Source organism: Peromyscus eremicus, chromosome 13 (genome assembly GCF_949786415.1).
Source record: "Peromyscus eremicus chromosome 13, PerEre_H2_v1, whole genome shotgun sequence".
In the NCBI taxonomy this organism is placed as follows: domain Eukaryota; kingdom Metazoa; phylum Chordata; class Mammalia; order Rodentia; family Cricetidae; genus Peromyscus; species Peromyscus eremicus.
The window spans coordinates 39,178,995-39,323,173 of record NC_081429.1 but is presented as its reverse complement, the minus strand read 5'-3'; the positions used below and the strand labels follow the sequence as shown (position 1 = coordinate 39,323,173).

At 45.3% G+C, this 144,179-nt stretch overlaps 1 protein-coding gene and 3 non-coding genes across 11 annotated transcripts; 3 read left to right on the top strand and 1 right to left on the bottom strand.

Moving 5' to 3' along the window:
* Nucleotides 1-52,402: 52,402 nt before the first annotated feature.
* Nucleotides 52,403-121,183, bottom strand: Mreg (melanoregulin). 8 transcript variants are annotated; one of them, XM_059278158.1, is made up of 7 exons: nucleotides 119,676-119,811; nucleotides 117,395-117,631; nucleotides 116,260-116,304; nucleotides 90,572-90,731; nucleotides 57,223-57,313; nucleotides 55,568-55,731; nucleotides 52,403-54,262 (listed from the first exon to the last, which is right to left on the bottom strand). In XM_059278158.1, exons 4-7 carry the CDS (start codon nucleotides 90,662-90,664, stop codon nucleotides 54,128-54,130), a joined length of 483 nt encoding a protein of 160 aa, XP_059134141.1. In that variant the 5' UTR covers nucleotides 90,665-90,731; nucleotides 116,260-116,304; nucleotides 117,395-117,631; nucleotides 119,676-119,811; the 3' UTR covers nucleotides 52,403-54,127. The 8 variants fall into 8 exon arrangements, with proteins under 8 accessions (XP_059134141.1, XP_059134140.1, XP_059134142.1 ...); XM_059278157.1 differs by lacking the exon at nucleotides 119,676-119,811 and having other exon boundaries at nucleotides 117,395-118,277; XM_059278159.1 differs by lacking the exons at nucleotides 116,260-116,304; nucleotides 117,395-117,631; nucleotides 119,676-119,811 and adding exons at nucleotides 96,630-96,732; nucleotides 112,021-112,078.
* Nucleotides 121,184-125,529: 4,346 nt separating this feature from the next.
* On the top strand, nucleotides 125,530-125,720 carry LOC131923729 (U2 spliceosomal RNA). The gene has a single exon (XR_009382665.1). It is a non-coding gene; the product is annotated as a U2 spliceosomal RNA (small nuclear RNA).
* Nucleotides 125,721-138,744: 13,024 nt separating this feature from the next.
* LOC131923728 (U2 spliceosomal RNA) lies at nucleotides 138,745-138,935 on the top strand. Its single transcript, XR_009382664.1, has one exon. It is a non-coding gene; the product is annotated as a U2 spliceosomal RNA (small nuclear RNA).
* A 4,981-nt stretch (nucleotides 138,936-143,916) lies between these two features.
* On the top strand, nucleotides 143,917-144,107 carry LOC131923730 (U2 spliceosomal RNA). Its single transcript, XR_009382666.1, has one exon. It is a non-coding gene; the product is annotated as a U2 spliceosomal RNA (small nuclear RNA).
* Nucleotides 144,108-144,179: the final 72 nt, after the last annotated feature.

Below are 144,179 nucleotides of genomic sequence, written 5' to 3'. Positions count from 1 at the left end.
TGAGAAGTCATGTCTGGAGACAAGGGGAAAATATTGGGTAATTAGAGCCGACTCTTCCAGAGGCTGCTTGTAGTGTGTGTAAGTAGACATTCACTCTGAGGCAAGGCAGAGACTGGGTCATGTTACCCAGACTCACCAGAACCACACTGGGTCCCATTCACAAAAACCACACCCCATGGCCCAGAGTAGGGCGGGGCTCTAGGCCACTGGCACCTTTTCCAAAATGTAGCAACTCAGTGTGAGACCTGAAAGAGTGTACTTTCTCCATAGTCAGTGTCTGGGACTAAAAATGAAGCAAAGCTAGAGTTGCATGACTTCCAGAGTTGGAAGACACCAGATGATGTGTATCCAGAAAGTCATCTCAAATGCCACTTCATTGTCTCGAAGGTCAGAGCCAGCATCTCAGGAGACACAGGTATATCAGTGGGACTCCAGGATACCCAGTCTGGCTTCACGAGTAATTTCCCATTACCTATTCTGTATTTTACTTCTTCTCTGTGATGGCTAGACACCTTATGGTCCAGTCTCAATGTGAAATCACATTCAAAGAAACAGCTGTCCATCAGAAAAAAAATACATATAATCAGAAGTAATTCAAATCTATACCCAGTCTCTAAAGGAAAAGCCCAAGGGGTAGAGTGCATGTTTAATACACACCAAGTTATCTTTTAAAAATCAGTTACCGCCAATTTCTGCCAGACTCAATATCCTTCACACAGATGACAGCTGCTTCCTGAGCGCTCACTCTCCCTCCTACACTCACAGACAAACCACAGACTTTCCATGATGTCCAGCCTGTGTGGCTCATCCACCCCCACCCAGCGCCTGGTCTGCCTTGGTTCCCCACGGTGGAGTTCAACCCAGTCCTGTGTTGAAAGTTCCTCTCCCGCTCATCCCCAGCCTCGGTTTCTTTGCTGTATGCAGGAGAGCCCACACTCTAATGAACAAAATAGAAATCTTTAGCAGACAGGAAAGGCCAAAAACCGTGGATTCTAAAGCACTGGTCATTTCCTCCCTACTGCCTTAAGATCCCACAGAAAACTTCATTTTCAGAAGGAGGCTACTAGCTGGGCGGTGATGGTGCACACCTTTAACCCCAGCACTTGGAAGGCAGAGGAAGGCAGATCTTTGTGAGTTTGAGCTTGATCTATAGATCAAGTTCCAAGACAGCCAGGGATACACAGAAAAACCCTGTCTTGGGGAAAAACAAAACAAAACAAAATGTATTATCTGAAACAGGTGAACATCTCCATCAATACCTGGTGTTGGTGTTCTGTGAATTTATTTCTCATTAGCTAGCCAGGCAACCAGTGATACTTTTGGATATTTGGAATTGAGAGTAAAGGAAAAGAGATTCCCAAGTCTAAGGTGATCAGGAAGAAAGACCCAGAGAGAATATCCAACAAAATGAAGAGCCAGTGTATGAGGAAGAAGCAGATTCAAATATACTCAGTGTTAGACCCTCTGCTCAGGCCCCAGCCGTAGAGTACCGGAATACGGTAGAGTACATGAACTGCACGGCCATCCCGGAAGTCCCAAAGCTGTAACTATCTATCCAGTTGATCCCAGAGATATCTTTCAGAGTGATATGTTTTTCTCCTGTAGTCCTCAGCAAATACCCCTGATCCTGCAAACTCAGCTTCGTCTCTCTCCAACCAATCCCACCTGGGGCTCAAGATCTGATTCTAAATCCTCCCCACCTCCAGCCTGTTCCGTTACCCGGCTCTGTCTCCTGTGCCAAACTTCACCTACTCCATGCCTGCCTAGTGGGGACCAGAGCCTGCTTCTTGATGAACGCATCTGTTTCTATGGCCCAGCAAAGTTTTGCTTCTCCAAAGTGTTTGCCCTCTGAGAGCCCCGTGGTTCCTCCAGCTGTCTCTAGTTGTTCCCCTGCAATCTTTGGCCACTGAAGATTTCAACTACTTCCTAGTCGCACCCAGGGCCACCTTTACTGACCGACGTCACGTGACTTACTGCCAAGTCATTTCATTGCCAAAGGCCTCAAAATGCTGTTCAATGGGTGGTGGAGGGAGGTGATTAAATGAATGAATGAAGGTTTTAACATCTGTAAGGGGGATTTGTGAGATCTGACCACCTGGTGGTTCCCGTTAGTGATATATGTCCCATAATAACAACAGCAGTCATAACAGGAAATGCATCGAGAGGTTTTGTCCATTCGTCATCTGTCTCGAAGCCCTGTCAGACTTCAGCAACAGTGACGTTCATTGTTTTTTTTGAGGCCCCAGAAATTTTTAGCTTGAGCTGAGAGACCCATGAGTCGAAATTACTGGGGCAAATTCCTCCAGGAAGCTAATGCCCTGTGGTGAATCGTTTAAGAGGCAGCTTGCCCGAGATAGAACACAGCTCTATCATTTGTCATCCATGTGACCACGAGTTACTTAAGGTCTCTTCACCCAGTCTCGGTTAAAAGCAATATCCAGTACTCATCAGTGGTCTCTCAGGTTCAAATCCGTATCCAATCCACAAGACAGCAATAGATTCCATCTTGGGCATCAGTTTATTTAGAAGCTTATCAGGTATTCTCCCACTCAAGAGTCCTTGCCGTGGTCAACACAGTAGGATCCAAGTTTAAAGAGTTCAAATCTACATCATCTGAGAACTCTTGTGGTGTCATAAATCTCAGGCCTTCTACTCTTCCCGATGAGCTAGTAGTAGTCCTTGCAATAAGTCCATAAGCATAGCTTTCAGGTCCCCATAATAAGGGTATGCCAGGTGCAAGAGTTAAAAAAATCCCAAAATGTAACTTCCTAACGCAGATTCCTGTGCTCCTAGTCTAGAAACAATTTGCAATCAGGGGTCAACCTCATCATAAGCAGCGTTGCCTAGCACCAGGGTTGACAATATCATCACGACTGGCTTCCATAGTAACAGTTAAGCAGTTTTCAGAGGTCAAATTGTCATATGTCAGGAGAATTTGATTTGGTTCACTCTTCTACCCACAAGATAATAATGGCAACTGTCTTACGCCATCATTCCAAGGTGATGAATTAGTTTTCGTCCAGAGCTTAGAACAAGTAGAGATAGTAAATAGTCTAAATGACAGATATTCTTGCTGTAGACTTCTGAAATTGCCTAGACTTTCTCCCTTCTAAGACAAGGATGGCTTGGTTATTTCTTCAGTTGTCTCAGCTACTACTAAATATTTCACCAAATTGAAATTTTGCTTAGGTTGACCAGAATCCCTTTCTACTGACTTATAGACTCTGGTAACCACTGAGTAGCTAAAAGAGGAATTATAGGAGACAGGCAATGTGAGTCAAACCGGTTCCCAGACCACTCCTTAGTCTAGGCTATCTAAAGCAGCTACATGAGAGCTTGAAGCTTCCTACTGGCCCAGAATAACAAGGGACCTGGGGCTCATGCAGCCTCTAGCCCAGGGCCTATGGCCCCCCCAAGTTGTCAAGGAAGAGGCCACATTACTCCACTAACCTTGTCCTGTGATTCTCAGCCTCTGTGTTTATTAGTGACTTCAGGACAGACTGTGGCCAGAACACAGGTTTATGTTGAGTGAAACAGCTCATTAGGGAGCAGGTAGCATGAACTCAGATAAACACCAGGATTCTATCCCTACATGATTTTATGTTTTGTTTCATTTTTTTGTTGTTGCTTTGTTTTGTTTTGTTTGTTTTGTTTTTTTACCAGAACAAAGACTGCAATCCAGTGAGGAGCAGAGTATAATGAAACATCCCTCCAAGAAGAAGTCCTACAAACGGCATATTCATTTCCCCCTGCCATTTGATAGATAGCAATGACCCTATCAGCAAACCTTGTTCCTCTCCATCTCACTGAGGTAACTGTCTGGTGTCGGAACAGGATGAATCACTTTAAAGCATTTCTCCTCCTGTCTCCTTTTTATGGTCATGGTGTCTGGTTTTTGAATTGATCATTCCCCACCTTGTCCCAGATTCCCCAAATCCTTTACCTCCAACAACCTTGGTCAGAGCTGGTTTCTATCTTTCTGCTTCGACACCCTGGCTGAAGTAAACAGAGCGAGAAACCAAGGTGGCTTTCTGGTCCTGGAGTTGGGCAAGCTGACTGTGCCTGTACCTCTTGTTAAAGGGGGTGTTCATACCTACGCTCTGGGCTTAAAGAACTGAAAAGACAACTTTCTGTTTAAAAGTAGAGGTGAAATGGATACAAGACATCTTACTGACTAATGACTCCCACTCCTTTCTCTTCAGAAGAGTCGGCATTGAGCAGTCTACCAGCAGTTCCCTCCACATTTGACTTCTACCGTGTCATTAGTTACCAATTTCACAACAAAATTATTCTCATTCATTTTTTTTATAAATGCTCATTTTATATATACCTTCCTGAATATACCCACAAAAGAACAGGATTAATACGCTATTTTATCTCCCTAACAAACTTACTCTTAGAATGCACCAGGCCCTCCTCTGAGTACTTTCCAAATGCTGCCTCACTGAATCTCCACAACTGCCCCAACGAGGTAAGACTCCCATCATCCCCATATCACAGATTAGGAAACTGAGGCATAGATCAGCGAGGGCATAATCACACAGCAGTGGTGGGTGCAGTGAGAACTGGAAGCTAGGTAGGATGACTCTAGGACTTGAATTTAATCTGAATCAAGCTGAGTTAGTCACTCTGCTATTAGACCTAGCCCCTTTTAAGTTGGACTAACACAAAACCTGAATACTAAAACCGCTGTGTCTTCTTGCATTGATCACCTAAAATCACCTCATTCCCCATTGACTGTATTAAAAGGCTGAGTAGAAAGAGCTTCCGTCTTAGAAGACTTAACTGCCATTGCTTTCACGCTTTTCAGCCACTGGCTTTGTGACTGAGCATACTTGTGGACTGATCTGTTGTGCCTCAGTCTCCCCAATACTGATTGGCCACCAACAATGACCCCTTCTTCTCTCGCAGATTATCAGAGAGGCTGAAGAAATCATAGTGCCGCAAGTGCCTTGGGAATTTTTACTGACACAAGTCAACCCCGTCCCTCTGATGATGAATTCATGCTATAATTAAGGGAGCAATGCCTCCACTTTTTCATTACAGGCAGCCCTTACCAGTTGGAAAATCTCTCAAATAATAATAAAAAAAGAGTAAGTCCTTATGTTCCTTTGTGCTAGAGGCTGTTGCTGCTGCCACCATTCCCAAATAAATCACTTCATGAGGTAAGGTCTGTTTATATTATTCCACTACCTGATGACTTCCTGTGTATGACATTCAAATGTGAGCATCTCAGCCAAAGGCCTATAAAGTCATTTCCCCAACGCTTTACACTTAGCTGTGTGAAACATCTGCTTCTTTTGGCCACCTGAGTTGTTGAGCTTCACTTAGCACTGCAGTGAGGTCCAGGTGTCAAGCGAGGACCCAGACGGTTTCTTCCCTCCATGCCTCCAGAGAGGCCTTGGTTTATGGCTCCATTTCCCCTGCTAGAACTAGTGATGAGAAACCACTACAGCTGGGCTTCATTACACCCAGTCAACGGCCATAACATTTTTTAAGGTAACAGGCCGAAGGTTGCCTTCTCAAATTTTCGGCTGGTTTAAAGCTGTAGCCATCTGAAAGACAGATATGAATACCAGTCAGACTCCTGTAAACATCCAATGACTCGACCAACTGTGAATCAAAAATATTTTGGGAAAAACACTGCGCTTGTACTGAACATATGCAGGCTTCTTCCTGATCATTTCTCCCCAAAGAATTCAGTATAATAACTATTTCTGTGGCATATACATTGCACCAGGAATTATAAATAAAGTGGAGATGCTTTAAATTACACTGAAAGGGCTGGAGAGATGTCTCAGCTGTTCACAGTTCCCCTGCAGATGACCTGAGTTCAGTTCCCAGCACCCATGTCAGGTGGCACACAGCCGCCTGTTACTCTGGCTTCAGGGATACTGACGCCTGCTGTGGGATGTTCTGTATGTCAAATATGTTGCTCTGATTGGTTAGTAAATAAAACACTGATTGGCCAGTAGCCAGGCAGGAAGGATAAGCGGGACAAGCAGAGAAGAGAATTCTGGGAAGTGGAAGGCTGAGTGGGAGACACTGCCAGCCGCCACCATAACAAACAGCCCGTGAAGATGCCGGTAAGCCACAAGCCATGTGGCAAGGTATAGATTAATGGAAATGGATTAATTTAAGCTGTAAGAACACTTAGCAAGAAGCCTACCATGGCCATACAGTTTGTAACCAATATAAGTCTCTGTGTTTACTTGGTCGGGTCTGAGAGGCTGTGGGACTGGCAGGTGAGAGAGATTTGTCCTGACTGTGGGCCAGGCAGGAAAAATCTAGCTACAACGCCTTCTTCTGGCCTTGGTAGGTACCCATGCACACCTGAACAAACAAATGCACATAAATAAATAAAAATAATTTTTAAATCTAAACTAGAGTAAAGGATATGCATAGGATATAGACAAATACTTCAACATTGTATGAAGGACCCAACATTCACATGTGTTGGGTCCCGTGGCGGTTGTTGGTTTTAAATACGGCGCTTTTACTCTGCGAGGAAAGGTCACATCACGAGGCACGACAAAACCCAGTATCAGAGCTTTATTTGGGGGGGGGGGGGACACAGAAGAGAACATGACCAGGCCTGTGGAAGAGACACATGGGGAGAAGAGGGGAAAGGAGGAGAGAGCAGAAGAGAAGGGGAGCAGTCTGTGACCGGCTTTTTAAGGATTCTCCTGCACATTCACATGTGGGCTTACGGAGCTACGCCACACATGTGCAGATTGCGTGACCATGCCACACATTGTGTAATCACACAGCGCACGGGTGACGAAAGACATAAGACACCTTGCTTAGCTACTGAACAGCGCATGTGTGGTCATACAGCTAGAGGAGTGGCAGAATCCTAATAGTGGTCCTCCGTCCTTCACAAATACTAAAGGATGGTTGTAAACCCTGACGAGAGACCCTTGGTATTTTTCTTTTGGGGAGAGTTCCTACAAGTTGAAAATGTATTAAATTCTCACTGTGCGAGTAATGTGTTTTCCAGCCTAAACCTGTAAATATGGCAAAGGCTTCGATCACATGTCACCTCTGCTCCTCTTCCATATCAATATAAAATACAAAGAAAGGGTACAAGCCGTGTGAGCTATTTTGATATCCATTGTAGGAACAGTAATCCGCAGTTAGGAAAACTCCCATCATTGATACCTTTGGGGATTCTTTCATGAGAATCTAACGATCCTTCAGCATCAAATGACTGAGTCTCTTGGAAAACACATCTAGTGAGAGATAACCAAAGGAGAGAACTGATGTCCTGAGGAAACAGGTGGGGTGGATAAAGGGAAGAACCACCTCCTCTCCCTGAGGAAGCATCTCCTAATGCTTGTATATCTGCCCCCGGCTTCTCTCTGCACCTCCTGATGTGGAATGAAAGCAACTCTTTTGAGATAAGACAGATTGCGTCGTCGTCGAGTCCAGACCTTCAGGAAAGAATTTCAAACATCTTGCAGCTACCCAAAGTGCTCTGCTATTCCACATCCTGCCCTTTACAGCTTCCACGCATAATACCAGGCAGGCTTCTGTGCCTTGGAAATGTCTCCAAAGATGTTAGCACAAATAGAAAGTGAACCAAGAGTGCAGGTTTGCATTCTTTCCTGAAGGAAAATTCACCCATCGGATGTGGTCTGTCCAACATGCCTCAGTGTCTACAGTTGGGCCCTGCCAGTGGCTTTCCAAAGACATCCCTAGTGCCTATCAAATAAGAACCAACCGCATTCTTATACATATATAGAATATGGACCTGCTTGACTACAAGTCAACAACAAATTAGCTGCTTAGGAGTTTCTACTCAAACATCCCTTTATGTCATGGATGTGTCTTATTTTAAAGGCTATTTGCAAGTGTTGCCTAGCCCTCCACATCTCCCAGCACCAGTCTCTCTTATTACTGTGTCCTATGTCCCCTAGCTTCTGAGATCAAACATATTCTTGTACCTCAACTCTTCAGCCTCTGGATTCAAAGTCACTCTTATTTACTAGAAGCAACTGTTCTAGGCCCTTTGTGAGACACTTTCACATACACAACCCTCAGTTGACATGCAAAATTGTTAAGATAGCCCATATACTCCCAGTTTATGAACAGGGAGACCCCAGACGTGTAGAGATCATGACCGTAGTGGTTGATCTGGGGTCAGGCCTAGATCTTCTCTGTGATTTGTTCTCTGTCTATTGTATGGGTTCCTTTGACTCCTCTTCCCTCCTGAACTGTATCACTGGGAATCGCAAAGTCTCAGCCCCCTTCTTTGTTAGCAGCCCTCTCCCCCTTCACCAGACATGCCTGGGAGGGAGCCCAGCCTCTCACCATGGACTCCCGCCTTGCACTGTGTGTTTGTCCTTTGTGTTAATCTCTCCTCCTCTCCTGTCACAAATTCCTGAAAAACAAACTACATCTTTCCCATCGTTCTCTTGCAATCTGCTCTTTACGCCCCTGAGTCTGATCAGCAAAAGGGCAGCTTCAATCATGCTGCTTATTCCTGGTTTTGTGATGTCCTGACTATATCAGGTCCTCAGGCAAGCATGCTGGTGTCTGTGAGATGGGGAGGGGAGGAGGTCCAGATGCCTTTTCATCTGCAAATATTTCAAAGCACCTTACTAACTTGTAGTTCTCTTGGTTTCCTTTTAATTAATAAACAATTTGAGATGCCTAGAAGAAAACAAAATCCTCTTATTCTTAGCAATGGGACCAGGACATTATTTTATAGTTAGCTTTTAGGTAGCTGTGACCCAAATGCCTGGCAGCTTCTGGAGCTGAAGGAGGAAAGACTTACTTCTGCTCACAGTTGCAGACATTCAGTCCATGGTTAGTTGGTACAGTGTGCTTGTGTAGAACATCAGGGCTTGGGGGGCAGGAGGCGGGGGTGATGGAGGTGCTTCTGTCCTCAGGGCAGACAGGAGACAGAGAGTAACATAGGGACCTAGAGTCAGTGATAAACTTAAAAAGCACAGTGACTACCTTCTCCCAAAGTTTTCACGACCTCTGACCTCTTTAGATACCATCAGCGGCTGGGGAGCAAGCAGCAGCTTGTGAGCCTGTAGGGGGCGTTGTACATGCCGCAAACAGGAACACTCTGCCCTAGCTCCCCAGCAGACACAATGGTGGTGTCCTTCCACGTGTCAATCTTTTCTGCAAAGTCTCTCGCAGACACCTCCAAATGTGTCCTTTACTGATCCCCGAAGCACCGCTGAGCCCAATCAAGGTGATAAACAAGATTAGCCACCACGGGCACTGGCACGATCAAATTAAAATCAGATACAAAATTGAATCCGAACCATTTATGCCAAGTAGGTTCAGCGGCTCTCGTTCTCTACAGACTGAAGATCCCCCTGCTTCGGGAAACGTGAGGATTTAGAGCTTTGTGGTCCAGGTAACAAGAGCTTGGTTTTGAAGCTGGTGGTTGTACTTACAAAAGGCTTCACTTCCAACGAATGGAAGAGGAACGGAAGGAAGCAACTGTCTTTAGCTCCATCCGAAAACCTGGGCTAACTGTGGTGGCAGAAATGTGAGAGAAAACCACTGTTGAGATGTTGCTGGTGTTAAGTGTGAAGAACACGGAACCTCCAAATATGCTATTTTGGCATGTGGATTATTTTGAGCTAAAAAAACATCTGAGGAACAGAAAAGGTTCTTTACTTCTCCATACCTGCCTAAAAATAGATGCTAAATCTCTCCTTTCATAAAGTAAATTCAGATTTATGAAGGAAATTTCCACTTGTAGAGATGTCTTCCTCCACCAGATAGCTCTTATCACCAAACTCTTAACCTGTGTGGCAGACATCCGTGTTCTCCAAACATCCCCTGACCTCTACATTTTTATGTGCTAACTTTGAAGCCCCCCCCCCACACACACACACCCCTGTGCAAGTGTATGAGAAGAAAAATAACTTCCTTACTATTCATTCGCCCTAGCTCTTAGCTGAAATTCCCTATAGTAAAAGGCTAACGGGAGAAAAATAAACAGAAGCCCGACATGATGGTTGCTGCTGTACAGACAGGAAACACCTCCCCAAAAGCCCCAAGACTTTTCTCCTTTCTTTAACTAAAATGTTTCACAAGACTCAATCATCTAGCCATGTCCTTCAATGTTTTCTCTTTAAGAAACATGTGCATAGTAAATAACAAAAACTTTGTTTTCTTGATGTTTTTGGTTGGGAGCCTTAAACAGCTGAGCCATCTCTCTAGACCCCCTTGGATTTCTTACTCATTTATCAATTTGATTTATTAGCCCCAATAATAAAGTCTAAGAGAATAAACAAAAAGGAGCCCCCAGGGTTACTTAGAAACACTTCTTTGTCAGTATTCATAAAAAATTAAAATGTGCATACTCTTTGACCAGGCAATTCTTTCCTTTAGGAACTGATCCTATAGACATATTCATATCCATACACAATGAAATGTACCTGGAGATTTTATTATAGATACAAATTTCCCTTATATATAAACTTCCTGTCTGTTTTCCAAATATCTCCTGTGTCTTCAATTTCCCAAGACATAGCTCAAAATAATCCTTCTGCTAAAGAGACATATTTTAGAGTGACTTACATTTGTCTGCTATGATCATATTTCAGGATTTTTGTCCTATTACCATAGTTAAAAAATAATTTTGATTCATTTTTTTCAAGCCTTGGCTACACCTGAGTACCTTTGACCCAGCTGTACGCAACTGCTGTAAGATTTGAGAGTCAGGGTAACACAGCTCTGAGCTGAATGTTCCAGCGGCCGATGAAGAAAGGTTTTCTCTTGCCTCCCTCCCACTGGTTTGTATTTTCACTGTTTTCAGAATTCTAAATGAGGTGTTACAATCCAGAAGGCACAAATTACTTAATCCACACCCAAGAGCCAGCCTCATTAACTTACATCCACACCTCTTAGGTCACGCCATGGTCGTTAATTATACTTAGGTGATGTCGGAAGGGACACTCTCACTGCTCCCTGAAATGTTTTCCTGTCCTACAGGCCTGGGTCTTAGAATACAAACAAGGACCTTCCTCAGCCATCCCTGCTTTGTCCCTATGCGCCGGCAGGAAAAGGCATCTTGAGGTGGGTAACATTAAATCAGGATTAATCAACCTCACTCTTCCTGACCCTGGACAGCAAGCTCGTGGCAGCTCAGTAACTGTAGCCCTTCCATCTCTTCCCATTGAGGACATCTAGCTCCTCTCCTTCGGGAGCTCCTCTGACCTGGAATCCTCATTACAGTCATCCTCACGCCCCAGGCAAGGAAGGGAACTCCAAAAACCGGGCTCCCCTCACCACAAAGGAAGGCACACAGAACACAGCCAGGGGTAGGCATTCAGGGACTGCAGGCAGGGACCACTGGTCCTTGTCACTAACTACTGTCCCTGGAAAGGCAATTTGACATCAGACACTATTGTCAAGAGGAGATAAATTTCTTATAATAAGAATAGCAGCCATCCAGGGATATTCCGGCCTTACAGTTGTATCAGTTCAAGCAGACATTGATGTTTCCACCTCACGGGAGAACGCTTTTGTCTTTTAATCACTTTTACAAGCAGCAGCGGACTTGAAGACCATAAGACAGCTGAGGCCATTGCCAGGTAGCCTGTGAGTGGCTGACCACTGAGGAATTGTGGTTCTTCTCCGGGTCTGTTTTCCTCTCTGGCTTTTCTTCCCAGCCTTTCTGTTGGCGTGGTAAGGCTGAACAATACGCCTCAGAAACCCTAACTGACACGTTCTCTGGGTGCCAGTGTTAGAATGTTGAGAGGCACTGAGTAATCCACTCTCTCCTAACTCCAGCATCCATCAAGAAAAAGAGACAGCTTCATTTGCTCTACTCAATCTTGCTCATGCACTGTGGACTCACCTACCAGAGGAGAGAGGCTGCAGAGCATACCGTGTGAATTCCTATCTTTACACACCCCAAATGGTGACATTTCTGAGTCCTTGTGCAGTTTGAAAGAGAACAAGGAAAACTTGAATTGATTTTCACCTGATTTTTTCCCACGGACCAGGGACTTATAAATCACTCCATGTGTCAAACTCTGCTCTTCTCCCCTGATTCAGTAATCACTCTCTTCGTAGCTTGGGAGATCTAAACTAGACATCACTATCTACCAGGGGCTCTCGCTGAGTCGTTTATTTAATTCCTCTGAGAATTTGGAGTGTTCCGTTCCATTAATTCAACACCACTTTTTTAAATTAGTCATTCTGAACTGAGGTATTGGGCTTGATAGAAGCACAATGAAAGAAGAGGTAATTCTCCATTGACTCAACTTTATTATTTTGCTAACTACTCCCGTAAGAAAACAAAAATCCAAATTCTCAAATGCTCTCAAGCTTCAGACATAGTTTTGTCACTGTGTTTGCTCAGAAAAGAGACCAAGTCTCTGGTTTCATCCCCCTCCCCCAAATTAACAGTAAGAAGATCCTAAACCAATCCAAAACACTAGGTATTTTGAATTAGAGGTAAAATTATGAAAATTGGTCGCAATCACACATCACGCCTGGCTTTTAAGCTATCTCCAATGCACAGACATAATTTAGCAACACATTAAGTCTTAAGAGTTTTAAAGACAAGTCTGTGACTTCTTTCTCACTTTTCTTTACGCCAAATTGTTCCGTTCTGTGGTGTTAAAACCTATTACTATTATTTATAATAGATTTTCAAAAATTAAAGTGCACAGAGACAACAGAAACCTCTGTTTGCCTACTGAAGGGGGGAAGAGTTGAGAGAAATTAGAGTCGTGTAATTCAAAACAATTGCTGGTGCTACACACACACAAAAAGTAACTTCTCAAAGATCAATTTTCAACTTCAAACCTAGAAGCTAATTTTGTATATGACTCCCATTGATTTGTATCCATGGCATCATGACTTAGAAATGCCAGGCTGGAGAGATGGCTTAGTGGGTAAGAGTACTTACTACAGAAAAATCTGAATTCACATCCCCAGAATCCACGTAAAAATTTGGTATTGCTCACATGCCTGTAAACTCAGAACTAAAGCAGAGATGGGAGGATCACTGGTGCTTGCTAGCTACCAACATAGCTCCAGGTCCAGTGAGAGACCCTGTCTCAAAGGAATAAGGAGATTGACAAAGTGGGACACTCAACATGCTCCTCTGGCCTCCACAGACAGGTATAGTACACACAGGTACACACACACACACAGTATTACACACTCTCATACGCACATACATTACACACACACATGCATACAAATAAAACTAAAACAGTAAGCCTCCTCAAGTATATAATTTTCTTGCTAAATATGTATGTCTCCCTCTTTTTGCTTTTCCTAGTTGAAAATTTCATGCATTTGCCCAATGTATTATTATCATATCTATCTGCCATTACTTCTTCCCAACTCCTCCTAATGCCCTCTACTCTGTCTTCCTCCCAATTTTATGTCTTCTTACTTTGTTGTTATTATTAATAACTCCCTAGTCTAATTAGTGTTGACCACATGTGCATTGGGGGTGGAGGGAGAGGCACCAACTGGAGAATGGGCAGAGTGGCTGTCCCTTCCTCAGAAACCATCACCTCCCCTCTCCACTGAGAGAATTCATGCTGGAATTTTGACTGGCTTGATCTTCTTCAGATCTTGTACAAGTAACCACAGCTGGTGTGAGTTGATGTGTCCAATGGCTATGTCACATTCAGTACAATATCTATGACATGCCTTCCATCTCTGTCAATGCTTACATTCTTTCCTCCTACTCTTCCGTAATGTTTACTGAGCCTTGAATGGGAGGGGTTACTACAGATCATTCATCCACAGTTGAGCGCTCTCTTGGCTCTTTGGCCAGTTATGAATTTCTGTATTATCTGCTACCCCACTGCAAAAGACCAAAATTAAAAACAACACAAATCTATAGGAGTAAACATAAATATTTAGAAGACAGTTTGACAATATAACCATTTAATTTAGCTGTAATTGGTTTCCTCCTAGTGCCTATGATCTTCCCAGTCATGGCCTTTTGGTACTAAGGATGCAATTCCTCCTGTGGAATAGGTTTCATATCTAATTAGAATGAGGTTGGTTACCTCCATAACTGTCATGCCACCATTATACATCTCACCAGGCACGTCAGTATTATAGCATGCAGGGTCGGAATATCTCCATCTTTCAAAAACCCTGCATCTCTCCTAGTTTCAAACAAACACATACCCCCCTCCAAAATCAGAACTGAATTTTGGATATTTTTCTCCCACCTGAATGAGAACACTCCGATGAAAACATTAAAATAAAAACTTAACTGCATTAACATTTTTAAAAGGTTCATCTAAACAGATAACAATATGTCACAGTTCCAGATAGCAGGTGTCTGGTACTCTACCAAGAGGGTACTTAGAGGAACATTTTGATAGGGTAAACTCAGAAGCAGAGCAAAGAAAATATTCAATTGGCTAAGATGAGATTGGCCTTATTAGATCATTTCAGTGGAAATGCCTAGTTAGAAATTAGTCAATGAGGGGATGGGTCAGGTGTAGGGAGAAACTGGGGGGGGGGGAGCAAGAGGAGGGACGAGAGGGGGATCTGTGGTTGGTATGTAAAATGAATTTTAAACTGTTTTATTTAAAAAATAAAATTAGTCAATGGTTCTCATTAGTTAAGCTCAATTTTTTTCCTATGACCCATTTATACCAAGTTGCTAACAAATTCAATTTGCCTACATTAGAGCCTTCCAAATTAATCATTTTGTCTGTTGTTTTTGATGATGATGATGATGATGATGTTGATGATGATTTTTAGGTTTTTTGAGATAAGGTCTCTCTTTGCAACCCTGCTGTCCTGGAACTCACAGAGATCCACCTGTCTCTGCCTTTGGAGTGCTAGGATCAAAGGCGTGTGCCACCACACCCGGCCTCTAACCATTTTAACAAAAGGAAAGAAAGTGTGCTCTGTCTGTGGGTTTCTGAGCCCTTCCTCTCCTGTCTTCTCCTTCTTCCATTTACCTAAAGTGCTTCCCACTTTCCAGGTTACACTGAAGACTACCAACAGCACTGCTTCCTGCCCTAATACCTAGCAAAGAAGTAGCTCCACATGAGAACTCAAAATAATTGAGGGGAATGATGTGCTTTTGCCCTTGAGTAAGTGCTGAATTGTAACCTCTAAAGATTTTCATAGACCCACACATTATAGCTGAAGGTGAAGCAGAGATTAAGCAAGGTGAGATATAGCCATAAATATTGCCTCAGAGATGTGCCTATGCACCTATGCCTCAACTATGGCCTCACAGTTGCCCCTTTCTCTTCCTTCCCCACATCTAAATGCTACCTTCAGCTTTTTGATCATTGTTTATTGAATCTTCTTGGAAAGGAAATTGCAGATCATTTTCTTTTCCTACAAGCTTTGACTATTGTCCAAAATAAAGTGTTACCATTAGACAATCAAACACATAGAAGCATTTTTTAAAAAGAAACTGTAAAATACTCAAATGGGCCAAAAAGATTAGAAGGCCCTCTTCAATGGAAAGCAGGGCATCATCTAAGTACAGGCTTCCAGGGGATTCGATCCTGTGAGGCCTCTGTGTCTTTCCTTGGCTGAGCTATTTTGCAACTCTTAGGTTGCAAACTGACAACTGCTAATGATTTCAGTAGATATGGGGGACTGGTTGGCACCTCTGGAGGGGTTCCGGGTTCTTGGGTCCCGGAACAAAACATTGGCCAAAGGTATGTGTATAGTAGCAGAAGGAAGGACTGTGTAGTAGGAAACAACCCACTTCCAAAGGAGAAGTGGGCCAAAGCAAGACAAGGTTAAGACACTCAAACAGCAACACTGTACAAAGGATAGAGCCTAGATGCCACATTTCCTGGACTGCAGTGTAGTGTAGATTTTCACACATGTCCTCTGCCCTGCAGTATAGTGTAGACTTTCACACATGTCCTCTGCCCTGCAGTGGAGTGTAGACTTTCACACATGTCCTCTGCCCTGCAGTATAGTGTAGACTTTCACACATGTCCTCTGCCCTGCAGTGGAGTGTAGACTTTCACACATGTCCTCTGCCCTGTAGTGGAGTGTAGACTTTCACACATGCCCTCTGCCCTGCAGTGGAGTGTAGACTTTCACACATGCCCTCTGCCCTGCAGTGGAGTGTAGACTTTCACACATGTCCTCTGCCCTGCAGTGGAGTGTAGACTTTCACACATGTCCTCTGCCCTGCAGTGGAGTGTAGACTTTCACACATGTCCTCTGCCCTGCAGTGGAGTGTAGACTTTCACACATGTCCTCTGCCCTGCAGTGGAGTGTAGACTTTCACACATGTCCTCTGCCCTGCAGTGGAGTGTAGACTTTCACACAAGTCCTCTGCCCTGCAGTGGAGTGTAGACTTTCACACATGTCCTCTACCCTGCAGTGGAGTGTAGACTTTCACACATGTCCTCTGCCCTGCAGTGGAGTGTAGACTTTCACACAAGTCCTCTGCCCTGCAGTGGAGTGTAGACTTTCACACATGTCCTCTGCCCTGCAGTGGAGTGTAGACTTTCACACATGTCCTCTGCCCTGCAGTTGAGTGTAGACTTTCACACATGTCCTCTGCCCTGCAGTGGAGTGTAGACTTTCACACATGCCCTCTGCCCTGTAGTGGAGTGTAGACTTTCACATGTGGTCTCTGTCCAGCAGTATAGTGTGTGTTTTAATATTATAAGGGGGCATGGGTTATCTTCAGACATATACTATGTGCTTCCACTGGTGGCTCCAGCCAGTTCCAGCCAGATTCTTGAAGGATGGGGTTGTGAACTATCCAGCCTTCTTCTTTGCTAAAGATTTTTCTCCTATGTATTTTCCTCATGCTAGTTTTGTAGTGTTTACATGAGGTCCTCAGGACCTCACTGACTACCACACTCTCCTACCCCAATAGTAATGCATGACTGGTCTACAGGCACAAAAGTTAATCTTGTTCTCTGCAAATACAATTGATTTCTAACCACCCCTCCCCCTTAAGGAACAAGCCCAATTTTACATCGATTTTTAAACTTATTACAAAATTATGGGCTGGTTGTTTGAATTCTCCTATAAGGCCATTGTAATGTCTCATGGTTCCCTTATTAATTGATGACAAATAAAACCACTAACATGTTTCCTTTACATCTGAGACTTGTGATTATGTTGTATCTTTTTTAAGTTATTATTTTTAAAATTCTTTTAGGCTGGGTAGTGGTGGCACATGCCTTTAATCCCAGCACTCAGGAGGCAGAGCCAGGCGGATCTCTCTGAATTTGAGGCCAGCCTGGTCTACAGAGCAAGATCCAGGACAGGCACCAAAACTACACAGAGAAACCCTGTCTTGAAAAAAAAAATTCTTTTATATTTACTTATTTTATGTTGTGAGTGTTTTGCCTGCATGTGTGTATGTGCACTATGTGCATGCCTAGTGCCCTTGGAGACCAGAAGAGGACAGTGGATCACCTGGAAGGGAAGTCAGAGGTGGATGTGAGATGCCACAGTGGTGCTAGGGACCAAACCCAGGTCCTTTCCAAGAGCAACCAGTGCTCTTAACCACTGAGCCATCTCTCCAGCCCCTTTAAAGTTATTCTTTAACACGGAAAACTCCTGAAGACAGTACAAAGTGCCTTTTCCTTTCTTCACTGAGGAATCCACAGAGTCTATCTCAGCACCTCCCTTTCTGACTCTATTCTTGCATTTTCACACTCCTCCTGTCATTATCCGTTTACACTTACTGCAGTTCCCCAGCAGCCAGTTCCTTCTAACAGGGGGAAGGGGCCGGGGCTGGGAGGAGAACACTCTGATTTCTTAGCAACTTCTCAGGGTGGATAACAGTCAGAGAAAAAGGGGGCCTCCTGTTGCTTTATGGTCATCAGACTGAAATACCAATGTGTTGCATTAATTCCAAAAGCAAAAAAAAAAAAAAAAAAAAAAAAAAAATGGAGGGAGGGGGGTGATCTAGAGAGATGGCTCAGAACATTTGCTATGAAACATTGAGGACCAGAGTTTGGATACCAGCACCCATGCAACAATCCAGGAATCCTGCAAACACTTACAACCCCAGTACTGAAGGGAAGGCAGAGACAGAAGGATCACTGGAACTTGAGGGTTTCTAGTCTGGCTGAGAAAACGCAAGCCCTGGGTTCAGGAAGACACCCTACCTATCTCAAGGAATGGTCAACGGTAATAAAGGATGACACTTGATGTCCTTTTCTAGTGTCCACACATATGCACAGACACATGTACATATAAATGAATTATAAATAAATAAAATAATTTTCAAATCTTTTCTTTTCTTTCTTTTTTTTTTTTTTTTTGAGACAGGGTTTCTCTGTGTAGCCCTGGCTGTCCTGGAACTCGCTCTGTAGACCAGGCTGGCCTCGAACTCAGAAATCCGCCTGTCTCTGTCTCCTGAGTTCTGGAATTAAGGACATGCACCACCCCCACCCAGCTAATTTTTAAGTCCTTTTCATTTTTATGTGTGTGGGTGTTTTGCCCGCGTGTACGCCTGCGTACCACTTGCATGTCTGGTGCCCTCTGTGGTCAGAATAGGGTGTCAGATCTCCTCGAACTGGAGTTACAGATGACTGTGAACCACCGTTGGGTGCTGGGTCTCAAACCCAGGTCCTCTGCAAAAGCGAAAGCTTTGAACCACTAAACCATCTCTCCAGCCACTAATGTGTGTGTTTGTTGTTTGTTTGTTTGTGTGAGCAAGAGGAAAGACTGGAGAGCTAAAACTTTTCTCCCACTCTGGATTGCTTTTATTATCTGACTAAATCTATGTGTTACCAAGCAGCATTTCCATTCATGTAGACGGTTTCTATTGACCTACGCTAGGCTTTCTCCCCGTCTCTTTCATGGCTTGAAACACGTTTTTCCATTTGCTGGGACACCTTTGAAAGGACCACCTCCCTATCAGTGAGTAGTTGTAATTCACTGTGACTATGAAGCGCTTTAAAAACCTGTTCATTTTCAGGGCAATTGTCAAGAAGGTGATATCCGGCCTCCAACTAGTTACAACTAAAGACCCACAAGTGAACTCAACTCTAGGAACCTGAACTTCTTTGTCGCCTAGTTTGAATAACTATCCTCAGTCCGTACAAAATGGGAGCTCTGAGACCCCTCAAACGGCTGGCGAGCAAGTTCTTAGACAATCCTGGTGCTTACTCTGACCTTCCAGTTGATAACTCAAACAAAAATAGAGTTAAGAAAGTATCTCCATGAGCATTTAATTGGTTGGGATTCTCTGCACTCCGGCTCGGTATCTGGGGGCTGTTCAGCCTGGGGGTGACTTCCTAAAGTGAAGTAGGCAACATCTCTCCCCGCCTCCAAGAGTCTGTCATGCTTTCTGAGTAATTTTTAAAGTGCATGCTGGACCTCCCTCCCTTTGCAAGCGCTCAGCCTTCGCTAAGCTTTTAAACTTTCTATTTCATTACAGTACAAACAACCGTACAAGGCGGCCTCCTGCTTCTCCCCTCTGGCTATGCGGAATTATTCATACTCAAGGTCTACAGAGGAACAGCCCTGTGAAGGAAAAAACAGGCTAAGAAGTGAAAGCAAATTAGTAATCCAAACAGCCCTCTCCCTGCCTGTCACTGGAAGGCTTTTGGTGTCTCCTTCTGCAGTCAATGGGGTTTTTCTGAGCCCGACATTAAAGGAGACATTTTCAGAGCTCAAAGAACATTGTAGAAAGTATAGCAGCGCGAGGCAAGCAGGATAAACTGAGCATGTGCGGAACGAACCCAGGCTGTGCCTTAAACCCCGCAGATCTGCCTCCTGGGGGTGTTTTGAAATTCTGCCCCTACTGGACACAGGCCTTCCTATTTGAACACTAAGCCACTAAAGCTACCCTTGGAAGTGTTCTAAACCTTAGAGCAGGGGTCATCGAGCAGGGAGAGCCTGACCCACGAGCATATTCGTCAGTGTCTAAAGATATTTTCAATGGTCACAACCGTGGTGGCATCTAGAATGTAGCGAACATGGATGATGCTGCTGAACACATCACATGATCAAGGCCTGCGATGAAGACTTATGATCCAGAATGCCGATAACTCTGAGGTTAGGAAGCTCTGCCACTCCTGAGTTTATACAACAAAAACAGAATTTTGAGAAAACCTTTCCCTCGCCCCCCCCTTGTTGCCCTCTACACACATGAGCAGAGAAAGGGGGTCGAGGGAGCAAAAGCTGACGTCAACGGCATTAAACCTATGCTGCTGCTTGTGGCTCGCTCCTCAGAAAATGAGACTTGATATAATCCGCTGCTGTCACCATCTTGAAGGGCCAATAATTTGGGAAAGTGCTCTGTTTTCACACACACACACACACACTCACTCACTCACTCACATACTCACACATACACACACACACACACTCACTCACTCACATACTCACACACTCACACACACCGCCCTGAAACTTACAGAACCAGTCCAGCCTGGGCGCTGCCTCTATTTACTGGAACAGACCCACATACTCCTGCTCTCTTTGAAACCTCTCTGGATTATATGAGAGCTGAAGCCAGAAAATACACTATGTCATGAATTTCTAAGTACCTGCAAATTTTCTTGCCTGTCAAACTGTCCAGAAAATCCACGCAGAGCGCAGAGTGACACACAGCATAAACAGTATTTTCAAAAAGCCCCTGCACAGAAACCACAGGGACAGTAGAGAGGGCCTTCATTTCTATCTGTACAAGAAGACTCTATTTCAGTAACCCTTGCCGAGCTAGCAAGAGAAGCCAAGGCAAGGAAATGAAATTCACTTTATAAACTGTTTACACACCTACAAAATGTGCTGAAAATCACCCCAGCAAGGGAGGAACCATCTTACCTTCTTGTTAATCAGCCTCAATCTAATCATGGGTCCATCAGCAACAATGGATTGACATTTGTGAAGGGATGGATACACGACCCTGTCCACAAGCAATCTTGTTCACGGTTAACAGACTGATCCCTTAAAACATGCCTTGTGTGGAAAGGCAGAGAATTCCTGGTCTGTTCAACGTACAGAGATGGTTGTATACCTGTCTGCAATGTTTATATGAAGAGGGGGTGGATAATTTCAGTTTGGGAGCACTGTGCGAGTTGAAAAGCCTTTTGTAACCTCTCCAGACTCTCAAATAAAGAAATGTATCCATGAGTCTCTGCTGCCATCTTCTGATGGGTCATCCTCCAGGCTGCCATTAGCATCTTCTCAGGAGTCAGTTTAGAACTACATTTGCAAAGTAAATGGGCTTTGAAAAAAGCATTAAAGCACAAATCATCCTCACTGCCACATTAGTAAACAGTTGAGAACATCAATAATAATTTCTGATTATGTCGGCAATTCTGCTCAAAACGCTGCCCAGAGCAGAATCCATCACTGTAGTCTGTGAGCAGGCAGCCTGGACTGAGCTGAGGACTATGGGGGAACAACAGAGCAAGGCTGTGGAAAGGGGGGAAGACCGGGGGCTGAGGGAATGTCGGCAGGCTCCGATCCTAACGGTCCTTAGAGTTGACTGTCTGCTCCTGTGGAGGAACTGAAACGAAGCTAATATTGTGAACCTGCTTTTCCAGATGAAACAAAAATATGTCAATGTCCATTCTTTTTTTAAATATAATTTATTTACTTCTACTTTATGTGCATTGGTGTCTCGCCTGCGTGTATGTCTGTGTGAGGGTGTCAGATCCCCTAAAACTGGAGTTACAGTTGTGAGCTGCCACGTGGGTGCTGGGGATTGAACCCAGGTCCTCTGGGAGAGCAGCCAGTACTCTTAACCTCTGAGCCATCTCTCCAGCCCCTCAATGTCTATTCTTAAACAACACCTGATTCCTTTCTTAAAGGTAACACAAGTCAGGGCTGGAGAGATGGCGCAGACATTTAAGGCTAGGCTCACAACGCAAACTAGATCTACAGTAATGATAGCGATTCCGTAAGGCCAGAGACTGTTTTATTTTCATGACTAGAACAGAAACAAACAGTAGGTGCTCCAAGAGACAAGTGTTTAGTCAGGTGTGGGTCACCAGCAGTGCAAGCTGCTTCGGAGGCTAAGGTGAGAGAACCACCTGAGTTCACAAGTTCAGGTCCAACCTGGGCAGAATACTTGGTCTCAAAGACAAAACAAAATGAAATATACCCTAACAAAAATGAGATATATTTTAACAAATGAAGGAAGCTACCACTTACAGGAAATATACTTACTGTTGAGTTCTTTATAGTCATCTTATTTCATTTTTATAACCTGTGGAGTACATGTGAGTATTCATGTGTTATTGAAGGAGAAACAGCAAGCAGATCTGGATGCTTATAAATAGGGATTAACCATTCATAGCCCAAAATAAACCCCATAAGAATGAGAGGAAGAATGATCTTCAAGTTTGAAGCTAGCCTCGGCTAACTATAAAGTTCTTGGCCAATTTGCATTACCTAGCAAGACCTTCTCTCAAAAAAAAAAATGTGGGGGCTGGAAAGATGCCTCAGAGGGTAAGAGATTTGCTGTTTTTGCGGAGAACGTGGGTTCAGTTTCTAGCACCCTCATGGTGGCTTACAACTGTTAGTAGCTCCAGTTCCGGAGGACCTGGCACCCTCTTCCGGCCTCCTCAGGTACCAGGCACACACACACAATACACTACCATACATGCAGGAAAAACATTCATACACATAAAATGAGAATAGATACATCAGTTTTAAATTTATTTTATGTGCATAGGTGTTTCGCCTGTATAAATATCTGTGTGCCATGTGCTTGCCTGGTACCCAAGTATGCCAAAGTATACCCTGGGACTGGAGAAGAAAGAAAGAAAGAAAGAAAGAAAGAAAGAAAGAAAGAAAGAAAGAAAGAAAGAAAGAAAGAAAGGAGGAAGGAAGGAAGGAAAGAAAAAGGAAAAAAGTATAAACTACCTTCAAATTGTATATAATATGTAATGAAACAAATAAATCTAATGTTTATACTTGATATGTGCAAATATTCTAAAAATTCAAAGGAAAAATAAGAAATCTGTAACACCTCTGGTCCCAAGCATTTCATATAAGATATATTCAGTCTCTAATATAAATAAATACCAGTCTCTGAGAATTGACTCTTCCAGGAGACTGATGAGCATGATTTTAATCACTCCTAATAGCCTATGGAGATAAATATTACTGGGATTCACCATTTTTGAACACAGGAGGGCCAGAAAGCGTAAGCAATTTGCCTGAGTTATAAAGAGGAAAGCAGGCATTCAGCCCGGGGCTCCAGAGCTGACCCAGCTTTCTCCCCACATATGTTATCTCTAATGATGCATGTTGGGCTTGTCCCTCCCACCAGAAGATCTCCCATGAGTCCCCTGAGAACAATGTGAGCCAACTCACACACGATGGTTCCAAGGGAAATATCCAGCAGGCCCGTATTAGTTACCTTTCTGTTGCTGTGATAAAACACCGTGACAAAGGACCAAGGCGATTTATAGAAGGACTATTTTCTTGGGGGCTTATGGTTCCAGAGAGATGAGAGCCCATCACCATCACTGTGGGGAAGTGTGGCAGTAGGTAGACATGGTGACGGGAGCTGGAAACTGAGATCTGAGGGCTCATATCTCAAACCACCAAGAAGCAGCAGAAGAAGCTCCCTGGAAATGGTACGTGGCTTTTGAAAGCCCAAAGCCTACCCTCACTAGCATACTTCCTCCAACAGGGCCACACCTTCTAAACATACCCAAACAGTATCACCAACTTGGGACAAGTATTCAGGTGCCTGAGAATATATTGGACATCTCATTCGAACCACCACAGGACCCCAACACAGGGACAAGGGACAGAAGATGTCTGACTGTTAGGAAAAAAACAAAAACAAAACAAAACATGAATCCATGGGCAGCAACTTGGATCCTCCATGTATCCTTTTAACACTGCAAATTCCAAATATTCAAACAAAACCCTTGGATATCCACACAAAAACATGTACACAAATTGTCTTAGTTTCCTCTCCTGAAAAAAGCAACTTGAGGAAAAAAAAAAAAGTCTATTCTGGATCACAGACCATCACATCAGGGAAGTCGAAGCAGCAAGAGCTGCTTGTCCCGTCCACAACCAGGAGGCAGAGAGTGATGGATACATGTTGCTGCTCTGCCCTGTCTCCATTTTTATACTCCAGATTCCCAGCCAAGGAACGGTACCACCCACAGTGAGCAAGTCTTCCCACTTCAATTAACAAAATCAAGATAACACTCCACAGGCACACCCAGAGGCCATCTCCCAGAGTCTTAGTCACTGTTCTATTTCTGTGAAGAGACACCATGACCAAGGCAATGCTTACAAAAGAAAGCATTTAATTGGGAGCTTTCTTACAGTTTCAGAGGGTTAGTCCATGATCAGCACGGTGGGGAGCAGACAGGCACGGTGCTAGAGCAGTCGCTGAGAGCTTTACACCCTGATCCACAGGAAGCAGACAGAGAGAGACACTGGGCCTGGTGCAGGCTTTTGAAACCTCAAATCCCACTCACTCCCAGTGGCACACTTCCTCCAACAAGGACACACCTCCCAATCCTAACTGACAGCTCATCAACTGGGGACCAAGCATGCAAATATATGAGCCCATGGGGGGCATTCTCATTCAGACCACCACACCCAGCTAATTCTAGATTTTGTCAAGCTGACAACACTATGACACAAATGTTCGTAAGAGCGGTGTTGTTAATTATCAAGCATAGAAAGAACACGGCTATGGAATGAATGTTTGTGACTTGCAAAAACTCAGAGGTTAAAGCGCTCTAAATCCCTGCAGAGGCTTGAATGGAAAATGTTCCCTATAGGCTCTAGGTCTTCAGTTGCTGGTGATGTTTGAGGAGGTTGTGGAACCTTTTCAAGGCAGAACCTCGCTAGAGGAATTACATCACTGAGAGAGAGGGGCTTAGTTTATGGCCTTGACTCACTTCCTGTTTACTATCTCAGTTTCCTGTTTGTGATTGAAGATGCAGTTTTCTCAGATTCTTGATCCAGATGCCTGCAGACATGCCTCCTCCTTCACAACATCATGGATTCTCTCTCTGTAACTCTAAAACAAATTAAATTTATTTCTTCCATAGCTCCATTTGGGGCATGGTGTTTTATTACAAGAACACAAAGTCACTAATACATTTCCTATTTGGAGGGGAAACCTTTGGCACTCATGAAGACAGGGCTCTTTTGAATGGAATGAGTGTCCTTATAAGAAGATGAGAGACAAAGACAGAGACAGATACACATACACATAGACAGAGACAGAGAGAGAGAGAGAGAGAGAGACTCTCAATTCACCTATATCATGTCATGAAGATGGTTCTTTGCAAGACAGCCCTCACCGGAAACTGAATCAGGACTGAACCTGGACTTGAACTTGTAGCTCCAGAACTATGAAAAGCAGAATTTGTTCCTTGTTAAGGCATGCAGGCTAGGGCATATTTGTAAAGGCAACCTTACTAGACTAAGATCAATCCAGCTATCAGGTGATGGATGGGTAAATTAGAATGTGTAGCCATACAATGTAGTGGTGTTCTTTAATACAAACAAATGAAATAGCATGCTACAACGTGGATGAAATTTGAGTTATAATGTGAGTCCACACGTTACAATGACCAGGAAACAGACATCTCTAGTAGAGATAGAAACCACATTAGTGTTTGCTTGGGCTTTGGAGTAGGGAAGAGGACAGATACGAAGAATGAAGGTGGAGGATCCTGCTAAAGGATATGGTATTTCTTTTGGAAGAATGAAATAACTTCTTTTAGAGTAATTAATTACAAAATTGTAGTTGTATACAATTCTATAGATGTACTAAAAAGTTGAATTGTGTAGTTGCTCAGTTATACCAAAATAAAGCTATTATCAAAAATCCTCCTGAGGCTCTCCACATGCCTAGTAACAAAATGAATTCTTTGTTAGGGGAGGGACATCCTAGTGTTCCATCAAATTTTATGCAGTTTCAGCTGGTGTGGTGGTACAAGCATGAAATCTTGGCGCCAGGGAAAGACTGAGGCAAGAGGATCACAAATTCAAGTCCAGCCTGGACTGGATAGTAAGACCTTGTCAAAATAAAAATAAAACCCTACTCCAGTCTTGTGGCCCCATCACACTTTGTCCTACTAATTCTGATTTTCATTTGCCTCACCCTGGTCTAAAGCACTCCCCTGACAAGTTTCCTTTCTTACATCTCTCATCTATTAATTGAAGGTTTTTGCCTTAGCATGAAAACCAGCTCTGGCTGTCCCTGGAACCCATCAAAGGCCCACTGAGAGAAGAGATAACACATCAACACTTACCATGGCCTTGAGGCAGGACAGAAAGACAGAAAACTTCTAGGGATATGGGAGAGAAACAGCATACCTTACTCCAGACTCTGGCTGAAATCTCTTACCAGTCAAGTCAAAAGTCAAGAATTCCAGCACAATTAACATTTGCTGTGAAGATTATCTACATAAAGACATTATTCCTTTCATACAAAGATATTTCTGAATAAGAATATTAAGATGTCAATGAAGCATGCTTAGAGTCTAAGCCTGCATGACCTTCAAGAGTGGTCTTGTTCCTTTCCCTTTCTAAAACTCTCCCAGAGCAGATTAACTTCTGGGTACAGTAAAGATGCCCAAGCTTCCTCATCTCTGTGATGTGGAGTTTCACCTTATTAACTATAATCCTGTCTGCACAAATCAGGACTTACCTTCTGATCCCATTGAAATTTCTTCACCCTTAGAGGATTGTAACTTCAGAATTCATCAGCATCTCCCTAATGGCTATTGAAAAGACAAGACAATGAAATGCAGTTCTCCTCTGAGGAGCTCATACCCATGTTTGGGTAGATCTTGTTCTCTCCCTGGGTACCTCTTTCTCTATTAGCCCCACCACTTAAACCCATGTTTAAAATCCCTTTTTTTTTCCTTTTTTTTATTAAGAAACTTTTTTATTCAAATCAAAGATTTTTTATTACCAATCAAAGATCCCTCCTTCCCTCCTCCCGCCCCTCCAGCCCCCCCTTCCAGCCCATCTCACATTCCCTCCTACGAGAAGGTAGAGGTACATTTAGTAGAGTCCAAGCCCCTCCTCCTGCCTCAAGGCTGTGCAAGGTGTCCCACCATCAGTAGTGGGTTCCAAAAAGCCTGCTCATGCACCAGGGTTGGATTCTGATCCAGGGGGTCCCTTAAGAAGATCAAGCTACACAACTGTCTCACTATGCAGAGGGCCTAGTCCAGTCCCATGCAGGTTCCACAGCTGTTGATCTAAATTTCATAGTTCCCACTAGTTTGGTTTGGTTGTCTCCTTAGGTTTCCCCATCATGATCTTGACAATCCCTTTTAATAATCTCCAACTCCACTTCACACTGGCTCATTCTGAAATTCTTTTCGGCAGCTAGATCAAGAATCCAGCTTTACCTGAGATGAGGTTTCTGTAAAAAAACTTCCTCAGGCCTCTGTGGTGTCTCTACCCCAACCCTTCCACCCCTGACAGCCTTGGGCACATAGCTCATGACCCATTACAACTATAGAACATAGTATTTCCCTCCCTTTTGTACCTGTTTGCTAAATGCTCTGTCCTTCCCGTTCCCTCAGATGTAACAAGTTCTCTTTACATGGCAGCTCATCCTTCAGGTCTCACACACCCTCTCTGAGATGCCCCACCCACCCCGTACAAAGCAGCCCACCCATCCCACTTTACCACACACCTCTGTTCCTCTCTGTGGTAATTTGCTGCCTTTTCTATTCTTGTCATTAGAAATTAATACTTTATTTTTTTATTCAACCACCTGTGCTGGGAGCATTTATTTTTAATGAAAGTTCATAGACCTTTCTGTATTTTCAGATTGGTTACAGAAGTAGCCTACAGAGGAGACCAGAGTGGCATTGTAAGTTCTTAACACCTTCTCTGGTCATAATCCTGTGAGAAGCAAGATTATGACATGCCAGTAGACCCAAGAAATATCCTATTTACTAAATGAACACAGTAATAGTAGCATAGAAAACAAACATACTATCAGTAACATTACAACACTTCAATATATATTATAGAATATAGTGCAAGTAATTTCCCATTCAGTGTCTTTTTTAAGAAAAACATTTGTTTTTATTAATTTTTAATTATATGTATATGTGTGTCTGTACATGGGTTTGTCACATGAGTGTAGGTGCCCATGGGGTCCAGAAGAAGGTGTCTGACTTCCTGGAGCTTGAGCTTGAGCTTGAGCTTGAGCTCCAGGAAGTTATGAGCTGACAGATATGGGTTCTGGAAACCAAATCCAGATCATCTGCAGGAGGGGGATTCACTCTTAGCCACTGAGCCATCTCTCCAGTCTCTTGGATCTTATTTTGATTTCAACATTTTGGGGTGCCCTTTGCACAAAATTCCAAAGAGATGATAATAAATTTGTCCAGCTTTGTCTGCAAATAATACGCATGAAAGAGACATTCTTCTGGTGTGGTTCTCTGTCCCAATGTTGGATGGTTTTCCAAGGGCAAATGCCTGAGTCCTTGAGTCACTTTTCCCAAGTCATGACTCAAGGAAGCTGTCAATTCATGTATATTCTACAAACAGTTTGACTTTTATAGAAGAATACTGTAGCCAGAAGTTTCTCCGGACGAATCTCTCCCACCCATGGTCCTGCAGCTGCTTAGAAAACAATCACTCAGAGGCTTATATTAATTACAAACTGTATGGCCTATGGCTCTTACAACTTAACTCAACCCACTCCTATTAATCTATGTTTTACCACGTGGTTTCATGGCATTACCTGTTCTCTCACATCTTGCTTCTCCTGGTGGCAGCTCTCAGTGTCTCCACCGACTCCACCTTCTTCTATCTCTATCTTTCTTGGATTTCCCAACTGGCTCCATCCTGCCTTGCCACAGGCCGATGCAGCTTTATTTATTAACCAATGGGAGCAACACATATTCACAGCATACAGAAAGACATCCCACAGCAGAACACAGAGCACTGGAGAATGAATTACTTTGGCCCATCCTTGAGAAAGGTTATGCACATGTCCACTAAGTGAGCATCGGCCAATAGATGATTAGGGTATGGGAGTAGGGGTAGAGTCTTTACAAAGATGTCCTAAGGAGTGAGGACCTACAGCTGCCATCCCTGCATCATGCTGGGTCACCACATCTCACGAGTCTGACTCCAAGCAGGAGACTATGTGACTCCAAGGACATTTTGACGTGAAGTTGGGGTTGAAAAACTCCCTACAGCTGGGCATAGTGGTGCATGCCTTCAGTCCCAGGAGGCAGAAGCAAGTGGAGCTCTGAGTTCAAGACTAGCCTGGTCTATGAAGTGAGTTCTGGGACAGCTAGGGTTACACATAGAAACCCTGTCTCAAAAAGAGGAGTAGGAAGAAAGAAAGAAAAACTCCACTCAGGCACTATGGAAAACTCAAAACATAGAGACTCGGGGTACTGAGGATCCGGGACTTCCCTCAAGGAGGTCTTCTTGTTGGGGGGATAGAAACACAGGAATATAACATATTTCAATGCAATATGATGAATGTTCTAAGCACTCTGCCACAGAGCCAAGATAGACCAGTCTCTGAGTCCTAACTGTTTGGGGAAGATCAGGGAATTCTAAAGACTAAAAGATAGCAAAAGCTCTGTCCTAGTCTCTGTTCTATTGCTGTGAAGAGACACCATGACCAATGCAGCACAGTGACAGGCAGGTGTGGTGCTGGAGAAGTAGCTGAGAGCTATATCCTGTTCCTCAAGCAGGGAGGGGGAGGGAGAGGGAGAGAGGAAGGGAGGGAGGGAGGGAGGGGAAGATTGGCCTGGCATGGGCTTTTGAAACCTCAAGGCTCACCCCCAATGACACACTTCCTCCCACAAGGCCACACCTCATCATCCTTCTCAAATAGTGCCACTCCTTGATGACTGTTTAAATATATGAGCCTATGGGGGTCATTCTTAATCAAACTACCAGAGGATCTTCATTTTTTTTTTTTGCAGTTTTTTTATGTTTCCAAGCAACCATAGCACCTCTAGAAAGAAAAATCCCCTCTGCCATCTATCAACAGATCACTGGGGTTCTGAAACAAGTTTAACCTAACTGGCCTGTACCCTTCAGTGCTTGGTTTAAAATAAAAGTAATGAGGGACTGGAGAGATGGCTGGAGTAGTTAAGAGCACTGGCTACTCTTCCAGAGGACCCAGGTTCAATTCCCAGCACCTACATGGTAGCTCACAACTGTCTGTAACTCCAGTTCCAAGAGATCTAACACCCTAACATAGATATAACATGTAGACAAATTTCTAAATGGTCTTATTAAATAAAAAAAACATGGAGCCAAACATAGGGGTAAAAGCCTTGGAGAGATCCGGGAAATAGATAAAGCCACCAGCCAACCTCACCTCACCAACTCTGCAACTTCCAAATGCAAGTTACTTTTTTGTTTACTTAAAATGGCTTGCTATTTTCTCTGACATCCAGGCAAACTTAATTTATTAAAGCATAAATAAAATATCACCACAATAACAAGAACCCACAAAAAAATAAGTAAATCATTTTTAAAATAATAACAGTAATAATAATGAAGAGCTAAAGGCACCTGACAAGCGTTCTAAAATGCCATCTCAGACTATCCCCTATAAGGAGGGGGACTGACCTCTGATGGCTTCCCCTGGCCTAGGTAGTAGGGATGTAAGCAGCTGTGACAGGAGGGATTTAATGAGCCTGGAGTAGCAGTCAATTTGAAAGATAGACAGCAGCAAACAACAGAGAAGAAGATCGGTGTGGTTTTGAATCAAAAATATTTATGTTCTGTAAACATAGTGAAATGTCCAGGGAAATTCAAAACCAGGGCTTCACACCTGCCGAGCAAATACTGTATCATTGTGATACACTGTCAGCCCCTCTGTGGAAATCCTTCCTGGAGGATTACCAGGTTGGAGGCCCAAGTGAGACAGTACCTTGTAGCACCTCTGTCATTTACAACATCTCTGTGTGACAGCTTATAGCTTCCAAGTGATCTCACAGACGTTCCTGCAGTTTTGAACTCCTTCTCAGAATAAGGCGTCTGGATGTCTATACATGTACAGTGCACACAGCTATCATAAACCCAGCCACCGCTAAATTTTACAGCTTGTTTACTTTCTAGAAGATCCCTGCAGATATTTTTCAAAAGCTTTTGAAATGTAAAGATAGGGCTAGTCTTCAAAAGGATACAGCTTTCCGCTATGCGCACAGATCTAGCAGAAATTGAGCTGACAAAGAGTGAGGCCATAAAAACATACTTGGAAAGAAACATTTAAATCAGACCATGTAACCGGCTGTGTAAACCAGCTGCCAAATCTCAGACCCTCAAGTTTATCACCTATGAAACAGAGATGGGAAACTTTAGAGAAGCAGCAAGTAGATAACTGTGGGAAAACTGGTACTTTCTGAAACCATGAGTGTGAGTATACAGTTCACTTGACTATTCCTTAACTTCTATGTTAAAACTTTGCAGAGGCCAGGTGTGGTGGCACACGCCTTTAATCTCAGCATTCAGGAGGCAAAAGCAAGTGGATCTCTGTGAGTTCAAGGCCAGCCTAGTCTACATAACAAGTTCAAGGACAGCCAAGGCTACATAGAGAGATCTTGTCTCAAAGAGCTAAACCCAAGCACATGAACACACATAAAACAGAACAAAAACAAACAAACAACAACAACAACACACACACACACACAAAAAAAACCAGCTAAGTATGGTAACTGGTTCTGTAACCTCAGCAATGGGGAGGCAGAGGCAGGAGGATTACCTCAAGTTCAAGACCAATTTGGGTTGCATAACAAGTTCCAGATCTACAGAATGAGGTTCTAAAAACAGGAAAAAAATGATTTAAAATGTGAGATTAAGCTTTGCGGTGATGGAGAACCTCTTTAATCCCAGCACTCAGGAGACAGAGCAAGCGGATCTCTGAGTTCCAGGACAGCCAGGGCTACACAGAGAAATCTCGTCTTGTGGGAGCCCACAGTGACTCTAGCTTGTGGCTTCCGTCTTGACTCAAGGTCAGAGAGTCCTTTGTTTTTTACTCATCATGGCTGGATAACAGGATGTTGTAGTCGGAAGTTTTTTTGTGTCCTACCTAGTCTACAGCCTCTCAGACCCAAGTAAACACATAGAAGCTTATATTAATTAAAACTGCATGGCCATTAGCTCAGGCTTACTACCTACTAGCTCTTACACTTAAACTCAACCCATTTCTGTTAATCTATATGTTGACATGTTTTCCATGGCTTCACCTGTGTGCCATTACAAGCTGCAGCCTGGACAGCAGGCTGGCATCTCCTGACTCAGCCTTCCTCTTCCCAGAGTTCTCCTTGTCTGTTTTTACTGCTTATACTTCCTGCCTGGCTACTGGCCAATTAGTGTTTTATTAAACCAGTGTACAAAAGCATTATCCCATAGCAGGATGTTTGGCCAAAAGTGTGGTTACCAGGTGTCTTGAGAATTAAGGAGGTGTTTATACTTCTTTGTATCTTGAACCATGATGTCTTTGAGAGGGGAAGTCTTTTGCCCCGCCCCCCTGCTTTGGATTTTAAAAGGCCCGGAGAAATAAACTCAGGGCTGCTGCGATATTGACTCAGAGCCCTCCCAAAGCTATCCTCTGTCTCTGTCTTTTTTTCTTTTATATCTATACCTCTGTTTTTCCTATCTATTATTTCTCAATCCTCACACCCTTATTCACGACTGTTCGACAGGTCAGGTGGGCCCAGCATTGTCTTGAAAAACAAAATGACAACAAAAACATCCCACCAGAAACTGAGTATGCCACAGAACCAAACAAACAAGGTCTGACAGATGTCTCAGCAGCTGAGAGCACTTGTTACTCTTCCAGAGGACCTGAGTTCAGTTCCCAGAACCCTCATCTGGCATCTCACAACATCTGTAACTCCAGCTGCTGGGGATCTGATGCCCTCTTCTGAATTCTGTGAACACCTACACACATGTGCACATACACATACACACGGGTAAAATGAAATAAATCTTTAAAAAAGAAAAGAACTAGACAAACAAACCCAGAGTAGTTTGAATTTTTTTTCATGAGCAGAAATTTAAGAGATCCAGAAGTGTTCACAATTATAAACTTCTGACCCATTCACCTTCAGGAAAACCTCCCCAACCTTGACAAATGTTCCCCAGAAAGAGATAACCTTAGAAATTTATCACAAAAAAATTTAAACTAAGTCAATCGAGAAAAATAGAAATATGTATATTAATTAACTCAAGCTTTTAGAAAAGTTGTCCTTGGGAGGGTGTAACATGAATCTTAGAAGGTCTTTTTAATAAAAACAAACCCAGAGCTGGGTTTTGGGGTCAACGCTGGAAGATCAGAGAAGCAGAACAAGCCACAGCTACCTCGCCTCACCAATTCCTCAGCTGATCCTGTTTCCTCAGACTGGAAGCCTCTGAGTCCTCATCCAGAATGAATCTCAGCTGAACTGCTGCTCAAAAGCCTAAAAGCTTAACCAGCTCTAGTTCCTGGTCCTCACGCCTTATATACCTTTCTGCTTTCTGTCATCACTTCTTGGGATTAAAGGCATGAGTTACCATGCCTGGCTGTTTCCAGTGTGATTTAAACTCACAAACATCCGGATGGATCTCTGCCTCCCAAGTTGATAGGATTAAAGGTGTGTATGCCACCATTTTCTGGCCTCTATATCTAGTGACTGTTCTGTTCTCTGACCCCAGATAAGTTTATTAGGGTGCACAACATTTTGGGGAACACAATATCACCACAGGGGGGGTGGAGTATGGAGGGCAAGGAGTTGAAGGAGGGAAGTAAGTAGTGAATATTATCATATTTCATTGTGTAAATGTATGAAATTCTCAAGAATAAGTAAATTATAATAACAGTAAGGCTGTCTGAAAAAGTCATAAGGAATCATATTATTATCTATCTGCTTAAAATTATATATCATACATGTCAGTCTGTGTATACATATATAGTTTAAATGAAAAGTTTCCCATCTGGGCTAACAATGTCCCCCCACCAAGAGCTCTGGACTACCTAACAAAAACCCCAACACCAGGCATGAGACGCTCCCTTTTGAGGCTGGTCAGGGCCTTCCAAGAGATTCCCAAAACATAGTAGGTGATTGCCATTGTCCTTGGTTGCTCCCCAGAGGCAGAAGGTAAGTCTCTATTGCTGGAAACAATACCATGTACTTCAGACACAGGGCCCAGAGGCCCCTGAATGGAACTGACCTGAACGCCTCCTCCCCAGGACTGGTTTTCATGGTGCTCAAGGTCCCAAAGGAGGAAATCCACCAACAGTCCTACCCAGCTATGATGCCTGTGAACCACAACAATGACCAGCCTAGCACTATAACCCTAGGGTCTAACGGTGATTAGCATACCTTGGCTGTAAACAGTAGCTCTCTAATTGGACTTAAGGCCTGTTCAGCAAGTAGGAAGTCTTGCCTGGTACTGGAAAGCTAGCCAACTACCCAGATGAGTGAGGTCATGGATCTTTGAGAAGAACCTTCAATCACTGCTTTACTAAACTAGCTTAATCTCTAACTATATTCTAAATAATTATCCTTACACTATATATATATATATATATATATATATATATATATATATAGTATGTGTGGGTGATATATATAATGTATAACATTACTAGTACATGTATATATGAGATATATGTATATATAATATATGTATCTATATATGCATTGTGTAATATATATTTATGTTATTGTATATGTACTAGTAACATCATACAGACTTAGCTGTTTGTATTTACATATTCAGAAATAAACACATATGCAATAAATATATACATATGCATACAAATATATACATATGCATACAAATATATACATATACATAACAATAATTTTTTTAAATAAGCCACAAATTTGAGAGAAAGCTAAAGGAGTGAATGGTGGGCATTGGGGGGAGGAAAAGGAATCGGGAAAGATGTAATTATAATTCCAAAAATAAAAATTCATTCTATATTAAAAAATAAATTTAAAAGAACATTATAATCGAAAGAAATACAAAAACAAAGAAAATGAAGGGGAATGAATGGAAGGGAAAGAAGGAAGGACAGAAAGGAAGGGGGGAAAGAAATACGTCCTGCGGTTGGTTTAACGAGGAAGGTTGGCCTTGACAGACACCAGAATGAGTCAACAGCGACACCTAGTGGTCAACCGGAATTCTGCACAGCTCTTCCGTGCGCAAGGAGGATCTGATACTTGTTGTAAAATGCAAATCAGTTTCATTTGTCAACCGCCTGAGATTCCCATGAGTGTTCACTTCGGCCCTTATGCCGCTGCTTCTACAGATGTTCTCAGATGAGGACACGGATTGCTCCGGAGAGACCTTGCTCCACACAGCCTTGGTGCACACGTTCAGCCCCACCTCAGCCTCGCCTAAGGATGATACTGTGTGCTAAGCGTCCCTGGAGGCACTCTGTGGGTTTGTTTGCTTTTTAATGATATCTTAACATAATAAAATTTAGAAGATGTCCATTTTAAAGATAATAATTCTGGAGTTGCTTTCAACCTTTCCCCATACTCTTAACTCTCTGGTCAATAGTGAATCCTGAAGAGAGCTATTTAACCTAAGAACTATTTAACTACTCGCTAAAGCTACAAATGGAGTGCATGCCAATGATTTCTAGAGAAAAAAAAAATTTGACTTTTTGTGGTACTGCGAAGTGAACCTAGGGCCTCGTACAATGTACTGAGGTATACCCCTGATCTTACCAGTGATTTGGGGAAAGGGGGAAATGAAATAATATTTGCAATGATAATGTTCAAATAATATTGATAAGGCATAGTTGCTTTTTTAAAGGAACTCTACTATAGAAAACTAGGGGGCTGGAGAGATGGCTCAGAGGTTAAGAGCACTGTCTGCTCTTCCAGAGGTCCTGAGTTCAATCCCCAGCACCCACATGGTGGCTCCCAACCATCTATAATGAGATCTGGCGCCCTCTTCTGGTCTGCAGTCATACATGTTGTATACATAATAAATAAATTAATTAAAAAAGAAAAAAGAAAAGAAAACTGGGCACCCAGTTACTAGGCCTTCCAGAACCCACCTCACCCCCACCTCACCTTTCTCGGTTCTGCTCATCTGACCCCCTTCTGTGCCTCATTTCCACCTCCTTGCTCTCCTCAGGCCACACCCGGCACCTCCTCCTTTTCTGAAGAGTCCTAGGACCTCCCAGGGGCCGACTTCTGAACCTGACTTCTTTAGGTGACAATCGACAGAAAGATACTGGGCAAAGGATACACAAGACCGTGGTGTAGGTAGAGACACAGCTTAACCAACACAAAAGGCTACACACACCAGACGGCTCAGCAGTGCCTTCCCATAGGAAGACAAGCTTCCCGTGTCTTGTGCACCCACAAAGACGCTGTACTTGCATGCTCGATTCTTGGCCTAGAGAACCATCTCTCAGTGGGTATTCTCTCAGATCCTTTAAGAAATGCCCTTTGGGCCAGGGAGAGGATTCAGCGGTAAAGGTGCCTACCACCAAGCCTGATGACCTGATTCAATCCCCAGGATCCACATGGCAGAAGGACCAGACAGGATTCCCACAGGTTCTCTGACCACCATGTATGCCATAGCATGTAGACACCACACACACACACACACACACACACACACACACACACACAAACACACACACACAAACACACACACACACTAAGGACTGGGGTGAGTTTTGGTGGGGTGTTGTTGTTTGTTTGTTTGTTTGTTTGAGACAAGGTCTCTATATATAACTTTGGCTGTCCTGGAATTCACTATGTAAACCAAGATGGCCTCAAACTCACAGAGATCCTCCTGCTTCTGCCTGCAGAATGCTGGATCAAAGGCCAGTACCATCATGCCCAGCTAAATAAAGTTATTTTAAAAAACAGAAACAACCTTTGCTACTCTCCTGGGAGACTGTAGACCTCTCTGGCTCCTCCTAAGGATGGCTCACCTGGTAACAATACCAGTAAAATTCTCAAGGAGTGTCCACGTACATCCCTCTAACAGTCTACCTTTCAGGCTTACCTATAACATGTTCCTAAAGCACTGTGTGTGGTGATAATGTGTTCCCCAATATATCGTGCACCCCAATAAACTTGTCTGGGGTCAGGGGACAGAACAGCCACTAGACATAGAGACCAGAAAATGGTGTCACTCACACCTTTAATCCTAGCATTCCAGAGTCAGAGATCCATCTGGATCTCTGTGAGTAAATAGCCAGGCATGGTGACTCATGCCTTTAATCCCAGGAAGTGAGCCTTTAATCCCAGGAACTAATAGCAGGAGACAGAAAGGTACTTAAAGTGTGAGGACCAGGAACTAGAGCTGGTTAAGATTTTAGGTTGTGAGCAGCAGTTCAGCTGAGATCCATTGAGATCAGAGGTTTCCAGTCTGAGGAAGCAGGATCAGCTGAGGAATTGGTGAGGCGAGGAAGCTGTGGCTTGTTCTGATTCTCTGATCTTTCAGCATTCACCCCAGTACCTGGCACTGGGTTTGATTTTATTAATAAGACTTTCTAAGATTCATGCTACAACTGTGTGTTGAGATTTTCTCTATAATTATTAGTTTATTCACATTTTCATTCACTGAGTATCACCAGCAACCTAAAACTACCTGAATCTCATACCCAGCATTTAAAACTAACTTCCCAGGGGCTGGAGAGATGGCTCAGCAGTTAAGAACACTGGCAGCTCTTCCAGAGGACCAGGGTTCAATTCCCAGCAACCACATGGCAGCTCACAACTGTCTGTAACTCCAGTTCCAGAGGATCCAACATCCTCACACAGATATCCTCACAGGCAAAACACCAATGCACATAAACTAAATCTTAAAAAAAAAAAAAAACACTTCCCTGGATTATGAAAGTAGTCTATCATCTAAATCCAAACTAAAAAACTAGAAGCTAGCCGGGCGGTGGTGGCGCACGCCTTTAATCCCAGCACTCGGGAGGCAGAGCCAGGCAGATCTCTGTGAGTTCGAGGCCAGCCTGGTCTCCAAAGTGAGTTCCAGGACAGGCACAAAGCTTCACAGAAAAACCCTGTCTCGAAAAACCAAAAAAAAAAAAAAAAAAAAAATAGAAGCTATCCTTCATAGTTGAAATTTTATGGCTTATCGGAGAACATAAAAATGAATAAGAATCTTCCCAACTCTTCCACTTGTCAAATTGATGTGTTATCATTCTTAATCTATTACAGCCTTCTTGTATGTGTGCGCACACGCGCGCTCGCACACACAGGTGTTGACAATCACTACCTCATATACATAGATACATATACATGCTCCACATACTATATATTTCCTGCAATACCCCCTTCAGACTATCTTGCTCCTCCTTGACAGCTGAAGAAATTGGTCACGAAAGGTTATGCAAATTCCCCAAGTTTATACAACACTGCTCACCTGAGAGCCCCGGGATGCAGGTTAGAGATTCTGCTCTCAGCCGTCGGCTGCATCCTTCTTTCTCTGCATCCTTGGCCTCTGACCTTTGATGGAGATCAACAGAATGCGCAGAGGAGCTGGCCATTTCTGTGGCAATATGTCAGCTCTCAATTTCGGTATCTTTCAACCTTGTCTTTATGTGTTAAACTAAATTTATCCAGACAAGGCAGCTTGGAGGGCGCTCTAAAGTTTCAAGAGCACCCACCAAACAGAATTTCTCCAGCTCCATCACAACTCACTGTGGATTTCCACAGTTCCACCTTTAAACTCACTGGGGATCCTGGTTTGCTCAGAGGCCACGGCTGGAGCTATTTTCCTATAACGTATTTCTGACACAAATACAGCAGAAATATACTTATTCATTACTTGACGTATGACATATCGGGATCAAATTATAAAATGTGGCGAAGACATGCTGTGGCATCAGAAGAGAGCATGATGAAGAGAAAAGAAAGCTAGAGATGAAAGACCTAAGTAATAAAAATATGCTACAGTTGTTTATTAACTCTTTGGGTTTGGAGAAGTAACCTCTGGACCGGGCCCATGTTAGCAAAATGAGTAGCTGGGAATACACGATATGTGTGGTCATTAATCCCCGTTGTCAACTGTGGGCATACCTGAAGAGCGAAGGTGAGTGTGAGTTACAGGGTCCCATGGGCTTTTATCTCAGACTGAATATAAAGGAAAAAGAATGAAACAGTGAGCGTTCCTCTCTCTCTCTCTCTCTCTCTCTCTCTCTCTCTCTCTCTCTCTCTCTCTCTCTCACACACACACACACACACACACACACACACACACACACACACCCCTACCTTCCTGCTGCAGATGTGACATGACCAGCGGCCAGCCACCCCACACTCCTGCCACCATGCTTCCCCACCAGAGGGACTGGCCAGCCACCCCACACTCCTGCCACCATGCTTCCCCACCAGAGGGACTAAACCAAAGCCACGCTTCTTTAAATTGCTCCTGCCGGACACTTGCCCCAGCCATGAGAGAAATAATTTACGTCGTGTAAGATCCATCTGGGCTCTAGAATCCTGACTGTGGAATCTCAAACTCCACACCATTCAGATACAGATTTTTAAACTGAAGGTAATTCCTAAGTGAAAACTCAGTAACTAATCATAAAATGTATATGTAAAACTCCAACAGTCTAATGTAACTATCATGGCAGGAGGGATACCTGCACACCTCCATTCAGCTATAAAACTCTGAAACAATGTTGTAGCCCAGTGGTTCTCAATCAATGGGTTGAAACCCCCTTGGCATCAAACAACCTTTTCACAGGGGTCATCTAAGACCATCAGAAAACACAGATGTTTACATTAGGATTCATAACAGTAGCAAAATTACATTTAAAAAGTAGCAACGAAAATAATCTTATGGCTTGGGGGGGTCACAACACGAGGAACTGTATCAGGAGCAGCATCAGGATGGTTGAGAACTACTGTTTTAACCAAACAGAAAATAAATCCATTCTCCCTCACCAGTTTTTCCCTCCTAATTTCTTTCAAGGTTCAGAAAAACTGTGAGTTGCGTTTGTTATTCTATGTACTCTGGTAGCATTCATCCTTCAGAATTTTGTCACAACCTGAGTTAGAGAGATGCAGCCACCATCCAAGGCTAGTAAAAGCCGTCTTTGGGTTCCTTTTGCCGGTGTTACAGGAAAAGCAGACGACCAAGAGCGAAAACAAAGGCCCCATAAAGCAGATGTTGTAAACAGGGAGCAGGTGCTGATGTTTATTTATACCTGGTTGATGCCTAGATTGGCATTGTTAGAATTTCAAACTAAGGGTTTTGCCCGTGGACAAGAAATAAAGAAAGCAAAGAAAAATGACAGAAGAATCAAAAAGTAATAATAAGCATATGGGGAAATGCTCAACCCAAGTAATAAACAGAAACGCGTATTAAATCAACAAGAAACTGTCTTTTTTTTAAAAAAACTGTTTTCTATTTTCTAAGGTTCCAGTAATAAAAAGGTGGAAAACGATATTCTCATACATCACTGCTAGGTGATAGCACATGTAAGTCTTTGTGAGACTAATTACCATCTATGTGAAGAATGATTTAAATATCTATGCCCTCTGACTCTGTAACTCCATTAACAGCACAAAGCAATGTGTGTGAAGATGCTTACTACAAGAGAAAATTAGAAACAACCTCTAAATGTCCAGAAATAGACTAGAGATAATCAAGTTCTCTATGCCAACCCAATTAAATATACCACTTTGTAAAAATGATGTTCTCAGATTCCACTTAGGAACAAAATCTCTAGAGCCTGTGAAATTGCACTAACCTATTGTTTTATATATAGATCTTTGGTCTCTATGATTGATTTTTTTTTAATGTGAGTTGAGTGCTCTGTCTGCAGTATGCCTGCATGCCAGAAGAAGACATCAGATCCCATGATTGTGAGCCGCCATATGGTTGCTGGGCACTGAACTCAGCTCCTCTGGAAAAGCAGCCAGTGTTCTTCACTGCTGAGCCATCTCTCCAGCCCCTGATGTTTTTATTTTTTCATTCTTAGTTTATTGGCCAACACTTTAAAATTCTTTCTTTTGTTGTTTTTGATTATGGGCATACGTGCAGGGGGGGGGGGGTGCAGGTGGTGGTGGTCACGAAGGCAAGAAGAGAATGTTGGATCTCCTGGAGCTGGAGTTACAGGCAGTTGTGAACTGCACGGTGTGGGTGCGAAGAACCAGACTCGGGTCCTTCGCAAGGTTAATAGGTGCTTTTCATGGCTGAGCCATCTCTTCAGCCCCAGTGGGGAACATTTCAAAACAGAAAAACTGGCACAGATGTTACATTGGGCCCTACTCAAGGGAGGGAAACAGAAGAGTTGACCAAATAAAATGTTTGCTACATGATAAAACTGTTCCCTGTGGTGATATTTTATCTGTGTCCCCCAGCAAAGTTTATCTGAGGATCAGAGGAAAAAGCCAGTCACTATAGTAAACATAGAAGTCGGGCAATGGTAGCACATGCTTTTAATCCTGTCACTCAGGAGGCAAGGATCTGTCTGGCTCTCTGTGAGTTCAAGGCCACACTGGGAACAGAGCCACGTGTGGTGGCACACACCTTAAATTCCAACACTAGTTAACCATAAAGGTCTGGAGGTCTATACAGACAGACAGGAAGTGACAGAGCTGGGCAGGCAGAGGAAGTGATGCAGCTGGGTGAAGAGAGGAAATGAGATGACAGAACAGAAAGGCACATAGGCGTGGGTATACAGGAAGCAGGTCTCTTTGGAGACTGAGGCATTGGTAAGGTGAGGTTGGCTGTGGTTTTTCCTATTCCTCTGATCCCTCAGGTTTTTACCCCAATATCTGTCTCCAGGTTTTTTATTAATAAGACCATTTAGCAATTCGTCTACAGTTCCCATCAAGACAAGGAAAATTAATTTCCTTTGAATCTACCATCCCTATTCATAAGCTCATAAGAGGATCTGAGTTCATAGCCCCCAACCAAAATTTTGCAGTTAGGATATAAAATAATATTTCAGATCTGCCCATAAAGAAAGAATGAAACCTCCCAAGTTGCTATAAATGCTGCTTGCAATACAGTTTCTAGTGTTAGAGTTGCTAGTTTTGTTTTGTTTTGTTTTGTCTTCTAATATTTTTTTGAACCAGGCATTATAGCATGCACCCAGCATTCAGGAGACTGAGGCAGGAGGATGGAGAATGTAAAGACATTTTTGAATTGCATAGCAAGCTTAAAGTGAGCTGGAGCTGCATACTGAGAACCTGTCCCAAATACTAAGGGGCTGGAGAGATGGTCTACTTTGATAAGATGCTTGCTGCACCAACTTGACAAGGTGAGTTCTAAGTTTCAAGTGGGTCCCCAGCACCCCCATGAGAGGCAGGTGCAGCGGTGTGCTGGTAAACCTAGTGCTGGGGAGGAGACATGAGGAGACTTTTTTAAAATTTATTTTTCTTTAATAAATGTTTTGCCTGTATGTATGTCTGTGCAAGGGTGTTGGATCCTGGAGTTACAGGCAGCTGTGAGCTGCCGTGTGGGTGCTGGGAATAGAACCCCGGGCCCTCTGCAAGAGCAGTCAGGATTCTTAAGGGCTGAGCCTGACTTGCTGGCCAGCCTGTCTAGTCAAACCCACAAGCACTGGGTTTTGAGAAAGGTTGTCTCAAAAAATAAAAATAAAAATAAGATGGAGATGAATTTAAGAAGACAGCCAACCCAACAATAACCTCTGGCATTCACATACACACACACACACACACACACACACACACACACACACACATACACACACACACACACACATACACACACACACACACACATACACACACATACACACACACACACACACACACACACACAGAGCCAGCTAAAAACTGAATTTTGCATAATTTTTAAATGTAAGCCAATGTGACCTTTCAGCAAAGCTTGGGTTTTCTTTTTTGTTGTTGAGGGTTTTTTGTTTGTTTGTTTTGTTTTGTTTTGTTTTGTTTTGTTTTGTTTTTCAAGACAGAGTTTCTCTTTGTAACTATAATCCTGGCTGTCCTGGAACTCACTCTGTAGATCAGGCTGGCCTCGAACTCACTGAGATCTGCCTGCTTCTGCCTCCTGAGTGCTGGGATCAAAGGTGTGCACCACCACCACCACCCGGCCACTTGGGTCTTTAATAAACATAATCTTCTGCAACTAGTGAGGAAGTGAGGCCTGTGTATTTCCTCTATATTCTTAAAGCCAGATGGTATGTTGAAATGAAGCAAGTCTTAACCCCGATTCTCCTACACATAAAGCACTTACTAGTTAGACTTGATATATTTGCTGCCTGAAATCCGAGGGAAGTTTTCCAGTCTGCTCTCAGGCCCACAACATCACAAGTTTAAACTTGAATTGTTCATTCCTAGGCAGACCATATTCTGATAACAAGATCTGAGGACACAGCGACAGGTCTGTGAGGTTGACAGGTGAAACAAATAGGCCTTGAGCCTGAGCACTGCAGGGTCTCACACATTCTTAACGACTTCTCCAGGGAAGGATGGAGGCCAGTCTCTTTAACTAACCACTATACGAACTACTACTCATCCTAAAACTTGGAAGTGACCCTAACATACTTGATACAACTAATGAATTTGGAGGTATAAATAGTTTTTTTATATTAAGAATTTCATAGCCAGGCATTATGGTGATATTTTGTTTGTGCTGAAATGTGATTTTATTTGTATGTTAATAAAGTTGCCTGGGGGTCAGAGCTAACAGTAAGCCATAGCAGAAGTCTGGCAGTGATAGTACACGCCCTTAATCCTGATCACACGACAAACAGATCTCTGTGTGTTCAAGGATGCAGCCAGCATGGAGACACACGCCTTTAATCTCAATACCAACCATAGATGACCTGGAGGTCTATATAGACAGGCAGTGACGAGGAGGTCATGTGGTTGAGTTTACAACCAATGAGAAGGCAGAACAAAAAGTCAATAAAAAGACAGACACACAGGAAGTAGGTCTCTTTCTCAGGGGAAGGATGGCAGTGGCAGTGAGGGGTAAGAAGGTGGTTTTAGTCTTAGCTCTTAGCTACTGCTCTGACCTCTTGGGCTTTTAACACTGCATTTGGCTCTGTGTTTCTTATTTAATAAGACCGTTACATCTGCAAGGCATGGTGGCACATGTCTTTAATCCCAATATTGAAAGGCAAAGGTGGCAGATCTCTGAGTTTGGGAGCCACCTGATCTGCATAGCCAGTTTCAGGAAGGCCAGGGCTACATAGACTTTCCCCCCACAAATAATAATAATAATAATAATAATAATAATAATAATAATAATAATAATTTAAACATGTATATAATGAAATATGATTTCATTTCTCCCCTCCAACTTCTCAGTATCCCTCCCACCAACCTTAGTTAGGATTTCTATTGCTGTAATAAACACCATGACCAAAAGTGACTTGGGATTTATTTCATCTGACAGCTTGTAATCCACCATCCAGGGAAGTCAGGGCAAGAACTGAAGCTGGCAACTGGAGGCAGGAACTGATTGATGCAGGGGCCATGGTGGAATGCTGCTTCCTGGCTTGTTCTGCATGCCTCCTTAAAGCACCCAGGACCACCAGCCCAAGAGTGGCACCACCCACATCAATCATCAATCAAGAAAATACCACACAGGCCAACCTGGTGGTGGGGTGGGGGTGGGGGGCATTTTTCTGAATTGAGTTTCCCTCTTCCCAAATGACTTTAGCTTGTGACAAATCACATAAAACTAGCCAGTGTACCCAACACAATCCTCTCCCAATTTCATAATTTTTTCTTTTTATAACCCATCATGTTCAATTAGTGCTGCCCCATAAGTGCTTGGTTATGAGGTCACCAACCGGAGCACGACAAACCTACCAGCAACCACATTCTCACAAAAGATTCCCCCCCCCTCAATGTCAAAAGCTCCTCAGTAAGGGGTGGGACCTGGAGAGTACCTCCCCAACCTATGCCAGAGTTTTGGCTAGCATGATCTCATGCAAATAACCCATAGCAATAGCCGTGACAAGTCCAGAAGACAGAACATCACAGCACTCCTCCCCAACCTCCAGCTCTTACAATCTGTCTGCCTCCCCTGCTGCTCTGTCCCCTGAGCCATGGCAGGGGACGTTGATGAGGATGTCCACTCAGGACTGAGCATCCTGATAAGGATAACTGAAATGGTTCGACAACTATCTTTTGAAAGTAGATTCTTGATTAGATTACTTTAAATTCTAACCACGCATCACCAAGATACAACATCAAGTTCAGTTACATATACACACATTCCTTTGAACTAATTTTGGAGGATTTTTAAAGTAAACTGCTCCCTAAGGACTGCAATTGTTTGTTTGTTTGTTTGTTTGTTTGTTTAAGTGTTAAACTGGGCTAGAGAGTTGGCTCAGTGGTTAAGAGCACTGACTGCTCTTGCAGAGAACCCGGTTCCCGGCACCCACATGGTGCCTCACAACCACCAGTAACTCCGGTTCCACATGATCCGTTATCCTCTTCTGATGCTCTTGGGCTTATGCGTGCATGTAGTGTACATACATACACTCAGGCACGCACACACACATAAAACAAAAAGAGTAACTTTTAGAACAAAAAATTATTGAAAAAAAGTGATGAGCTATACAGATCTGTGCTTCCTTGATCTATTTTAAATGTCATAACTTTATTCTGTATTTACAATCATGTTCCCTCTAAATTCAGTCTTAACAAATACTTAGAATACAGAATAGAAATGATAGCAAGTCAACCCCATTTAACTACAATGCAATCAAAGAATGAGACACAAGCCAAGACTCAGTTCTTCATGAGCCAATGATCCAAAACCGTACATTAAGTAATCTGAAAACTGGGAATCCAAGTATCCATTTGCAATGTGTCAAACAGAAGATAAAGGGGTACCCTGGAAGTTAATAACTTTCATTGGAACATTATACAGAGGAAAAAAAACAGCATCTGGCCACTTTCATTCTGTACAAGGAAGTCATTTGCAAAGTACGATATTATACTGCTTTCCAGGCAGTGTATTCAAATTCAGTCACTTCCTTATGACATCACTAATGGAAAGTGATCTAAGGAAGTGAATGAACACATTAATCCAATGGGAAGTAAGCCAAGTTTATGTCATGATCCATTTGTGATCACTAAGCAGATCAATAAGTTTCTGCTGCTGCCAATGCAAAACTTCCCAAAATGACTGCCTTTTAAAAGATAATGTCTTGCCGGGCGGTGGTGGCGCATGTCTTAAATCCCAGCACTCGAGAGGCAGAGGCAGGTGGATCTCTGGGATATTCCAGGCCAGCCTGGTCTATAGAGCAAGTTCCAGGACAGACAGAACTGTTTATTTCTCAACTAAAGAAAGGATGTTCATTGTGAAGACCATTTCACTATAGCAGAGGAAGAGGAGGAGCAAAAGGAGGAGGGAGAAGGAGGAGGAGGAGGAGGAGGGAGAAGGAGGAGGAGGAGGAGGGAGAAGAAGGAGGAGGAGAAGAAGAAGAAGAAGAAGAAGAAGAAGAAGAAGAAGAAGAAGAAGAAGAAGAAGAAGAAGAAGAAGAAGAAAGAAGTGTAGCTATTGTTTTCCTGCCTGGCCCACCTCAGGACAAATCTCTCTCACCTGCCAGACCTACAGCCGCTCAAACCCGACCAAGTAAACGCAGAGACTTATATTGGTTACAAACTGTATGGCCATGGCAGGCTTCTTGCTAACTGTTCTTACAGCTTAAATTAATCCATTTCTATAAATCTATACCTTGCCACGTGGCTTGTGGCTTACTGGTACTTTACATCTTCCTTGTACTGACGGCGGCTGGCAGTGTCTCCCTACCCAGCTTCCTGTTCTCTCAATTCTCCTCTCTATTAGTCCCGCCTATACTTTCTGCCTGGCCACTGGCCAATCAGTGATTTATTTATTGACCAATCAGCAACACATTTGACATACAGACCATCCCACAGCAAAGAAGAATCTCAACTTTAAAAAGGTTAAAATAGTATTTATAACCATGAACCTTAGTTATCAACTTACGTAGATCTGGACTCAACTAAGAGACAAGCCTCTGGACACACCTGGGAAGGATTTTCTGAATTATATTAACTGAAATGGGAAGACCCACCTTGAATGTGAGCAGTGCCTTCCAGTGTCAGCCTAGACAGAACAGAATCCAAGGGGAAGGGGTTTTGGTTTTTTGCCTGCTTGCTTTCATGTGCCGTCAAGTTCGTCTTCTCTATTAGCATCTTGCTGCCAAGTTCATCTACTGTGCTGCTGCTGCCACCACTGCCGCCACTCTTCACTGACATCAGAACTGTCCAGGGTACTTTTATTTTGACACAAGCTAAAGTCATCTGAAAGGAGGGAACCTTAACTAAAAAAATGTCCCTCTAAGATCAGGCTGTAGACAAGCCTGTAGGACATTTTCTTAATGAACGATTGGTGAAGGGCCCAGCCCACTGTGGGTCTTGCATGCTATAAGAAAACAGGCTGAACAAGCAAGGGGGAGCAAACCAGTAAGCAGCACCCCTCCATGGCCTCTGCATCAGCTCCTGCCTCCAGGCTCCTACCCTGTTTGAGTTCCTGTCCTGACCTCCTTTGGTGATGAACAGCGATGTGAAAATGTAAACCAAATCAACCCTTTCCCCCTCAAATTGCTTTTGGTCACAGTGTTTCATCCCAGCAACAGTAACCCTAACTAGGACAAGAACCCAGCTTGTTCAGCCTTCTGACAAGGACTGAAGACCAATTACTCTCCAGAAATCCACCCAGCCTTCAGGGCCAAATTGGGACTGCTGAGGTCAAGCCTTGTGGACCAAGCAGCTACTGGGTCCTCAGGCTCTCTAATGTAAAGACAGTCATTCTTTTTTTTTTTTTTTTTTTTTTGGTTTTTCGAGACAGGGTTTCTCTGTGTAGCTTTGCGCCTTTCCTGGGACTCACTTGGTAACCCAGGCTGGCCTCGAACTCACAGAGATCCGCCTGGCTCTGCCTCCCGAGTAAGACAGTCATTCTTAAATTACTGAGACCATATCACGTAAGACAACCTAATAAATCCCCTTTAGATAGACAGACAGACAGACAGATAGATCGATAGGCTCAATTGTTCTGGTCCTCTAGAGAGCCCTAATACACATCCTAATACAAGACATTCAAAACCTGATTCAGTGAAATACTATGTATTTCAATAGATGCATTTTAGTAAAGCTGGGATCCTTACACTAAAGCAAATGCAGAGTCACGTAAATGTGATATCTGCAAGTGACGGCGTGGGGACTGCGGTGGCTTGAATGGGAGTGGCCCCCATAGACTCATAGATTTGAATGCTTGCTCATTAGGAATTGGTGAGACTTGACGGGGATCAGGAGGTGTGGCCTTGTTGAAGGAAGTGTGTCACTGGGGGTGGACTTTGGGGTTTCGAATGCTCAAGCCAGGCCCAGCGTCTCTCTCTTCCTGCTGCCTGATGATCCGGATGTAGAACTCTCAGAAATCTCCTCTCCAGCACCACGTCTGCCTGTGTGCCACCATGCTTCCTGCCACGACCATAACGAACTAAACCTCTGAAACTGTAAACCAGCCCCAATTAAATGTTGTCCTTTATAAGAGTTACTGAGGCCATGGTGTGTCTTCACAGCAATCCAGCATTGACTAAGACAAGTACCATTGTTAAGTCTCGAACCCTGGGGACAAATGGCTAAGATGCCTATTTAACATACCAAAGCAGACCTGGCCACCAGGTTCTCCCAGCATCCCTACCTGTTACCAGGTATGGCCGGCATTCCCACTAACCTGAACTCTCCAGCCTAGGGGCTGGGGTGCCCTTCCTCCAGAGTCTCTTCCCCACATAATCCTGATGTTTTGGTTACCCACCCCTTTTTACCTTTTGTCCTCTTGGCTGCTGACCCGGTTCCCCTCTCTCCTCCCCCTTCCCCTCCCCCTCACATGGCTCAGGGTTATGTCCACTCTGGACTCTCCCAGACGTCTCTGCCTCTGGCTATGCTCTCCCTTTTATCTACAATAAACTTTCTCCTCTACCATACTTAAAAGCAGCCATGTCCTTCCTTTTTTATTTCTTTTCTTTTTTTTTTTTTCCATTCAACTATGTTGGTAATATTGTCATAACTGGATTCCCTGGAGAAGAGATTCTGAAATGGAGACTGACTGACATGAAAGATGTTTATTAGCAAATAATTATGTGGAGAGATAGGGAAAACAAGGTCCCGGGAGGGGGACACTTTATTGAGATTAGACACAGCAAAGGCCTCAGCCGATTTAATGGGAAGCTCTGGAGTTTAGCTAACCCTTTCTACCCCCGCGTTAGTGAAGTAGTTGATAGATGTAGGATGGCCCCTGGGAGGCAGGATATCTGCTTCTGTGGTGAAACACCATGGTCAAAAAGCAAGTTGGAGAAGAAAGGGTTTATCCAGCTTACACTTCCACAGTACTGCTCATCATCAAAGGAAGTCAGGACAGGAACTCAGGCAGGAAGGGATCCCGGAGGCAGGAGTTGATGATGCAGAGGCCATGGAGGGGTGCTGCTTACAGGTTTGCTCATCAGGACTTGCTCAACCTGCTTTACTATAGAACTCAGGACTCAGGGCTGGAGAGATGGCTCAGAGGTTAAGAGCACTGGCTGCTCTTCCAGAGGATCTGAGTTCAATTCTCAGCAACCACATGGTGGCTCACAATGAGATATGGTGCCCTCTTATGGTGTGCAGGTAGAATACTGTGTACATGTGTACTTAATAAATAAATTAATTAGTTAATATTTAAAAAAAAAAAAAAAAGAGCTCAGGACTCAGCCCAGGGATGCCACCACCCATTAACAGGCTGGGCCATTCCCCACCGAATTAAGAAAATGTCCTACAGCCAGATCTTATGGAGGCATTTTCTCAGTTGAGGTTCCCTCCTTTCAGATAACTCGAGCTTGTGTCAAGTTGACATCAATAAACATGGGCAAGGCAGCTAATACCAGCTGGCAGCAATCTCATCTGAGGGGTCAAACTGCAGTACTGCTGGCAGCTAAAGGACCAAGAAACATCATCACAAAGACCCGAGCTGAGCAGTGGTGCTCATTCTTTGCCCAGCCCTGTACACTCCTCAGATCCACTTGCTTTTGACGGTCAACTCTAGGGGCATCTCCTCCAAGAGTCTGGTACCTATATTTTCTCAAGGAAATTGCAAGAAGAATTAATAGAACATTACACAACCCCACTGTTACAGTGGTATCCAGATCTTTCCTCTAGATTCTTTAAAAAAAAAAAAAAAAAAAACTTTTCATTGTGCATGTGTAGATATGGACATATGTGAGCATGGGTGACCACAGAATCACAGAACCCGGCGGGGTGTGTGTGTGTGTGTGTGTGTGTGTGTGTGTGTGTATTCTTTGCAGCTGGAATTATAGGTTATAGGTGTTTGTGAACCACCCAACATGGGCCCTAAGAATTGCAGTCAGGTCCTCTGCTATAGCAAACAGCATTTTTTTTTTTAAGTTTTATTTATTACGTATACAGTGCTCTGTCTGCATGTGTGCCTGCCCACCAGAAGAGGGCACTAGATCTTATTAGAGATGGTCATGAGCCACCATGTGGTTGCTGGGAATTGAACTCAGGACCTCTGGAAGAACAGCCAGTGCCCTTAACCTCTGAGCCATCTCTCCAGCCCTGTCATCCAGATTCTTAACCAGCACTTTACAGAATTGTCAAGGACACTGAAAGCAAGGAGAGTCTAAGAAACTGTCATGTGATGGGAATGTCGTTCTGTATGCTGTGAATGTGTGTTGATAAATAAAATGCTTATTGGCCAATAGCCAGGCAGGAAGTATAGGTGGGGCAAGCAGACAAGGAGAATTCTGGGAAGAGAAAGAGCTGAGTCAGGAGTCAGACACACAGGAAGCAAGATGACAAGGCAGAACTGAAAAAAGGTACCAAGCCACGTAGCTAAACAGACAAGAATTATGGGTTAATTTAAGTGTAAGTACCAGTCAGTAATAAGCCTGAGCTAACGGCTGAACAGTTATAAAAAAATATAAGCCTGTGTGTTTATTTGGGTCCGAGCAGCTGTGGGACTGGCAGGTGAGAAAGATTTGTCCTGACTATGGGCCAGGTGGGACACAGGAAAACCTCCAGCTACAGTCACAACCAAGTGGAGTCTGAGTCACAACAACCAAATTAAATGCTATCTGGTGGCCTAGATGGGGTCCTGGAACAAAAACATGTTAGGTGAAAAACTCAAAACATCTGACTAAGCTATGGACTTCGGTAAGGACTTTCATGAGTAAGTCTGCTGGGGCTGGAAAGATGGCTCAGTGGTTAAGGAGCAATGGTGCTTTTGCAGAGGACCAGGGTTCAGTTCCCAGCAGCCACGTGGCAGCTCACAACTGTCTGTAACTCCAAGTTTGGAGGATCTGGCGCCCTCTTCGGCCTTCCTCGGGGACCAGGTGTGCATATAATGATGGACTTACATACAGACAGGCCAAACACCCACACACATTTTTTTAATAAGATAAATAAATCTTTAAAAAGTAATGTCTGCCATCTCCCTAGGGTAGAATAGTAATTTTAGTTTACAGTCTTGGCCAGTGGATGGGGAATTTTCAGGATTTTCTATGTGTCTTTCTCATTAAGATAATTCTTCATCTACCAGTGAAGACACAAGCATGTTCAGCCCAATTGTTTATTCTGGATGTGGGGAGATGCCAAGGAAGTAGATTATGAATTCAGTGTTAGTAAGTCCCAGGGGAGAATCCATGTGCCACCTCTCAGATATTCCCATCTGAACAAGGAGGTGACGACTACTCACTAATCCCCGAGATCAAGGTAACCCTGACCTTGGAGCTCATGGTCCTTTGAGTGTGTGTGGATATTCTCTTTCTTCCATATAAACAATCACAGGGAATTAATGCCAGAATGAACAGCAATAGCATCATAAATCCTTCTTTTTTTTGGGGGGGGTCCACCCTGTCTTTTGGTCAATAGTTTATGAGCTTGAAAAGTAACCAAATTCAGCTGGGCAGTGGTAGCGCACACCTTTGATCCCAGCGCTCGGGAGGCAGGGCAGGCAGATCTCTGTGAGTTCAAAGCCAGCCTGGTCTACATAGGGAGTTCCAGGACATCCAAGGCTACACAGAGAAACCCTGTTCTCCAAAAACAAACAAAACAAACAAAAACAGAAAATATAATACTTTACTGTCCTGTCAAATACCATTGATGAAATATGAACTTGAGTATTTGTCTTACTAGCTACAGGGATTTTTCCCTGATGCCCAGTAGAATAAATAATTTTAATATAAAAATGTGTTCCCATCTACCACTTAAAACCACCCAGCACACACAGATGAATCTTTGAGAAGTTCTGAAGTGGCCCACAAGGGGATGATGATTGAAGTAGGAGAGCCCTGTGGCCTCCCAACACATCTGCGGACCCTGGTCCTGATGAGAACGCTGTGATTTCTGAAGTGTCCACTTGAGTCAGTCCGAGCCTCTCATACACTGCAGTGTCTACTCAGCACAAATCCACTCCCTGATTCAGCGGGGAAAGAGGTCTCTCAGCATCTTTGCCCTTTAACTTATGGGACCATAGAAGGAACACCAGAAGCCCTTCTCATTCGTCAGAAATATAACACACATTCAACTCGGAAGCACACGTAGACGTCTTTTAATTCCTTGGAGAAACATTTCTGAGTAATTTTATGTATTTTAATTACCACAGAGATAATCCTTACGTGTTCATTACCAAAAATAAGAAGTATGGTAATAGTTTACAATCCACAGACACAGTCAAACTCATCTATTTTGACATCAAAAAAGACAAAAGACAAAACAAATTCTGAGTACAGATATTAAAACAATACAATGTTCCCAGATTTCTTTTGTGTATTTTATTGCTTATTTTCTAAAAGCCCACAGAAGTGAGTGAAAATTTCCAAGGGGCCAATCTCAAACAACATGAGGCAGAGATTAAGCACTAAATATTAAAAAAATAAAACTTTCAGCTTACTTAATAAACTAGGAAGATTTCTCTGGGAACGAATCTGTTAAATTGGTCTACAATGCATCAATGAACAGAGGACATGTATTTCCTAGTAAATATTTTAAACATTCAGTACACAAGCCAGAAATCCTTCCCAGGATATAAAATTTTTCAAGTCACAACCTCACGAACAGACTTTGTTTTCAACCTGAAGTTAGAAGTGCAAAATCATTAAAAAATAAAAATATTCCTATTGTTCTCAGTAGTCTACTGATAAATCCTATAAGTCTTTAAAGGCTTTTCAACAAAACAAACCACGAACTCTTGGCAAGCTCCATTTTGAAAATCATGTTCAGACCGATGGAAGACCCACAGGTGACCTCTGTCAATACGTCACAGCCTGCATATCTACAAATGTGCACCCCAAGGTCCCTCAGCAGGTACCACCCTCAGCTGATAAGCAGGAAACAGGTTCAAGACAGGAAATGGAGGCCAAACATTCCAGTCTATAGATGCTATTCATAAAACGCCAAGGGCTTTTGGACTAGAAATGGGCAACACGTAAAAAAAAATGAGGTCATTGGGTAACATCGAGGCTGGGGATTAACGTTGAGGGTTTAGGATGCCTGTGTCACAAATGAAGACATTTACGTGTCAATACACATTTCTATTGCCTGACCCACCTATGCTTCTAAACAACCATGCCTCTTGCTCAAAACAGTGTCTGAGCTGCTACAGGTGTTTCCAAATCAATGAGAGGCCACACAAGGCCTAGAATTTTATGAAATTTGGGGCATTCTGTCTAGTATTACATTTAATAATGATTACTTTCAAAACTGGTGAAGTAATAAAGGGCTCAGTTACATGTTTCTCTATTAGTCATACTATTTTGTTGATTAGAAAACACCAGTCCTCCACAGGATGAATGACTGTAGCTTATATAACAAAGGAGGCGATGAGTTCTTGGAATCCGACTATCCTTGAAAAACTACCCACCTCCTTTAATCCCAGCACTCGGGAGGCAGAGGCAGGCGTATCTCTGTGAGTTCGAGGCCAGCCTGGTCTACAGAGTGAGTTCCGGGACAGGCACCAAAACTACACAGAGAAACCCTGTCTCAAAGAAAAAAAAAGAAAGAAAGAAAAAAGAAAAGAACATCTATCCACCGGCCGACTCTTTAACTTCATTTCTCAGTGCAGTTGCCAGGTGTTTTAATGTAACCTTCTTAGGCTAAGGTCCTGAGGAAGACACTACGTTCTGTAGGATTCAGAATCGTGTTTGAGTGTAGAAAGCCGTCTCCTGGCTCATCTGCAACCACGGGCAGTGGTCCGACTTTGGTAAATTACTATGTCATGGTGACAGAACTCTGTCCCTCTTCCAGGCCAGCCTTCAGGGGCTTGGAAATGGAAGGTAGTGAAGTTTTTTCTGGCCATCGACCAGGCAAGGGACCCCAGGCTTCTTGGGGTAAGTTCGGCTAGCAATTTTAAAGAACTCTTCGGCGGCATCAAGAGCAATGAGACGGTCCTGCAGTTAGAAAAAAAGACAAAAGAAAGAGAAAGAAGCTTACTTACCAAGTTGGAAACAGGGCTATACGGATGAGAAAATTTAACAAAAAATAAAGCCTGCCCTTGAAATGATACCAAACAAGTAAAACATTCATTAAAAATCTCAAGACTCGGAGGCTTACCTTACCCCTTTATGTACATTACCCAAGAGATGTTTCCGACAGTAATTCGTGTATGTGAGCATACGCATGTGCATGTAGGGGTGTGTGTGTGTGTGTGTGTGTGTGTGTGTGTGTGTGTGTGTGTGTGCAGGTGTTCAGGTGGGCCGGTGTGCACGCGGCAGGCATGCAAAGGTCATAGGTCAACCTTTGGCGTTGCTCCTCAAGAACCACCCCCCCTTTGTTTCATTATTTTTTGAAACACTGGGAGCCGTGGCACACCCGCCTAGGCTAGGCTGGCAGGGCCACAAGCCTAAGGCATCGGCCTATTTCTCTGTGTCCCGGCCCTGGGGTTACTAGCAGGCCACCATGTATGTCAGGCTCCTAAAGTGGGTGCTGGGGATCAAACTCAGCTCTTCCTGTTTACACAGCAAGACTATCACCAACTAAACTCTCTTCCCAGCAGCCCTCTGCCAATCTTTCTGATCTTGGGCTGTAGAGATACTCTGACTCTTTGACCTGATGTAGAAACTTTAACCACACAGCAGAAATCATCTGAAAAACACAACCTGAGCCTCAACAGTTGCTGTGGGATGTCGTTCTGTATGCTGTGAATGTGTTGCTCTGATTGATTGATTGATAAACAAAACGCTGGTTGGCCAGTAGCCAGGCAGGAAGTATAGGATAGGTGGGACAAGAGAGAGGCAAATGCTGAGAGGTAGAAGGCTGAGTCAGTCAGGGGATGCTGCTGCCAGGCACCGCCATGAGAAGCAAGATGTAAAGTACTGGTAAGCCACAAGCCATGTGGCAACTTATTAATAGAAATGGGTTAATTTAAGATATAAGAACTAGACAGCAAGAAGCCTGCCATGGCCATTCAGTTTATAAGTAGTATAAGTCTCTGTGTGTTTACTTGGGTCTGAGCAGCAGTGGGACTGAAGAAAACTCCAGCTAAAAACAGCTTTGGCAGGATCCAGAAATCCTTCTCTTCAAAGCTCTCCGGGTGGCCCTTGGAACCACCAGCCACAGGTGCATACAGTGGCAGCACCATTTGTCACTCTGTCCTGGTGGAGCTGGCGAGGCTGGGATGCAGGGGAGTCCCAGGAAATAACAGAAAAGGGGGAAGGAAAGCAAAACAGGGCAGGTGAGGAACGGCACCCACTTACCACGACCAAGAGATACCTCTCGGAGAGCTCCCAGCTGGCTGGGAAGATGGAAGTCTCTTCGGCCAGTTTCAACAGCATCTCTCGGGCTTTTCTCGTGTTTTTAGAGTCACTCATGGTGCTGAGTTTGGTCACTGACAGCAGAGAGTCTGCTTCCCTTTGAAAACCTAAGGCAGAAACACAGAGTCCTTCTGTGAAGCCGTCACTAGGAAGTGCTCATCCCGGGATACTATCTATCGCTGTGATTGTTATGAAGGGATCCAAGTGTGGATTCTGTACAATAAAAACTAAGTCAGAGGCACTACCGAGTGCTGCTTCCCAGCTCTGTGTGAGTGGGAGGCTCTCTACTTAAAACTATTTTCGCGCCGGGTGGTGGTGGCGCACGCCTTTAATCCCAGCACTCGGGAGGCAGAGGCAGGCAGATCTCTGTGAGTTCGAGGCCAGCTTGGTCTCCAAAGCGAGTTCCAGGAAAGGCGCAAAGCTACACAGAGAAACCCTGTCTCCAAAAAAAAAAAAAAACAAACTATTTTCGCAGGGCAGTATTGGTGCACACCTTTAATCCCAGCACTCAGGAGGCAGAGGCAGGTGGATCTCTGAGTTTAAGGCCAGTTGGTCTACAGAGTGAGTTCCAAGACATCCAGGGCTGTCCCGGAAAAAAAACAAAACCAAACAACAACAATAAAAAACTATTTTCATGTTTCTCCTTGTTGATTTCTTTGTTACCTTTTCCCGCTACTGAGGGAAGTCTTACCCGATCCCTGACTGCTCACTACAATTGTCCACAGCCCTGTCCTAGAATCCCTACACCTCTCCTGGACCTGAACAGTGGTCACCTCCACGTTGCTACATCTTGAAGCCCTGATTTCCTCATGGTAGTACGGTCAACTGGTAAAAATTATTTCCCTAAAGACAGGAAAGACTCAGAGAAGGAAACCTGCTCAGGCTGACTTACACTTCAAAAAGGAGACTGTTAACCCACAGCAATATTGAGTAAGTTAAAGAGTGTCCACTTTACCCCACTATCCTCCAACTTAAACAGCAAGGGCTAACAACCTGGTACCCCACTTTTGAAAATCTTTAACATGTCCAGGGTCATGTTATTTCAAAGCAGAATGATCTAGAACTTTAAAGGTGATCGTTCATTTCTGAACACTAAAGCAAGCTTATTTTATGACGTGGGCTATATTTATTCAATTCTGGTAGAATTAAGAAAGGCCACTGTTTAACATCTACCATAATGCCAAGTGTATTTTCCCAACCTTATAACTTTTCTTCCTTTTGCTTCGTTTAGAATTTGCTGTTGTGTCTCGATGTCTCTTACAAACAATATTTCTTCCAACCTGCCATATCCATAAAGCTATTACTACCTGCTCAGTCACCCCTCATCCAACTCAATCAATGGCATTATAGTAAATAGTGACACCCATATGACTTCACTACTCTGGGTTACCTCATACTTGGGGACACAAGAAGAACACGAGCTGGTGACAACGGAAATATCAAGGTTTATTCTTGAGAACACAAAAGCAAGCCTGAAGAACAAATCAGTACAAGGCAGTTTAACAGCCAGTGCTGACGATCTTTCTACAAAAGCCTCGGTGGAAAAAGGGAAAAGTGGAGCACGTGACTAGTTATTTTTACCATTTCCCAAGACTCACCCAAGTCTTCTAAGATGCGCCTCCATCTGTTTCGCACTTCCCTGCGAATCTGCCGCAGGCTGTAGATGTCATAGTTGAGTCTCTGCCATTCCTGGAAAGAGAGAAAAACTCGCTTTTACTAACACCCTCGGGCCTGAAACCTCTGTCTCATTTCTGAACTGTATGTTGCTTAAACGTGTGGTTCTCCACAACACTAATCTTAAACACAATCGGAAAAGGAGGCATAGACAAGATGGAGCTGGCAAGAAAGAATGTCATCAGCTACCACCGCTGAAGAATATGTTCCCTTCTAGGTGACAGCATTTCTAAATATGTCACTTTGACTCTCTGATACCAATTTTCTCCACTGCAGTGACCTTGCCTGCAAAATGGGGTATGCAATAGTAAAGTTTCCACACGAGACTACTGTCAGGACTTAAGGTATAAAACATCGGTACATTTTGAATGTCGCTGGGCGGTGGTGGCGCACGCCTTTAATCCCAGCACTCAAGAGGCAGAGCCAGGCGGATCTCTGTGAGTTTGAGGCCAGCCTGGGGTACAGAGTGAGTTCCAGGGAAGGCGCAAAGCTACACAGAGAAACCCTGTCTCCAAAATATATATCAGTACAAGGTTGTCTGAGTGGGGAAAGTGTTTGACACACAAGTGTGAGGACTAGAGCTCAGATCCCCAGCACCCAATGCCCAGTGGGTACTCAGAGACAGAAATATGGGGGGAGGGGTTGTCACTGAAGCCAGCTGGATAGCTGGACTAGCCAAATTGGTGAGCTCTGACTTCAGCTGAGACGCCCTGTCTCTATGAATAAGGTAAAGAGTGACTGAGGGATACTATTCACATCGGCAGAGACACACACACACACACACACACACACATACACACACTACAGACATATGCAAAATAAAAGAAAGGTCAACAGCTGCCTAAAACGAAGACCTAATAAAATCCATGTATTTGGGGCAATTTATAGATGAAGAAACAAACTAAGGCTCAAATAATTTATGTGATGAATCTAATATATTCCAGGTAATAGACATTAGATGTGGTGTTTGAATGATAACAAATTATAATAGATCTAGGAACCCCAAGCACCCTGATTCCTAGCCCTGTTTCCCACACCATATCTTAGCATCACTCTCTTGGTAGGGTAAATTGTTCAGGTACGCAGGGAGCCATGAAAAGGTTTCCATTCTGGAAAGTTCTTTACCAGTCTTCGGGTGGTACCGGCATCATGCAGATCCTAACACAGAAGCTGAATCTTAGGTTTTTACTGCCCTCAGCATTCTCTGAAGGTGTCAGGGGCATTTGCTTTTAAGGAGACGGATCTGTAAAGAACGATCATTTTACCTTTTCCTCTCTTCGAAAAAACACAACTGTCGCCGCTCACGGCTTTAGAGAGCATCATTTTAAATGTCCGATTTAAGACACAAGCTATTTAATATTTTGACTCCTGTACTGAAAATCTTCCGATGCTACCACTTGTTCCCTACTAAATTCCTTTCAAAACACACCTGCCTTGCAGACGGCCTTTCAACGGGCATGCCTTGTTAAGAGAAATAAATGTAGCTGCCACTCGCAGGCTTTAAAAGACGCCCCTTTGAAAGAGGAAAGCTGACCAAAGGCAGTGGGCTTTGTCATGACTGCATTTTAGATTGCGTCTGAGGACTTGCTGCGCCATGAGGTCGGGAAGTTGTGGGTTTCCTGCTCCTTTTTTAAAAAGGCATGTGCACGTGTGTGTGATGCCTAGGGCCAAAGACAAAGTCTGCGGCCTTTGACGGGAGCGAAGCTAACTCAATCATTTAGAAATGACATAGAGGCTGGAGGGAAGGCTCGGCAGTTAGGACACCGGCCGCTCTTCCGGAGGACCCAGGTTTGAGGCACAGCGCCACGCGGTGGCTCCCAACCATCTGCAACTCCAGTTCCAAGGGGCTCTGACGCCCTCTTCTGGCCTCTGGGGGCACTGCATGCACATGATGTACAACATACTGCACACAAAACATCCACACACCTAAAAGAATTTTTTTTTGTATATGTGTACAGTAAAATATTTTCTCTGTAGAAAATAATATAAATGATAACATTTCCCAATAAGCCCTTAAGCCAAATGATAGCTGAATTATACATATAAATATTGATTAGATTCTCGGATACAGAAGAGACCTATCTTCATCTGTTCAGAGAGCTATATTTTACTTAAGTTGTGTAAGTGAGATGAAAAATTTTTATTTTATTTTATTTTCTATCATCAGCTTGATACAGTATAAATTCTTATCCTAATAGTGAAATGTTTCACTGAGGCTTGCCCAGTGATTGAGTAAAACCAAAACTTATTATAAGCCACAGTCATCCTAGGGTCTCCCCCATGCTAGGTAGCCTCCCTGGATCTGTGGGTTGCAGTCTGATTGTTCTTTGCTTTATATCTAGAATCCACTTATGAGTGAGTACATATCATGTTTGTCCTTCTGAGTCTGGGTTACCTCACTCAGGATGATATTTTCTAGTTCCATCCATTTGCCTGCAAATGTCATGCTGTCATTGTTTTTCTCTGCTGAGTAGTACTCCATTGTGTATATGTACCACATTTTCTTAATCTGTTCTTCAGTTGACGGGCATCTAGGTTGTTCCCAGGTTCTGGCTATTATGAATAATGCTGCTATGAACATAGCTGAGCATGTTTCTTTGTGGTATGATTGGGCATTCATTGGGTATATGCCCAAGAGTAGTATGGCTGGGTCTTGAGGTAGATCGATTCCCATTTTCTGAGAAACCACCATACTGATTTCCACAGTGGTTGTACAAGTTTGCACTCCCACCAACAGTGGAGGAGTGTTCCCTTTGCTCTGCATCCTCTCCAACACAGACTGCCATTAGTGTTTTTGATCACTGCCATTCTGACAGGTGTAAGGTGGTATCTCAGAGTCGCTTTGATTTGCATTTCTCTGATGACTAAGGATGTTGAGCATTTCTTTAAATGTCTTTCAGCCATTTGAGAGTCTTCTTTTGAGAATTCTCCGTTTAGCTCTTTAGCCCATTTTTTAATTGGATTGTTCAGTATTTTGATGTCTAGTTGCTTGAGTTCTTTATATACTTTGGAGATCAGTCCTCTATCAGATGTGGGGTTGGTGAAGATCTTTTCTCAGTTTTTTAATTTTAAAAAATTAATATGCAATCCTGGCCTCATCTTAGCATCACATAAAAGCATACCTAGCCAACCCCTGCCCCTAAACTGGAGAAATTGTAAAGGCAATGGCCTTTTCGGTGGAGAGACCTTACAGTACTTATGTGTCCACTCGGTACAACATACCCAGCTGAGCCAGACTGTCTGTCCAGGTCTGGATCCAGCCCCACTGACGGCCCGCCTCACTGCCTGAGCCTCACCTACAATATGGCTGTTCACTGCCTACGCCACAACGGCTTACTGTGAGGCTCAGTTGTTTCCAGGGCCTTCCAATGGAAGCTAACACACTTCCTCCTTCAAGTCAGTGCAGATCTAACCCTGAGGGGCTGCGGAGACGGCTCAGCAGCTGTGAGCGCTCACTGCTCTTACACAGGACCTGAGTTTGGTTCCAACACTGATGTCAGACATCCTCTAACCCCAGTTCCAGGGGAGCCTGATGCCTCTGCCTCTGTGGGTACCTGCACGCATGTACACATACCAACAGATACACACTCAAAATTAAAAATAATAAAAAATAAGCCGGGCGGTGGTGGCGCACGCCTTTAATCCCAGCACTCGGGAGGCAGAGCCAGGCGGATCTCTGTGAGTTCGAGGCCAGCCTGGTCTCCAAAGTGAGTTCCAGGAAAGGCGCAAAACTACACAGAGAAACCCTGTCTCAAAAAACCAAAAAAAAAAAAAAATAATAATAATAATAATAATAATAATAATAATAAAAAATAAATCTTTGAAAAAGAAATAATTCCCAAACATTCAGAAATATTTCTGTCATGCATTGTGTGGATGGAGAAATTATACATTTACATATATATTATATGTAATATAAAAATATATATTACATTATATTGAGCAATAACCCACTTGTGATAATAGCTAGAAGAAAGTTTTCTATGCTCTTAGCATCAAAAGGCAAATTATTTTTCCTAAAGACTGTTTCCTCTTTCTGGACACAGAATTTTATGACTGATCAGTTTCCATATTCCTCTGAAGTTTCAGTGTCTTCTTGTGGAAAACACATAGGTGTAGCTAGAGTTTTCCTGCCTGGCCCACAGTCAGGACAAATCTCTCTCACCTGCCAGTCCCACAGCTGCTTAGACCCGACCAAGTAAACACGGAGACTTATATTGCTTACAAACTGTATGGCCGTGGCAGGCTTCTTGCTAACTGTTCTTACAGCTTAAATTAATCCATCTCTATAAATCTATACCTTGCCACGTGGCTCGTGGCTTACCGGCATCTTCACATGCCGTTTGTCACCATGGTGGCTGGCAGTGTCTCCCTGACTCAGCCTTCCACTTCCCAGCTTTATTCTCCTCCTTGTCCTGCCTATACTTCCTGCCTGGTCATGGGCCAATCAGTGATTTATTTACCAACCAATCAGAGCAACACATTTGCCAAACAGAACATCCCACAGCACATAGGCTTTAGGAAGATCTTAGGACGGCCATCACTTGGGACTGCTTTCTACGTCCTTCTCACTATCATTCCCTCTTCTGTTCTCAGGTTCAGTTTTGCTCTCTCACTGTGCTTTCATATAAGCTGCCTTGAGTGCTGGCTTTTGTTTGTTTGCTTTGTTTTAAGACTACACACACAGGTGCTGCAGAGATGGCTCCATGATTCAGAGAGAGCACACACTGCTCTTGTAGAGACCCAAGTTCAGTTCCCAGCACCCAGGCTGGGTAGCTCACAACCACATGCAACTCCAGCTCCAGGGATACAATGCCCTCTTCTGGTCGCCACAGGTACTGCACTTATGCATATATGCACACACATAATTAAAAACTAAACCTTTAAAAGGCTGAGTAAACTATTAGCACCATACGGTGTTTCCTCTCTTCCAAAACTGATCCTGTGGACTCAATGCAAAGTGATCACAACTTTACTCACACTTCATTGGGAGTTCACATAACCAAGCAGTTGCTTCATGAGAACCCAGAACCTTAACTTATGTAACAAACCACTAGGTAGCTTCACTAACTTGTGATTAAAGGTCTACTAATTTGTCTCAGTCCAGTGCTGATGCCCGGACAAGATTCTTTCCATGGACAGACAAAAGCTTTATTATGCAGTGTTAGAGGCACTAAAATTACATGGAGTCATATAAAATCCAGTGTTGATATTTAGCAACAGAAAAATAACTAATAAATGAACAGCAGGAAGAGAAAGCCCTTGGATCATCCAGGTGCCAGACTTCTCCTATTGTCCACTATTCATTATTTTACAGTTCCCCTGGTGGAGAGGCTACTACATTTCACACAAGACTGGGATTGGTCCTAAATATAAAGTTTAATGACTTGTGACTGCTCCAAAATGAACATCTGTGGTTGGTGGTGAATAGTGCCTGGCAACTTCACAACCAAACTAGTGCCTATCTCAGGCAGCAGCACCGGCTGGGGGAGGCTTGATTCCAGCTTAACAGGTAAAGATCCCATTCCACCCAGTGCCAAGCCGGGACTTGGTATCACCTAGACCCAAATGCCAGGAACCTCTCAGGCCACACGTGGCCTGCAGAAGCAGCAGTGGGACAGGGAGCTTAGCGGGGCCGCCTGTGAAGTGCGCAGGAAGCGCGCAGAAAGCGGTGTGTCCAGGCCTGAACCCTGCTGATTCCAACAGAGGTCTCAGCAGCCCTCCAGGGTTCCATCCTCAGTGACAAGGGATGCTGTGCTTGAATGACCCCGGCTACCCAAGGTCAGTCCCCATGGTGCCCCCCCACTCCTGTTTGTTGCCATGGGTACCCAAGTACCGGCAGTGGTTACTGACTACTGAAGGAGCATCTGAAGAGAAAAGTCCAGAGTACTCAAGACAGAACGAAGGCAAGAGGAAGAAGAGAGTCAGTAAGAGAGAGCCAATCAGGGCTGAGGAGAGGGCTCAGTGGGAAAGAGCACTTGCTCTTCTTGCAGAGGACCTGGGTTTGGTTCTCGGATCCCACATGGCAGCTAACATCTGTAATTCCAGTTCCAGGGGATCGGATGCCCTCTTCTGGCCTTTGAGGGCACTTTGCACACATCTATGCCTGCAAGACACCCATATACATGAAAATAAATAAATAAACCTTGGTACAGAGAGGGAGGGTATAAAGAAGGACTAAAAGAGCCAGAGGTGACAGCCTGTAGGCCCCAGTCACAAAGGTTCCTGAGAGTTGTCATGTTTTCAGAGCCAAGAGTCTCAAACCCCAGGCTGAGCTGTAGCTGGCGACCACCAAGGATCAAGAATCAGAGACCTGGGTCCCTGTACCAGGACAGTAGCATTAGAGGATGTCACCTGTGCGCCCTCTACCCGCCTACAACTCTTTTCACTGCTACCAAACACTGTGAAGACAAAGGCCACTAGGGACTACCTTCTTACCTACCCACGATCTACTCACGAGCAAAAGGACCCTCGGCAGCTGAATGGTGACACACACACTAGGAGCCCAGCCTCCCCTACGGTAAATAGCCTGCACATAAGATTAATGGCTCAGAGGTTAAGAGCACTGGCTGCTCTTCCAGAGGTCCTGAGTTCAATTCCCAGCAACCACATAATGGATCACAACCATCTAGGATGAGATCTGGCGCCCTCTTCTAGTGTGCAGGCATACATGCAGGCAGAACACTGTATACATAACAAATAAATGTTAAAAAAAAAGATTAACGGGATAAAACTTTCACATATCCATTCATCCACACATAAGATTACTATCTTTTTTTTTGGGGGGGGGGTTAGAGACAGGGTTTCTCTGTGTAGTTTTGTTGCCTGTCCTGGATCTTGCTCTGTAGACCAGGCTGGCCTCAAACTCACAGAGATCCACCTGGCTCTGCTTCCCAAGGGCTGGGATTAAAGGCGTGCGCCACCACTGCCCAGAGATTATTATCTTTTTTAACATAATAATACCTAAAAGTTTTGTGGAAAAAAAAAAACAAAACAAAACTCTAAAACCAGTAGAAGCCTGAGCAGAACTTAACTGAAATTTGGATTTAATAAAATGAGTGAGAAGTGGAGACTGAATTCCCCTTAAATATAGGACTCCAAACAACAGAACCAAAGTGAGGGAACGATGGCATACAAAATCTTCTCCAACTACATCTTTTCATAACTGAAAAGACCTACTCCTTCATGTTAGAAAGGAAGAAGTTCTTGATGTACTTCATAACTGTTAAATTGTAATGACTTACTTTTTAAGCTTGAAGCAACTTGAAAATAAAAATTCAAGATCAGTTAAATAACCTTCACAGGAGAATTTCGTTCCACTAAGCACCAAACATTGTTAAGTTTTATTTTCTTAACTTGTGTTGATTTTCCCATAATTTCCAAAACAGTACGCTGTGGTCAGTGTGCTGGGGTAGCCTTAAATATTAAGAATGGGTGAACTGGCAAAGATCTGACAAAAAGAATAATGTGGAATTAATTCTGTGCAACATCTGGGAACCACGCTAAATTGAAAATTTGTGACTGAAATGAACACCTGGAATGTTCACAGCTAATTTTTTTTTGTTTCTCCTCTTCAGTTGTTGGCCCAAATCAGATTAGAACTGACTGATAGGAAGGCTGAAGCAACAACATGGAAGAGAAGGAAAAAAATGGAATCTTGTGCCACTACCTTCCAGCTTTGAGGGCCAAGAGCTGGCTGCGAACATGAACACTGATTTAAGTTCATTAGATCATGTGGGGGTTTGGATGAAAATGACCCCCACGGGCTCACTGGGAGTGTTATTGGAGGTGTGGCCTTGTTGGAGGAGGTGTGGCCTTGTTGGAAGAGGTATGTCACTGTGGGCTGGGCTTTGAGGTCTCAGATGTTCAAGCCAGGCCCTGTGGCTCTCTCTCTTCTTGCTGCCTGTGGACCAAGGCTCTCAGCTCCCTCTCCAGCACCATGTCTGCCTGTGTACTGCCACGCTTCCCCACCATGATGATAATGGACTGAACCTCTGAACTGCAAGCCAGCCCCAATTAAATGTTTTCCTTTACAAGAGTTGCCATGATCATGGTGTCTCTTCCCAGCAATAGAAACCCTAACTAAGACAGACCATTTTTCCTGTGCAAAATCAAAGCACTGTATTCTCCAGGGCTGAAGAGTTCACTTAGCAGTTAAAAGCGCTTTTTTGGTTCTTGCAGAGGACCTAGGTTCGGATCCTAGCATGCATATGGATGGCTCACAACCATCCATAAAACTCCAGTTCCAAGTGATCTGACGATCTCTTCTGACCTCTGTGGGCACCAGGCATGGATATGGTGTGCAAACAGGCATGCTGACAGAACACTCACACATAAAAATAAAATTTAAAAACAATAAATTTAACACTGTATTCTCTAAACAGCAATTCCCCTGGTCACTACTCCAACCTTTGATACCATAATTCTACCCTCTGTTTGTACAAATATGCCACTTCAGAATCCATACAGAGGTGACATCAGGCAGTATCTGTCCTTTTGCATCTGGCTTATCCCATTCAGATCATAACACAATAACCTCTATGTTCATCCACACGATTACAGGATACCCCCCCCACACCCTTTGCTCTGTTTTTGACACGCTCTTACTATGTAGCTCAGGCGGTCCTGAAACTAGCAGCAATCCTCCTGCTTCCGTGCTGCGATTACAGAGCTGAGACACACACACTGTCCTCTACTGCCGTGGTGTCTTTGACCAAGAATGATCGTTCGCACGCCTCTACATCAGTGTTTCTCAGCCCGGGGACTGCCTAAGACCATCAGAAAACATAAGATGTTTACATGTTTATGTAAGCTGTTATGTTTACAATTCGTAACAGTAGCAAAATGACAGACATGAAGTGGCAACGAAAATAACTTTATGGTTGGGGGGGTCACCACAACATAATGAACAAAAACAGAAAGGCTCACAGCATTGGGAAGGTTGAGAACCACTACTCTGCATCTAAATCCTACTTATCAAGGCCACCACCTCTTTCCGCTTCACTGGAAGTGATGGCCCCTTCCCTAGAACTCCCTCAGTCTTTATGAGCAGGTTTATTGTCTCTACACTGCCACATTGGTGTGTGCAGGGTCTCCTTCACTACTAGAGTACAGGCTCCTTGGACACTAGAACCCGGGTTCATCGGTACCCTGCGTAGTCCTTCATACGCGGTGCATCTGACAATGGGTTTGCAGACCTCAGCGGTGAGTAAGACGCATGAGGAAGCCAAGTGTTGTAGGTGATGGAGTGCCTTTCAAATCTAGAACACAGCGCTACGTCCCACAAGAAAAAGCTACTTAGGGGCTAGTTAGATGACTCGGTGGGTAGAGGGCTCTTGCTGTGAAACCGAACAAACTGAGTTTCATACCCAGGGCTCACACGGTGGAGGGAGAGAGCCAACTCTCCCAATTGTCCTCTGACCTCCACACGTGCACTGGTAGCACGAGGGTGTGTGCACACACGTGTGCAATAAATAAATGTAAAGAAAAATAATTTGGCTGGGCGGTGGTGGCGCACGCCTTTAATCCCGGTCCTCAGGAGGCAGAAGCAGGCAGATCTCTGTGAGCTCGAGGACAGCCTGGTCTACAGAGTGAGTTCTAGGACAGGCTCCAAAAGCTACACAGAGAAACCCTGTCTTGAATAATAATAATAATAATAATAATAATAATAATAATAATAATGTATAATCCTTTCCTATTTTGAACAAGGCAGATTTATATAATAAAGTATTTTGACTCACATATATTTGAGAAGCAATGAATTCAATGAAGATGAAATAAAATCAGATAATCCGTGATCCCTTCCACTCTGTGCCTGATCAGCCGTTTGAGATCTGAAGGCTGTTTTCCAGACCTGTCTCTTTCAGCACTAAAACTATCAAGGACAACTGGGTGACAGGCCCTGAGTTGCCCCTCTGCGTTCATCACGCTCATAAGAAACCCAAGAGGATGTAGAGCAGGAACCTGTCAGGTGAGACTCTGAGGCAAACACTCAGTTGATTAAATAGGAAACCTCAACTTAATTAAACTCGAAACTATCTGCTTCCCAGATCCCATAGTTCTCAAAGAGTTGCCACTCAACCAGACCCAAACTTAGCCCGTAATATTGTTCCTCCATCACCAACGAGGTGTGGGAATGAGAATTCAAAGAGATATAACATAAAACTTCCCAAAAATGATCTCTGGTCTGGTCACCTAAGTATAGAAAGCAGAAGTGTGGCCTTCCTCTATTCTGGGGGGTGGGAATCTGGGGGAGGAGGGGGGAAACAGGGGGAGGGGAGGGAAGGAAAACTGGCCAGGATGTAATAAATAATAACAATAATAATAATAATAATAATAATAATAATAATAATAGAGAGATGGCTCTGCAGTTAAGAGCACTGGCTGCTCTTCCATAAATTCCTAGGTTCAATTCCCAGCACCCACATGGCAGCTCACAACTGTTTGTAACTCCAGTTCCAGGGGACCTGACACCTTTGTACCAATGCACATAAAATAAAGTTAAATAAATGAAGAAGAAGAAGAAGAAGAAGAAGAAGAAGAAGAAGAAGAAGAAGAAGAAGAAGAAGAAGGGAATGCCAAGTATGGTGGGCACTCCTTTAATCCCAGCACGTGAGAGGCAACAGCAGGTGGATCTCTGTGAGTTCGGGGCCAGCCTGATCTACAAAGTGAGTTCCAGGACAGCCAAGGCTGTTAAACAGAGAAACACTGTCTCAAAAAACCACAAATAATAAATAAATAAATAAATAAATAAATAAATAAATAAATAATAAAAGTAAATAAATAAAAAGAGGGGCATCCCTCCTCTATTCTCTAGCTGCCCATTACTATCCAGCAGCAGAAAGAAGACCAATGCAACCAGACCTCACGCCACCTGGGCCGAGCGACAGACTGGAGAGACTTGGCAAGGAAGGAGGGTGTCAGAGAGTCAATTATGCAAAGGGAGATCAGAGTTTCCTCTAGACATCCCCGGACTAGACAGTGTCAAGGCCACCGGAGCAGAAGGGGCACTGTCTGTCGGCGCTCTCAAAGTCTGCTTTCTCAGTCCATCAGACATGGTGTGCACACGGGAAGGGTCGGATTCTATTTCATTGTTCCTAGACAGCCGGTCCACTCATAGCCATCTGCCTCTGCCTCGCCCCAGACGGGACAGGCTCCAATGACAGAACAGAGACACCCAGTACACCAAAGGATACGTATCAGCCTAGATGAACCTCTGAGGAGAGAGTGCCAAGGAATTCATTCAGTCCAAGAGGGATCAGCGTCCAGAGACCTGGCACTTAGGTCTATGGGGCTCCAGGACCTGTCTCCCCAACAGCCCTCACATTTGGCTTTAGGGCCTCAACCAGAGGGTGCCATTACTATGGGACACTCTAAGAAAGGAAGGTCTAGTTGCTGGTAACCAGAGCTGATGGAGAAAAGAGCCTTTTCAGCTGAGTAGGTCAAATTCTGATGAAGGCTTCACTGTCCTCACCAGACCCCTCCTTCAGTGACAGAAGCAGCTTCTGATGCTGGAACTTGACCTGCAGAGCTGAGGGGATGCGCCCTCTGGCTTTGCTTGCTTCCAGATGTTCGGTGTCACCACCATTGTAGAAGTTATGCAGCTAAGAGATACGTTCTCATGCGCTACGCTACAGTTAACACCTCTCCGTAGGTCACGATGCCTGCGTTTGTTTTTTAGGAACTTGTGAGCGGCTCAAAATGGTTGATGCCGCTGACCCTTCACTCAGGCCTTTTACAAGTGTCTGACGGGTGACCTGTCAAAGTCAGAGGACCAAAACTCCACACCCAAAGCATGCTAATGTCAACACTGTCTGAATGGGAAGAGCCGTGAAATCTGATTGTGCATATACAGAATGCCATTTTTTTTTTCAGTTTCCCTTACCTCTAGTCACCCTTTTCCCACACACCAGACCACCCAGATTTGTTAACCGTAAATACTCCTAAACCATATCCTTGAATAGGAATAGCTGAAGTCTGCTCTCCTGACCCCACGCATGGCTTCCTCATGAATAAACTTCCTATTTTGAAAAACTCATCATTTCAATGGGTAGTGGCAGCGCACACCTTTAATCCCAGCACCTGGGAGGCAGAGCCAGGCGGATCTCTGTGAGTTCGAGGCCAGCCTGGGCTACCAAGAGAGTTCCAGGAAAAGGCGCAAAGCTACAGAGAAACCCTGTCTCAAAAAACCAAAAAAAAAAGAAAAGAAAAAAAACAGTCAAACAAATGAAACTCTCGTTATTTCGGTGACTGACATGCTATGGGCCAGGCAAAATGGACCTGGTTCAGTAACACTTGGGTCCTCCCTACTGATCTTCTTATCTCCTTGAGAGAGACAGTTGAGCAGGTAAGAGGATTGGCCACTGAGCCTGATGATCTGAGTTCAATCCCTAGAATGTACGTGGTAGGACAGAATCAACTCCTGGAAGCTGTCCTCTGATTTCTATGCAGGTATGAGCCATGGCATGTATACATACACACACGCCAATCAACCAATCAATAAATAAATAATTTGGGAACAAAAAGGAAAACGTGGGGTAACACAGCTATTTCCCCCAGGCTGGGTATGATCACTACCTCCACCTTGCAGCTGAGTACCTATGATGACCTCCATGACATCAGGCCTGTGACCATTCCTCCTGGAGGGAGGGGACAGGCTCCTGAGCCTCACAAGACTCTGTGACTATGTCAGTGGACTGGGGTGTGACTTCCTACTGGTGTGCCTTGCCTGAGTCACCCATCTCCTGTAATTAACCCCAATCAAACCATCAGTCCAACATCCCAGACTTGGACAGAACCCCTTCATTGGTCCATCGGGGCCCTCTCTATCCAGGGTGAATAAACACACATGTATTTGCACCTCTCCAGGAAAAGTCACACAGCACCAGATTTTACTGGAATCGGCACTGAAGGCCGTCAGGCCTAGCATGCCGCTATGCCACCAGGCCCCGAGGTCCACCCAAAATGAGGTCACAAAGATTAATAAAGAAAAACTTGAGAGCAGATTGTATACATGCCACTCAGAGGCTCAGGTGACAGACATCACCCTTGGGTTACTGCTTTGGAACGATACATCCCGCCCTAGCCGCTCACTCAGTCCCACGGCCTGTTGCAGTGTTCAGCTGCTTCCGCCTAGGAAAGGTCAAAGGTAAATGCTGAGCAGTGCTGTGCCCACTCCCCCTGTTTATTTTTACTCCGTATCTCCTCTGGAAACAGACTGCATTGTGGTCCAAGGCCTCTGACCTAATTCCCTATCTGGTTTTAATCAGATTAAGCCGAAGGCTAGCTCACAGCTCTTACCACTGCCCAGGCACACGAACAAAGCCTTGGAAAGGGATGGCTAAGCAGTACAGAGCTAGCTCATTTTGTCTGATAGGTCAGGCCTCACGGGGTTTCAGGGTTACAACTCAGAATGTGATATAGCTAATAATGCAGCTCGGGGAAGCAATGTTTGCCATGAGTCACGAGTATTCCTAAGCAACTACTTGGAACCAACTCAAGAGTTCTAGGATCCCAATTACTGCACAGAAAAATGACAATCCACTGCTGTCACCAAAGGCCAGGGACAGTAAGACTAAGTTCCTGCTCGCGGAAAGGAAAGGAAGACTTCTTGTTTCCAGCAAGGTAGAAATGGCCACTTCACACAGTTACCTTGAGAATGTACCATGAGGGGCTGGAGAGACGGCTCAGCAGTTAAGAGCACTGGCTGCTCTTCCTGAGGGCCGGAGGTTCAATTCCCAGCACCCACATGGCAGGTCACAGCTGTCTGTAACTCCATTTCCAGGGGATCCGACACCCTCACACAGACACACGTGCAGGCAAGACACCAATGCACATAAAGTAAATCTTTAAAAACAAGTAAATAAATAAATTTAAAAAATAAAAGGGTACATAAGAAAAAGAAGAATGTACCATGATAAAGGCCACTTCATCAAAGACCTCAGCCACGTTTAAATGTATGGGTGAACTGTGGGAGACTACTTACATAGCACTTATATTATATTATGAGGCAGGGGAATGTAACGTATACTGGGAGATACACTCAAATTATATATATATATATATATATATATATATATATATATATATATATATATATATAGTGTGTGTGTGTGTGTGTGTGTGTGTGTGTGTGTGTGTGTGTGTGTTGACGGATGTCAGAATCTGAAGATGCTCAAGTCCCTTAGATAAAATAGTGTGGTATTTGCATATGACCACGGGTATTTAGGGCTTCCACTTGCAAAGCCTGATGTGATATACTGGGAGCCCCGAGGTAAAACAACCACGTAAGCAGCAACAGTCCTGGTTCCACGGGGAAATTATCTGGCTAAAACATCTGTTGATCATTACCAAGTGGTTCCTGGCACACACAGACAGGCGCGGTCTCTCCTTATCAGCCCAATTAGGAAGCGGCCTGTTAATCCTGGAGACACAGCCTCGTCTTGTTCAGGAGACCTTTGCCTCTTTCCTGCTTATCAACATGGTGGGTTCTCATTAACTCAAACAAAGCCCTTAAGACAATTCCTACGGATTGAAGATCCCAGAATTGTGAGGGACAAGGGTGGTATCGCAGTACTCTAAGATAAAGTGCATTTTAATACAGTTGGAATTTAAAGATTATTGACTTTTAAATTTTTTCATACAATATATTTTGATTATATTCTTTTCCCTCCCCCCAACCCCACCTCCCTCCCCATCCAACTTCATCTTCTCTGTTCTTCTCTCCCTCTTTCTTGGGAAGCAACAACAACAACAACAAACAAAATTGAAAACAGACTAACAATCAAAAAGCGAAAAAGAAAATCAATAAGAGAAAAAAAATCAAAGCAAAACAATAAAACACACACACACACACACACACACACACACACACACACACACACACGGAGTCTAAACCAGGCAAGGGTGTCAAACATCTTTAACCCCAGCACTCAGGAAGCAGAAGAAGATGGATCTCTGTGAGTTCGAGGCCAACCTGGCCTGCAGCGTGAGAGCCAGGACAGCTACATAAGCCATGTCTAAAAAATAAAAAATAAATAAAAAATTTAAAAAAGGCCATTTTGTGTTGGCCAACCTCTCCCAGGAATGGGGCCTTGTCCTGGAGTGTGGTTGATATTCCCAGTGACGCTCCACTAGAGAAAACAGATTTTTCCCTTCCACAGCAGATCCAATTGCAAGTAGCTTCTTGGTTAGGAAGGAGGTTTCATTACTTCCCCTTCTCAATACTAGGATTTTTGGTCTGGCTAAGACCTGAGCAGGCTGTCCTAAGTTCTGTGAGTTCATCTGCGCATCAGTCCTGTTTTGTCTGAAAGATGTTTTTTGGAAGTCATCTACCACCTCTGGCTTTTACAATAAAATTTAGGGTTTTTTTTAGGGGGCTGGAGAGATACCTCAGTGGGTAAGAGCATTGACTGCTCTTCCAGAGGACCTAGGTTCAATTCCCAGCACCCACATGGCAGCTCATAACTCCAGGATCCAACACCTTCATACAGATATACATGCAGGCAAAACACCAACGCATATAAAATATTTTAAAATACTAGTTTTTTAATTTGTACTAATATTCTATACTGGATCATTGTACCACAGGTTTATTCAAAGAGAAAAAAATCAGTAAATGAAAAATATTTCATACTACAAATTTAAAAAAAAAAAAAAGATTCTCAATTTCTAAATTCCCTCCAAATTATCACTATCAGTGAGAAGCCTCTCACTGAGGAGCCATTTTTACACCCTTTTCATATGAAAATTAAATCACATGATCATTCAGGCAAGTCTGCGCCAACCCTCCCCACCCCACACCAAACAAAACACCAAGCCTAACTAAGTGCCTCATATAGAGCTCAGCGGCTAGCTCTTCTTCTGGCAGAGCCAGATACCAAAAGTCTGTCACAGCAACTCAACTCTGTCGCCCTGCTAAGAGCAGCCACAGAGAGTACGTAAACAAACAGGTGGGACTGCGCAAAAGCAGCCAGCAAACTGGAAGAGAAATGCAGCCCGCAATACTCAACGCTGCTGCTGGGTGGGCCACATGGCTCGGCACATAAAAGCCTGATGCCTGATGACCTGTGTTCAATTCCCATCCCATATCCCACAGTGGAAGGAGAACCAGCTCTGACCTATGCACATACACACACACACACACACACACACACACACACACACACACACAAATAATTATTTATTTGTTTGGTTGTTTGGTTTGGTTTTGCTAGACAGGGTTTCTCTGGTTTCTCTGTGTAGGTTTGGAGCCTATCCTGGAACTCCCTCTGTAGACCAGGCTGGCCTCAAACTCACAGAGATCCACCTGCCTCTGCCTCCCAGTGCTGGGATTAAAGGCGTGTGCCACCACCACCCAGCACAAATAATAATTTTTAATTTAAAAAAAATGCCCCCAACTTGCACTCCAAACACAACGCATGTACCATGCTAAATTTGTACTGGCCTGTTAATAATTGGTAAGTTAATTTTTTCCCTAAAACACAATCTGTCTTCCCTAAGAGTTTAAAATAGTATCCTTTGCAGCTATCAGATCGGAATCTAAAGGGACGTTTAGTGGCTCAACAGCAGTGTTTCTGGAACCATGTGGGACAGTTCCCACAATGATCTCTAGGGAGCTGCCTAACATGGGGAAATCTAAGCTGTGACCCTGTTCCAACCAAAGTTGTCATTTTATCAATTTCATGGTAGGTTTCATTGTGGGGTGAAAAGCTGCAGCGATAATACCAAAAAAAAAAAAAAAAAGTCTAAAAAAACCACAAACATTCGCCAAAGCACTGGCGGGTGACCACATTCCTTGGGAGTCAGAGGCAGGCCCTACCTCCGTTTCCCAAAGCTGCGGGTTACAGAAACATCCTAGAAAACACAGTCCAGGACCCAGGGAAACAAAGGGCAGACAGTGCTTCTGCCCATGGGGTGGCTAAGAGACTTGAGTCACATGCAGGGATGGACGAGCCTAAGCGGTCTCATGACTCCCGAGGAATGTGAGGGTCCCGGATCCAGTGCATCCAGAATGAGTGAGAAAGGACAAAGTGTTGCTCTTCCTTGCTCCTCTGCAGCCACACAGGCCTGCCTTCTCTTCCTAGCACTCATCCCAGGGCCTTGGAGCCGCTGGACAGGCTGTTCCCTCAGCCAGGAAGGCCCTGCATGAAGCTCCCCCCCCCCCCATTCAGGTCCACTCCCCAGCCCAGAGTCACTCTCTACCTGTCTTGCCTTCAAAGTGACTGTCACGACCTGACATCATACTTACCCATTCGCTATGGGTCTCCGCTCAGCAGGATATAGGATCCCCAAAAGCGGACCCTGTGTTTACTGCTGTGTCTGTGTCTGACTGCCAGGAGAAAGAGCTATGTTTTACTGGCATGCTCACCATCAAGGGTTGAATTGTGTCTCCTCAAGGTTCATATGTTGACATCTCAACTCCCAGTATCCTACAATGTGGCCTTATTAGAAGACAATGTCTTTGCAGAAGTAATTAAACAGGAACGTGGTCATACGGGAGGGTCCTATTCCAAGGAAACCATATCCACGTAAGAAAAGGAAGCAGAGACACGGATCAGCACACAGAGGTGATGTGAAGACACGGGATGGGATGACGTATAACATGTCTGTCTAGGAGAGGATCCTGGGACAGATCCTCTTTCAGAGCCCTCAGAAAAAAAAGCAGCCTTTGATCTCAGACTTGGGGCCTACAGATCACCAGCAGAATACATTTCTGTCATTAAAACCGAGTTCGGCTGGGTGGTGTTGGCGCACACCTTTATTCCCAGCCCTCGGGAGGCAGAGGCAGGTGGATCTCTGTGAGTTCAAGGCCAGCCTGGTCTACAGAGTGAGTTCCAGGACAGCCAGGGCTACATAGAGAAACCTTGTCTGGGGGAAAAACAAAAACAAAAACACCCAGATCATGGAACTTTGTACAGCAGCCACAGTGAGCTAACATAGCCAGTGAAATCAAAGTGTCGCAAATCCGTCTGCGAAGTGTGAGTTTTCTCCTTTAAAACAAGGCCTCCAGGGCAAAAGTTTCTTACTGAACCTCACAGCCTTCAATGCAGAGCAACGCTGCATGGGGCACGGGCTTTGGATCTGAGCCCATTCCCATTCTTTACTAGCAAACCACAGAACCTCCGTGCCTTCTGTTCATCCATTATAAAGTCAAAAATACTCAGGTTGTAAAGCTCAGGATATGAGCGAAAGCACTCTGTAAGAAGCTCGTTGCCCGTGCTATGGGTTTGTTCCACCGAAAGCTGCGTTGAAATTTAATTGCTAATGTAATAGCTCTGGATGTGATGGGACCTTGGAGAAGTGGTCATGTCATAAGAGCTCCACTCTCCCGAAAGGATTAACAGAGATCTCAAAGGGCCGCATCCGTGTATTCGTTACCTTTCTGTTACTGGGAGAGGATGCCACGACCAAGGCAGCATACATAAGGCAGAGCTTATGGTTCCAGAGGAACAAGAGTCCATCATGGTGGGGAGGTACGGCGGGAGGAGCATGAAGCTGAGAGGTCATACCCTCAGTGGTGAGTTCAAAGCGGAAAGAGGGTGAACCGGAAATAAGGAGAAGCTACAGCCATATACTCTCAAAACTCCCCCGGGTGATGCACTCCCTCCAGCAAGGCTAGACCACTTAAACCTCCCCAAACAGCACCACCAAATGGGAACCGAGACTGTGGAGGACACTTCGTTCAAAACCACTACAGTTAGAGAGGGTTCGTGTACAGTGAGCGAGTCCCTCGTGTGTTGTTTCTCCTAAAACCGCCCACTTGCCATTCCGCTATGCGCTGTGAGTCGGAGCGGCTCAAGGCCCCCATCGGTGCCACGTTCTTAGACTCCCCTCCGTCCCCAAGCCATGAGCCAAAATAAAAGTCTTTCTTCTGCTCATTACCAAACCTCAGATATTCTGTTTGGCGACAGGAAACAGAACGAGGCGGGGAATGTGGATTATCGGGCCGCAAGCATAGCGTCAGCGTCTCCAACTGGCTGCAAAAGCAACCGTGCGAACGGACCCCCACGCTTGGAAGGAGGGGTACACAGGGAAAGCGTCACTCTGAGATGCTTCAGTAGGCACGCCTACTAGTTTCCATGCAGCCAAAGCATCACTTTGAACAGGTAAGAGATGCCAGCGGTTGAAGTGAGCAGCGAATGGGGCTGGGGAGACAGCGGAGCAGGTAAGAAAGAGTGCCTCCTCCTCTTTCCAGGGACCTGAGTCCAGCCCCCAGCACCCACATCAGGGAATCTGATGCTCTCTGAGTGACCAGGTTTTCACCATGTGACAGATGAGAAGGTCACAGAAAGATGGGGACAGACAAAGGTGAAAATGTCCTGGACCAAAGGGGAATAAAGGAAAGGATGAATGAACTGAGCAGGGGCTCTGCCCGCTCCTTTCCTGGTGGTTTTATGTAGCTTCGCAGCTACGAGAGTGAAAAGGAGCGGGGAAGCAGCAGAAACAGAAGATACACGAACTACCCTTTAGAAACTAGGGCAGAGAAGCAGGTGGCGTGAGTGGGATAAAGGACCGTGTTTCGGCACCAACCAGGGATCTGCCCAGGGAGGGACAGCACCAGTTCTCAAATTCCCCGCATTGCCTATCAGATGGGAAAGGCATTCTGGGCATCCCCGAGCTGCCCACAGTCTTCCCTGGTCACCTCAGAGACCTGTCAGATGCTAATGTGAAGTGTCTGAGTTCAGCGCCATGGCCTCCAGCCTCCGGACTTTGTCTCCATCCCAGGGAGTCCTGGACCCCAAGCTTCTGGCAGGGTTCAGAAGGTGGTGAAGCTGTTTCAACTTTAATCCAAGGAAGTCCCTACGCCATGGCAACTGTACCCTTGGTGTGTCTGGAAGCCTAGCAAGAGAGCACTGAGCAGATCAGGCTGTTCACATATGAATACAGAGGAGTTCAGTTTCCTCTCTCAAAACTGCGAAGAGGCAGCCCTACGTTGTGGGGTATTTTGGTGGAATACTGACAGTCCCGAGACTGCCAATAAAGTTTGCTTTGAATCAGAGGGCAGAGCTAGCTGATCAAAATTAGCCATAGAGGTTTGGGAGGACTAAGGACAGATAGAGAGACACAAGAAGTAGTAGGGCAGGGCTTGGAGAGAGTCTAGGCCCTTTGGGATTGAGACAGACAGACAGACAGACAGATCACTTCACTGCCACTTCTCTGATCTTTCAGGTTCTTACCCCAACATCTGACTCCCAGGTTTTTATTGATAAAGAACAACTAGATAAAACAATTCAGCCAGCCCTACCTAAGTCACGCATACCACCCTCTCTCAGGCTCGGGGAGCACTGCAGAAAAGAGGGGCAGAAAGAATGTAAGGGCTGAAAAAAATAACAAGAGAGGCCGTAAGATAACATCTTTAGGGCAAAGCCCAGCTATCCCAACCACAAAGTCCGCAGCTTTGGATACCTGCACAGGGTATACATGAGGATGGGTTCCTCAACAGTCAGAGGGCCTTGGCACTCACTGGTTCAACTATCTGGTAGCATTAGAGTCAGGCAGATTCGTTGCCTTCGATTATGTAAGCACCCATGATCCCACCAGGTCTCAATAGATAATTCCACCCCAATGGTCACACAAACAGCCCCAATTAAACTGTGGGTCACAAAACAAAATCATGAAGTCACGGACTGGGAAAAGGGAGGGTGGAGGGGAAAGCAATCAGAACATATTATAGATGTGTCCACATGTATGAGAGTATCAAATAACAAAATCAGTTAATAAAGATGTTTACATTTTTAAAGATGAATGCTTTGGGGCTAGTGAGATGCTCCAGTTGGGTAAACGCACTTACTTGCTGCCAAGGGTCACAACGTGAGTTTAATCCATAGCACCCATCTGGCGGAAAAAGAGAACCGACTCCTGTGATTGCCCTCTGACCTCCACACGCGCGCCATGGTGCTCACAGTGAGGCCCCTCCCCCACCCAGTAAATAAATAAATGGGAAAAAAAATGTTTAAATGAATGCTTAGGTTAAAAAAAAAAAATTGCGGCCGGGGGGTGGTGGTGTACGCCTTTAATCCCAGCACTCGGGAGGCAGAGCCAGGCGGATCTCTGTGAGTTCAAGGCCAGCCTGGACTACAGAGTGAGTTCCAGGAGAGGCATCAAAACTACACAGAGAAACCCTGTCTCGAAAAAAAAAAAAAAATGGTGAGCTGGTTAAATTCATTTTTGTGCACGTGCGTGCACACGCGTGTGAGCCCGCACACACACCTCAGTTGAATTCTTCCTAATATCTGCTTTATTTAAACTCCCAGTTGAGCTGAGCCTACACAGAGAAAATGGACATTCAAATGGGTGGAAAGCTGAGAAGGAAAAAAAAAAGCAGGGTTGTAGTACTTGTTGGGAGAACCACGCTTTATAATGAGCTAACCAAAGAGAGACAGAGGATAACATGATAAACACCCTGCAGGATGTCTGACTAGAGAATTCTTTAAAGGGGATGGTTGGGCATGCAAAGGACAGTCCTTTTTCATCCACACACAAAGTAGGGTAGGACACTCCTGCTTCAAAGGGTCTGCTTCAATCCCTACATATAACCCAGTCCTTCCAAACTTCTGCCTGGGGAAGCAGAGCCGTGGGCCATGACGTTTATTTTTCTATTTAGTTTTGCAGACTGCTCGGCCTGGATTGAAACACTGGACCCCTACCCAGTCCATAGTCCCCAGTCGTCTTTTCTGGGAGCTGCTGCCACCCCCACCCCATTCCTAGAGCTCCCTAGAGCCCCCAAAGTTTACACAATTACTGGGAAAGAGACCAAATAGCGAAGAAGGCCACGCCCCCCAAGGGATGGCTAGATTCAGCCACAAACCACAATGCAACAGACTTGTAGCCACATCTTTAACACCTATTTTCATTTTTTTTCCTCTGGTTCGGTCAACTGAAGCTATCCAAAAAAAAAAGAAAAAAAGAAAAAAAAAAGAAAAAAAACACGGTGGAAAAAATGAAGCTGAATTGCAAGAAAGATGCGATGCAGCGGCTATAGAAAAGGATGCCTCCACCTCAGCCCTCTGGGATGGCTGGCCAGGTACGTGGGTCTAGGTAACCATCAACGGTGGTAGATCTCCCGGTTCTCAGACCCTGCACAGGCAGTACTAGCACCCTGTGGCCCCAACGCACACTTCCGGCACGCTGGCAGCCGACCACAACAAAACACACTGTTTGGGGAGGAAGGAACTAAAGTCATCTTAATTCGGGTCTACAGAAAATCGCCCCAAGTGCTTTGATAACAATGATGACATTAAACTAGTGAAGAAAAAAAGGGGGGGAGGGGGGCTGGGGTGTGACTTTTCCTCACCTGACCCGTAATTAAACTTGACAATTATTTCTCGAGACTGCACCTACACGGCCTGCCTCTTAAACTGCACAACCACAGAGAGGAACGACCCCGGACCCAGATGCTCCCGTCCCCAGCACCCCGGGATCTGAGGGCTGAGGAGCAGGTCTCCACCCGCTCCTCAACCTCTAGTCCCCACACAGGTGTAATCAAAGCCGGCAAACAAGTCATGCAGCTCTTGTGGAGTGCTCTTCAGAACCCTCCCGCGACCCCGCGCGGCTGAGTCAAAATGACATCAGGAAGTCCCAGTGCGTCAGTACCCAGGGCTCTCAAGGGTTCCACGCGATTAAGAGCCAATTTATTTATTCTGATAGGAGCAAGACCAACAAAGGGCAGGAGTCGGGGCAGGAATGTTTACAAGGGCACAGTGGGGAAAAGGCAACAATGAAGCTCTGGATGGTGTGGGAAAGAGTAAAGGACCCGGCTTCAGGAGACTGATGTCACACGGCAAAGACAAAGGTGACTGACGGTTTCACGCACTCTCAAACTAGTCCACTTTGGAGGAATTCCACAAAGCCTGCTCTGGCCACTCCTAAACACATACCCTCCCTCTTCCCCTGCCCTTTTCCAGAGAACCTACAGTGAAACAAAGCAAAATGGTTTAGAGTTGTATTTAAATATAATTAAGTCTATGAATACAAAGTAACATGCCTGCAATGTGTCTAAACAGAAAATGATAAAGCCAAAGGAATACAAAAGTCTCCACTGTGTAGCAGCATCTATGAGATAATCATACCTATCCATCTAGCAATCAAACAAAACTACCTTTCCCAGAAGTACCCATAAGTCCGACCTCCTTGCTCGTCAAGCTGCATACCACCTACTAGTTCGGCTATTTGTGATATGATACACTAACCTGTACGTTCATTGGACAGATTTTTACTTTGCAAAGCCATGTGATTACGGGCTGGGAAGATGGCTCAGAGGATAAAGAGCTTGCTGTACCCGCAGGAGGTACTGAGTCTAGATCCTCATCACCACATACAAGCTGGGCATGGCCTGTCCACAAACCCAGAGATCAGTGAACGCGTACAGGTAGAGGCTGGCCACTGAGCTCTAGGGATGCTCTATCTCTGTCTCCTCACTGCCGAGCTCACAGGCACACACCACCACACCCAGCTTTTAAATTCCGGAGCTGGGGCTCTGAACTCAGGTCCTCAAGCTTGCACACAAAGCTATGTTGCCAGTCCCCAGAACATCTGACCAAACACCTGTACATTGCAGCCCAGACACTTTGACACAGAACATAATACTTTGCTATTAAGCACAACAAAACAATGAAAGTGAAAATAAAATAAGGTAGCCGGCAGTGGTGGCGCACGCCTGTGAACTCCCAGCACTCAGGAGGCAGAGGCAGGCGGATCTCTGAGTTTGAAGCCACCCTGGTCTACAAAGCGAGTTCCAGAACAGCCAGGGCCACACAGAGAAACAATCTCGAAAACAAGCAAACAAACAAACAAACAAAAGTAAATAAATAAATAAAATAAGATGGCCAGACACAGTGGTACATGCTTTTAATCCCAGAACCTGGGAGGCAAAGACAGGCCTGGTCTACATAACAAGTTTCAGACCAGTCAAGGCTATATAGTAAGATATAGTAAGATCTCAAAAAACATACAAATAAGAAGAAACACAATTGAGGAAGAGACTCGGGAGCACTAATTTTAAATCAAACCATCCCTAGCATTTTTAACAAGATGAACTGATAAACAGACACAACAGCTCCTTTGGGACATGGAAACAACCGTCACATTGTCACAACTCCCCTACATATGATATCTTAGGTACTTTTCAAGTAGAAGTCACACACTGGGGTTTTCTGAAGTCCTCTGCCCTGGGTGGACAGCCCCATTACCATCCCTTCCCCGATCTATAATCGACACTGATCGAAGCCCATTTCTCCCCGGACAATATTAAGAAACGTCCATTAAGCTCTTCGTTTCTCTTACTCATTTGCTCTTTTGAAATAAAGTTCGTTTATTCCTTAAGACAGCTGTGAGAAGCCTTGTATGGCATCCATCCCTACTGCAGGCAGACAGGCAGGCATCCTGATGCCCTCAGTGGTTCTCAGGACAACCAAAGCTAATGCTAAGGTCACTGGAAACTTAGCTTGATAGTACTCCTCAGTGTTTCAAATGTGTAAGTGGTCAACTAGTTGTTGGTTGGTTGGTTTGTTGAGTTTTTTGTTTTGTTTGGGGTTTTGCTGTTTGGTTTAAGACAGGGTTTCTCTGCATAACAGTTCTGGCTGTCCTGGAACTCAGAACTCAGAGATCTGTCTGCCTCTGCCTCTCAACTGCTAGGATTAAAGGCATGCACCACCAGGCTGGACTGTTTGTTTTTAAAATAAGACTTTAAAGACAGGTTTATAGTTTTAGTTTCTTCTCAACCCCATCTGGTTTATGTAAATTGGAGTGCGGGAAGAAAGAGAAATCTTACTAGCAAATTGCTTGGTACCTGCCAATAAAGAAGTGGTCTTCCTTATCACAAATACTACACCACAGAGGCGTGGCAACCTGCTGCAGGGATGTGAAGCGTTTGGTATGGAGGAAGTTGGCTAGCCTCTGCCCAGATAGTCCGGCCTATTTCACAGAGCTGTCGGTACTTGTGAGTACATTAACCACTTCCACAAACCTTCCTGCAGGTTCAGGAGACAGAGCCAAGGAGGACAGAGCCTCAAGAACAGTAGAACAGGGATGGTGGCACATGCCTTTTAATCCTAGCACTCGGGAGGCTGAGGCAGAAAGGTCCAGGGCTGGCTTAAGCTCTTTAAGAGATTTTTAGGCCAGCCTGGACTACATAAAAAAGACACAGTCTCCAAAAGAAAAAAGTGACAAAGCCTATTGAAATAACCCAGCAGGTAAAAGGGCTTGCTCACAAACCTGATGACCTGAGTTCAATCCCTGGGATTCACTTAGTGGAAGTCGAGAACCAATTCCTGAAAGCTGTTACACACACACACACACACACACACACACACACACACACACACACAACACACACCATCCAAATAATAAAGGTAATAAAAGAAATAAAGAAATCAAAGCAAAAATAAAGAACAAAAAAAAAAAAGAAAAGAAAGAACAAAAGAACAGTAAGGGAAATCGATCAAGCCATTACATCCTCCTCATGCATGGCCCAAGACACAGAATTCAGGTACAAAAGGCTCGAGGTTTTCTGCCCTTTCCATTTCCTTCCCGGGGAAGGCGGATGGAGGGAAACCCTGACAAATTCCACCTCTCGGGTTCCATCCCAAATGCCCATACTGAATGGGTTTGATTAGTTCACAGCGTCAACTGCATCTACACTTACATGTACGTGAAAACGGATCAACTTGGGAGACATGCAATGCATTACTGATTGACTCCAAGGTTAAGGAGGTATCCAGTGTTGGCGGGGATTTCCATAGCAGCTCCTCTCTCCAGCAGAGAATGTAGTCTTACTCAGACTTCAGGAAGAAAGAAAACCTTATACTTGCTACAGCATGGATGATATTGATTGAAGACCCCAGGTGCATTACTCTTCTATAAGCCCTTCAAGCCACACAAGCGGCCAGAGCCCTGCCCCAGGACATCTAGCTGTCAGGCTCCACCCACAGAATACTCTAACTGCCCTAACTGCTGGACCCAGCCCCCACCCTATGGAGTAAAAAGCCCAATCTATGGACATGAAATCCCACCAATATCCACCCTGAAAAGTTCCACCACCCTCCTAAGAAACTATATATAAGCCCTGTATCCTGTTCGGTTTGCTGCTGTTTCTCTCCCAAGCAGAGGCAGCCACCCTCCTGGTTTTTTCCCTCCCAATAAATCTCGTGTGAGGTTTGTTGTGTGGTGACTTTGCGGTATTCCTTGGCTCCCAGCTGCCAGGATACCTTTCCATCTAAGCTGTAATGCTTACACTGTCCACCTTGGTTTTTGATACATGGTCTCTCGCTGGCCTGGAACTAACTAGACTAGACTAGCTGGACTCCCAGCCTACAGCCTGCTGTCCCCACTCACCGGATTACAAGCATCTGCCACAACCTTTGATTTTTAAAATTTTTTTTTCCTTTTGTGGCTGGAGAGATGACTCAGCCCATAAGAGCACTGGCTGCTCTTCCAGGGGACCTGGGTTCAATTTCCAGCACTCACATAGCAGCTCACATCTGTCTGTAATGCCAGTTCCAGGGGATCCGACTCCTTCACACAGACACATATGCAAAACACCAATGCACATGAAATAAAAATATAGCATTAAAAATTTTCTTTCAATCAGAATATATTGTCTGATTTTTTTTTTCATTTCTTTCATCTTTTTTGGGGGGGGTGGAGGTTGCATGTGCCATACTGTGCATGTGAACAGGTATCATTTGGATTCCTGTGCTTGCCTATGGTGCTAAAAATAGACAAATTTATAGGGAGTATTTCTAGAAAGGGGCTGAGGGAAGAAGGGAATTACTAGTCACTGTTGAATGGGAACAGAGTTGAAGAACTTTTGGAGACAGTGGAATGGCTACCAAAGACTATGAATGTCCTTAATGCTGCTAAAGAGAATATTCAAGGAAGTTTAAAGATGAGCTGGGAGACAGAGAAGTTGGTGTCTCAGTTAGGGTTTCTGTTGCTGCGAAGAGACATCATGACCATGGCAACTCTTAAAAAGGAAAACATTTCATTGGGGCTGGCTTACAGTTCAGAGGTTCAGCCCATTGTCATCATGGCGGGAAGCATGGTGGCACGCGGGCAGACACGGTGCTGGAGAAGGAGCTGAGAGCCCTACATCTGGATCCACAGGCAGAGGGAAGAGAGACTGCCACAGTGGGCTTGGCTTGAGCATCTGAGACCTCAAAGGCCACGCCCACAGTGACACACTTCCTCCAACAAGGCCACACCTCCTAATAGTGCCACCCCGTGAGCCTATGGGGGTCATTTTGATTCTAACCACCACAGCTGTAAAATGTCTGCCTGCCTGGCAAGTGTAAGGACCTGAGTTCAGTCTCCAGGAATAATGTAAACAAAAGCAGGCACAGGCTGGTGAGATGTCTCAGTAGATGTCTGCTTCCTGCCAAAACTAATGACCTGAGTTCGATCCCCAAACCCACTCCAACAAGTTGTCCTGTGACTTCCACAAATGTTCTGGGTTTTTTTGGGTTTTTTTTGTGTGTGTGTGTATGTGTGTGTGTGGTTTTTGTGGGCTTTTGTTTTGTTGTTGTTGTTGTTTGTTTTGAGACAGGATTTCTCTGTGTCCTGGAACTCGCTCTGTAGAAGAGTGGGGTTTTGTTGTTGTTGTTGTTGTTGTTGTTGTTGTTGTTGTCTCAAACTCACAGAGATCCACCTGCCTCTGCCTCCCGAGTGCTGGGATTAAAGGCGTGTACCACCACTGCCAGCTAGTGTTCTGGGTTTTTTGTTTTGTTTTGTTTTGTTTTGCTTTGGTTTTTTGTTGTTGTTGTTGTTGGGGGGAGGGGTGTTTATTTATTTATTATGTATACAACATTCTGCCTGCATGTATGCCTGCACACCAGAGAAGGGCACCAAATTTCATTACAGATGGTTGGGAATCACCACATGGTTGCTGGGAACTGAACTCAGGACCTCTGGAAGAGCTGCCAGTGCTCTTAACCACTGAGCCATCTCTCCAGCCCCCGTGTTTTTAACAACACAAAATATCAGGGTATTTTGTACATGCCTGTGATATCAGCAGTCAGGAGGCGGAGGAGAGAACCAACTCTTACAAGTTGTCCTCCCCACACGCATTGTGCACATGCAGCATTCCCCACCCCACGCCCCAAAAAAAAGATAAACAAATGAAAGGAAAGAATTTTAAGCCAGGAATGGCGGCAGATGCTTGTAATCCAAGTGCTGGGTGAGTGGGGACAGGCAGATCCAACGGCTTGTGATCCACCCTGTCTAGTCTTGTTAGTTCCAGGCCAGCGGGAGACCATGTATCAAAAGCCAAGGTGGACAGTACATGAAGACTAGCACCTGGGGTTGTCATTTGGCCTCCACAGGGACACTCAAATTACATACACTCAAATATACATACATATTTAAAAAGAAAACAATAATTAAATGGTAAATTTTATGTTATATATATTTTACCACAATTGAAAAAAAAAAAATAAAGTGAAGAAAGAAAAAGAAAGGTATATATCTCAGCTTGTCCAGGAAAGTCTCAATTTATTTTTTTGGCCACATATACTAGGTATTATCAAACAGCCTCTTTCCTTCTAGTTTAATAGTTGGTGACTATGACCCAAACTTGAAAACAAATAGTGTAGTCACCCTAAGGTTGAATCGGGTCATCTAATTAGAACACGGTGACAATACATCGCTTACCCTCAAAGCTGTGTGATTCCAAAGCCCATGATCTTCAACAGTAAGCATGCTACAATGCATCTAATGAAGTCCCTGCCCCCGGCTCACATCTCACTTGCCACCATTTATGGCCTCAAGTCTGCTGGCTGACATGGCTTACACAGATGTGTAAAGTAAAACATGCTGGGTATGTTGATGTTGACCTCTGGAAACAGCTACACCTTTTAAAGGGATAGTAAGGCAGATAAGCAGAATGTGATCTGGTACAGTTTGGTGGACTGCACTATCCAGAATATGCCACAACCCCAAGGGCATGTCACCGGCATAGCCCACAATCACCAAAGTTGTCACTCTGTGATTCTCCTGTAAAGGGTGTGTCCCTGGAAACAAGCACACACAGAGATGCCACTGTCTTCTGAAGGCAGTAAGTCAAGAGGTGGCCGAGAAGATTTTCCCAAACTTACTGGAGAAACCAGAAGAGTGGGGTTTGTTTTGTTGTTGTTGTTGTTGTTGTTGTTGTTGTTTTGGTTTGGTTTTGGTTTTGATTTTTGTTGTTGTTTTGTTTGTTTATTTGTTTGTTTGTTTGTTTGTTTGAAGACAGGGTTTCTCTGTGTAGCCCTGGCTGTCCTGTGATTCACTCTGTAGACCAGGCTGGCCTCACACTCAGAGATCCACCTGCCTCTGCCTCCCAAGTGCTGGAACTAAAGGCGTGTGCCACCGCACCCAGCCCAGAAGAGTGATTCTAGGCAGACAGGTTTGTGGGTCACACAGGCCTGAGCTGGGACCCCAGTCACCCCACCCATTTCCTCCAACATCTGAGATGACTCAAAGCTTCCTGGGCAAACCTGTTGAAACTCCTCCTTCCTAAGCTTCCAAGAACTCAGTACTTGTCAAGACAGCATGCTGCGCACACACACCGCTTAGCACACAACACAGTACTTCATGAACACTAACAGTAGAAAACAGGGCAAGATCCCTAGCGCTTGAATTCAAGATCCTATGCTTCTTGAATCCCCCTCTAGGTCACCTAAGTCCAAATGCTTACTAGCAAAGTATTGGGGACAAGGACTTGGCTTAGTCTTAGAGCGCTTACTTGCAAAAGGCCTGTCGGAACACGGACAAAAGACTGAGGCATGGTGAACAATGCCTTGAGGAACCGTGAGAGAGGCCCCAGGAGAAAAGGCAGAGGGCCTTTTACCTCAGGGGCATTTTGTTCACTGGACTGTTCTTGGATGTGATTTCTTGCCTCCTGTGTTAAACATTTACATTCGATTTATTAGACATGTTTATTTTTGTTAGATGTCAGAACATAGCTATAGAATCCAATCTGGTCAGTGTGCCCTGAATCTGGATACAGCCTTCTGCCTTGCTTTCCTGCTTCCCCAGACAGAATCCATAGTATGTGCCAGGCAACTGTGCTTACATTGATTTGTCCTGAGAAAGTTCTGGAAAAGGGCTACTCTGTCAATATTTAATATGTGCTTACCGGCGTTTATTTACATGTTTTTCTGAACTCAAACAACCTGCCTTGGATCATTGCTTTCTTTGTTTCAATCGTGTATAAAAGTCCACAGAAACTGAAGTAATGTTGTCTACAGCATTGGACTGTAGTCTGCCCCATTCTTTCAAGCCCTCAAATCCCAGATCCAGCAGACAAGATCTGCTCAGGTTGGATGAAAGGTCAACAAGGCCCTAGGTTGATCCCCAGCACTTCAAACAAACAAACAAACAAACCAACAAAAAGACTTATTCCGTAATTCAATTCTTTGGATCTCCAAACTAAAGGCATTTGGAAGAAGCAGAGTTATCTGGAGAACTGCTTAAACTTCCCACTGTTATTTTACTCCTTCTTGGTTGGTGTGAACTTGCAGTCCTATCTCCAACACCAGCCAATGCTCACCCATTTGGGGGCAATCAGGTGACCCTGAAAGGGTGAGGCTGGGGTGGTAATGCAGAGCCCAGCTCGAACATCCAAAACTCCAGGTGCTTCAACAATCCTCCACGCAGCTGGTCTGAGATCAGTTCAGCCCCTCCTCTCTTTTCTCCTTGCAAATATCCCACTCGACTCCACTCTGCTGTTTCTCTTCGGATTAAGGACATGATATCCTGAGTGTATGATCCAGCACTAGAAATAGCTCCAAGGAAGGCCAGAGACTATTTTAAACATGACAGGAGCTGTGTGCTATGCCTGGCAACACAGTGCCAGAACCTAGTCCTGATATTATGATTTTTGTCTTTGTAATTAAAAAAATATATATACTAATAATATTTAGCTGTTCCCCTGAGGTTTGGCCTGATGTGGTTTCTACAGTATTCCATCCACACAAGCATCTGGTGACCACGTGGCACCTGTTAATATGTAAATATTGCCTGAGTGACAAGTTGGCAGGTTCCTGTCATGACAACTGCATACATTTTTTTTATCATGAATTACTTAAAAGTAAGCACAGAATATCTATCATCCATTGTGCCTTAAAAAATACTTAAAAAGTGTTTCTGAGAATGATCTGACATTTAACATGTATTTTCTTAATCCAATGTATCACATCTGAACTGGGGACACAGATCAGTGGCAGAACACCGGCCTCACAAGTTCAGGATCCTGGACTTAGTCCCAGCACTTCAAAATTAAGTACCAAGTCCTCAGAGAGCTGTTGGTGGAACTTGGCAAATGGTGAGCAGCATCGGTCACCGTGGAAAATCCTAAGCTGAGAAAACCTTCTTGAAATGTGGTCACCAGCCCCTCACTAAGCATGGTGCTCCACCCACTCTCCAAAACGTCTTTCCTACTCACTGACTTCAACAAATCATACGCAGGCTGAGGGTCGACTTCGTTAACGCTCTCTGAAACCTGATCTAAGTCTGAAATTAATCACTGGTGAGGTGTGTTCCTCCCCACCTTATTTATTATGTCTTGGGACTCATAAAGCCCAGATTCAAATCCTGGCTTTAAAATTAACAGGTATGTGGCCCTGGGTAAGCTGCTTAAAATGGGAGCAATAGCGGTTCTTACTTCATTGAGTTGTTACAAGGGCATCCTAATATACACACACACACACACACAAAACCATTGATTCAGGTCTCACTAACTCAGAACTAGTGGTAACACAAACCACCCTTCACATTTCAATCTGAATTATCTAACTGTGGCTTGTTAAACAACTGGAAAGATAAGAAGAGATGAATGATTTAAGGTTTCAAATCATCCTCACTGTTCTTCAACAACATTGTCTTACATGTAATTTATACTGTATGGTGATATTTAATTGTACTGAAATGTGATTTTATTTGTATGTTAATAAATAAAGTTGCCCGGGGGTCAGAGCTAATAGGAAGCCATCGCAGAAACTGGGCAGTGGTGGTGCACGCCTTTAATCCCAGCTCTTGGGAGAGAGAGCTAGGCAGATCTCTGTGTGTTCAAGGATACAGCGAGCATTGGAGACACACGCCTTTAATCTCAATACCAACCATAGAAGACCTGGAGGTCTGTACAGATGGGCAGTGATGAGGAGGTCATGTGGTTAGGTGTACAACCAATGAAAAGGCAGAATAGAAAGTCAATAAAAAGCACAAACACACAGGAAGTAGCTCTCTTACGGAGAGGTAGGACAGCAGCGGCAAGAAGGGTAAGGTTTTTAATCTCAGCTCTTAGCTATTGCTCTGACCTCTTGGCTTTCATCTCTGAATCGGCTCTGTGTTTCTTATTTAAAAAGACGGTTACATCTACAATACTGTTACAATAAACATGAAAAACAAGTCCCATCATGGTATCAAGCAAGTCTATCAACACCAACCATAATTAACAAATACTAATGCACACTGCTAAGATATTTATTTGCCTTTCATTTCACACAACTTACCTATAGGCTGAGTCTCTACTATCGAATAAGATGAGGCAGAAAGATTTCTTGAGTTCAAGAGTTCAAGATCAGCCTGACCATCTGACCATGTAGTCAATGCTTCATTCTTTCAACCCAGATGGTCTTCTTTTGGTTTGTTTGTCTGTTTTTGAGACAGGGTCGTTATCCCTGTATGTGTGGGCATACGTGAGTACACTCACACATGTGCCAAAGTGTGTGTGTGTCTGTAGGTCGGAGGACAACCTCTGGCATCAGTCCTTGCTTCTACCTTGTTTGAAACAAGGTCTTTCTCGCTGTTCGTTGCTGTGTACTCCAGGCTAGCTGGCACACGAGTGGGCTTCTGGCAATTCTCCTGCCTCTGCCTGCCATCTCCCAGTAGGGGCGTGCTAGGATTACAGACTCATGTGACAGTGCAGCTGACTTTTATTTGGGTTCTGTGGATCCCAACTCGAGTCAACAGGTTTACAGAGCAAACGTTTGACCCCTGAGCCATCTCTCCAGCCTTCCACCTGACCTTTAGAGACAGGGCCTCCCGATGAACCTGGAGCTCACTGATTCAGCTAGACTGGCTGACCCAGGGATCCTCCTGTGTCTCGGCCTCCCCAGCACTGAGATTATAGGCATGTGCTGCCATGCCCAGCTTTTTTATACGAGTTCTAGGATATCAAACTTGGGTCCTTGTGTCTGCACAACGGCACTCCACTGACAAACCCAAGCTCCGCCCCAGCCCCATCATAGCAATTACTATCTAGTATCCGCTGTACATAGTGAGATGTCAAAAGGTGCTTACCTCCGAGTCTTTGGTCTGCTGATTACGAATGACTATCAGATTGTACAAGATCCTGTCATCATCCGCCTCTGTGTGGGACACATCATGAGGCATGCTCCATAAATTCTTCTCATCATCCCTGTCTAGAGTTGCTCCAAATGAGGAATACGGATTGTTACCACTGTGAAATAAAGAAAGCAAGCATAAAGATTTTGTTATATGCATGTATTATATATTATATACCTTAAATATGTACAACATGTTATATATCACATATGTATATTTTACAATATAAATGAAAACACGTAAATTATAACAAAAAGGATCTAAGTTATTATTGTTAATAATTAAGTGTAAACACAATATTAACAAAATTAATTAATTAATTTCTTATTTATTTATTTTTGGTTTTTTTTTTTTTTTTGAGACAGGGTTTCTCTGTGTAGCCTTGGCTGTCCTGGGACCAGGCTGGCCACAAGCTCAAAGATCCACCTGCCTCTGCCTCCCGACTGCTAGGATTAAAGGCGTGTGCCACCACTGCCCAGAAGTTAATCACTTTAAAAATAGCCAAGACGGGATGACAATGTGGATCAGCAAATAAAGGTCTTGTGTCAAGTGTGATGTCCAGAGTTCAACCCCTAGAATTTACACATAGGAGAGAACCAACTCTACAAGGTCAACTCTGACCTGTACTAGTGCACTGTTTTAAATACCATAAACCAGCCAGGTGGGGCGGCCCACGCCTGTGATACCCGCACTTGGGAGGCAAAGCAGGACAATCTCACATATTCAAGGCCAACCTGGACTACACAAGGAGACTCTGTCCTCCCAAACCAAGAATACATAAAATAAAATAGGTAAGGAATAAATAATAAAAACATTAGAAAACGGATATAATCACATATAGAGACAAGAAGCAATTACTAAGCTAAGTATGAAATTCAACACCAGGCATCCCAACCAAAAATCAACATGAAGAGATGAACTTTTACTGGCTTTGAGGTCACAGACACAGAATAAACTTGAAGTGTGACTGACACTATAGCACAATGGGAGAGTACTTACCTAGCATGTGCTAGGCCATGGGTGCAGTTCCTAGCAACACACACACACACACACACACACACACACACACCACACACACACACACACACACACACACACACCACACACACACACACACACACACACACACACACACAAAAGACTGGGGCTGGAGAAATCACTCAGTAGTTAAGAGCACTGGCTGCTTTTCCAGAGAACCCAGGGTTCTGGTCACATGGCAGCTTATAACCATCTGTAACTCCTGTTCCAGGGGATCGGATGCTTTTTCTGGCCTCTGTGGTACTAGGCACATTTGTGGTGCACAGACATACATGGAGGCAAAAGACTCATAAAGTAAGAAAAAAATATGATTTACTTATTTTTATTTTATGTGCATTGGTGTTTTGCCTGTGTGTATGTCTGTGTGACAGCAACAGATCCCCCTGGAACTAGAGTTAAGATAGTTATGAGCTGCCATGAGGGTGCTGGGAGTTGAACCCGGGTCCTCTGGAAGAGCAGCCAGTGCTCCTAACTACTGATCCATCACTCCAGCTTCAAGAAAAAATTTTAAACACTAAACAACAAATATACACACCTAAATACTTTCAATGATCAATGCATGATAAGTACTAAGAATTTCAGTTGTAGGCTGGATGATGGCCGAGTGGACTAAAACATTTCCTGCTTGGAGAGAGGGTTCAGCAGTTAAGAGCATTGGCTGCTCTTCCAGAGGACCCAGGTTCAATTCCAAGCACCCACATGGTGACTTACAACCATCTGTAGCTCCAGTTCCAGGGGACCCAACAACCTTTTTGACTTCCAAGGGTACCAGTCGAATACATGCAAGCAGGCAAAATACCCATCCACATTTGTTTGTTTTTAACTGGGGCCAAGGACAGGGGCGCACACCTTTAATCCCAGCACTCCCGAGGCAGAGGAAGGTTTATCTCAATAAGTTTGAGGCTAGCCTGATCTACCTGGCAAGTTCCAGGCCAGTCAAGAATACATACATAGTGAAACAAAAACAAAAACAAAAACCACTTGCTGCACCAGGCTGAGGACCAGAGTTCGAATCCCCAGAACCGAGGTGAAAGCCGCATGGGAATGGTAGCCCACCTGTAATTCCAGCCTCAGAGGGCACTGACAGGAGATCCCTAGAGCAAGCTGGCTAGCAAGACTAGCCATAATACTGGCACATCTGTGCCTGACTGAGAGACTCTGCCTCATCAAAAAAGGTGGGAGCGTAACAGAGGATGAGCTGACATAAATGCTGGGCCTCCATATGCATTCGCACCCACAACCTGCATGCCCACATACATGTACGTATGCCTATACACACACACATGCAACACCACACACACACACACACACACACACACACACACACACACACACACACACACACGGAGAGGGAAAGTTCAGTTGCTTGTTTTGTACTTTTGTTTCATGATTTTTTTCCTTTACAAGGTCTACCCATGGTAGGCCTCAGGGAGGCTGGTGATGGAGCATCACACACAGGACATGCCCGTACGTAGCCTTAGTTAACTTCTGAAGGACAGGACAAACAGGGCCACCCATACGGGAGCTACTCACTTCCTCTAATAACATGTATGAAATATGATGACACCTTAATCACAGGACTCAGTAAAACTGTGGAGATGGACATGACTCCTGTCTCTGGTCCTCACTAGAACGAAGAATGAGAAATTTTTGCTGGATGATCACAAGGCTATATAATTAAAAACTATGGTAGGTGCTGTAAAGGGGGCATTGTGAGGAGCATACCTATGATGGATACCAGAAGACCCTAGCAGCAGTGGACATTGGGCAGGCATAATACAGAAGTCATGTTAAAACTCTAAGGAGGTAGCTGGGCGGTGGTGGCGCACGCCTTTAATCCCAGCACTCGGGAGGCAGAGCCAGGCGGATCTCTGTGAGTTCGAGGCCAGCCTGGGCTACCAAGTGAGTTCCAGGAAAGGCGCAAAGCTACACAGAGAAACCCTGTCTCGAAAAACCAAAAAAAAAAAAAAAAAAAAACTCTAAGGAGGCACCAGCAAGGGAGGCCTATGAGGAAACTTGGTGGTGACCCTGGAAGAAAGGGAGCACTGGTCAGAAAACTGAGGGAGGCTGGAGAGGCAGCTCAGGGCTAAAGACACGGGACTCTGTGGGTCATGCACCTAACACTTTTCTGGGGTAGAGTTACTCGTCATGAGCAAAGGCAGGATTGTAATGAGTGAGGCATGAGCAGCATCAACATCTTAAAAAGATCTTCCCAGGTTAAGTGTGGGAAATGCCCGAGAGACGTCAGGAGAAGATTCAACAGGAGCTAGGCATGGGCACAGGCCTGCAATCCTAGGACATGGGAAGCTGAGGCAAAGAATCATAAACTCAGGGCAGCCTGAGCTGCAGAGCAAGCTTGAGGCCAGCCTGTGTCACACAGAGATACTGTGTGTGTGTGTGTGTGTGTGTGTGTGTGTGTGTGTGTGTGTGTAATAAGAGGAGTAAGGGGGAGGAGAAAAGATAGGATTGAGGTGTGCAAGGCCCTGACTTGATCCCTAGCACCAGAATGCACAGATCCATACGTAGGCAAGTTAGATAACTCAAGTGAGAGACGACGGTGGAGGGCAGGATTTGAATGACAGTGTGGGGCTGGTGAAAAGTGTGCTATCCATGACCGCACACCCCAGAAGTAGGGTGTTCAAGTTGAACTCAGTGGGAGAAGGCTGCAAGGGCGTGGGAGGAGTCGAGCCCACCCTGAGCTCCGAGTTATTTACCTGGACAAAGAGTGATGCTATTTTGAGGCAGAATGAGAATGCCCAGTGGCCGTAGGATAGCAAATTTCAAGTGTGTAACGTAAGGGTACGGCAAGTGAAAAATGTACAGAAGACATCCAGAAAGACAGAAGGACCTGGGAAGGGATGGGGGATAAGAGTAAATGATGGGCAGGCTGAGGGTAACTGCCAAGACATACACACATGACACACCTGGAAGCTGGCACCCAGGAAATCTCACAACAGAAAGCAAGAACCTGTCACCAGACTGGGAATCAGCAGAGCTTGTCCAACAAGAGAGGTGCCCCAGGGCTAGAGTGAGTGGGTGCAGACCAGGCTGTCAATCAACTCCTCGGACCTGGGAAAGACAGCCAGGACCCCCACGCAGGAAAACCAGGGCAACGGGTGGGGAGAGGGGGCTGGAGAGATGGCTCAGCGGTTATGAGCACTGGCTGCTCTTTCAGAGGTCATGAGTTCAATTTTCAGCAACCACATGGTGGCTCACAACCATTCATAATGAGATCTGGCGCCCTCTTCTGGCCTGCAGGGATACATGCAGACAGAACACTGTATACATAATAAATAAATAAATCTTTAAAAAAAAAAAAAAAAGAGCACTGACTGCTCTTCCAGAGGTCTCGAGTTCAATTCCCAGCAACCACATGGTGGCTCACAACCATCTATAATGAGATCTGGTGCCCTCTTCTGACCTGCAGTCATACATGCTGTATACATAATAAATAAATCTTTAAAAGAAGGGCCATACAGGCTGGGCGGTGGTGGCGTACACCTTTAATCCCAGCACTCGGGAGGCAAAGGCAGATGGATCTCTGTGAATGAGAGTCCAGCCTGGTCTATGGAGCCAGTTCCAGGCTAGCCAGGGCTACACAGAGGAAACTCTGCCTCAAAAAATGAGAGGGGAAGAAAGAGTGGGAGAGAGAGAGAGAGAGAGAGAGAGAGAGAGAGAGAAGAGAGGGGGAGGGAGGGAGGGAGGGAGGGGGAAAGAGAGAATGAGAATGATGAGCCAATGAAAGGGGACAGGCAATAGATGCCTTGGTGCTCCGTGCACACAAGCTTCCACACCAATCTGAACCCATTCACTCACTCAAACCCTCACTCATGGCTATGGATCAAAAATCACGGATTTTGATACCTGAATACTTTGTGTTTGTGGAAACAGGACGCTGTCTCTGCCCTCACAATTCAGTAAGGTAAGCACAATCCGCAGCACAAGGTGACGTAAGACCAGAAAGGAAGACGTGACCCAACTGCATGAGAGGAGAAGGAAGTTCAGGAGTTTCTATGGAGACAACATCAGCCTTTCACCCAAAGGAGGAGCAAAGGCAAAGTAAGAAAGTGCAGCACACAGAAGGCTTCACGTGCCCACAGGCTGGGGCATTTCAAGCTCTCCTGCGCACACACTGCAGGGACACGGTGACACATAATTTGACGTCAGACGTAAGACAGTGTTAGGCTTTTGTCCCACGAGCTTAGACGGGTCAGATCAAAGGGTCGTAGAGCGAGAACTGAAGAAGGAATAAGAAAATTGCGTGGTTGGGGGTGATGTCACAACCCACTGTCACATGAGGAGGGGTATGTGTCTTAGTCACTGTTTTACTGCTGTGAAGAGACACCATGACCATGGCAACTCTTACAAAAGACAGCATTTAATTGGGGGCTTGCCTACCCATTTCAGGCTCAGTCCATTAGCATCATCACGGCAGGGAGCATGATGGCGGTGAGTAGGTTCTCTTTGCCTAACTAGCTCTTGCCACCTGTCAGCCACCACAGCACCACAGACTCGGCACTTGTATCTAGGGGTCTCCCATTCCACCCCTCCCGGGACAGGAAGGGCTACGGGCACCATCCCACTTGATAGATATGAACTAAACTTCTGCTGGGTAGTGGCGGCGCACGTCTTTAGTCCCAGCACTCGGGAGGCAGAGTCAGGCGGATCTCTGTGAGTTCGAGGCCAGCCTGGGCTACAGAGCGAGATCCAGGACAGGCACCAAAACTACACAGAGAAACCCTGTCTCGAAAAACCAAACAAACAAACAAAACAAAACAAAGAACTAAACTTCTCCAAGGAAAGGCTGATAACCCTTCCTGAGTGAGTCCCTGACAGGGTCTCACTGAGCAACCGTGTCATAGCAAGCCCTGAGAGACTGCCTCTGCTCACTAGCACTTGTAGCACTGACCCTTCTCTTGGACCTGTTGGCCAAATGGGTAGCCAAGATCGAGGGGACAAAGCTTGGTGTGTCTACCTTCTGGTTTCATTTGCCTCCTTTGTCTTAAAACTCCGGGTCAGACTCTTATTCCAGTCTGCACAGGGATGAGTTAATCATTGAAGGAGTGTCTGTTGAAAAACTGGTAATACGGGAGTTGATTAGCACAGAATCTACCTAACCTATCTCATCCCTCTTCAAGAGCAAAAGCGTGAAGATAAGATAAATAAGGTATTTTCCAGACTGGTGGAGAGTCCAGCTGTCAGCTTTTACAACATCCTGCTCTGGATCCCCTGGAGTCTGGCCTAGAAGTTTCCAGGATCCCCTAGACTTGTAGTCACATGGATTCCAGGAACACTGAAGCCTCACTCAGACAGACCACTTCATGATGAGATCATCCCCTAAGTGGGATCAATTACCCCATGACAGTAACTGAACGCCCCTAGCCCCAAGGCAGAGCAATCATCTCACAGGAACTGAATTGCGCGCGCGCGCACGCTCGGTCCACCGACAGGTGCTCCCTCCTGAGTTCTCCCCACATCTAGGGTTACCCTAAATCAGGGCGGGGTTCTGAAGTAAGCCCCTGAAGAGCCTCAAGCTCTGCCTAGTCACTGATACTCAGGAGACAATGGAAAGCAGGAAAGAACCAAAAGGTGCTGCCCTGAGAGAACAGGGCCTCTCCAGGGGTGTCAGTGACGCACCCCCCTCACCCTCCTAAGCCTGTTCAGCTCTGCAGAGCCACAACGGTCCCACCCCAGTGTCTCCTCACCAGGACCCCTGTGGCCATGGTCTTCAGTACTAATAAGTCTCCCCTCCAAGCAGAGGGAAGGTGGAGTCCTGCCTCCAGGTCTCTAAAGAAGTGATTACTCTAGCAGTGACTTTTACAAGAATGCTCAAGGGGCTGGAGAGACATAGCTCTGTGGGAAAAGAGGTTGCCTTTGCAGCGTGGGTGTGTGTACCGTAGGGTACCTGTGTAATCCCAGCCTGGCCTACCGGTGAGTTCTGAGTCAGCGAAAGAACCCTGTCTCAAGAAAGATGGACAGCTCCTGAAAATGACACCCAAGGACATCCTTTGATCTCCAAATGCACCGGCATGCACCCACCCACCCATGTGCATGCGTGCATGCACGCATGCACACACATGCACACGCACACGAGCACTATTCAGAAAGAACCATAGATGTGAGCTCTTTGAGGAGCGCTGGAATTATAACGTCTGGCCAGCTCCCGACTCCCCAGTCTTGGTCATCGCAGGCCCCTTGACTCCAGCAACCACATCCATCCACCTTACTCTGAAAGCAGCCAGGAGAGACCAGGCTAAAAAGCATAGAGCAAAAAAATAACGTGAGGAAAAGCTGCTTGGGAACCTTTGTGAACCCCAGACCAGGAAGTGGGCAGGTGTATGGACCCAGTTCAGAGTGGACCCAGGAGCCCCAGGAGCCCTGGGAGAACACGAAGGAAGGGGGTTCCCAGCCAGCAGCTTCCTTCCCCCGTCATGTAACCATGTCTAAAAGGTTCTAAAGAAACTGAGAGCGGCCGCTTTGCCCCCGGCCACCATCTGCTGATAATAAATATTTTATGACCCTCAGGCATTTGAGAAGCTGCTCTGATGTTACAACCCACGCAGAAGCTAACTCCCACTCCCAAAGGGGAGGTCTTGAATTTCACCCTAATCTCACCTCAGGGCATAAGACCCAAACCATCAGGAGTCTACTTTCAATACGTGTAAGTAAAAAAATCTGCCTGGGGACATGTCTGCAAAGTGCTTGTCAGCAGGAAAGCCATCTCCAGGCAAAGCCTGGGATTCCTCACAGTGGTAAAGGACCAAGGACCCTGTGTGAAAAGGATTTTGAAAAGACCCACAAAAGCCCACATACTGGATGGCTGCTGGCCAGAAGTTCCAGTGACCTCACTGCTCTGATCCTGGGCCTTGGGTCAGCAGTGGCTGGTAGAAAGAAGATTGACGTCTGACAGTCAGCACTAGCTCAACGTGACCCAAACAAGGACCTCGCTGCTCGTGGGCTCCCCACTCCCACGATGGCTGCTCCATCTTCACGGTGCTCAGGCCGAGAACACAAAGCTATCCTGAGTCCCTCAACCCCTATCTCCAGTTCATCAGAAAATCCTACTGGTTCTGTGTTCAAAAAATACCCACCTTCCCCAATACACTGAACCAGGGCTTCTTATGTCTTCCAGGAGAACTCCTGTAGGAGTTTGTTTTTCTAGTCTATTCTTTTTTCTTTCTTAATTTGCCATGTATGACTGTATTAATTTTGCCTGTATGTATATATTACACCACATGCGTATCTGGTGCCCAGAGAATCCAGAAAAAGGGCATCTTTAAACTTTAAACCATAAACTGGAGTTACAGACAGTTGTGAGCCGCCTTGTGGATGCTGGGACCCAAGCCCAGGTCCTCTGCAAAAGCAGCAAGGCTTCTTAACAGCTGAGCCATTTCTCCAACCCGCTTCTTCTCTTCTTAATCCAACAGCCAGAGTGACTGAGTCTCCCGAAATGTCAGTCAGGTCCTGTCAGCCCTCTGTAATGGCTGCTCTATCTACCTACCCAGTCTCCTCCAGACACTCTCTCCCTCTACACATCACCTGCTCGAGGCCTGCTGTGACCAATCGTCTGTGATCATGCCTCCCCCTTCAGCTCTACCCTGTCTCCTTGTGCATGCTTAATTCCTACTTTACTGGTTATATTTACTGTCTATTGTGTCCTTTGCTTAGCACCATTAGAGGGCATATGAGGACCGGGTTCTGGCCATAGTTTTTTGCTCAGTGGTTTGTTGCCAGTGTCTACCATAGTACCTGGCATACAACAGATACTCAATAAATATTTGCTGAGTTGTTGAACATTTATTTCCCCAATTCACAACAGCCTCTAAACAGGAGAGATGAGGCTGGCATCTACGTCAATGGGCTCACAGAAAACTGTTCACACTGTTCAGCTGACTGAACGGATGAGACTCGGGCTTAAGAGTCTTGTGGGAGGAACAGATGATAAGCACGTGTGTTTCTGTCAGGTGACAAGCCAGGACTGTGAAGAAATACACAGAGAGGTTCAGGAAGAGGGGATGGAGCGGGGCTGGACATGGCAGTCAGAGAAGCGCTGTCTGATTAAAAAAAAAAATGACTGAGTAGAGAACTGAATAAAGTGAGAGCTATCCATGCAGGCAGCCAGAGAAAGAATATTCCAGGCAGAGAGGGTAAGATGCACAGAGGCACTGAGTTAGGGAGGTTTGTTTAGCATATCTAAAGAACCAGGAGAAGGTCACAGAAAGGGTGAATAATTTCACGGTCTGTGCTGACCTTAGAAACATGCTATCATAGCATTGAACTAGAAACCACTCCCGAGTCCACTAATAGAGAGGGTGAGTGTGACGGACTCGCCGTGCAGCAGGAAGCGAGCTCACCACAACGGCATGAATGAATCTCCAAAGTGCATCAAAGAGAGGCGTGTGGGAGCGCTCAAGGTTTGACCCCATTTGTGGGAAGTTTCAAGGCAAAGCTAGGCTGTAGGCGCACAGAGAAGTGGAAAGGCTATAAAGAAACAACTCTGATGAAAGTCTAGATAAGATCTGGGTGGGGATGGGAGGCGGGTAGCAACATCCATCTCTTATCTTGATTGGTGGTTACAGGAGTGTGCCCTGTACAGCTCTCATACCAACTGCCTTGTCTGTGACAGCATTTACACATACATGTGTGAAGTTCATCACTTGAGAGGCAGATGGATCTCTGTGAATTCAAGGCCAACCTGAGTTACATAGTGAGTTCCAGGACAGCCAAGGGCTACATACCTTGTCTCAAAATAAAAATAAAAATAAAATAAAACATAATTCAGGATATTGTCAAATATTGAAAGAGGTACAGTGTCTCACCAAACAAAACTATTTTCCCAAAAGGCAAAAAAAGAATAGAATATACAGTATATAACTGCCTCAGTTCAGATATTTATTAGCCCAGCAAAATATTCTTATGTCTCTAATCAAGTATTTTTAGCAGAGTTTACTTTTTACACAAAGGTATAGTGATATAATCACTTCAAGACATTTAGAAAGTTCCAGGAAACCTAGATCATATGATGTGCAACTAAAAGAAATGCCACCTCCTGGGGACCTTCCCCTGTCACCTGATTAACTGAAAGAAATGTCACCTTCTAGGGACCCCCCAGTATCACATGACTGAAAGAAATGTCATCTCTAGGGACCTTCCAGGGTCACGTGACTAATTGGTATCAGTCACAAAAGGAGAACAAGCTGCTGCTGTGGGTTTCCAGAGAAGAAAACCTTTAGGAGTCATCCTTGTGAGAGCTGGAAAGATGGCTCAGTAGTTAAGAGCACTGACCACTGCTCAGAGGACTGAGTCCAGTTCCCTGCATCCACGTGGTGGCTTAGGACCATCTGTAACTCCAGCTCCAGAGGATCTAATGTCTTCTTCCGGCCCTCCTGGGCATTAGGCAAGCACATGATGCACACAGACATTCATGCAAACAAAAACACCTGTGCACTAAAATGGTACCACGCCTCTAAACCCAGCACTTGGGAGGCAAAGGCAGGAGGATCCCTGTGAGTTCTGGATAAGCCCAGTCTACATAGCAAGTACCAGGCCATCCAGAATTAATATTGTTAAGAGTGTTTCAATAACAACGGAAAACATCCCATAAATAGTGGGGCTCAGAGCTGTTCACTGTTTCCGGGACCTTTTCCTTGGTTATTGAAACACTCAGAACTCGTGTTGACCTCTGAGCTCCAGGAATAGCCCGTGTGTGTGTGTGTGTGTGTGTGTTGGGATATCTTTCTGCAATGTTGCTCTCATTGGTTGATAAATAAAGCAGTTTGGCCAATGGCAAGGCAGAATAAGGTCAGGCAGTACATTCAAACTGAAGACGGAGATGAAGCAGGATGGAGTCACAGAGATGCTCCGAGCCGCCTCCAGGAGAAGCAAGAGGTGAGAGAGAACAGGGTAATGAATGCCACAAAGCCACGTGGCAAAACATAGATGAACAGGAGTGGGGTGAGTTAAGTTCTAAGAGGTAGCTAGCAGCCAGGCGGTGGTGGCACACGCCTTTAGTCCCAGCGCTCCGGAGGCGGAGGCAGGTGGATCTCTCTGGGTTTGAGGCCAGCCTGGTCTACAGGACAGGCTCCAAAGCTACACAGTGAAACCCTCTTTTGGGGGAGGGGAAAACAACAACCAAAAAAGCTAGCAAGAAGCCTGAGCCACAGACAGTTTGTAACTAACGTAAGCTTCTGTGTGTTTATTTGGGACTGAACGGTTGCGGGAACAGGCAGGACAGAAACTTCAGTCTACACCCATGTTTTCCACCTTTGCTCTGTCTCAAGAAGGTAAACGTGTCAGCCCTCAAATGGGATTCATGGGTCAAGGCACTCTCCTGCAGTGGAACCCCGAATGAGTCCCACTGACTCCTGTGAAGCACTCTCTGGGTAGAGCTGGGGCAGCCCAGAACCTGCAGCACGGGAAGTCAGGGATGAGATGTGTCCGCCCTTCACAGTCGGCCGAAGCCTGGCTCTGCAAATCCAACAGTGTGCTGCAAGAAGAAAACCGGGCCATCTGGACGCCGGGCTGAGAGCTCTCACCCACATCAACACACCTGCCAACTTTCTGTAAGCCCTTCTAAGGGTGATTCCATCAGCTCAAAGGTCATGTGAGCTCAGCCTGTAAAGCGAAAGACTCTACACATGTAAGAATCAATGCACTTCTAAGCAGGAGATGACCCCTTCAAATGCCACGAGCCACACACACACACACACACACACACACACACACACACACACACACCTTGTCCTTCCTCCACACTGGCACCTCATCTCTAGCCTCAGGACAGGGAAAGGGGCTCAGGGTTGGTTCTGGACCCCAAGCTACCACAATTCAAGGAAAGTCTCACACTCAACACACAATCTCTAGCACACAGTTTACGAGCAGCTGGAGATGTACCCCTCTGCGTCCCGGAAGGGTTCTGTTCTCACAGTGACACCAAAATGTAACAGGATGCGAATCCTGCCTCAGCCATGCATGCCTTTCAGCAAGTTACTGAAGCTCTCTCGGCCTCGGTTTCTCCTAATGTTAAGTGTAGACGTTAGTTCGTTGATCTCCTTTATCTTATATCTGAAAATTTTCACACTCCGTATAATTTACCTAAAGCCTAAAATGGATAGTTTTAAGATCATACGTGGGAAGGCAGAGCAAGGAAAAGCTCAGGTGAACATTCGCAATCAGGGCTGGGCAGGCAACACCCTGCTTCTCTTGTTTTAGATCAAATGCTGGCAACAGATGTCCTTTTTATAACACACATAAATCAACTCAAGGGTCACCTAAGTCCACCCCGCAAAATGAAAAAAAAATAATGTTTTATTGTGGCATATTTTTGCATTTTTGTACTTTTCACTGGTGATCTGGCTGTTTAGGATGCCCCCAAGTGTGACGCTGAAATGTGAAAATACATGTGTATGGGATGGAGAGTCGGCTCAGCGGCAGGTACTTGTCTCACACGCACAAATCTCCAGGTTCAATCCCCGGCACTGAGTAAACTAGGTATGGTAGTGTGAACCTAAAATCCTAGCGTTCGGAAGTTAAGAGTCAAAGGATCAAACGTTCAAGATCATCCTCAGCTACACAGCAAGTCTGAAGTCAGCTTGAGTTCTACAAAACAAAATAATAAAAGACACGTGCTAAATAAACTCCATGCCCACGTGACACATACCAGCTGTTCCCCATGAGTTCAATGTTAATGACCAACAAGTGAGGTGTCATTCAACAGATACATAAAGATGATGTGTTGACCAGCTGGTGAATTTGCTCACGGGAACATAACTTTCCTTGTAGAACCTTCCGGAACAGGGGTGCAGTATCTACTCATTTGGTGTCGAGGTAACTTCATAGAAGGTGACTAACAACCGTGTCGCATAGGTTAGGCCAATATTCAACTAACAAATACAAAGCCCTTTCCACAGTGGCTACTACACCATGGGCATGAAGGACAACCTGGGAAGGATTAGGACGAGCTCAGGGAGGATGGAATGTCAGAGATACTTCCTTGAGACTCCTCCTTGTCAGCGTCCTGAAGAAGGATGGCTCTAACTATTTCATGTCTACATGGCCTGAGGGACATTCAGAGAAATCACATCCCTTCCTAAAACAACCTTTCTGTGGATGCAAAATAATTGTCTAGAGCAAACTGAGATCAACAACAGTTAACATTTTAAGTCAGGCCTGTGGTGCAGGCCTGTAAGCCCAGCTACTTGGGATGCTTGAGGCTGGAGTACCACAGGTTCAAGGCCTGTCTGGGTTACAGAAAAACTCAAGCATGCCTGGTGGTTCTCTCTGCTTCTTCTGCCTTTGAATACCCGGAAAATAATGGTGATCCTTCCCAGTTACTAACAGGTAATAAAAATGGAGGAGTAAGACTCCCTTTTCTGGGGGCTGTTGAGATGGCTCAGCAGTTAAGGGCACTGGCTGCTCTTCCAGAGGACCCGGGTTCAAGTCCCAGCACCCATATGGCAGCTCACAACTGTCTGTAGTTCCAGTTCCAGGAGACCTGACACCCTCATACAGACATACATGCAGGCAAAACACCAATGTACATGAAATAAAATAAATAAACTATTTTTAAAAAAGAAGAAGAATCTCTTTTCACTGAAAAGGTACCAAGGCAATGCTTATGAGAGGCGCTGTTACATGTATCATTACACTACATGTTCTATCCTGGCTTTTTTTTGTTGTTGTTGTTTTGTTTTTTTGAGACATTCTGTGTAGTTTTGGTGCCTATCCTGGATCTCACTCTGTAGACCAGGCTGGCCTTGAACTCACAGAGATCCGCCTGCCTCTGCTTCCCAAGTGCTGGGATTAAAGGTGTGCACCACCACCGCCTGGCCACCACTTTGTTTTTTTGAGACAGAGTCTCTCACTGGCCTAGAGCTAGTCTAGTAGGGCTACAAGGATCTTGCCTATCTCCACCTCCTGAGCTGGTAGGACTCCCTGGTTTGGGGATTGCAAGCACTATCATGCCCGACTTTTCCCCAGGGGTGCTGCAGATCAAACTGAGGTCCTCGTGCCTGCAAGGCAAGCCCTTGACCAACTGAGCCGTCATTCCAGCTCCTGCATACAGGCTTTGAACCAGACAGACATGCATTCACATTCTCTTTCTTTTTCAGACAGGGTCTGGTATATTCTAGGCTGGTCCTGAACTCACTATCTAACCAAGGTTGACGTGTGTGTGTGTGTGTGTGTGTGTGTGTGTGTGTGTGTGTGTGTGTGAGAGAGAGAGAGAGAGAGAGAGAGAGAGAGAGAGAGAGAGAGAGAGAGAGAGACTTACTATGTCACCCTGGTAGACCCCACCTCTGCCATGGAGTGCTGGGATTAGAGGCATATGTCAACACATCTCAAAGACCTTGAACTTCTGGTCCTCCTGCTCCCACACCTCCCAAGTACACATTTACAGGCATGCATCATCACAATGCTGTTTTCTCTTTCCCCTTAAGATTTATTTATTTTATTTAAGCCAGGTGTTGGTGGTGCACACCTTTAATCCCAGCACTTGGGAGAAAGAGGCAGGCGGATCTCTGAGTTCAAGGCCAGCCTGGTCTACAGAGTGAGTTCCAGGACAGCCAGAGGACAGTCAGAACTGTTACACAAAGAAACCCTGTTTTAAAAAAAAAAAATATTTTGTTTTATATGCAAGGGTGTTTTACATGCATGTCTGTGTACCATGTACATGGCTGGTTCCCTCCGAGGCCAGAAAAGGGCATACAAACCCTTAGAACTGGAGTTACAGATAGCTGTGAGTCACCTTGTGGGTGCTAGGAATCAAACCCAGGGCTGCTTAGAAGAGCAGCCATGCTCTTAACTGCTGAGCCACCTTTCCAGACCCACAACTGGTTTTCAAATACATTCTCTCCTATTAGTTATAACCCTGAATTTATTATTTAGTTTCTCTGTGCTCAGGACTCCTCATTTATGAACAGATACCTAACATCTATCTCCTTTGGTCAAATTAAATGACAATATGTGCAAAGAAATCTCACTTATGCAAGAGCCTGAATGCAATATGCTCCTTGTACATAAAGTTTAAGGATGCTAATTTCCACCTTTGGAGGTGGAAAGAGGATGAAACTGAGGGTACACACGACAGTGGCAGATACAGGGACATTATCATCCTTTCTTAAGGTGCATGTCAGAATTGTTGCTGTCTGTTTTATTAGTCATCGTGATTTTTTAAAAAAAATAATTTAAAAAATTTACACATAGCAAGCAATTAATAAATGGATAGCTATAATTATAAATAGTCAAAAATACTTTTATTCAATTCTTACTCCATGTGGCTCTCCGTACTGGGTACCACAGGGGATACATAAGTGAAAAGGATTCAGCCTCCAGATGCTGGCCTGAGACCTCCAGTCTCGACGGACTTACATTATGCACCTCGTAACTGTGACAGCTGGCAGGAGGCAGGAAGAGGCCCAAGGGTAAAAATAAAGAGGCACCTTAACCTCTTAGGGAGATGTCCCAACATTTCCTCAAAAAGGGAGTAACTGAAGCGGGCCTTACAACCCCAGCAAAGTTTCTCAGAAAGAGAGAAAATAGGAAACTGGAGAGATCGCTCACCAAGTACAAGCACCTGCTGCGCAATCATGGGGACCTGAGTTCAAATCCCAAGCATCCACCTAAAAGGCTGGGCGTGACCGTGCTCACACTCCTGTAGCCGCAGCGCATCAAGGGGGCAGAGACAGGAGGACCACGGAGGCTTGCTGGCTGCCAGCCTAGCTCTAGATTCTGTAAGACTCTATCTTGGAAGAATAGTGTGTGGTGTAAAAGCGGGGTACCAGACAACCTCCTCTGGCTTCTGCTCACACACTTCTCACACATTCTACACACACACACACACACACACACACCACACTCCGAGGGAGGGAGAACAGAAAATAAAAAGGTATTGCTACTAACAACCATGACGTCAGCAAAGGCGGCAGGTAGGAAGCCAGCTCACTAGCTGGTTACAGACAGAGACAGTGAATGCAAAGTTAGACTCCAGGGAGGAGGCTATGGGAACGGACAGATCGGAGCGTCGCCAGCATGGCAGTGGGTAACGAGTACACTGAGAGAGAAACAGCCAATTTCCGCTTGCAACTTTCAAAAACACGATATGCATAACTAAAATTCTGATTTCAGGATCAGAAAAGACCAGGAGCCCCACAAATAGATGGTACCTATATGGGCATGTCCCATGTAGTAACCGCCCTTCCACTGCATCTAAGCATAGCTTTTAGTTCTTTTGCATGTGTGTGTGTGTATGTATGTACGCATGCACGGTGTGTGCGCATGTGTGCATATGCACACACGTGGAGGCCCAAGGTTGATGACAAGATTCTTCCTGATCTCCACCTTTTACACTGAGGCAGGTCTTTTGTTCACTGGTCTCAGTTTCAAGTAGTCTTGCTAGCCAGCTCGCTCTGGGAATCTCCTGTCGCACCCTCCAAGCACTGGGATTACGTACAGATTGACACAACCACCCAACCCAGCTTTTTACATGGACTCTGGAGATCCAAATCCCAGCCCTCAGGCCAGCATGAAAACGTTAACCTGCTGACCATCTCCCCATCGCTGAGCATCTATGTGTTACAAACTCTGTCCACAGACCATCCACAGCCAAACCACCTAGCACAGTCCCTACAATGCATAATCCCAGGCCTGACCCAGACTTGGGTATCAGTCTCAGCAACAGTAGTCAAGAAAGAAGGCAGTGGGGGTCTAGGCAACTGCTCTTCAAAGACATTTGCGTGGGATACAGAGGACGTCAGGGAACAGCAGTTGAAGGTCGTGGTATCGTCAAGGTGAATGGCTAGTCAGGGGAGATCTCGGGATGTTTCTAGAGGGAAGAGGGGGACAAGTTGGGGAGAGAAGACACAGAGGCACAGAAAGGAGGAGAAGCCAGGTGGTGGTAGCGCACAGCTTTAATCCCAGCACTTGGGAGGCAGAGGCAGGCCGATCTTTGTGAGTTCAAGGCCAGCCTGGTCTACAGAGCAAGATCCAGGAAAGGCGCAAAGCTACACAGAGAAACCCTGTCTCAGAAAAACCAAAAAAAAAAAAAAAAAAAAAAAGAAAGAAAAAAAGAAAGGAGGAGAAGCCTTCCTCCTCAGAGACAGTCTCCAAAAAAGCCGAAGGATCAAGGTCACAAACTGGCAAGGCAGCTGAGACGGACCATAGTGCCTCCTGGAATAACAGGAGTCCCTGGAGCAGCTTTGAGAAAGGACTGGAGGAGGCCACACACACAGGTGGCTGTGTAGCCTCCCTGGAGGGTACCTCTTCCCAGGCACTCCGGCGCTGGGACTAAAATAAAACACGGAGAGGTTCTCAGAGCTAGGAAAGGATGGTTTAAGGGAACAAAGCGGGCTGTAAAAAGCCAGTTTGTTAGAAGGGGAAAGATGAAAAGATGGCGTGAAAAACTGAAGTCCTCAATAATAATGGGAACTATCTGGTCACATGACTTCACCTCATCAGTGCTTCAAGCCAGGCTCTTCAGAAACACAACAGCAGGTCCTCAGAAGTCGAACACACACTTGCCACGTGACCCAGCAATTCCACTCTGACAGCTTTACCCAAGGGCGCTGAAACCATGTCTACACAGAAGCCTGCCCACAAACGTTCACACATTATTCACAAAAGGCAAAAGTAGAAATCACCCAAATGTCCATCAGCAGGTGAATAGATAAATAATAATAATAATAATAATAATAATAAGAAGAAGAAGAAGAAGAAGAAGAAGAAGAAGAAGAAGAAGAAGATCAGTCCACACAAAGAAACAATACTCAGCCATAAAAAAGGAATGAAGTGTTAATACACACTCCAACACAATAAACTGTGAAAAAATCACGCTAAGTGCAGAAAGCCACACACAAAAGGCCAATTATGATCCCACTCACACAAAATCTCCAAAACGGGCAAATCTATAATGACAAATGACTGGTTTAGTAACCACTGAATGGTGGTGAGAAAAATAGGAAGAGTGACTGCTAGAAAGTATGCATGCTGGCTTTGTTTCTTTGTTTTTGTTTTTGTTTTGTTGTTGTTTTTCTTTTTCAAGAAGGGCTTTCTTTGTGCAACAGTCCTGGCATGGGTTTTTCTGTTTGTTGGTTTTTGTCTTTTGAGGAGTTAAAAATACACTGGAACTAAACAGTACAATAGCTGGCCGAGGAGACGGCTCAGCAGGTAACTACGCTTCCTGCCAAGCCTGTTGACCCGAGTTCAACCTCCAGGACTCCCAGGAAATAGAAAGAAGATAAAACTGGCTCCCACAAGTTGTCCTCTGACCTCCACACACAAGCCATAGCTCAAGCATGCCAACATACATACACATACACAGGCAGACAGACACAGACACAGACACACACACTAATAAAATATAATAAAGGCTGGGCCATGGTGGCGCATGCCTTTTATCCCAGCACTCACGAGGCAGAGGCAGGTGGATCTCTGTGAGTTTGAGGCCAGCCTGGTCCTACAGAGGGAGTTCCAGGACAGCCAGAGCTACACAGAGAAACCCTGTCTCAAAAAAATTAAAAAATAAAATACAGCAGTGATAGCTGCATGGTTTTGTGTACATACCAAAAACCAATGGCTTGTATATTTAAAAAAAAAATAGCCGGGCAGTGGTGGCTCACGCCTTTAATCCCAGCACTCGGGAGGCAGAGCCAGGCGGATCTCTGTGAGTTCGAGGCCAGCCTGGTCTACAGGGCGAGATCCAGGACAGGCACCAAAACTACACGAAGAAACCCTGTCTCGAAAAACCAAAAATAAATAAATAAATAAATGAGGGGCTGGAGAGACGGTTCACCAGGTGAAGTACTTGTCATGCCAGTGTGAGAACATGTGAGGACTAGAGTTTGGATCCTCAGAACCCACATATATGCCAGGTGGGCGTGGCCATCTGCCTGTAATTCCAGCTCAGGAGGCAGAGACCAGGGCTCCCCGGCAAATGGCTAGCTAGCCAGGTCTGAATTCAGGTGAGAGACTTGGCCTCAATATACAGGGTGAAAAGCAACCAAGAAGATACCCGACGTCAATCCCAGGCCTCTACATGCACATACACCTGCACATACGCACACCCATGCACACACACCATGCACACACACCATGCACACACATGTGCACGCATATCACACACACCACACAAATATGCAATGGTAATAATAAGCTAAAACAATGAACTCCGAACCAGATCTTCACGTGACTAGGGTGGAAAAGAACATTCAAGGACCTGCAGACACATGTGTATCACCACCACCTCACCAGCCCATTAATATGCCACAGCCCTTCTGAGATGGTTATATCAAAATGGTGTCAGAGTAACCCGTGACCAGATGAGACAAGGCCACTCACACTCACATGCTCAGAAGAATAACAATGAAAATTAACAATAATTAAAATTTATGGAGTAGTTACTATGTTGTCGGGCGCTCTATTAAGCACTGGGCATGGATGACCTCCTTTCCTTTTTCTCTGCAATCCTTTGAAGTATGTACTATCATCATCACCCTTAACAAAGACACGAGGAAACTGTGGGCACAAATCATCTCCATAACTCACGGCCAGTCACCCACTCATGTGACTCAGCCCAGGTAGCTGGATTCATCAACACGTTGCCATGCTGCTCCACATGACTAGATCATCCTAATTTTTAAACACTTCTTTTTAGGTAGGTCCTTGTGTATAAACTTCTGTAGCCAAGGCTGCTTTGAACACCTACCTGACTCTCCTGCCTCTGTAGGCCTGCTATACTATGCCTGGCTAATCTTATCTTCTAAAATAATCATCATCATCATCATCATCACAAAATTCATGGACTTTCATCCACTGGACATAAAGCAAGACAGGAGAGGGTCTCCATTTCAAAATAAAAGTTACCAGAAGTCTAGCTATCCTAGAAAAAAAAAAAAAAACACTAGAAATACCCAAAGCTGTAGATGAACTTAAACTGAAGGCTATATTTCATAATAACCGAGAGCCTGGAGTCCTGAGATAAAAATCCTACACTGTTACCTATTGCCTTTTAAATTAAAGATAGGTAATTCAGTTCCTCCCGGGGCAGAGTAATCTCAAAATCTAAGTGAGAGGGCTATTAGCAAAAACAACCAAACATACGTATGGTAGCCCGGAGAGGTGGAACATGCCTTTAATCACAGCACTCAGGAGGCAAGTGGATCTCTGCCAGTTACAGGTCAGCCATGTCTACAGGTCTACATAGTGAGTGTGTGTATGTTTGTGTGTGTGTGTGTGCGTGTGTGTGTGTGTGTGTGTGTGTGTGTGTGTGTGTGTGTGTTGTGTATATATATGTATGTGTATATAGTGGCTTGTGTGTCTAGATATGTTCCACAGAATACCCGTGTGCTCGCCAAACAACAAGATGATAAATTCCTAAATCGCAGGAGGAAGATGAAAAAGAGCCACGTGATACAAACCAGACTACTTGAAAACCAGCATTTGGAAAGGGGGAGAAGGCAAAAGGTCACCACTGGCCTCCAGCCTGAAGGGACTAAGAGTGGATTGTTCCTACAGCGGCAAGAACACGGTGCTTAATGCTCTGGAAAATACGAGCAGACAGGTTATGTAACCCTCCAAAGTCAAGGGAAGTGTCTGGACTTGACAGGATAAGGAACGGTAAATCGTGCTTCGGAAAGAGTTGCACAAGCATTATTGTATTCGTTGCGTATTCCTTAAAGCTGCCCTGGCTTAGAGCTTGTTCACCGAGCCTGGAATTCCAACCTACATCCTGTGCCCTAATTTCATTCTAAATATTCTGCTCCCTGAGGCACGACTTGGCGGAACTTTGATTCCAGCAAACTCACGATAGAAAAATCATTTTAAGGAAAAATAAAAATCCGTGTCCTCTCTGCCCGCACCCACACGTGGATATGTCTTACTCCTGGGTGCCTTTTCCTCCAACCCCTTGTGCTTCTGCCTATATTAAAGTATCGCTTAAAAAAAAAAAAATCAAGCAAATCTGTGCCTAGGGTTCCTTCTCAAACCTTCTTTTAGCACATAGCTAACGAGCATTAAATTTCCTCACATTTCACAGCTTCCACTACAACAAAACAGCCCATTAGGCTGTCCCCGGTACAACACGCGCTGTTTATCATGAGAAAGATCTCCTCATGTCCAGTCGCTGAGCTTAACTTCTTTTGGTCCTGACATGGATAGCCAAACTTTCTTGCTGAGTGACACGGAAACCCACCCGCGTCCGTTTCATCCGATGGGACCCCTCAACCTCTCTCTTAGAAACCTCTCTGCCCAGCCCCTGTCCCTGCACTCATCATCAGTGGCATTTCCCCGGGGGCATCATCAGCCTCTGGGGACCTGCGCTCTCCGAGCCACACAAAAATCAGATCTGAAGCTTAAAAAAACAAAAACGTCTTTACCGGAGACGCGCTGGGATGGGGCCCGAGGGGCTCGGATGACGCCGCGGTGTGACCTCACAGGACCCCCCCACCCCACCGCACCCCACCCCTGTGTCCCCGGTTCAGGGGACCCCCCCCCCCCGGGTACCGGACGCACCTGACCAGCGGCTCCTTCTCGGGCCGCGCGGGCTCCTCCAGGCACCGGCACGGGCAGCAGCAGCAGGCGCTCCGGAGCCAGCGGCGCAGCCCCATGGGGAGCGAGGCCCGGCGCCGGGGTCCCAGAGCCCGGCACGCGATGGCAGCTGGGGCGCGGGGACGTGGGTGGCCGCGGCGTCACGGGCCGGGCCGTGCGCATCACGCCGCGGCCGCGGGAGGGGACGCGAAGCGGCGCGTTTCTGCCGGAGCTTTTTCCCTCTTCTCCTGTTTTAATTCCCCGGGTGTCGCCCGAGCGCATGCGTCCCCGCGACGCCCCGCTGCTGCCCTCTAAGGAGCGAGCGCGCCCTTCCAGCCGCACCGTACGGCAGAACCCCGGGGGGTGGGGATGGGGGGTGGAGGGGTGGGGTGGGGTGGGTGACCGCCGCCCGGCCCCCGCGGGGTCTGCTGCACGAGGCCGAACCCAACCGTCCTTTTAATGGGCTTCACTGCGGAGGAAGTGAAAGGTCTCCCACGGTACAAGCTTTGAAAAGTTTTTTTTTTTTTTCAAACTTTCAACCCTTAAACAGGATTTAAAAAAAAAAAAAAGCAATCGCTTGTGAGTTCAAGAACTGTTGATGTGATTATTTATGATAGAGATGTGAGTTACCAAGTACATGCTGGTTTTATTGTGAGCTACCAAGTAGGTGCTGGGAACAGAATCCAGGTCCGTCTGCAAGAGCCTCAATGCACTTAACCACTAAGCCATCCTCTCCTGCCCCCAAAACCCTCCTCTTTTTGGGGGGGAGGGGGGGTTGTTCTGTTTTGTTTTGTTTGTTGTTTTGGGTTTTGGTTTTTCTGGACAGGGTTTCTTTATAGAGCTGTCCTGGAACTCACTTTGTAGACCAGGCAGGCCTTGAACTCACAGAGACCGGCCTGCCTCTGCCTCAGAGCGATGGGATTAAAGGTGTGTGCCACTCCGCCCTGCTGACCCCGCTTTTTCAAGTCCAAACAGAAATTTACCACACCCATTTAAAATATTTTTGTTTTATTTTCTGAAATGATAATTACCACTCCCCTCACTCCCCTCCTTCCAGCCCTTCCTATGCGCACATTTTTGTGGCTGGCTTGTTTCACTCAGCGTCATACAGACTACTACATCAGTGTGTGTACCTTTCTGTCTTCCTAACCCGGACATGTGATGCAATCTATGCGTGCCAGTGTGACTCGAGTGCACATGTAGACCAATGCCAGCATTTGGTACTAAGCTGCAGGGCCACAGTGCACACCCTTGAACATGTACCTGGGTGCATCTACATCAAGTGAATAAACTTTTGGTGGTTGCATAAGATAGATGCCCCTTTAATTTTGATGAATCTTGACAAATTGATCTCCCGTGAACAATTCCAATTTACACTCTGGCATACAAATGTCCTATTCCCACCAATACAAGACACAAGCATTTTTTTTTTGGTCTCCGCCAATCTGATTTATTTGAGAAATGCTTATTTTTTTAATTTATTATTTTATGAGCAGTGATTGGTGTTTTGCCTGCATGTATGCCTGTGTGAGGGTGTCAGAATCCCTGGAATTGGAGTTACAGACAGTTGTGAACTGCCATGAAGGTGCTGGGAATTGAACCCCGGTCCTTTGGAAGAGCAGCCACCACGCTTTCAACCGCTGAGCCATCTCTCTCCAGCCCCCGGTAAATGTTTATTATCAGCTATATGCTAGGCATGTTTTAGGACATGTGAACACAGTAGTGAATAAAACCAGCAAAAAGTCCGTACTCTTGTGAGCATTTTAGAGGCAGAACTGGAAAAAGGAAGTAAGTATTTACCAAATAGGTTAACATGAAGTTAGTATATACTATAGAGAGGGGGAAAAGGCAGAAGGGAGAGAACAAGTACCACAGAGGGGTGTGTGTACCTGGGGGTCACACCAGGCTCTACCCATGAGCTACACCCCCAGGACCTCAGTGTTTTGTTTTGGAAAGGTCTCACGTAGCCAGAATGACTTCAAACTTCCTATATAGCTGAAGATGACCTTGAACTCCTGATCCTCCTACCTCAGCCTCCCTGGAGCTGTGATTACATGTATATGCTGCCACACGGTTTATACTGTGCTAGGGATCAAACTCAGGGCTTTGCTCATGTTAAGCCAGCGCCAGCCCAGCCCACAGACTGTGGGAGCCCACAAAAGCTTCCTAGTGAGATCCGAGCTTGCTTTCCACAGCTGGGCTGCATTAGGGGATGGCTTGACCACATGCATTGTCACCCCCAGGTGGTTGGGATAGTCTACACTTGGTTGTGCTGGGGGGAGGTCTTTTGCTCCACCCCTTGGCATTCATTTAAAAGCCCTTTAGAAGAGACAGAAGGAGCTGGTGGGTTTTGACAGAGGGTCTCATGAGCTATTCTATGTTTCTAACTGTCTCTCCCCTCTATACTTCTATCTACATATTTCTCACTTCTCCCTCCTCGAGTACCCTGGGGGAAAAAGTGGGGGCTGGCCCCCCACAACAGACTTTTTTCATGACTTGGATGAAGAGGTTAACATTCAGCCCTAGTAAAAACCATGTCCAGTTTATGCCTACTTTTAAACGACTAATATTTTTCTCTCTAAGTTGAATTTTAAGAACATACACGAAACAGTTGAAGTTCCCTTTTTAAAGTTCACTTATTACATCTATTTGGGGGCGGGGGTGGGGGCTATGAGTGCCCTGGCAACACATGTGGGCTTCAGAGGACAACTTGCAGGAATTGGTCCTCTCCTTCCACCAGGGGGGTCCGGGGTTCGAACCGAGATTGTGGGTCTTACCTTTCCCCACCTCACAGAGCCATTGAGCCTGCCCGGTTATTGGCTCTTAAAGGCCCATCACCTCAGTGTCTGTCAGAGGTCTTCCTGGGAGCTGTCCTCCCTTCCTGCTTCTCTTATTTTCACGAGCTACAACAGGAACCACAACCTTCTCCTCCACCTTCAGCTCCGTGAGGACATCTGACAGCCCACTTCCCCTTTCAGACATCCTTCACTGGGCAGCGCGCGGAGATTCCCTTTTCAGAGAGGTGCTCCACAACTCCACTGCCTGAGCAGACGACAGCATCACCAACCGCACACAGTAGCATCTGACATTTACCAAGAGCCCCCGGGCACCTGATGCCGGGGGAGTTGGCAGTCCCCTGGGGCCACGGGTGACTCACCGGGCTGTCAGCTGCTTGTTTTCAAAGCAGCGCTAGGAAAGAAGCCAGCCTCTATTTTCAGACTTCTCTGTGGCAAGGAAAACTCTGAGTCTGTTTTGAAAACCATTAGTATAGTTTGGAGTCTTCCCTCCCACTCCCCCAGCCTTTAGAAATTTACTAACAATTACTACGAGTTAGAAGGGGGAAAAGGGAACATGCGTGAGGGAAAATAAGAAAATCCAAATATTTAAATGCCAGTGCTACATCACATCATCAGTGTATTCCACCAAATATCTTTAGTGTTTGCATGGAAAGCTCCGTTTAATTTTGATGGCTCGATTTAGGAGTTGTACCCCTCCAGGAGAGAGATGTGCTAAGGCACAGGAGAGGACCAGCCAACATGATTCTGAGAAATCACATCAAGTAGTCCCATGAAGGGCAACAGGATGGCTCAGTGGTTAAAGGTGCTTGCTGCCAAACCTGACAACCTGAGTTTGATCTCCAGGACACTCATGGGAGAAGCGAACTGATGTACAAAAGTTGTCCTCTGACCTCCACTTGCAAATCATGGTATGAGTGAGTGTCCAGGGCTAGACAGATGGCTCAGCAATTAGGAGCGTATACTGGTTTTGCAAATGATTTGTGTTCAATTCCAAGTACGTATCAGGCCACTCACAACTATCTCTGAGCCCCAATCCAGGGGAATCCGATGCCACTGGCTTCTATAGGTAAATGCACTCACGTATACATCACCCACAGTCAGCTATGCATACATATACACATAATTAAACAATTTTTCAAAACAGACATGATGATGTGTGCCTTTTTGGTTTTGTTTTTATTACTTTGTTGTTGTTGTTGTTGTTTGATACAGGTTTTCTCTGTGTAGTTCTGGCTGACCTGGAATTCACTCTGTGGACCAGGCTGGCCTCAAACTCAGAGATCCACCTACCTCTGCCTCCTGGCTTGGTGGTGTGTTGCCTTTAATCCCAGCACTCTAAAGATAGAAATAGGAAGATTTATGTGAGTTTGGGGCTAGCCCCATAAATGTAGAGAGTTCTAGAACACCCAGAGCTACATAGTGAGACCCTGTCTCAATAACAAAATGATATAGTAGCAGTAATAATAATAATAATAATAATAATTAATAATAAATAGGAGCTGGAGAGATGGATCAGTAGTTAAGAACTTGCTTCTCTTGCAGAGAACCTATGTTCTGTTCCCAGCACCCACATGGTAGCTCACAACCACGTATAACTGTAACTCCAGGGGATCAAAACCCTCTTTCTGGTACCCAGAGGCACCTGTACATGTATGGTGTACTTACATACAGAAAAAACACTCATACACAAAAATATGAATTTTTTTTAATAAAAGTTAATCAAGGGAAAAGCAGAGTGATGGTCTCATAGTCACTTGTTTTTGTTTTTTGTTTGTTTTGGAGACAGGGTCTCACTATGTATCTGTGAGACCCTGTATGTATCTGGCTGTCCTGGAATTCACTCTGCAGACCAGGCTGGCCTTGAACTCACAGAGATTCCCCTTGCCTCTGCCTTCCAAGCGTGGCGATTAAGGGCGTGCACCACCGGGTGGTAGTGGTACATGCCTTTAATCCCAGCACTACCAGGAGGTAGAGGCAGGTGGATCTCTGAGTTCAAGGCCAGCCTGGTCTACAGAGTGAGTTCCAGGACAGCCAGGGCTACACAGAGAAACCCTGTCTTGAAAAAGAACAACAACCAAAAAAGTGTGCAGCACTATGCCCAGCTGAGTAACTTCTGCTTCTACAATACCCCCCACCTCTCCTTTGTGTTCTTTTCGAACACCCTCAATTCCATGGGCTGCACGTGACTGAAGGCACCTCACCACCCCTTGTTCCACAACCTCTATAAGGGATGGGCTATGACCAAAGTAGGCCAAGCAAGTATGTCTTCCACAGTTCACATCTTAAACGCCAGGACCCGATGATGGAGAATGTTTGAGGGAAGTCCCTTGAAGAGGAGGCTAAGGGCCTGCTGCTCAGGTGCCCTGAGCGTTCCTACTGGACTTTTCCCATTCTCTGTAGGTTATTCAATATTCTTTTAGCTTACCAGGGGCAGCTTCTGTTGCCTCCAAATGTATCTCTTTACTGTCCTGTCATGGGATGAGGGGCAGGAAAAGGATCAGTGGGACCGAGGAAGAGCACTTCTCAGGCTTAGGCGGTGTCTAAAGCACATAGTCAGAGTTGGTCAGACAAGATTTGTACTGTTGCTTGGCTTGGCTTCTCCACTTCAGCCCCATCACCCTGTGGTTCCTACACTGCAAGACACATCCTGAATTTCCAAGCCCTTGGGAAAAGAGAAACAAGTGAGGGGCTGGAGATGTGGCTCAGTGGCGGAGCAGATACCTACCATCTAGTTTAATCCCCAAATATGAAAATATGAGAAAACATATAAACGGTACCGAGAGTCTTATTCAGGGTTCCTCTGTGGAGCCCTGGCTGTAACTCACTCTGTAGACCAGACTAGCCTTGAACTCATAGAAATAAGCCTGCCTCTGCCTCTTGAGTGCTGGGATTAAAGGCATGTGCCAACTTGATTCTTACAGACCTACCATGAAAGCAAACTAACCTTTAGTGTCAACTCCACCTAGTGCCTTGTCCAAATCACTGGGTAGAGATGAGCTGCTAATAACCAGTGGCACCCACACTCAGGCTGGTACAAGTGCAAAAGGCAATGTAGCCCCTTAAGGAACCCACAAGTTCCGAAGTAACGCTGTCTATAGACATCACAACTGGACCCAGGCCCTAGAGGATGAATCGCTGGTCTGCTTTTATCCTGGGCTGAGTCGGCACTGTTCTCATGCCTCCGGTAGCCCTGGATTGCATGCGTTCCCTGTTAGTTAACTCAGTACACAGAGAACAACTCCTTCCCCACCACTCAGCCACCAGGTCTGGGCCTGACCCTTGTTGGCCAACAACAGACCTGATGGACTGTGCAGATGGAAGGAACCAGGCTTCAGAGCATGTGTCAATCTCATGTACACCCGCACAGTGCTCAGGTGAAGAGGAACTGGGAGGCAGGAAAAGTGAGACCTTGGACTCAGCACGAGAGGGATGGTTTCTTAAGGAAAATCAGCTGTAAGCACCAGAGGCACGGCCCTGGGAAGGCGAAAGACAGCCCAGATCTTCTGCCGTCTTTCCCATGTCTAACTGCACTGCTTAGCCATCTGTACTCTGTGTGAACTCTCCTTTTGTCACGGCTAAATCAACACACATACCCCCCCCCCCCCCGTAGATGCTGATACACTAGTTGAACTATGACTCTGTGTGGTCACAGATGCTGCCATCAGCAGTGGAGAGAAAAAGCTGACCTCACAAGGAACGGCAAGGCCATGGTTCTGTCAGGTCCCAAACCCAACAACCCGGCCTGCCGAAACTTTTCACAAAATGGAAACCAAGTATTCGCCGCATCCCCTTACGCAGCAAACTATGAACCACCTGAAATTATTCAACTGAGCAAATATCTATTGCCAACCTTTTAAGGTTGGTTCTGAGCCCAATATCTTATGGAATATATCTAAAGATGAAAAGTAGGCTTTTGATACTCAGAAGAAAAAAAAAAAACATGAACCCAGAACAAAAATTGGAAAATTATGAAACTCAGATGTCTGTGCTCAACCTTTGATTCCTAGGGATGGTCTTCCTTACCTCAGCCATGTTTTCCATGTGCAAGTCTATTCCCACAGCTGTCCATACCTCTACGCCCAACACATTCCCGTTCTAACTATATGTATATATGTATATATGTCTACACTTACCATCAAGCAATCCTACCACAGCAAGCACTGCTAATGCTCCCTGAGTAGGTGAAATGATCAACAAAGAACGGTATCTAGATTTCGATGACACCCCCCTTCCCCAGATTCAATACCAAGTATCCCATGTTCTCCAAGGTTTTGTGATATTAAACCCAACTAAAGTTTTAGGATAAGCCTAGAACTATCTATCATGCTGTGCCTTTTCCCAATTAAACTCTAATAAACATTCATTACCACCTACTTGTTGCAAGATGTCACAAAAATCACAAAATAAAAGCTACAGGAACTATAACAAATCCCAGCATTTGGGAGGTAGATATAGACAGATCTCTGTAAGTTCAAGGCCAGCCTTGCCAACATAGCAAGTTCCTGCCTATAAAAGAAAAAAATAAATAAAACTATAACAAGGCAAGGACAAGACAGGTTCATATTGGCTATTAGAGCCTCCTAAAGCCTTCGGCCAAGTCCTAAGGCCAGATTCCACCAATTTCATTGTCACAGATAAACACATTTATTTATGCCTATTGTGTTTTACCTTCCTGTTCTTTTATCTTATCTCTCCATAACACCTACCAAGACACAAATGGTCCTGCAGCTCTCCCATGTAATTTCTACACAGATGAAGGTACCAGATGAACCAACCTATCGGGCTTGCTCTAAATCCCGGATGAGTCTCCATGCTGCCACCTTGTGGCTTTCACTGTAAATGAGCCGCAGTCTGCACAGATCGGCCAGAAGACCTAAAAATGGATCAGCAAACCGGCTTTTACGCCACATGCAAAGCTGCAGCCCCTCAACGCCTCCACTGACTCTCTTTGAAATCGTCACGGAAACATTTAAATGAGAGGTTTCAACTGACTCCACCCAAACGCTCAGCCTGCGAGTGCCCAGCTGAATGGAACAGAATGCCCTCCCTTCTCTTGGCTATGAGAGTAAGAGGCGGGCTGGAGAGATGGTGCAGTGTTGTTAAGAGCACTGGATGCTCTTCCAGAGGACCCAGGTTCAATTCCCAACAGTCACAGCTGTCTGTAATCCACTTGCAGGGGATCTGACACACTCACACAGATAAATGTACACATAAGTAAATAAATAAAATATTAAAAAAAAAAAAAAGAGGGGCTGGAGAAGATGGCTCAGTGGTTAAGAGCACTGGCTGCTCTTCCAGAGGTCCTGAGTTCAACTCCCAGCAACCACATGGTGGCTCACAACCACCACCTGCAATGAGATCTGGTGCCCTCTTCTGGCCTGCAGGCATAAATGCAGACAGAACACTGTATACATAATAAATAAATAAATCTAAAAAAAAAAAAAGAAAGTAAGAGGACACACACACACACACACACACACACACACACACACACACACACACACACACACACTGAGCCAGGGTCTCTGTGTACCCTTAGCTGTCCTGGAACTCACTCTGTAGACCAGGCTGGCCTCAAACTCACAGAGATCCACCTGCCTCTGCCTCCTGAGTGCTGGGATTAAAGGCATGTACCACCACCCAGCTATTTCTTTTTCTTCTTCTTCTTCTTCTTCTTCTTCTTCTTCTTCTTCTTCTTCTTCTTCTTCTTCTTCTTCTTTTTTGGTTTTGGTTTTGGTTTCAAGACAGGGTTTCTCTGTGTAGCTTTGCGCCTTTCCTGGATCTCACTCTGTAGACCAGGTTGGCCTCAAACTCCACAAAGGTCCACCTGCCTCTGCCTCCCGAGTGCTGGGATTAAAGGCACGTACCACCACCACCCAGCTTATTTCTTAAATTATATAAAAGAATTCCAACAAATGATTAAAACTGAGATTTCCCAAATGTGTTTATTCCACTTTATCTATTTAAATAAATTTCTCTTGACAGCATAGTAGACTCAATTACACAGAAAAGATCCATCTTTTCGTTAAATCTGCTGGTGAGGGATTTTTAACTACATAAAATTCATGATTAGAGCCAGGTGTGGTGGTGCTCACCTTTAATACCAGCACTGGGGAGGCGGAGGCAGGCAGATCTCTGTGAGTTCAGGGCCAGCCTGGTCTACAAAATGAGTTCCAGGACAGCCATGGCTGTTACACGGAGAAACCCTGTCTCAGAAAAGAAGGAAAGAAAGAAAGAAAACTACATTGAGTGCTGCCTAATGACATTGTTGACTGTACCTAATATTCCCTGGCAATACGGCACCCATTATACTTTGTGATGTCACCGAGAAAAACTGCCCCAGGGAGCTTTTCTCAAAACATATCCCACTGTGAAGTGTCACAGGGCTGCAGATGACTGTGCAGAGGACAGGTCTAAGAAGGTGCCTGAGACTCCCTAGAGACAGTGTGAGCTGCACAGGCAGGACCAGGCCAAGAGCCAGAAGGGGATAGGAGGGAGGCAAGAGAGAGGAAGCTCCCCTGGGCACAGCCAGTGAAGCTGGGCCACAGGAAGGTGGCTGTTGCCAATGAGGACAGGATATGCTGTGTGCCAGGACTCAGAAAGATGTCAATCACTCTAAATGTCGGATCTGGTCAGAGTGGAGTGCTGCTTTAACTGTGTGAAGTTCATTAACGTATTTCTAAGCTCCCCTCTTCTGATGCAGAGCCTCCCTGTAGGCTTTCCCACCCTGAGCCCTGTCCCTGGGCTCATTTCCAGTCTAATCAGGATATCCTCTGACAAGGCATAGCAGGACATGCCTGTAATCCTGACACTCTGGACACTGAGGCACAAAAATCACCAGTTCAAAGCCAACCTGGACTACCCTTTCTCATGAGAGAAGTAAGGGGAGGGAGAGAGGGGAGACTTAATCACTTCAGGTAGGGATTTTTTTTTAACTGAGTCCACCCCTCACTATTCTTTAAACCTCTTCTAAATATCAACACAAAGACTGGGTACCCTGAGTTTCTTGCCAGGCTACTTGGACTCCTTATGAATGCTCCAACCCAGGGAGACCTGTCTAGTTTCTGTACAGTTCCTAAAGATGAAGAGTTGGTATAATGGTTTAACTCCAAATGAGAGGATAGCTCTTCCACAGGTCTTGGCAACCTCAAAAACAACCTCCTGAAAATGTTCATCTTAGAATAAATGCTTTCTACAGGAAAAGGAGACTTAGGAAAGAAAGGGAAATCCTTCACTATGACCCTACACATACGAAGAAGAGGTTGCTTTAAAGACCTTGGGAGAAAAGAATCAGAGAAGACTCCTAGCTCTCAGGTAAGACTGGTCTCCCAGAGCCAAGCTTCCCAGATCAGCCTTAGTTCCTTTGCAGGAATACCTCGCCAGGTGGCCAATAATCTCTCCCTCTCTTCTCTCCTCTCTCTTTGAGACAGGGTCTCTCCACACAGCCCTGGCTGTCCCTGGAACTCACCATGTAATCAGGCTGACCTTGAACTCACAGAGATCTGCTTGCCCTTCCTGAGTGCTGGGATTAAGGATGTGGGCCACTAGGTCTGGTGTGACAGTAATCTCCACGGGCTGGAGAGATGGCTCAGTGGTTAAGAGCACTGACTGCTCTTCCAGAGGTCCTGAGTTCAATTCCCAGCAACCACAGGGTGGCTCACAACCACCTGCAATTAGATCTAGTGCTCTCTTCTGGCCTGCAAGGACATGCAGGCAGAACACTGTATACATAATAAATAAACCTTAAAAAAAATTCTTCCTAATTCAATTTTCAAACCGGCAGTAACCTGGAACCCACCACTGCTGGTTCGGAATGAAACCCCTCACCTGTGTGGATCCTCATACCAGCACACTTCAATCTGTTGTGTGATGGATAAAGAACTCTCCAGGGGTTAAATGAACGGCTTCTCTCGGGTCATACATAGCTGCTGTATGGCTGACCATGGATCAGCTGGAGCTCTCATTACTTGGCTTCTGATCCACTCTCCTGGAAGTCCCTAGGCATTCTCAGCAGGACCCATCATTGCTGTTCAGGGCTCAAGTCAGCTGAAGTCCACTTAGAGCCTCCCTTGATTTTTTGTTGGTTTTGTTTTGTTTTTGTTGTTTGGTTGGTTTTTGCTTTTTAAGACAGGGTCTCTCTATGTAACCCTGGCTGTCCTGGAACCCCCTCCGTAGACCAGGCTGGTCTCGAACTCACAGAGATCCGCCTGCCTCTGCCTCCTGAGTGCCACCACCAACCTGCAGGTGCCTCCCTTGTTACTAGAATTTTGGGGTGGTCTCTTCCTTATCCGTGTTTGGCAGGAGGTTATAGAGGCTTCACGGGGCTTAGTTCTAGCAAGAGACACGGGACGGACTGCTGTCAGGAAAGGCAGTTGACGGTACAGGAAAGCATATTTATTAGCCCCCCCCTTTTTTTTTTCCTTTTTTTTTTTTTTTTTTTTTTGGTTTTTTGAGACAGGGTTTCTCTGCGTAGCTTTGCGCCTTTCCTGGATCTCGCTCTATAGACCAGGCTGGCCTCGAACTCACAAAGATCCACCTGCCTCTGTCTCCCGAGTGCTGGGATTAAAGGTGTGCGCCACGACCGCCCGGCTATTAGCCCTTCTTGAACTATGAGAAAAGCACCCGTGGAATTCTAGAAGAGAGAAGTGTCAGCTGGAAGCGTCTGGAAGTTTCCAGCAATCTTAATCCCATGTAGCATTAGTTAGGAAGTGTACTCCAGCCATTGCAGTCTGGACACCAGCCATGGCAGTCTGGACAGCCCTGGAGAGGAGTTGATGTCACAAAGGGGTAGTGTGAGCAAAGGCTCAACTATCAGCTACAGGGAGAGAGAAAAGAGAGGGTTCCGCAATGCAAGGTGATACGCATCTCAATGTTTTCCTTTTACCAAGGGGCTGGCTTCTTTTATTTATTATGGAATTCACTATTAGCCTTTGAAAAGACTGTCTATGAGGAGCATTGGAAACGCAGGGCCCAGCTCTCTCCTGCACACGGTGTCCAGGCAACGCTGTTGAAAAAGCGTCCCCTCTCTTTGTTACCAGCTTGTCTTTCTACCTCCTTCTTAGTCCCCTGTGTCCTCAGCCTCTGGTCCAAGGTCAAGATGCTAGAAAATGTGTCACAGTTCCCCCCTCGGGAGTAGGAGTGACAGGCTGCTGCCCCACCAGAGGCTCAGAAGTGAAGCCAAGTGAAGGAAAGTTAGAAGGGAACCATTGAATGTCCCTGCATGCCATGCTAGCAACTTCGAATATTCCATTATTTTTGAGTACACAGTTGAGGCCTATGAAGTTAATTATGGAGAGTACGGGAAAAAAATTATCCAAGGTCGTTCACCCAGAAAATTGGCTAAATCTGACTTTGAACAGATGTTATAAAATGGTTGTAAACATAAAAACCCTCCCATTGCCGGGCAGAGGCAGGTGGATCTCAGAGTTTGAGGCCAGCCTGGTCTACATATTGAATTCTAAGGCAGCCTAGACTACATCATGGAGACCGAGCTCCCTCCCCTGGCCTTTAATCTCAACATTTGGGAGGCAGCGAGGAAGGAGGATCTCTGTGAGTTCGAGGCCAGCCTGGTCTACAAAGCAAGTTCTAGGACGACCAGGACTGTTATCTCAAAAACTCAAAGAAAAAAAGAAAGAAAAGAAAAAGAAACGAAACGTAGCCCCATCTTTCCACCTATCTCTTCCCAGAGCAGTAACCACACCTGTTTGATGTGCTGCTACCGCTAAGACGGATCTTTACTGACCCCCGAATCGGGCCAGCAGCCCCCTCAACTGATTCTGGCTGTGTTCACATCACTATCTCCGCGAGTCTTAGTCACCCCGCCAACGTCCTGCAGAGCACCCTGGGCACCTGACTAGCGCTGGAGTACTAAGAGAAGTACTGATGGTACTACAGCCAATCAAGAGCGCGGACTGGAGTAAGAGAGCCAGACGGCTGAATTAGCTACAAATGCCCGGGCGCTGGAACATCCCAGGATCGCGGGTGTGATGATGGCCGCAGGAGAGGCCCTCGGTCTCTGCTAAAGGGGACCAGGTGACAGACGGGAGAACACGCTGTCAATCACCCACAGATGCAGAACTGGGGGAAGCGTCACCGACGCAGCGCCGACGGCCTGACTCGGAACCAACCCTCGCGAAGTAAGAACAGTAGATTCCCTACTACGGCCACCGTCCTCCTCCCAGGATCCTCAAGCAATCCGACCCACCCCATTTTTTTTCTCTACGGTGGCCGAAGGGGGAAGTGCACCCGAGTCCGCCTAAGTGCGGCGGGGAGGCTGCACGGAGGGAGCTCACTTTCAGGTCGCCACGCCCCTCGTCAGGGGGCGGGACATGCAAATCAGACGCGGCGGGCGCCCGCGCGGGGATGCCGGGAGCGCCGGGGTCGTGGGGTTTGTGGTGAAGCTGTGGGAGGTGAGAGGGCGAGGGAGGTGCCGAGGACGCGGACGCGGACGGGACGCGGAAGGAGGCGCGGAGAAGAGCCGGGAGCGAGGGTTGCGGGCGGTGACCACGAGGTCATTGTGGGTGGAGGGCGCGGAGCCAGGCTGCGCGCTGTTTGCTCGGTATCGCTTCTCGGCCTTTTGGCTAAGATCAAGTGTAGTATCTGTTCTTATCAGTTTAATATCTGATACGTCCTCTACCCGAGGACGACATATTAAATGGATTTTTGTATTTGGGAGTTGGCCTAGGAGCTTGCTCCGTCCACTCCACGCATCGACCTGGTATTGCAGTGTCTCTGGGAACGGTGCACCCTTTGGGGAATGAGTTTGGTTCAATGGAAGAATAAATCGGTGTTTACAGAATGGTCTGGGTAATAGATTATTCTACTTTACGGTGGTGCACATATATTCAGGCTTTCTAGCTCTTTTATAGTTTGTCCTGGTATCTCAGATATCTTTACCACCCTTAAGCGTACGCTTGGGTACATACACATATCACCGGTTACTAGGTGAAGGTAGTTGTGGCGTCTCAAGCCCTAAATCGTCACTCAGGAGATAGAGGCAGGCGGGTTCCTGTGAAATCAGGGCCCTTATACTGTTCCAGGCCCACTAGGGTTACATAGTGAGATCCTTAATTTTTCTTCATAAGTAGTCCGGGTTTAACACAACTGGAGATGGGTCCTAAGAAATTAAGTGTGTCTCTGCTTTCTAAAGCCTTGGATGTGTTTTTTGTAAACTCAGCACACAGAAAACACCTCCTCCATCACTCAACAGGCCTGAGCCTGACCCCTCATGGGCTGAGCAGATGCAGGGACTCAGGCTTTATTGCAGGCGCCGGTCTCATGCACACTCACACACTGCTCAGGTGAAGAGGAGCTGAGAGACAGGAAAAGGGCTAAGAGCAGGAGAGGGAAGTTTTCCTAAGGAACACCAGCTATGATCACAAGAGGCGTGGCCCTGGGAAGGCAAAAGGCCGCCGAAATCTTCTATAATTTTCATGGCTTTTTGTTTTTTGTTTTAGATTTATTTATTATGTATACAATATGCCTGTACACCAGAAGAGGGCGCCAGATCTCATTATTGATGGTTGCGAGCCATCATGTGGTTGCTGGGAATTGAACTTAGAACCTCTGGAAGAACAGCCAGTGCTCTTAACCTCTGAGCCATCTCTCGAGCCCTGTTGTTGTTTTTAATGAACTAGAGAGAAATAGCTCAAGTAGTCTTTTTTCCCTTGGAAAGGGGACAGTTGTGAGCTGCCATGTGGGTACTGGGAATTGAACCCGGGTCTGACCAGAAGAGCAGCCCCTGCTCCCAAACACTGAGCCATCTCTCCAGCCCCTCTTTCCATGTTTAACTGCATATATATATGTGTGTGTGTGTGTGTGTGTGTGTGTGTGTGTGTGTGTAACTATATATTCCAACTATATATATGTATATATGTATATATGTATTCAAACTATATATATGTATATATAAATATATTCCAACTAGATTATCAGAGCTAAATCAACTACAACTGCACAGGTGTTAGGGGCTTATGGTACTTAACATCACCTTGACAGTACCTGGACTCAAACGTTTGGCTGCTGTCCCTCAGGGTTGCAACACTGACTCACAGTTGGAGGGTGTGGTTAGTTCATTGTGGTGGCCGAATCCTGAGGCAGAAGCAGAAAACAATAAATGCTTTTTTGTGGAGTTCAAGACCACCAGGGAAAGACCCCTAAACAACACATTTTCGATTTAAAAGTGTTTTTTTTTTTTAAGTTTATTTTCAGCAGTCCTCCTTTTTCAGCCTCCTTTCCGATCTGAGAGCTGTTGCAGAAGGGGCTGAAGGTATTTTTTTCTTTGATTTAAAAAAATATTTTATTTACATTTTATGTATGAGTGCTCTCATGCATGCCAGAAGAGGGCGCCAGATCTCATTACAGATGGTTGTGAGCCACCACGTGGTTGCTGAGAATTGAACTCAGGACCTCTGGAAGAGCAGCCAGTGCTCTTAACCTCTGAGCCATCTCTCCAGCCTGGGGCTGGAGTTTTTAAAGACACAAACCACAATCGTCTCAACCCCGGAGGGTTTTCTGCTGCATGAGGCCTTATCATGGCGGTTTTTTCTGAACAAGCAATGGTTAAGCGAGGTTACAGACACAGAGTGAGCAGCTGGTTCATATTTTTGGATAACAATTACACATTAGGGGAGGGACTCTGAGATGACTCTTTAGATTGCTGTCAAGACAGGGTCATCGTCTAGACATCTGTGGTTGACAATCCTCAGGCTAAGAATAAAGGTCCTGCCTACTCCTAGAGTTTTCTCTTTTTTACACAGTAGCTTAGTTTGAAACTCAGTTTGCAATTGAGTAAGGTTTTTTTTTAATTTTTTTAAAGATTTATTATTTTATTATGTATACAGTGTTCTGCTTACATGTATGCCTGCAGTCCAGAAGAGGGCACCAGATCTTATTATTACAGATGGTTGTGAGCCACCATGTGGAGCTGGGAATTGAATTCTGAACCTTTGGAAGAGCAGCCAGTGTTCTTAACCACTGAGCCATCTCTCCACCCCACAATGGAGTAAGTTTTTTAACCATTACAGTTCAGCTTGCTTATGAACCTTTACTGGGGGAAGGAAAACAATAAGGACAAAAAAAAAAAACCCACTTCCTAGAGGAGAAAACTAAGGATGATGGGAATGGGAAACTTGAGAGATGTCCTCTGAGGTCTACAATTCTGAAACCCTGGGCTGAGCTGAGAGTCAGTGTGTGTGCCAACTCTGCAAGGGGTACACACATTTGGAAAAGTCATTTCCACATCTCCTTGGGAGCATTGTTTCTTCAGCGTGTCTTGTATATTATTAAAAGGACCAGCCTTAATAATATACTTCCCAGGGCCTCAGAAGAGAAACTATGAATGACGAGAACTATATTAGGGCAATGAATACAAGTACATCAAGCTCTTTTCTGTTTACATTATTCCTGTGGGATAAAATCCTATCTGCACAGCTTCAGTTCTGTTCTCATGCCTAGCTCCTTTCTTGCCTTATTTCTCTCTGTATTTATCTACTGTTCCTGTTAAGTTCTATCTTAATTCTCTCGTATTAATTCTGCCTCATCTAGGGCCTTCTCATCTCTTTCTTACCCAGCTAGTACTTCCCCATCTGGCTCTTCCTCATCTTCCATCTCGTCCACACGTTCTCTCTGGTCAAAATCCTCCTTATCCCTCTCAGTTATCCGTCCTCAAGTTCTCCACTCCTCTCTTCCTCTCCATCTCCTTATACCTGTCAGCCCCTCTCTGAAAATAAAACTGCCTTTTTTCCCTTTGACCCTTATCTCTCAAGCTATCTCTGCTCCTGCCGTTTCTGGCAAGTGTGCTCCGTCGCTAGGCAACTTGGCTAGGCAACTTCCATCACAGCTAGATGTACCTGTAAGTTGAAACCCTTTAGTTCTGAGTTAATTGTTAAGGGTGGATCTAAAACTAGATAAGACTTTGGAAAGGAGAAAGTTAAGCTTAATTAGCACATCCACCAGGCCCTCTCAAACAGGTATCCTGGATGGTTAAGTCTGTTCTTAGAGAGTACAGAGGTATCTCTGATAAAGTACTTTCCTCCATCTGGGGATGGACCTGGCCGGATGCTGCCAATGACAATAATTACAGGGAGGCTTGAACTGGGGTTCTGGCTGTGCATAGCTGTCAGCACAGAAGGTTATCTAAATATTCCTAAAAGTGGTTAGGTAAGGAGTTAGAGGTCTATAAAGTTAGTAAGGTGGAAGAAAAGGAGGATCTGAGCTAAATTGTGCGAAGCTATTACTTAAGGTCCACCTGACCTACGAGGTGTCTCCGTGTGTAATTTACCTTAATTCAGGAGACTTATTATGTGGTGGTTTGGACTGTTATTCCTGTTAGTCTTTGAATGTGGCTAAGGGACATATCTGATTCCAGAGCTAAAAGGAGAAGAAATGGATGGACCTGAGGGAAAGAAGTCTTTCCTGAGGTTGTTCTCCAAATACCTTGAACGTATATGTCCAAAGAGTGATCAGTTCACACTGTTAGCAATTCTTGGGGAAAAAAATCAATTAGGAAAGCTATGAAGACACACATGATTTTCATAACAGAAGACAGCTGATATATAGCAAGCCAAATAACACCAAATGCTCCCTGGAATGTGGCTTCCTCTGAAGGAATTCCTTGATCCCTTCAGGTAGTGGCTTTGCCATAACCAGCAAAGTTCTTATATTATATTCCTGGGGCCCATAGCAAGCATGGAATGAAATGCTCCCAAGCTCTCTTCCTAATAATGGTTTATGCTCCCTAGTGAAGAAGGGCCGAAGACTGGATGGAGCTAATCCTGGAAGTGCCTGGGGACATTGTTGCCTCCATAGTGTCCTACCGAATTACAACTCTAAGTAAAAATATGAAAAGTATGTGGAAGAGGTAAGGACCTCGTTCAAAAGAGTGGGTGATGACTTTGAAATCACAAAGATCCAATGTTCAAATATGAGTTTTTGTTTTAATTTTTTTGTTCCTTTTGGTTTTTTTTGTTTGTTTTGTTTTGTTTTTCAAGACAGGGTTTCTCTATGTAGTTTTGGTGCCTGTCCTGGATCTCGCTCTGTAGACCAGGCTGGACTCGAACTCACAGCGATCAGCCTGGCTCTGCCTCCCGAGTGCTGGGATTAAAGGCGTGCGCCACCACCGCGCGGCTTGTTTTAATTTGTTTAATGAAGGGAGAAAATACAACCTTCCTATAGAAATTAGGGTATGTGTGTGTAGAGGGGCATATGTAGAAGGGTTCCTACCCAAAGAGGGGCCTTCTTCCAAGCAACCCTCCATGAAACAAGTCCTGGGACCAACAGCAGGACTTATAACAAGCATATGGCGCTCTTTGTCACTGATTCCAGAAGAGACTTTGGGGAAAGGATTAGGTTGCTAATGTCCCATCGCCTCCTCCTGGAGTCTGCTGATGGTCCATTCCTGGTTTGAGTTGAGGGCAGAGAAAATGCTTTATTCTGCAACTCAGATCATATTAAATTATTTGAGCAGAAAATATTTAGTTATTTATTTTTACGTGAATGAGTTTGTGTCTGCCACCTGCTGGTACCTGCGGAAACCAGAAGAGGGCACCAGATCCCTGGAGCTGGAGTTCCTATGGAGCTGAAGGGATCCAAACTCCGGCCCTCGGGAAGAGCAGCAGGTGCTTTTAACATCATCTCTTCAGCCCTTCTTTGAACTTGGTTATTGTGTGTGTTGTATGTGGTGGAGGGAGTACATATGTGCCGGTGCACACATGTGGGGGTCAGAGGACAACTTTGTGGAGTTGGTTCTTGTCACTGTTAGGCGGACTCGAGCATCAGACATGAACAGCAAGTACCAGTACCCACTGAGCATGCTCACCGCAGTGCCAGTCCCCACTGAGCATGCTCACCGCCGTGCCAGTCCCCACTGAGCATGCTCACCGCCGTGCCAGTCCCCACTGAGCATGCTCACCGCCGTGCCAGTCCCCACTGAGCATGCTCACCGCCGTGCCAGTCCCCACTGAGCATGCTCACCGCCGTGCCAGTCCCCACTGAGCTTGCTCACGGCCCTTCAGCCACATTTTCTGTGCATGTAATAATAGGTCGGGGATGCACTGATAAAGAACGCTGTAGGGTGGGAAGGTAATGGAAAATTCAACTACAGCTGCACTGCCTGGTCTGTAGGAGGTCCTCGTGGGAGCTGAAGTCCGCCTTGGTGCAAGAGTGGACATGACTGGACAGTAGGAAAGGCAGCAAGACTGCACTTACTTATACAAGAAAAAGAAACCTTAACATAAGAAGCCCGGCCGGGCGGTGGTGGCGCACGCCTATAATCCCAGCACTTGGAAGGCAGAGGCAGGTGGATCTCTGTGAGTTCAAGGCCAGCCTGGTCTACACAGTGAGTTCCAGGAAAGGTGCAAAGTTGCACAGAGAAAGAGAAAGGGAGAGGGGGAGAGGGGGAGAGGGGGAGAGGGGGAGAGGGGGAGAGGGGGAGAGGGGAAGAGGGGGAGAGGGGGAGAGGGGGAGAGGGGGAGAGGGGGAGAGGGGGAGAGGGGGAGGGAGGAGAGGGAGAGGGAGAGGGAGAGGGAGGAGAGGGAGAGAGAGAGAGAGAGAGAGAGAGAGAGAGAGAGAGAGAGAGAGAGAAGGCAGGCTGGACGGTGGTAGCACATGCCTTTAGTCTCAGCACTTGAGAGCAGAAGCATTCGGATCTCTGAGAGTTCTAGGCCAGCCTAGTTTCAGGACAGCCAAGGCTACACAGAGTAACCCTGTCTTCGGCGGGGGTGGGGGGGCAACGAATCCATAGGCTGGGTTTCCTCTGCCCCAGAAGACCTCCCCTCTTGCCCTCCCCCACAGCCTATGCCTGCAGGGTCACTACCATTGATGAGAACAACCGTGAACTGTGCCAAGACAGCTGTTGTTGTTACCCTTCCTAAAATCTGGAGCCCACTTTGAGATCTCGTGAGAGCCGGGACATTCCCTAGGTCCTTGGCCTTCGAGGGAGTCAAGGCCAGGAAGTATTAATGGAGAAACCAGATTCAGAGGTCCACATGGAATTCTAGGTTGGGACTCTTGTACCAAAATTCACAAGCTTTGGAAGAAAACAGTGATTGATTGAACTATGTTAAAGAAGAAAAAAAAGTATCTGGGATGTGGCTGCATGTCAAAGCTCTGGATTCAATCCCCAGCACTGGAATAAAAAAAATATGTCCTTTTTGCTGTGAAAAAGAATGATTTTGCCTGGTGGTGGTGGCACACGCCTGTAATCCCAGCACTCGGGAGGCAGAGGCAGGTCAATCACTGTGAGTTTGAGACCAACCTGGTCTACAGAGCTAGTCCAGAACAGGATCCAAAGCTACAGAGAAACCCTGTCTTGGAAAAAAGAAAAAAAAAAAAGAGAGAGAGAGAATGATTTTAAATTCAGAGATAACAAAACAACTACAACATTAAGAAAAACAAAATCTAGGGATGGAGAGATGGTTCACTGGTTAAGAGGACTTACTATTCTTGCTGAGGAGCTGGGTTTGAAAGACCCCCAGCCTCCCCGCCTAACATAGCTTAGCTCAGCTGTTTTTGAATAAAGCCTGAGAGGTACTGAGGAGTTCAGTTAACGGACATGGAATAAACAGAACATTTGTGGTTAGCCACCTGGCCCCAGAGCGAGGAACTAAAAGGTCAGAAAAACACCCTGTACCCTAGACAAAAGCTAGGCGTGGCGAGTTCGGGGAGAAACCACGAACTGTCCTGGGTTTGAACCTGGCCTCATTTGAATCATCCAATCAAAACCCTGTAACCAGGCTTCTTGCTTCTGTACCCGAGCTTCGGCTGCCCGACCCTATAAAAACCTTCTGCTCCAGCCCGTGAGCGCGCCAGTCCCTTGAGCTTCTTGAGAGACTGTGTCGCCCCGGGTACCCGTGTTCCCGAATAAAGCCTCTTGCTGTTTGCATCTGATTCGTGGTCTCGGTGTGATCCTTGGGCGAGGGTCTCTCCTGAGGGAAGACTGCCTTCAGGGGGTCTTTCAGGTTCTGTTCCCAGCTCTCACATCTGATGACCCTGGAGCTTCCCAAGGACACCTGAATGCACATGGTACACATAAACTCATGCAAACACACACATACACATGTAAATAAATCTTTAAGATACTAGAGAACTTGCTTAGGAGGTAAGCACACTGGCTGCTCTTCCAGAGGGCCAGGGTTCTGCTCCCAACATCCACATGGTCACAACCTCCTGTAACGCTAGTCCCAGGAAATCAGCCTCCCTCTTCTGGCCTCTACAGTCACTGCATGCAGGTGGTATACATACATACATGCAGGCAAAACACCCACACACGTGAAAATAAATCCTCAAAAAAACTAAGTAGAAACTACCTGAGATGTAAATCCCCTTTAAGGGGTTGGTAACGATCCACAAATGTGCTATCCTGCCACAATGGTCAGACTGAATTATATACAAGCCTGTGTCTCCTGTTCCTGATCTCGGCACAATTGCACAGCCCTTGACCGACCTACGAGCAATCACAACAGACCCTGCTGGCCACCATGACCTCACCCCTTCCTACTCCCACGGAAGCAACCGGGGCCATGACTGGAGTTCAGTTAGCAAATACTTTTTAGTATTTTAACCTCACCATACAGTGAATTAGAACTACCTACACATTTCCAGGGCTACAGGCAGAGTGGATTGTTGCCAAGGTAACAGACAGCATAGACCAGTGAAACAGAGGTGGCCGTGACAAGGTGGGGACAGAGGTGGAGGAATAAGTAAAACCTGCCTTAAGACCACAGGGAAATGCCTGTGTGTTTGTGTGAGTTCCCGAAACTCTGCTATCTAGGTAAATCAAATCTTTCAATAACAATTTCATTCATGGACGATACATTTCCATTAAGATGGTGTGATTAGTGAAATGATAGGGGTGATACTCTTTAGTTTCCAAACTGGAGGACTCTTGTGTTCCTGACACTGGCCCTGGATGACACTACCACCACTCCAAGAGTTTCATTTCTTCCTTTCTTCCTTTCTTTTAAAATGAACCTGTGCAATCATCAGAACTTGAATGTTTTATTTAATTTTTTAAATTTTTTTTTATTTTTTCTTTTTAGATTTATTATGAATACAGTGTTCTGCTTATATGTATGTCTGCAGGCCAGAAGAGGGCGCCAGATCTCATTACAGATGGTTGTGAGCCACCATGTGGTTGCTGGGAATTGAACTCAGGACCTCTGGAAGAGCAGTCAGTGCTCTTAACCTCTGAGCCATCTCTCCAGCCCCCTAAGTTTTTTTTTTTTTTTTTTTTTTTTTTTTAAAGATTTATTTATTATGTATACAGTATTCTGCCTACATGTGTCCTTGCAGGCCAGAAGAGGGCACCAGATCTCATTACAGATGGTTGTGAGCCACCATGTGGTTTCTGGGAATTGAACTCAGGACCTTTGGAAGAGCAGTCAGTGCTCTTAACCTCTGAGCCATCTCTCCAGCCCCCCCTAAGTTTTTGAATGAACTAAATAAACCACCATGGGAGGGCACCAGCCTAAACAGGCATTCAGAACCCAGGGCCCAGGGGTTTCTTGTTCTTTTGTTGGGTAGTAAGAGCCAGCTCTGTCCTGTAGGGGAAATACGACTGACTGGGTTATCATTATAGATCTATGATGGCTTCGCTGAGATGAAAGTTCCTCCGGAGAGTCTACCTTTGAGTGTCCACCCGGTTGTTTTTTGTTTTTTTTTTTCATGGTAGTAACTTTTAATTGGCTAGAGTCAGTTGGGGGTTACCTTTGTCCATTTTGGGGCAGGCCTGGACAAGTCCTAGGCTTTGTCCTTGAGATGCCATGGAGGCTGGCTGGCCTAGCACATACTGACTGTGGGGGATGGCTCAGTGTTTTTGTTTGTTTGTTTGTTTGTTTGTTTTTTTTTTTTTTATATGAGAGTGTTGTGACTCTGTGGAGAGATCTAATGTTACAAAGAAGTCTATAGCCAGGCGGTGGGGGTGTACACCTTTAATCTCGGCACTCAGGAGACAGAGACAGGAGGATGTCTATGAGTTCAAACCTGGTCTACAAAGCAAGTTCCAGGACAGCCAGGACTACATCCTGTCTCGAAAAATCAAAATAGAAAAGAAGAAAAAGAGGAGGATGAAGAGAAGAGAAGAAGGAGAAAAAGGAGGAGGAGGAAGAGAACGATGAGGAGGAGGAGGAGGAGGAGGAGGAGGAGGAGGAGGAGGAGAAGAAGAAGAAGAAGAAGAAGAAGAAGAAGAAGAAGAAGAAGAAGAAATGATGTAGTAGTAGTAGTAGTAGTAGTAGTAGTAGTAGTAGTAGTAGTAGTCTGGGTTGTTGTCCTGGGCTATTTCTGCTCCTCTGACAGGCAGTAGTTACACTAGCCTCTAGGTTGAACACAGGGCCTCTCTGACTGCTCCATGAAATCTTGTTGAGTGTATGAGACTCAAGGGACCTCAGCTCTCTAAATCTTCAGTCTGGAATGAAGCGCCTGAATCCTCTGCGGATCCCAGCTTTAGTTTGTTGCCTACCTCATAGTGCCTGCCCTTTACCCACCCCTCCATCCCCCCCCCACCCCGCCCCTGGACCCTGTGGGAGTCCATTTTCAGGTTTCCTAGTGGCTTTACCCAGCAGGTGTGAATAGAGAGGATGATTGGACCACGGGCCTGAGTGCAGGTGTTTTGTAACTAGCACGGGGGAGGTCTTTTGCTCCACCCTTTGGCATTGTTATAAATAGACCTTTGGAATAAAGTCCTGAGCCCGGCTGGGTAAGGATCCAGGCCCACCCGAGTCTATCCTGTGTTTCTCTGTTTTCTCTCCCCTCTATTTCTAACTAAGCCTCTTATTCCTCATTCCTCAAGAGTCCCTGAGGTAAATAAGTGTGGTGGCTGGTCCCCCAGAAACCTCTAATGTTGCCCCTTGCTTCACCTCTCAAGAGGTAGGATTGGAGGACTGTAACATCAAACTCCACTCTCTACTTCCTTCTTGGGACTGTAACGTGTTGTGGGATATTCAATCACACTGTGAACCCCGAGTTTTCATTTGCATTAATTAAATGAACCTTGGGTCAGGAGGCCGAGTTAGCAACTAGATGACAGAAAGTAATCATAGACAGTCAGAGGGCATCTGGAGGACGGATAGATAGAGAAATGAACAGGAAGTTCGCAGGGAGGGACTTTGAGTGGCATTTTTGTTTTGTGTTCTTTTGGATTTTGACATAATGGAAGGAAGCTCCCTTCCAGAGACACCCAGCAAAGAGAGAAGGCCAGCTAGTTGCTCCTCAGCCTCTTTGAGATAGCAGGTTTTCACCCCAGCCTCTGACTCCTGAGTCTCATTGACAAATAGAACAACAGAGGCCGGGCGGTGGTGGCGCACGCCTTTAATCCCAGCACTCGGGAGGCAGAGCCAGGCTGATCTCTGTAAGTTCAAGGCCAGCCTGGCCTACCAAGTGAGTTCCAGGAAAGGCGCAAAGCTACACAGAGAAACCCTGTCTCAAAAACCCAGAAAAAAAAATAAAAAAAAAAAATAAAACAACAGAGATGTAATTAAGAGCTACACTTGGTGGCAGTGACATAGGCCAGGGCTTTGGGAACAGCCGGGCCACTGCCAGAAAACCAGGCCAGTAACTGCAGAGCTGCAACTGCCCACAGCGGTACATTAAAATGCACCTCCCAGAGGTCATGCTGTGGAATGTGTGCTCCCGGGATCTTTGATACTGGCTCAAAAATATACCACCTTTTCATTTGGGTATTCTTAACTTTTTAGAACACTGACAAACTCCGAGGTTATCTCTGAGGAAGAAACATCCCTTTCTCTCCTGGGGGCTGGACCCTGCCCCCAACCTTCTCCCAGAGCAGCCCCAGGTGTTAGCCCTAATACTATGCCACTAAATACTACATCTGCCTTCTTCCCCCCTGGACCAGGCCAGCAGCCTCCCAAATCCTCTCTGATCAGTGCCTACACATTACCACATACCCACGGTCTAGTCACCCAACAGATGGTTACCACCACATACAATACACCAAGCACAGAGCAAGGGCAGACACACTAAGATAAACCCTGGTGAGATTCGTCAGTGAGTTCAGAGCACAACGGGGCAGGGTGTCATTGGGAATAGCGATGGATCCTTACTTTCTATAAATACCTGGGATAGAAAGAAGGAGGGTCTGGAGTCGGAGGTGCATGCCCTTAATCCCAGCACTCAGGAGGCAGAGGCAGGTGGATCCTTGAGTTTGAGGCCACCTTGGTCTACAGAGCAAGTTCCAGGGTAGCCAGGGATACACAGAGAAATCCTGTGGAGGGAGGAAAAAAAACTGGTGGGAGAAAACGGGAAATTATGGGGACTTGGAAAAGACATGGGGGTTGCTTCCCAGAGTCCAGCTAAAGTTTTTTGTTTTTTGTTTTTGTTTTTTTGCCAGTTTAGAGTCAGTAATTCAAGCATAATCCACAGCAACCCTTGCCTACATGAGACTCTATTCCTACATACAGGTATCACAAATAAGAACATTAAAGTAGCCATGAACCTTCCCCTTTCCCAGAAGAGAAGAACACGGACATTTCACAAGAAAAATCACACAGTGACAGGCATATCTTAGCCCTTGGGCAACCTTTGTAATCCTTGTTTTCATCTTTTAGATGGTCATCCTATCCAAGCCACCCCACAACCGCTCTGAAAGGAGATGTGCGGAGATCTTGACAAATTTCTTAAACAACATACTTTCAGGAGACAAAAGTCATATACATTGCTACTGCTAAGACATGCAGGAAACTATCTTGAGAGACCCACATCACACTTGGGTGTGCGATAACCTTTTCCTGCACGCCAATTAACTCCTGGGCTTAAATCTGTTTGTTTAAAATCTTATTCTTCAACCCTGCTCCACCCCACTCTTCCAGATATTCTGATATGCAGTGAGGCCAGGAACGTTTTTATAAGATTCATTTATGTGTATGGATGTTTTTGCTGCATGTGTACCTCGTGTGAGCCCTGTTGTCCAGAGATGCCGGAGATGATGCTGAAGCCCCTGGAACTGAGGGACAGTAGTGAGGTACCGTGTGGATAGTGGTAACCGAATCCGGGTCCTGCAAGAGCAGTTAAGTACTCTTACCCACTCAGCCATTTTTTTCCCACCCAGCATCCTGTGTAGAGGTCTTTGAGAATACTCGGGGATGCTCTAAATAGCAGTGTCCTGGCACCTGCCCCACTGCCAATGGCAGGCCAAGGGTTAAAATACCAGGGACCACCATTGATTTGGGAGGGACCAGGAGAGGCAGGAAGGCCGGGACACCCACGTGGTTCGGTCGCTAAGAGACCAGGTGAGGGAGGGGAGGGCATGGTGTCTGTCCGGCAGATTCAGGGTTTGGGGAAAGCCGCGCAGACGCAGCTCCCGGGGATCCAGAATCCCTCCGCGTCCGTCAGACTCTCTGACATCCGCTTCCCTGCGCCGTCTACAAGAAGAGGAAGCGGTCTCTCCGGGGACTGTTGAAGCTCATCTGCCCGCCCACGCAAACTAGGAACAGTGATTCACCCGGTTTCTGCCACCATCAGCCTCGTGGTCTCAGGAGCATCCTCTCCTTATCGGGATCGGTGGAGCCACGCCCCTCGTGAGGGGGCGGGGCATGCAAATCAGACGCGGCGGGCGCACGCGCGGGAATGCCGGGAGCGCCGGGGTCGTGGGGTTTGTGGTGAAGCTGTGGGAGGTGAGAGGGCGAGGGAGGTGCCGAGGACGCGGACGCGGACGGGACGCGGAAGAAGGCGCGGGGAAGAGCCGGGAGCGAGGGTTGCGGGCGGTGACCACGAGGTCATTGTGGGTGGAGGGCGCGGAGCCAGGCTGCGCGCTGTTTGTTCGGTATCGCTTCTCGGCCTTTTGGCTAAGATCAAGTGTAGTATCTGTTCTTATCAGTTTAATATCTGATACGTCCTCTACCCGAGGACAACATATTAAATGGATTTTTGTATTTGGGAGTTGGACTAGGAGCTTGCTCTGTCCACTCCACGCATCGACCTGGTATTGCAGTGTCTCCGGGAACGGTGCACCCCTCGGGAATAATATCGGTTTAATGAAAGAATTTCTTTCTTATTTCACATTTAGTGTGTTTCTGGCGTCATATCATGTTTTTGAGTGTAATTTTCTTTTTTGCCACCTTTGCAGGAGCTTCCTTTGGGAGTTTACTCTCCTCTCGACAGAGGAGAATCTAGTGTAGTTCTCCATTCCCACATTGAGTCTTCATACCACCTTAGCAGAGGTTTGGCCCTTTTCTGTCCCACCTTTGACTCTCTATCCTGCTTTTACTGCTTCTAGAAATTTCCATGTGTAGCTTTTAAACATCAAGGGCCGCATCCGTGCTACTAAAGGAACCGTTTCATGAAAGAAAAAGGAGATCCTAAGGATTATTTGTGTAATGTTAGTTGATTGTACCTGAGGTTAATAGGTTTTAGGGAAGGAACCAAGGTCATTTACAATGACGTTTATTTTAATGATACTTGGTTTTTCTCTATGCCTGTTACTTTGATAGTCATGTGGAAACAGAGCTAAGGACGAGGACACATACTTTTCATAGTAGGGTGTCATTCCTAGCACTCAGGTTGAAATTGCAATGGGTATTATAAGTTGTGACAAGTAGAAGTGCATTCCAGAAGAACCCCTTGACAAGCATGCTGTACAGAGAATAGGTAAGCCATGGTGGTTTTGTTTGTGTCTTTTATTTCCAGGCTCTTCATGCTCCCAAACAAGAATTTCCCTCTCTCAAATGCAAAGCCCAGATAGCCTGGATGTGCTATACGGCACTGGTTTCTGTTTGATTCCTATCAAACACAAAAACAAACAAACAAACAAACAAACAAAATAGTGGGGTCATGCACACCTGCAATTCCTCTGCTCTCATCCAGGGATGAGTTCATTGGTGGCACTCTCTTGAGTCTTGTAGCCTGTCCTGCACGTCTTTTCTGTGAACTCAGAGAACAGCTCTTTCTCCCCAGCAATCCAACCAAAAGGTCCGGGCCTGACCCTTGTTGGCCAGCAACAGACCTAATGGACTGTGCAGATGGAAGGAACCAGGCTTCAGAGCACATGCCTGTCTCATGCACATCCCCTCAAGTGAAGAGGAACTGGGAGGCAGGAAAAGTGAGACCTTGAACTAAGAGCAGGAGAGGGATGTTTCCTAAGGAAAATCAGCTCTAAGCACAGAGACATGGCCCTGGGAAGGCAAAAGGCAGCCCAGATCTTCTATGTTCTTTCTCCTGTCACAGGGAAATGGACTCCCACAGCTCCTTGTGTACTTACTAGTGACTGTGCTTTTGTGTGTGTGTGTGTGTGTGTGTGTGTGTGCCCAAGGAGATGCTGCCATCTGACAGAAAGATCTAACCCCACAAGGAACTGACACTCTGTGATCCCACTGGGCCCTGTAGGAATTCTACAAGATATGCATTGAACAATGTTTAAACAAAAATTATACAAAGCCTATAATCTTATGGAAACTGAATAATGCCCACCTGAAACACCAATGGGTCAAGGAAGAAATAAAGAAAGAAATTAAAGATTTCCTAGAATTCAATGAACATGAAAGTACAACATACCAAAACTTGTGGGACACCATGAAAGCAGTGCTGAGAGGAAAATTCATAGCACTAAATGGACACATAAAGAAGATGGAGAAACTCATGCCAATGACTTAACAGCACAACTGAAAGCTCTAGAACAAAAGGAAACAAACTCACCCAGGAGAAATAGACGCCAGGAAATAATCAAATCGAGGGTGGAAATCAACGAAATAGAAACCAAGAGAACAATACAAAAAATCAATGAAACAAAGAGTTGGTTCTTTGAAAAAAATCAACAAGATAGACAATCCCCTAGCCAAATTAACCAAAAGGCCAAGAGAGAGCACCCAAATTAACAAAATCAGAAATGAAAAGTGAGACTTAACAACACACAAGGAGGAAATCCAGAGAATCATCAGGTCATACTTCAAAAACCTATACTCCACAAATTTGGAAAATCTGGAAGAAATGGACAATTTTCTGGATAGCTACCACATACCAGAGTTAAACCAAGACCAGATAAACTATTTAAATAGACCAATAACCCCTAAAGAAATAGAAACAGTCATGAAAAGTCTCCCCCCCCCCAAAAAAAAAAAAAAAACCCGGGATCAGATGGCTTCAGTGAAGAATTCTACCAGATTTTCAAAGAAGAACTAATACCAATACTCTTCAAATTGTTCCACACAATGGAAACAGAAAGAACATTACCAAACTCTCTTTATGAGGCTACAGTTACCCTGATACCCAAACCACACAAAGATGCAAGAAAGAAAGAGAATTACTGACCAATGTCCCTCATGAACATTGATGCAAAAATACTCAACAAAATATTGGCAAACCGAATCCAAGAACACATCAAAAAAAATTATCCACCATGACCAAGTAGGTTTCATCCCAGGGATGCAAGGATGGTTCAAAATACGAAAATTTGTCAATGTAATACACCATATAAACAATCTTATTGGTGAAATTATTAAGGCCACTCCACGCAGTTAAAAGGAGATTTATTTAATGGCGTAACTTACAAATTAAGGGATAGGTAGGTGCAGGGTCTGGGGAAGGTGTATCGCAGTCCAGCGATGTTCTCTGGAGCTCTGCTTGGCCCACCTCCACCGTCCAGGGTCCCGGAACAGAGAGAGTGCTGGCCCATCCAGATCTCAGGTCTCCAGGCCCCTGCCTTCGCCCCGCCTTGTAGGCGTGACAGTTGCCTAAGTCTAAATGGGGGTTGGAACTTCCAGATCAAAGCTGGAATGGCTACCCACTACACAATCTGAAAGAAAAAGACCACATGATCATCTCATTAGATGCTGAAAAAGCCTTTGACAAAATCCAACACCCCTTCATGATGAAGGTCTTCGAGAGATCAGAAATAAAACGAACATTCCTAAACATAATAAAGGCCATTTACACCAAGCCACCATCAAATTGAACGGCAAGACTCTAAGCGATTCCACTAAAATCAGGAACAAGACAAGGCTATCCACTCTCTCCATACCTATTCAATATAGTACTTGAAGTTCTAGCTAGAGCAATAAGACAACAAAAGGAGATCAAAGGGATACAAATCGGAAAGGAAGAAGTCAAACTTTCACTATTTGCAGATGATATGATAGTATACATAAGTGACCCCAACAATTCAACCAGGGAACTCTAACAGCTGATAAACTCCTTCAGTAAAGTGGCAGGATACAAGATCAACTCAAAAAAAAAAAAATCAGTAGCCCTCCTATACACAAATGATAAAAGGGCTGAGAAAGAAGTCAGAGAAACATCACCCTTTACAATATCCACAAATAATATAAAATACCTTATAAAAATATAAAAAACACTAAATAAACAGGTGAAGGACCTTTCTGTTAAGAATTTTAAATCTCTAAAGAAAGAAATTGAAGAACATATCAGAAAATGGAAGGATCTTCCATGCTCATGGATAGGTAGGATTAACATAGTAAAAATGGCAATCTTACCAAAAGCAATCTACAGATTCAACGCAATCCCCATCAAAATCCCAACACAATTCTTCACAGACTTGGAAAGAAAAATACTCAACTTCATATGGAAAAACAAAAAACCCAGGATAGCTAAAAGAATCCTGTATGATAAAGCAACCTCCGGAAGCATCACCATCCCTGACCTCAAGCTCTACTATAGAGCTATAGTAATAAAAACGGCTTGGTACTGGTCTAAAAACCGACATACGGACCAATGGAATCCAACTGAAGACCCTGACATCAATCCACACACCTATGAACATCTGTTTTTTGACAAAGAAGCCAAAACTATACGATGGAAAAAAGAAAGTATCTTCACCAAATGGTGCTGGCATAACTGGATGTCAATATGTAAAAGATTACAATGAAAGACCCCCGAAGGCAGTCTTCCCTCAGGAGAGACCCTCGCCTCCAAGGAACACACCGAGACCACGAATCAGATGCAAACAGCAAGAGGCTTTATTCAGGAACACGGGTACCCGGGGCGACACAGACTCTCGAGAAGCTCAAGGGACTGGCGCGCCCACGGGCTGGAGCAGAGGGTTTTTATAGGGTCGGGCACGGGTACAGAAGCAAGAAGCCTGGTTACAGGGTTTTGATTGGATGATGCAAATGAGGCCAGTTCTGATTGGATGATTCATATAAGGCCAGGTTCGAACCCAGGTCAGCTCGTGGTTTCTCCCCGAGCTCGCCCACGCCTAGCTTCTGTCTAGGGTACAGGGTGTTTTTCTGACCTTTTTGTTCCCCGCTCTGGGGCCAGGTGGCTAACTGAGCTCCTCAGTACCTCTCAGGCTTTTATTCAAAAACAGCTAAACTAAGCTATGCTAGGCGGGGAGGCTGGGGATCTTTCAACAACTAGATCCATATCTGTCACCATGCACAAAACTCAAGTCCAGGTGGATCAAAGACCTCAACATAAATCGAGTTACACTAAATTTCCACAACATTGTGGAAACACTTAACAGAAAATCAATCGCTGAGACTCCAGCCCCTCTACTCCGCTCACGGGACTCAGAACCAGCCCCTTAACAGGAGAAGATCTTGGTCCGTCAGCCGACCGCCAACTAGTTAAAGTAGGTCCGTCCTTCGGCCGGCTCCTCTCTCAGGTGCATCTGGCCCTACACCTGCCCGCTTGGGGACCTCTGTTTTTCGTGGATGCGAGCCGGTACTGGGCCCAGGCAGTACCTGGAGGCTGTGGGGAGGGGGGCCCCAAGGAGCTCACTAGAAGGTGGCCACGCCCCTCGTCAGGGGGCGGGACATGCAAATCAGACACGGCGGGCGCGCGTGGGAATGCCGGGAGCGCGGGGGTCGTGGGGTTTTGTGGTGAAGCTGTGGGAGGTGAGAGGGCCAGGGAGGTGCCGAGGACGCGGACGCGGACGGGACGCGGAAGGAGGCGCGGGGAAGAGCCGGGGGCGAGGGTTGCGGGCGGTGACCACGAGGTCATTGTGGGTGGAGGGCGCGGAGCCAGACTGCGCGGTGTTTGTTCGGTATCGCTTCTCGGCCTTTTTGGCTAAGATCAAGTGTAGTATCTGTTCTTATCAGTTTAATATCTGATACGTCCTCTACCGAGGACAACATATTAAATGGATTTTTGTATTTGGGAGTTGGCCTAGGAGCTTGCTCCGTCCACTCCACGCATCGACCTGGTATTGCAGTGTCTCCAGGAACGGTGCACCCCTCGGGGAAAGAGCTTGGTCCAATAAAAGAATTTCCTATTTTTACCTTTAGTGCTTTTTCACCATAATATCTAGT

Excerpts from the sequence above, each read along its gene's own strand:
- Mreg (XM_059278154.1), bottom strand. The coding sequence starts at position 112,251 with ATGGGGCTGCGCCGCTGGCTCCGGAGCGCCTGCTGCTGCTGCCCGTGC. Across the intron at positions 90,732-112,156 it reads GAGAAGGAGCCGCTGGTCAG|TGGTAACAATCCGTATTCCT; the intron begins GTGCGTCCGGTA and ends TTTATTTCACAG. Across the intron at positions 54,263-55,567 it reads AGAGGTATCTCTTGGTCGTG|GACCGTCTCATTGCTCTTGA; the intron begins GTAAGTGGGTGC and ends TTCTAACTGCAG.